We start from the raw sequence: 144179 nt of genomic DNA on the forward strand, positions 1-144179 counted from the left end.
TGTTAAAGGTAAATGATGGTACGTTCCTCTGCTACTGATGCAGGTAATTTCATACACACATAACAATCACTAATTTCCATTGTGTCTACATACTGAAACAACTTTGTAAATACATGTAAAGAAGTGTCATCTGTAATGGTGTGGTGTAAATATATCTCATCTGCTGCTTCTAATTCTACTCTATCACCTTTCTAGTTAGCACTCTTTAAATTAGTGTTTGTATCCTTCTTTTTGTCCGATATCATAAGATAAGGAACCACCACTGTTAACAATAGCCATACTAAGATCACTAATAATGTACTACATATGCAACCCCTCCAACATTTCTTTACACAACTTCATTTTGGTTTTTCTGCAACTCTGTTCTCAGCCATTTTGATTCAAGAAGATTCCTCTTCAAGTCTTTAGTTACAAATCAGAATCTCAAATACTTCAAGGAGGCCTCACTTCCACTTCGTCCATTTGTTCAGCATGTATTTCTGCATCAGATTCTTCATTTAAATCTAGTTTCTCGAATTCCTCAAGAATCACGTAAGTCCATTCAGGTCCCTTGAATTTGTTGTTCAAGACCTTTAATCTTGGAATTCTTCGAATATGTTTAGTAGCTGACAGCTCAGTCTGAGTTAGACTGGTAACTTCATTTACTTGTTCTGGGTCTTCATTTGTTTTTCTTAAGTGACATTTCAATCTTTTGACTCCCCTGGCCAATTATCACCTTTTCTGACCCGTTTAAATTGAACTGTACTTTAACCTTCTTTGTCTTTTTCACAAGCTCTTTTATTTTCTTTATGTTGTGGCACAACTTGATTTTCCTTATCTTCACCGTTTCTCTCTACCTTTAATTGTTCAGGTCTTGTCTGTGTTGCTTTTTCCACCTGAACTCGTTCTTCTTCTTCTAACTGTTCCTGTTTGGGTATTCTCTTAGCCTGTTCTTCTTTTTCATGAACTTGTTCTAATTTTCCTAGCTGGTCCTGTTCAGGTCATATTACAATTGGATCTTCTGCTGTCTGAATTTGTTCTTCTATGTCTGTCTGTCCCTGCTCAGGTTTTTCGATTGATCTGTGTACCTGAGAATATTCTTCTGTCCTTATCTGGTCCTGCTCAGGGTCTCTAGTTTCTTTGTTCACTCCCTCCTGAGTGTGTTCTTCTATACCTATCTGGTCCTCTCTAATTTCTTGCTCCTCTAATGTTGTTCTATTCCGAGATTTGATAAATACCTCATGTATATCAACCATTGGTATTCAACCCTCCTGACTTGTGCTAGGTTTTTCTCTTTCAGTCTCCTTAGAATCTTGCTCTCTAGATTTGTCGACTGCACAACCTTCAGCAGCCTCAACTGTTTGAGTCAGTTGCATTCTTTCTTCATCCGGGGCTGGCACCCTTTTTGTATGATTGGCATGTATCCAGTTTGGCAAACCTGCACTCTTCACTGCTGTGGTGGTGACTAATATGACTTACCATGGTTCAACCCACCTGGGTGCTAGGTGGGACTCTCTGGTGTGATCCTTTACTACCACCCAATCTACAGGATTCAAATCATGTGTTTGATCCGGCTGCCTGGTCATTGTATCTTCTCTAACCTGGTGATAAATAGAACGCACTAGGTCAACCAATCCTTTGCAATAATCCAATACCAGATCATCAGATGTATTCAGTAATCTATGCGCTGGTATACATGCTTTTCTCATTGCTCTTTCCATGATAATCTCATGGGGACTCAGTACTTTATTTCTGTCAGGAATACTTCTGAGTCCCATCAAAACCAGTGGCAATGCATCTGGCCAACTCATTGAGGTGGATACACACACCTTCGCCAGTCTTGATTTAATTGTGCCATTCAATTGTTCTACCACTCCAGAAACCTCTGGGCGGGATGCACAGTGCAGTTTCTGTTCAATTTTGAATGCTTCACAGATTATTTAAATTATTTCTAGAGGTGGGCAGCAAATTCAGTTCCACTCATGGAATTTGCGAAATTTCAGCAAATGTCAAAAGTTACGCGAGCCACGGAGGAATGGAATTCGTGGGCATGAGTTATTAGTTAAACCTCAACAGGAAGCACTTACAGATATAAATAAAGCAGGTGCCCGAGTTGAAGCTAAAATTCTGTAATGCATTAATTATCCCAAAAACCTTGTGAGCACGATCGAGGCTGGGCAGGGGTGTTTTGCCCCCATATCGATTGTCTTGTAAGTAAAAGCGTTTGCAATCCTTGCCATAACTTGTTTAGTATAAGTTGGAGAGCACCGAGGATAAGACATGTGACCAGTGTCGTATGTTTTTTTGGGGGGTTTTTGGAATTCACTTGCTAATTTCAAATGCTGAAGGGTAAACTGTACAACTGTCTTTGAGAGGCAGTTGGCGGGCGCGAGAATACTTTAACACAACCTCTATGCTGCTGAGCGTACTGCCAGGCTTCGTAGGGCAGGATTCATTCTGGCACAATGCTCATGTCACAAAAATGAAATCTCAACAGGAAGCACTTACAGATGTACATAAAGCAGGTGCCTGAGTAGAACCTTTCTCCCCATATCCTGTTAGACATGTCTGCCGCCTTTGACACGGTCAACCATAAGATCTTGTTGAACCGGTTATCTGAGGCTGGGGTGAGGGGTAACGCCTTGATGTGGTTCCGATCATTTTTGCAGGATAGGCAGCTTGCGGTGTCCTTACCCCCTTTTCAATCGGCTTTCACTCAAGTGCCTCATGGGGTTCCACAGGGCTCAGCAGTCAGTCCCATACTTTTCAATGTTTATCTAAGACCTCTGATCTCACTCATTAAAACCTATAAAATCAAGATTGTAAACTACGCTGACGATACGCAGATGATCCTCTCCTTTGAGGGAGAGGAATCGACACCTGTGGAGGCCTTCCACAATTGTCTGCGGGATACGTCACAGTGGCTAAAGGATAACTCCCTTCAGTTTAATGCTGGTAAGACGGAGGTGCTCCTTAGTGACGGGAATAAGATCCCCCGTCCGTTTCCAGAAAATATTTTGCCTCCTGAAACAGCGACTATAGTACGGCCTGCGGACTCAGTCCGTAACATAGGGGTTCATGCTTGATCAAAAGCTCAGTATGGAGACTCATGTAAAAAAATCGACCGCCTGCTGCTTTGTCATCCTGCGGTCTCTGAGGAAAGTCTTGCTACTTTTACCATCTCAGGCACGTGCTCAAGTGGCAAGGTGCAAAATCCTCAGTAGGCTGGATTATTGTAATGCCCTTCTGCTGGGGTCCCCTGAGTTTTCTGCTGGATAGGCTCCAAAGGATGCAATCAGCGGCTGCAAGGCTGGTCCTGGGGCTTCCTAGAAGAGCAAATGGGCTGGCAGCCCTTGCAAAACTGCACTGGCTACCTCTGTGTCAGAGGATACAATTCAAGGCTCTTTGCCTGGTTTTCAGAGCTCTCCATGGATTTGGCCCTGTTTCCTTGCAATTGAAATTCGCCTGGTACACACCAACCAGGCTGCTTCGATCCTCAACTGCTAGGTTGGTGAAAGTGCCTAGATTCAGGAAGGCTAGAACAGGGGGTAGAACCTTTGAGGTGGCCGCTGCCAAACTATGGAATCTGCTCCCGTTCGAGATTAGGCAAACCACTGACCTTCTGCCGTTCAGGAGAAAGATTAAAACCTGGCTGTTTCCCAAGTAACCTACTGCTCTGTCACGTCTCGCCTGATACTTGTCCCCCTTTGAGCCAGTCAGCGCCAGGATGCCTGCAAGGTGACAGTGCGCTTTACAAGTTTAATAAATAATAATAATAATATCTACCGTCGTAAATTAGATGTGATGCTTGATGGAGGTCTTTGCATCCATGACTTTTCTCGAGCGCAGTCCCAGTGTAGTGACAATGACCAGGAGGTTCTTGCTCCTCACCTGCTACTCTGATTGGTCTCTGACCTTTTATAAACAAGAGGCATGTGAACTCACATAGAAGCCCCGTCCGTTTGGCCCTGCCCCTCACACCTAGCGGTATGCAACGTCTTCCCGGTCTTTACACACTATGATTGACAGCTCTCTCAAGGGAACCCGCACCTTTCAGCGTGGTGGGAAAGTTACAGACACACATGGTCACTGGAGACAACTCTTCTGGCCCTTTAGGCAGCTGTCCTGTAGAAAAAGCGCTATACATTTACCCAACGAGGTAGCACTTACTGTTTAGCCAGTAGAAAGTACTCCAGCTGAGTAGAGGAATTCCACAAAATGGGGGCATCTTCTTGGATAAATATGCAGGGCAGGATTCTTTCTGCCACAATGCTTGTCTGCCCCTTAGACCCTGCAAAGATTACAATGGGCGCAACAAGAAATCTCCGTGAGCACGAAATTCCGCGTGCTCACTGAGATTTCTTGCCTTTTTACGGAATTTTAACAAGCGACACTAAAGCAAATTCAGGCCACCCCTAATTATTTCATTATTAAAAGAGGTCCTCTATCTGGTTCCAAAGTTACTGGAAAACCAAATCGCAGAATTAATTCCTTCAACAATAATTTGGCAACTGTTATACTGTCATTTCTCCTAGTAGGGTATGCTTCCACACATCGTGAAAACAAACGCACCATCACAAGGAGGTATTTCATTCCCCTACATGGTGGTAATGCTATGAAATCTAACTGTAAACTTATGAAAGGTCCTTCTGCTTTTCCAATTTTTCCCCAACTGACCACTGTTTTTCTGCCAGGATTTACTAGCTGACAAATTTAACATCTCTGGCAAAGCCTCTCTGCGACTCTCCTAAACTTTGGATTGCACTAATTTTGTCTGAATAGTTGTATCATAGCGTCCCTGCCAACATTAGTCTCTCCATGGCACATTCTCGCCATTTGTGAGAGCAAACAATCTGGCATAATGGGTCTGCCATCTTGATACACCCACGCATCATTTTCTGCCTTCTTTTCACAACCCTGCTTTATCTAACTTTCTTTTTCACTCTCTTCCACTTCATCCTGCAACTGTCTCCTTTCCTCCCATGTTTCAATAGCTGAGAATGACATAAGTTGCCAGCTGATTCCACTTGTTTCCATTTTTCTGTTTATTGACATGTTGTTTTTAGCACAATACTGAGCAACCTGGTCAGCATATTTATTGCCAGCTGTCACATAGTCATTTCCTGACTGGTGATCAGCACATTTGACCACTGCTAGTTCTTTTGGCAAGTGTATTGCTTCTAATAGTTCTTTCACAAATTTCCCATTCCGAATAGGGGAACCTGAAGAAGTCATAAATCCCCTCTGCATCCAAAGTGGGCCAAAGTCGTGCACAACCCCGTAACCATATTGGCTATCAGTAAATATGGTCACTTTCCAATGTTTCCCAATTTTGCATGCTTTTATCAAAGCTATCAATTTGGCTTCTTGTACAGACTTGACTCCAGATAAGCAGGATGCTTCAACAACTCCAGTTAATTTGCACACAGCATACGCTGTGCTCAGACCACCTTCCTCAAGCCTTGAGCCGGAGCCATCCACAAATAGGTCAAGATCAGGCTCCTTCAGAGGCTCTTCCTGTATGTCAGGGCAGGGCTTATTGCACATCTCAGTCACATCTAAACAATCATTTTCTACCTCATCCTTTACTTCTTCACATCTTGAGTCTGGTAATAGTGTAGCAGGGTTTACCATAGTACACCTAATTACAGTCACATTTTCTGCTCCCAGAATTATTATTTCATACATGGTCATCCCACTAGGGGTAAGAAAAGGTGTTTGAGTTCTAGTTAATAGAATCTCGACTGAATGTGGAACATATACTTTCACTGGATGTCCCATCACAATGGACTCACTCTGTTCTATGTTCAGACAAGTAGCAGCTACTGCTTTTAAGCAGCCAGGTAAACCTGAAGCCACCGGATCCAAGGTAGCAGAAAAATGTGCTACTGGTATCGGCGTAATCCATGTCTTTGGTTTAAGACTTAGAGTGCACAACCTTCTCTTACACAACAGAATAGTGCAAATTCTTTCGTAAAGTCAGGCATACCTAGAGCTGGGGCTTCACGTAAACAGTTTAGTAATTTTACAAATGCTTCTACAATTTCATAATACCAAACTATTGGATTGTTTACTCTTTTTCGTATCATCTGAATTAATAGTTTCGCCAGCAAGGAAACCCCCACAATCCACTGTCTGCAGTATACCACAACTCCAAGAAACATTCTGATTTCTCACTGCATTTGGGGTAATTGCATTTACTCGATTATTCGTTTTCTCTCAGTGGTCACTTTCCTCACTCCTCTTTCTATTTGGTGACTGTTAGACCTGGCATCATTGGCGTGAGTCTCCCTTCCATTTTGACGGATTGCCTCCTCTGTTTTGATATGTTTTTGCTGGTTTTATGCTTTGGGTAATGTGCCAATGCTATTCAGTGCCACAGTACAAGTGCTCCCCATGTTAAATTGAAGTACTAATTAGTGATTCCATGATTGGGTTATATGATTTACTTGTCAGACCCGAGTACAGTGCACCATGTGTTCCCAGGGCTTGTAAATCTAATTTTGCTGGGGGGCTTGCAGCACTAGTTGTGCCACCCACAGAAGCAGGCCCATAGGCCTGCCGTTGCAAGGCCTATGGGCAGTCTAGCACTGCCACGTCGACTTGGCCAATGCACCTACTTGCCAGTTCCTAAACCTTCCCTTTACTTCATATCAGACACCCCTATTCGTAGGCCCAAGGGTGGGGTGCATTGTAAGTATAAGGTAGGACATGCTCTGGTGTGTGTAGCATGTCTTAGTAGTGATTACAGCCCTTTCTGTTTTTCAGTATTGCAAGGCTACCTGTTCTCCATAGGCTAGAATGGGTAGTTAGATTATTACATTCTTATAAGCCTAACTCTCAGGAAACATGGTAGAAATTCGAATTTAGCATGCCTGAACTCAGAATGATAAAATACAGCTTTTAGTAAAGTTGGTTTTAATATTCTGAGTTTGAAAATACCACTTTTAGAAAGTAGGTATTTTCTTGCCTAACTGTCCAGGCCTGCCTCTGCTAGGTTGTGTATTCCTTGTCTGGGATTGTGAGTGTCAGGGCTGGGGGATTCCAGGAGACAGGCTGGGGCAGCCCAGTGGTAAATAGAGAGATCTGCATCTAGATTGGAGGGAGGAGTTGTACCTGGGACCTGAATAGGGCTGGGCCTTCCCTCCACAATGCTGGCTCCAACTCCTGTGGTGTGTCTGATGTCTCTGCCCTGCACTGTGAAAGGAGAGAAAGGAGAGAAAGAATCATGTCAACAAAGTGCTTGAGAGCTGTGCCTTCCCTCCCCTGTGCTGGTTCCACCTCCTGTGGGGTGGCTGATGTATCTGCCCTGCACTGTGAAAGGAAGGAGAGAGTCATGTAAACAAAGTGCTCAGGAACTGGTTTGGACTAGGCAGAGGCCTCTCTGCCTTCAGAGAACAGAATTTGTGGTATAAATATTGGGACCCAGTCCCAAGAACTTTAGATCACTTCTGGAACAAGAAACCTTTTGTCAAGGAGAAGAATCAAGGAAGGTGCAGGAGTTTTACTGCCACTCTGTCAGTGTGCTGTTTGCTGGGTTGGCCTGCAGGTGTTGCTTCATTGCCAAAGAAAGGAGAAGGAACGTTTTAAGGACTTTTATCATTTACAGGATGTGCTTGCCTCCTGCTGAAGTCTCAGGGACAAAAGACTTCATCTCCAGCTCCCCTTTGAATTTCCTTGCTGGGAATTCTGAGTCCAGGCATTTGCGTGTCGCTCGTAGCTGGAAGCGCGATGCATAGAGAGGAAGTGTGTCGCTGCCACAGCTGAAATCGTCACATCGCCGGAGAAGGGAGCCTTCGCTGCATCTCCCTGGAAGCATGTGTTCATCGTACCTGCCTGCGGTCATATCACCGGAGAAGCATGACGCCATCGAGAGAGTCTCCGTCGCATCGCCGGAGAAGCGTGTTGCAGGGCCTGTCGCAGCTCCAAAGTACAGAGCCGTCGCAAGGCTTCCACGGCGTCCCCGCATCATCATCGCATCGTCACATCAAGGGCGCCATCTTCTCGCATCGCAACCGGATCATCGCATCGCATCAAGGAGCCATCTTGCGCACCACAACGGGGCCGCAGGCCGAGAATATACGCATCACTTCCGCACCGGTAAGGATCACGACGCATCACCTACTCTGCGCAAACATTGAGGCACAACGCATCCTTACCCCTGGATCACGGAACCGAAGCATCACCCCTTTTGCGAGCCCTTTGTTCACTTTGTGTTACGCATCCAGGTTCTTTGTCATCAATTTGAACTAAGCAAAGTTTTATCATCTTATAGTAATCTTAAGTGTAGTATTGTGGATTTTCGTCGTTTGTGATCTTGTGTTAAGTCTATATAAAGAGTACTTATTTTTATAAAACCTGTGTTGTGTCCATCTGAACTGTTTTCAATGTATTACTGTGTATTTTCACAAATGCTTAACACAATGCCTCGGAGATAAGCCTGTCTGCTCGTGCCAAGCTACCAAGGGGGTCAGCAGGGGTTATTTACGAGTGTAATCCGCTTATCCTGACTTAGAAGTAAGGGTCCCTTTTTTGACAAAGGTAAATACCATTGACAACTAGAGACCCCCAGAATACTAACATTGGTGGTCAGCGGTGAGGATTTGGACTTTGCATTTGTGTTTCATATACAGTGATTGGTGTACACTACTAGTGAGTGCAGACCAAACCCGACCACATACTTTTTTTTAGAATCTTTTTCCTTGGACTGTTAGTTTTTCCTGAAAACTCCCAACTCTTACTACCATGATTAAAACCAGCATCCGTTGCATCTATGGATCTTGAATTTGAGGAAGAGAGGTATGAAACCTACACTGTGAAACAGCTCAAGCATCTCTGCAGGAAATTGAAAGTTGCTACACCAGGCATTTCTAAAAAGGATGACTACCAAAAGGCGCTGAGGGCCTGGGTAGAAACAAGAAATGCCCTTGATCTTGTGGTGGAGCCATTTGGGGATGCAGATGGGCCCACTGAGAGGCCAGTATTTTCAGCTAGGCGAGGGGGACTCTCTCCACCTGGCAGCAGTATCTCTTCCAAAGACCTGTCCCCCAGAGGGTTGGAAGACAGGGAGAGGAATAGGGCACTCAAGCTAGAGTTAGCTAAACTTAAGATAGAGAGTCAGAGGGAAACAGAGAATGACAGCTTGTCTTTGGAAAGGCAGAGAATGAGAATGGAACATGAGAGGATGTAGAGGGTGTTAGAAATCAAGGCCAATGGCTTAGAAATCAATCCCTCTGGTGGCAGCGCACCATCTTGTCTGCTAATTGTTTTGCAGAGCTACGCCAGTACCTTATTAGTAGCAAGTTGATTAACCCTAGAAAGCTTGCTGAAGAGGCTAACCGCAGGTTCAGTACCATGGCCCACAAGGGTCTTGTGGGAGACTCTGCCAAAGGTGGGCAGGGTCCCCAGCAGAAGAATGGGGGGGACAAGGATAAACAGAGGGAGTTCCAGAAAGGACCCAAAGTATTTCCCAAGGGAACCAAGGTAAGGGTTCCCAGCCTCCCCCTGTGAAACCTTTTCATAGGGGGGCCTGTTACCAGCTTTCAGTGTAAGCAGGTGGGACACCGTTGGTATGATCCCCAGTGTGTAAAACACAAAAAGAACCGTCCAGTGGCCAACACTATAGCCAAGGGTCTACAACTCCTCACAGAGGTAGTCAAAGCATGGGTTACCTGAAAGCCCCAAACGTCCAAGCAATTAATTAAGAAAGAAAAAGAAAAAAGAGAGCAAAAAATAATAAAGTGACTAATAGTGAGATCCAAAAGCAACTCAATGGATTACCATCAATCTGTCGCTGTGATCAATATTCTCATTTGGTCATCCATCTATCGGGATGGCATGTCTCCTGATCATCGAGACTTATCACCCTCCCAATACAAATCAGCTGGATTGGATCAGACCCATAATCACTAAAGCCAGAGAATATGTTGCTTGATAGTAAATCGCAAGATAATTCAGTGCAGTGCAAAACACAAAGAAGTTGTGATTAAAATAGGGTAATGAGGCGGAAAGCAAGAAAACATTTATTTAGAAACCGCCTCGCCCCCTAATTAAAAACAGAACAGAGCAAGGGCAGTCTAAACAAATACCTGCAAATGAAAGGCCAACAAGTTTCAGCCTATAGGGAACCAAATCCCTCAGCTTTCTTCAGGGCCTCTGCTCTATAACTTTGCACTGCAAAAACCTAGTGTGTACTAATATACCATGAAAACTTATATAGAAAGAGAAAAAAGAGGTAGAAGGTTGGTAACCATACAACCTATTTTTACTGCTCCTCCACATCAAGGGATGCAGCTGTAATCTACAAAAAATGAAATGTACATCATGTTACTCGAAAAAATGCTCTCTTAGGGCTAGATGTAGGTAAATAGGTTTTACCGATTCTTAAATACCGAATTTTACCGATTTGGTATTTAAGAATCGGTAAAACCTATGTAGGTAAAAAATACCGATTCGGTAAGATTCGGTATTTACCGATTCGGTAAATACCGAATCGGTATTTGCTATTGAATCCTATGGGCCTTGAACCCCATAGGATACAATAGCAAATACTGATTCAGTATTTACCGACTCTGTAAAAATACCGAATTGCCAAGGGGGACAGGGTGTCACTTTGACACCCTGTTGCACCCCTGTTTCTGGCTTGTGTGCCCGTAGGGCATGTCTGTGTGCCACATGGCACAGGTGTACATGCACAGATGTGCATGTACACAAGAATTCGTTATTTACCATGCAATATTGGCAAAAACTGAGTACTTTTCTCAGAAAATTATCAATTCCTCAAATAAATCTAAGGAAATCTTTCAAATTCGTCAACGAGCTTGCTAAGCCTGACCGGGTCACAATGTCCCCCCTCTGTCTCAAACTCTTTGTGATTCACTAAACAATTACTTTGTTGAGAAGATAGAGCTCATCAAAGCTAGCATCCCCAGTTCAGGTCAGGGACCCGACTTCAGCGACCCTCCAACCAACCCCGCTCTTTTGCTGAATCTTCCCCCAATTACCAGTGAGACTTTCTCCCTGCTCCTCCGTAAAGTTCGCTCCGGCTCTCCTTCTGACTGCTGCCCAGCTCATGTCGCACGGAAGGTATTTCTCGACCTCCCTGAGACCCCCCTTTCATTACTCAATAACTCCCTCAACCTGGGTTTGGTCACCAGCTCCTTCAAATCAGCCATTGTCACACCTATCCTGAAAAAACCTGGGGCAGACCCTGCATCTCTCTGCAATTTTCGGCCCATTTCCCTGCTCCAATTTCTGGGTAAACTACTGAAAGCCCATGTCTCCAGTTGTCTCTGCTCGTTCATCGAGAGCTCTAAGTTCCTAAATCAGCACCAGGCAGAATTTAGACCCCAGCACTCTACTAAATCTGTCATGGTGGCTGTTCATGATGAACTTAGACAGGGAGCAGACCGGAAAGTCTCACAGGCCCTGGTGCTCCTTGATTTGTCGGCGGCTTTCGACACTGTTGATCACTCCATCCTTATTCAACGAGTCGAGAACGCCGGCATCAGGGGCACCGCACTTAGGTGGCTTGCATCCTTTCTAAAAGATCACAAGCAGGCGGTTCGCCTGGGTCCCTTCAAGTCCGAAACCAAGGACCTCACTTGCGGGGTCCCCCAGGGTTCCGCTCTGTCGCCCCTATTGTTTAATGTTTACATCCTCCGGCTGATTGCCCAATTGAGAGATAAACCTGTGGTCATATTTAACTATGCGGATAACATGCAGCTCATCTTCAATATTGACTCCTCTCCTTCTTCAGTAGAGAACTTCCAAAGTACCATGATGTTCATCAGCAGCTGGATGCGTGCAAACCAGCTCAAGCTCAATCCAGACAAGACTGAGCTGGTGCTCACTGGACCACTGAACAACCCTTGGAACCCCAGCTTCTGGCCATCCTCGCTGGGCGAACCTCCCTGCCCAGCGAGCTCGGTCAAAAGTCTTGGAGTTACCATTAGTAAGGATCTGTCCCTGAAGCCCCAAATTAAAACGGTGGTGTCAGCCTGCTTTTTCCATCTGCGCCGCATCAGGAAAATCAGCAGGTTCCTTACTCGTGAGGCCTTAGTTCACATCGTGCTGGGCTTGGTGATGTCTCGCATTGATTATGCGAACTCCCTCTACATCGGCATTCCTCTCTATCAGGCCCACCAACTCCAGCTTGTTCAAAACCAGGCGGCAAGATTGATTTTCCGACAACCTAAACACTGTTCTGTGAAACCTCTCTTAAAGAGCCTGCACTGGCTTCCTATAATCCAGTGCAGCCTCTTCAAAGTCGCCTGTCTTACTCATCTAGCCCTAGCCAACCAAGGTCCCTCCTTCATTGGTGTCCTTCTTCGCCAGTATACCCCCTCGCGATCGCTTTGGTCAGCTGGCCTCAACCTCCTTGCCACCTGTTTGTTTAAGCGAAAAAGGATCGGGGGTTTGAGATTTGCCTCACAAGCCCCCCTTCTCTGGAACTCTCTCCCGCCTGAACTCCGTCATATTCCTTCCTACCCGGCATTCAGAAAGGCCCTAAAGACATGGTTGTTCATACAAGCGTTTGATTAAACTCTTCCCTGCACTGCCCTCTGCTGATCCGTCCCTAAGCGCCAAGAAGCCGTTGGTGATCGTGCTTGTACAAATTTCCTTTTCATTCATTCATTCATACCGAATCCTGAAAGACCTGCAGCAGTGGTAAAAGTGCTACCTAAATTGGAAACATACAGAATCGGTAATTTTACCGATCGGTATATTTACTGAATCGGTAAAATTACCGATTCTGTATGTTTTCAAGGGCCCTAAATCTCCATAGCCCAATACCGGTCGGAAAAGGCCGAAAATCGGTATTTTCGGCCGTTTCCGACCGGTATTGGGCTACCTACATCTGGACCATAATTACTTATTCGTACGAAATAGTATCCATAAAAAACAATTATGTGTGCTCACCCAACTTGACAGGGGACTGGACCTCACCAGGTCTCTTCAACAGCTCATCCAAGGAAGGAATGCCTCATGACAATCTATGAGGTCACAGCTCGAGCTCGTTGATTACAACACATGCCTACTCAAAATGGGCACCGACCACATGGTCACAGCAACAAATAGCAAGAGAGCATGGCCATAGCAAAGAATACATGCAGGCCTATGGTGAAAGCACATTTGCTGGTTACACAAAATGGCCTCCAGCCACATGGACTCTGATTATACACACAGAGGCACTTGGTGAATACTGGTATAAAAATGTAAAGACCCCAAGGCAAAAAAGGTTTTGCAAAACTTGCAAGAACGCATGATAACAATGATTTTTTTTTGTTTCAGTTAGGCAAACTGGACCCGAAGGTATTGGGGCACTTTACATAAGTGCCAGTTACATAACACTTTCTTTTTTTTGGTAGGGGCGGGCAGATTCAGTAATTTGCCAACAATCACAGTAGGTTGTGCCAACCCCGAGACTCTCAACTAGTTCCCCAGCACCAAAAACAGCAGCTCTGACCATTACTCCACGTCAACACAAATACTCTGGTCTGCATAAAAAGCTTAAATTCGGGACCAATTAATGAGGGACTCAGCTATGCAGAGGAAAATACATAGAGACACCAGACAGCAGCTAGAGCAGAGAATCCAAACCGTGCTGGACTCATTTTACTGAAAGCCCTCGAAGGCTAACTTTCAATACATCACACAAGAAAAGATGGATCTGTAATCAATGTACACTACAATAATGGAAAAAGGCATTTGGAAACATTATGCAGCAACATAATGAATTTGGCAAGAAAGCAGTTCGTCTACTGGCCAAAAGGTTTTAACAAGCAGAGTCTCACCATTCTATTCCAGCAATTAAAATGAACAAGGGCATGCTCACCCACCCTGCATATAACACAAAGGAATCTACAGCTTTCATCAAGGTTAGAGATCTGTCCTGATGAATGCTGCTGCTTCAAATAGGGATCAGGGGAGGGCAGAAACATGTAGATGACACCATAAGGATACCAAATACTTCGTCCATTGGTCTATGATTTTAAGCAAGCAAAAACAAGGTTAAAATGAAACAGTAAGAATATAAATTCTAGCCCTGACTCATTTTGAGTTACGTTCCTGTTTTTCACTCCCTCACTGAATAGGAGGGCTGGTAAGAACAACTGTAACACTTCAACGCCTCTGACTGTTAAGTCTCATCCTGTGTGACAAAAACACGTCTTAGACATCAATAAAGAGCTCCCTCCTTTGGGATACCGCCACGAAACAGCCATGTAGCCTCTGGGACCTGCAGGCGCCTGGATACCCCATCAGGTGATTATCTGCGCTCTATAAATCCTGATTGATTGATTGATTGATTGATTGATTGATTGATGCAGTCCTGCTGAGAGCACTGATAGTGGGAGAGGATATCTGTCCTTTTTATGAAATCCCTTTATCGATGCACTACAATAATCTGGAAATGTATCCGTTGCTAATGACCCAAGGCGGTCGACTTTATACCGAACTCTTCTACAGTGTCTTGGTACCTATTGGTGTACAAACCTGGGGCCTCATTTATGAAAAGTGACGCATCGCTGCGTGAAAGCAGCGATGCGTCACTTTTCACTGCGCTCTCCCTGCGACACTAACGATGCCTCATATTTAAAGTATGACGCATCATGTCGCAAGGAGTTACAGATACGCCAGTATTTCTGACGTATCTGTAAGCGCAAAAGTGACGCATTACTGGAGTGTGTCAGAAAAGTGACGCAACTCCAGCAATGTGTCCTTTCACGTGGGGCAAGCCCCATCTGAAAGGGCCTGCGTCAGTATTACGCCTGCCATGAGGCAGGCGTAAGAAAGTGACGCATTTGTGTCCTAAAAGTGGCGCAGTGAAATCTTATAGATTTCACTGCGTCACTTCTATGGCCCTGTCTTGCGTCCGAACTCCCCCCCCCCCCTCCCTGCATACATTATACCTGGCGTAGGTATAATGTAGCGCAGGGGTTTACAAAGTGACGCATCTACCTAGATGCGTCACTTTGTAAATATGGTGCAACAAGGCACATTTTTTACGCTGCTGGTGCGTCACAAAAAGTGGCGCACCGGCGGCGTAAAAGTGCCGCACAGCCTCATAAATGAGGCCCCTCGATTGTACTAACTTAGCTTTCAATAGAAACAATTGTGCCATAGCAAATGCTGACACATGAATGTTACAAAAATGCCTATTGGATGAACAACACAGAGTATCTTACTACAGTCTTCCTCAGAGCTGTGCACTGCTTCCGCGCATATTTATTGCTTTCGTTATGACTTTCAGCATTATTTCTCTCACCTTTAATCAAAATTTCATTTGCACTCAGGCATTTCCTTTTATCCCGTTCGCTGGTCTCTTCAGCTCCTGTCTTTTCCCCTCACCCGTCTGTTTCACATCTCCCATCTCTCTGCCTTGCGCCTTCCTCCAAGGGGAACAAACAATCTATTTACATATAATGTAAAAATAAAGGCAGGCAACATTCGTGCACGCACTTTAATCATGCAATTTAAATGTTAGGCGAGAAACTGGATGTGACACCACAGTTGGTGCCGTTCCTTTGGGAGAATGCTGAATTCTGTCGAACCCACAGCGCAGAGCCGAGGGAGGCGCAGGCATCTGAAAAACTCATTTGATTAGAAATGCCGTCAGCTTGTCCATTCAACTCCCGCCAAGCGCTGTAACACAAAGAGGTACATTTTCTTTCCAGGGTTATTTCATCATCGATGTGAGCTTTTTACAGTCAGGTTTTGTGTTCAATTTAGGCAAGGCGCTTAAAGTAGGTCTACTGTTCTCAGGTTTGTGCTTAAAGATCACCGCTTTTTTCTCTATTTTTTTTTTAAATACTTGAGAGTAAAGCAGAACAGTAGATACATAGTGCCCCATTGTCAAAAGTATTTTCGGTTCTAAACATAGGTTTATGGCCGTAATTACTTTTTCAATAGCTGAAAGACATCCTCAAAGGAATTCCTATCAGTCTTAGCTACATCTAGTCGTGTATATTTCACTGCCATCCTTTTCCGCCCTAGAAATGGTAAGAAACTGACAAGACACCGCCTACAGCTTGGCCTTACGGAGAATGGCATTTAGTGGATAGTATTAGATAAACACAATTAAACTACATCAACGGGCCAGTTCAATGCTGGGCTTTCCCCGCAGAGAACAACTTTGGAATTTTATACTCAGGAGTCATCAAAAAGGTCTGAATGATGACTGGTAGCTGGTCTGATGGAAACCGCTGTCATATCTATGTATGTTTACCACCATATAGGTGTCACTACAGAGGGTAAGCTTATGGACTTCCCACTATTTGAAAACCCATTTTAGCATTCATTTATGTATCACAAAGCGATGACAATGCATATTGACTAGACCTTTATATTTTGTGTCATTGATTGAGACATGGCGGTTCGCTCTATGTCCCGGTAGTAGTCAGCATAAAAAAGAAATATCGCTCTAAAATATGAGTATGGTAGGATATGATATGCCTGATATAATTCCTAAATGTCTTTTACGGGGTTGACTCATGTTAGAGTGCTTTATGTCCGAAGCACTGCAGATTTGATATAATTCCGACATGTTTTTCACAGAGTTGACTCATTTAAGAGGGCTGTATTGTTGAAGTGTTTGCAGACCTATAGAGTGTCAATTTACTCTTGGAAGAGTGTTGTAGGCCTAGTTGGTGGCCTACGAGTGTATTGCACCATAATTCCTCCACTTTTTTAGAAATGAGACCTCTAAGAGTACTACATTCTTATTAATAGCATTTCTATCAATGGTTAAAATAGGAAGAGTGTTTAACTATCGTTTCTGTTTTGAAAACATATAGCTCTGCAACATAGGTGGGAACTAATGCATGAGAGTGGAGGTAATATACACGCTCTGTGTAAGATTACTTGCATGTTCTTTTTCTTTTCTATTTTTTAATACTACCCTCAAACATGAGTGTGGATTTTGGTGATCGATACTTTTGGCACATGAATACTTTATATTTGTCTAACCTACATGAGGACATTATGTTTGTTTATTTATTTTTCAGTGTCATAGGTGGATTCTGATGCCTGTGTTGGGCTACCCTGGTATCTACCAAGTCTAATGTATGGCTGGTATTAGTTATTTTATTTCTAATAGCAAAGTTACAGACACCTTTTTGTTCCTGATGAATGCCCTCGAACTTCATTGAGTCATCTATGGGCAGAATTATGTTGACCACATAATATAGAGTGGTACTATTACCCCCTGTCCTCATATGGTTTTAAAACCTATCCAATGGGGGCACCAGAATAAAGGGCAATTTTAGCCTACCATATGCTCATCTTGAATTAGAACACCTCTGTGCCTCCTTTTCTGATGCGTGGGAGTTGTAGCCCACATAAGTTACCCAGCGGTCCTTGTGTGAGGAGTGAACCCAATGATGTAGCATGTCACCTTGGGGTGAGGGAGGGCTCCCGTCCTAACAGCATAGGGCTCCTATTAGTTTTTGATTACTACATAAGGATTTTGCTTTCTACACTCGTGTCACCAGACTTACAACTGTGTGTGAGATTCTATTGATAGAGGAGCTGTAAGTTGTTGGAAGGGTTAATGCTCCCTTTGGACCCTTTGTCTGTTGTTAGTCTAAAACTGCACACAGGCTGCAGTGTTGAAACTACTACATAAGTGGGTGACACATTCAGTGCTGCAGAACCAATAGCAAGATTTAATTTGCAGGCCCTGGACACATGTAGCACCATTTCACTAGGGACTTATATGCAAATTAAATATGCCATTTGTGGATAAGCCAATGTTATCATGTTTTAAGAAGTAAGGGCATGCACTTTAGCACTGGATAGCAGTGGTAAATTGCTCTGAGTCCTTAGGGCAGCATAAATGAGATCAGCAAAAAAAGAGGAGGAAGACAAAAAGTTTGTGGGAAGACGACCCTAAGGCTGACAGGTCTAACACATAGGTTTTCCAACTTCAGAGGCTCTACTGTCTTCTACCCTGTGTTGCTTAGTATCCAACATAGTTTTTTCTTAACACTGTTCAATTAATGATGAACTAATTACATCCCTATGTTTCCTAGAATTGCACACTAAGTAACAAGATTAAAACCTGTGCCATTGCAGCCTTCAAATCCCCCATAACAGCCCTTGATAAAATAATGAAGTTCTTTAATGAGTCGGCCAATCTGGGTCAACAACTAAGCGATTACTTTATGTTGTTTTTTCAGTTTAATATGTTACTAACAAATAAAAGAGTGTGCAATTTTATGTCAAACAACTTCTGATTTTCTTTTCAGAAGACAGAAACATTTCAAACAATGGATCATTTCTCTCACAAATGGAATCCTCCAATTAGCAGTATTTCCACCTAAATATGACACAACAAAAGCTGCTCTAGTTTGGTAATCTGAAAAGGTCATGGGTTTTCATATAAAATTCAGTTGATTAAGAAATAATGCAAACTCATTTGAATCCCCAGTAATTCTCTAAAAAATACTAAGGGGCATGTCTTTGAACCCCTTGCGCCACCGTAGCATCACTTTTTGTGACGCTCCATTGGTGCAAATCACAAAATTTTAATAATGAGGTTACGCAAAGACACTTTGCATGGCTTTGTATTACCACATAGATGTGAAGGCAAGGCAGAGCAAATCGCCGAGTTGCCTTACTCTGCAATAGGGAGGTGTTCCATGGGAGTGTCTGTGGGTGTTCCCATGCAACACCCATGGATTTTGACACTACCCCATGTTTACAAAAACATGTAAACCTGGGGATACAACAACACTTTACACCTCTCTGGGGGAGGCACACCGAGGAGAAATAACTTAATTTCTCCTCTTTTTTCCTCTTTTCATGAATGCACCACCCATGAAAAGAGGAAAAAGCCTCCCAGGATTGTCTTATGCAGGTTGGTGCTCTTTCCTGCACAAAAACATTCCTGCCGATAGCACAGGCACCCTTGCACCATAGTGTAAGGGTGCCTGCGTTGGCACTAAGGTGCTGCAACAGCGCCAGTGCATTCATGCCCTTTCACTTTAACATAGGGCAGTGCAGCACAGTGACTTGCTGCACTGCCCTATGCATAATCCTCATAAATGAGGCCCTAACTGTATAATATTGGTTACAAGTGTATATGTATGTGAAAAAAACGTATGATCTTGTAAGAGAATTGTTAATACCCCTAGGATTTGTGTTTTTAGGTTCTGATGCACATGAGTAGCATCTTTCTTTTTACTCTTTTGCATAACACTTATCCCTTGTTTGTTTTGATTATTTGATTAATTCTGATTGTAAGGCTGTTAGAAATGGGGGTCTCTATTTGGCAACGGTTTGCACCTTTGTCACAGTAGGGTCCCTTCTTCCTAGTAAGGGTAAGGAGAATGAACTCCTAAAATAACCCCTGCTCACCCCCTTGGTAGCTTGGTACGAATAGACAGGCTTATCTCAGAGGCAGTGTGTAAAGCATTTGTGAACATATAGAGTAATACAGTGAAATACTACAAATGAACACCACATCAGTTTAGAAAACTAAGTAATCTTTATCTAAACCAAAACAAGACCAAAACGACAAAAATCCACAATACAGTACTAAAATATGATTCATTAAAGGTAGGAACAGTTCTGTTCCAAGACAATGTTGGATGCAACACTTTTACACAAACAACTTTGGATGCGTTGAAAAATGCAAGCAAAAAGGGCTGCTGGGAAGGTGATGTGTCGGTTCCTTTTACTCAAGGATGGTGATGCATCGATTCCTTTCCTGGGGATGCGTCGGTTCCTTACTGCTGCACAGGGGAGGTGATGTATCGGTTCCTTACCAGAGAGGAGGTGATAAGTCAGTTTCTTACTGCATGGGTAGGTGATGTGTCAGTTTCTTACTGTGTCCCCCAACGATGCAACAGACTTAACAATTCAATACGATTCGTGACAATCCAGTATGATGCGATACGCGTAGGGATTGGGATGTGCTGCGATGATTTCAGATGCGTCCCCCTCGATACGTCATTGCATCCACAACAGGGCCTGCATCAGAATTGGTGCAGTGATCTTGGACAGCAGAGGTCAGTGCAAAGGATTAGTCACACGGCAGACACTTCAGCCGTAATTTTTACAGTCCTTGCAGTTTCCAGTCCCAAAACAACCTTCAGAGGTCCAGAACACTGGCAGGCATCTCTCAGCAGGTCAGAACTCCCAGCAATGGAGTTCAGGGGGACATTTGTGAAGGCTCTGTGTCCCTGAGATTTCAGAATAGGAAGCAAGCTCTATTTAAAGCCATTAGAGATCTTCCTTAAGCAGGGGACACAGCACAGAGCAAAGTCCTTCTCCTTTCCTTGGCAGGAAGTAGCCACTGGAGGCCAACCCCAGACAGCAAACAACACAGGGACAGTATACCTCCTCAGTTTCTCCAGCTCTTCTTCTTGGCTAAGGTTCTTCTTGATTCCCAGAAATGATATAAAAGTCTGAGGTCTGGGCCCGCTTTTTATAACAAAAACTCCTTTGTTCTCTGTGTCAGAGAAGCTCTTTTCCCAGCCAAAACCAATTGTGTCCTCTCTGGTGCAGCTTCCTGGCAAGAGTTAGAGACAGCATTGTCCTTGGCAGACCAGGCCAATTCAGGTGTGAAAAAAATCTCCTCCCCCCACTCTGAATGCAGCCCAGGTCTATTTAGCCCAGCCCTGACTCACCCTGGAATGGCAGGACACACCTAACCTCCCCCAAGTGGCTGGGCGATCAGAATGCGCATGCCCAGCCCCTGTCACTTCCAAAGCCAGACTGTCAATACACAATCTAGCAGAGGCCCACTGGATGGTTAGGCAAGAAAATACCTACTTTTTAAAAGTGCTATCTTCAAACCCAAAATGTAAAAATCACCCTCACTTAAAGCTGCATCTTAACATTCTGAGTTCAGGCATATCAAACGTTATTTTCCTACTTTGTTCCCATGGGCAGTAATGCTCATAAGGTGTTATGGGCAAAGTCCCCATTCTATCCTATGGGACAGATGCCTGACAATAGTAAAAAATGAAATTGGCAGTATTTCACTATCAGGACATGCCACACACATCAGGACATGTCCTACCTTTACTCATACACTGCACCCTGCCGCAGGGGTACCTTGGGCCTACCTTAGGGGTGACTCACATGTAAGAAAAGGGAAGGTTAGGACCAGGAAAGTGGGTGCACCTGCCAGGTCGACATGGCGAACTAGACTGCACACAAGCACTAATGGTAGGTCTGAGACCTTGTTGCAAGGCTGCTTGTGTAGGTAGCACAATCAGTGCTGCAAGCCTACTAGCAGCATTTGGTTTACAGGCCCTGGGCACACATGGTGCACTGTACTAGGAAATTAATAGTAAACCAAATAAACCAATCATGGAAACACCAATACATAATAACATTATACAAAGGGAGCACTTGCACTTTGGCACTGAACAGCAGTGGCAAAGTGCCGAAAACATCTAGACCAGCAAAAACAAATTCCATCACAAAGTAAAATACAGAAGGCAGAGGCAGAAAATGCAGGAGAAACCCATGTCAAGGTTTCCAGGTCTAACAAAGGCCAACTTCTCAAACCTTACTTAACTGACCTCATGTTGTACTTTGGTTATTTTACCTAATATTTGAGACAGAGTATTGTCAGGAGCAGGCACTCAGGTTGGTTTACAAAGTGGAAGCTCAATATGTCAGAATGCAGTAACCTCGAAAACCAGGTACAGAAGAAGCAGTGCTAGTATTCACAGGTCCCTGATTGTAAAACAGGAGCCCGTATTACTATCGATGCCCAGGCTGCTGGCGCAAGACGCCTCTTAGTTTCCATTCTGAATAATTACCAAATAAAGAGACGGGCGCTGGAGGCAGGAAGCACAAGAACAGAGTTTATTTCTCATGAGGAGAGCCTGTCATTTCGGACACGAAACACAGTGTCTTTCGGGAGGTGCTCTAACAAGTGAGCTGAGACTCCTTCTTTTATACCTTACAAAACACTTGACATTACAATCAGGTCAGTGTGACGCAAAAGAAAAGACATCCCTATAATCCTCGTGTCAATCCTACCCCACATATGTTCACAATAGGGACCCTTGACCTGCTGATAAGAGGGGAGGGCAATCACGCAGCTGAGTGTTCCGTCAACTGTTTAGGATGTGTGCGCCTGATCATAGCCCAGGGGGTGGGGTGGCCAGGATCAATAGTGGGTCCTTTGAAGAGGAGTGACTTCATACAATAAGGGCAGTAAATGGTATCTCCTGGCTTAGGCGATGGCCTCGGACATGTGTGGTCAGCCGGACTCGGGGGAAGGGGTCATCAAAGGAGTGGTATTCATGCCGCGTGGACAATCGAGCGCGGAGGGAAGATTTGTCAACAGAGGGGCATTCATGGAAGGAAAGGAGGTGTTGGTCAGGCGCGGCCGTGACTCTCAAGGACAGGGTCTTGCAGAAGAAGGTTTATGACTTGCCCGTGTGAGGAGAAGGGAGGGGGAACCAGGGTAGACACAAGGACAGAGTCGCGTAGAGAGAGAGAGAGAGATCTTATGACCCGTACATGAGGGAGCGGGGGCAGTCAGGTGCAGCTGGGGAGGGCTATGTCAGCTGAGGAGAAGGATGCCTCTTCAAGAGAAAATGGGGGGTTTGCGTGGGTCAAGCAGAAGGGCTGCCCTTCATGGCAGGGTCGCGCAAAGGGAGAGGGTTTCATGGTTTATGTATGTGAGAGAGAGGGGGGGTTTCAAATACACGCAGAAGGGAAGCCGGTGATTTAATCTTAGGCGGGCAAAAAGGCCAGGGTGCCTAAAATGGCTGTCATGTATACATGGGTACAGGCCTTTGCTGGCAGTGGGATGTAGTTAATGCTTTACGGTATTCATGGTACGCGCAGGGAGGGGAGTGGGAAAAGGGAAATGAACGTTGCTTATGTACATCGATATTTCTAATTTTCTACAGTCGCCCCTTTTTACATAGCAAAAGTTCATTTTCGTAATTGACGATGGTACATATAAACAGGCGCGGTCGCAAAATTAGCATTGTCAATATTAGCATATGGCATATAATCATGGACAGTTGATGTGTTTGGCAGAATGCAGCACATAGGAAATTGCATTTCGTTGAGTTCCTAACGATTAAGCGCACTACATAGCATAAATGTTTCTGACTTAAAAATGTGACCAATGAACAGTTTTGACCAAGCAGTTGAGAGCGGAATTCAGTTCAATACACAAGATTTCTTCGTCACAGTGTCTTTTTATCAGTGAGCCATCACTGGTAGGCTCTAGTCCGTGTACTTTTGTTGGCGCTGTTGAGCACCGGCGGTGGAGCTATAGGTCCGGCTCGGTTCTATCCTTACGCGTTGCAGGGTGCGGTCAGTCCTCTGCTGTTAGACCACAGTCCTGTTCCCTAAACAATTCGTTTGGCGGCGCCTTATGCTCGGCACCTATATTTCCGTGGCAACACCCTATTCCCATTTGGATGCAGTCCTTCCTTTTGGCAAAAAGTCACGTGGAAAAGAGGGTGAGTGTGGTTCAAATAGTCGATAGGAGAGAGGGCGGATGTGGGTCAGAGTTCCTGGGACACACAAAAGGGACCAAGGGAGCAAAGGATAACAAGCAGGCAGGCCCATCAATCGGGCCCAAGGAAGGGGAACGGAGACTCCAGGCACACGTGGGTTAGCAGACGAAGGGCTTCAAGGCGGCCCATCATTTTTCATTCTCCACGTTGAAATTGCGGTCTCATCCCGTATCTTGTTGCTCTGCAGCTCCACCTTTGGTCGAGGTCACACGTGTCTCAAGATCTGCAGCCAGGCTGTACGTCACGTCTGACCCTTCTCCTGGTGATCGTGAATCTTTGAATAGGTACAAAACAAGGTTTTAGAGAACTGGCAGAAGAAGATATCTACGTATGTGAATTCCTCCCTCAATTCTACGCATTTTGGGAGATACGCTCATCGGTCACAGTCAGAGGTCTATTAGCAAGCAGTGCATATGTCAGCATTCCTACTGAGTTCATGCCAGGTTTATTCATTGTCCTATTTATAACTCAAGTGAGGATAAATGAGATTCCCATCAACTTTGCATTTCATCATATTCAACATTTCGGAGCATTTCCCTTCAAGGCTGGCTAACCTTTTCAAACAGGGCGGGGGTGCCATCATCGAGAGTCAGGTAAAACAAGGTTTTCTCGAGGGACAACAGTTACCCATGGTCATCATGTTTATATCCGGGACAGCAGCTGGGGTCTATCAAAATGGGGCGGGGATGCTTCGGGCGCTCGGGCTTGGGTGCAAAAGGGGGTGGGACAATCTGGGCATTGGGGGTCAATCTAGACGTTGGCGTTCGTCTCTAATGAACGGAAATAAGGTGCCACTGACATACAGTTCCCCTATAAATGGCCAGATTTGGGGGACCTTAGTCGTCTTACCTGTCCTTTCCTTCTCAGCCAATTCGAGTTCATTCATTTTGCAGAAAGGAGAGGTAGTAATATGGCGAGATACAATCATTTTAGTTTCGGTCAATTTCGCTGAACACCTTCGCGTTCAATAAGTATCCAATCAGACTGGTGCCGGTGGGGCACAATTTTACCACAAAGAGGGAGAGAAAATAGGGAGACTCTCATAGAGAGTGAGAGTCGTCCGCAATCTAAACGAGCCATTCGGTACACGTATGACATGTAGAGAGAGAGAGAGAGAGAGAGAGGGAGAGAGAGATAAGGGGGTGGTGAGAGAGAGAGAGAGAGAGAGAGAGAGAGAGAGAGAGAGAGACGTGTACGAAAATAGGTCATTTAGTGCGCTCACAACACAGAACAGCAGAGGTCAGGTAACACGCAAATACAGACAGAGGGAAGACATAAATCCGTACATCACATACACACAAACTCAGACAAGGAAGACAGCACATGCATTACATATATATAAGACATTCACGACAAAACAGAAAACAACAGGTGGCCAACAAAATCCATATTATATCCTACGTATCTTTACTATCCTATTTATCTACGTGCTTAGCTCTTTCTACCCTTCCCTCCTTTTCCTTCTCGCTTGTTATCTCTGCGAGCGTTCTCAATTGCCAATACTTACACCTCGGTTAGTCGATCAGAAATTAACCTGGTCGCGCTATTTACCCATGGTTGGATCTTAAACCATTTTTCAGTTCCTTCCTTTGGTGGGAAGTTCTCCAGGCTGAGGCAACGGCAAGTATTGATCGGGAGAACAGTCGGACAGCTTGGCTATATTTATAAGAGTGTGAGAAAAAGGGGGCAGTGCATTGAACATCAGCAACATTTCTAACTTCCCAGACGGGTGGTGCCGTGGTAACCCTTACCCACACACTTTCCTTTGTCCTTTCCCTACCTAGTCAAATGTCTAGTTACATTATTTAACGCGTCATTTCTAGTCAATTTTCGTCATTCAGTACCCGTCCAGTTTCTATGTCAGTCCATCCTCCCAGTCGCTATGTTCTAAGGAGGAACAGTCATGTTTAAGTCTACGTCTTTTAAAAACTTATCGTTATAAGGACTATGCACATATTCCCTCCTTCCCTTTTCGTCGGTGGTTCGACCATCGCTCTCCCACACTTCAGCCGACGTTCTGACGTGACCTGCAGAAGGGAGGAGAAAGAAGGGGTGGGGGGCAGCATTCAAAGCACATCAGCATGCAGTAGTCCGAAAATGTTTTTACCTACCACATACTCGACCTATTTCCACGTACTGCATTTCTTTACCATCTCGGCGTTTAAGCCCAGAGGGACCAGTAATGTCAGATAGATAATCATTGACGATCCGCGTATCTATATGAGTTACTTGGTCGCAACCCCTTTTGTTGGGTGCAAGGGTGGCGGTCAGGTGGCATTTCTGTGGTGTCGTTTTAAGGGCGTCTAAAACCCTTTTCCGGCTGCCTGTGACACATAATGTAGCTGCTAAATATCTGGTCCTTTTTAACCTTCAGCTTTCATCATACTTATTCTTCGCTCACAGTAGCAAAACATCCAAAACTCATTAATGCAACCGCTACAACTATGCTTTCTTTTTCAAAATACTTTTAATAAAAAGTGTTGATGTATAAATACAGGCCTACAACCCAGTGGACCGGCCACGGAGCAGGTTGAAACTGTACATAAGAAGAACGAAGTTGGTGGCAGTTCATTGCATAAAGTGCAGTAGTGCAATAACATCGTATTAAACTTCCCTACAGAGCAAGCATGATGCATGTCAAGAATTCAGTTTTTCAATTGACTCATTAATTCATTATCCAAATGCTCATTCACTGTCTAAATTACACCAATTCATTTTCCAAATCATAATTAGTACCCACCCTAAGTCAGTTCATTGTCCAAACATATGATCAATATCTGTATTGTTTTCTTCTCTAAGCACATAATCACTATCCATCTTATCAACTTTCATTTTCCAAAAATGCACACGTATCTCAGAGCATCAAGATTCGAGCAATCCGGGTGAACAGAGAGTTCGAAAGTTTCGTTTCGTGTATCGGCGCCATTTTGGGCGAGCTCAGGCAGGTTCCGGTATAGTCAGAATGTTTCCAATGACTCATGGTTGGACCAGAACCTTCCGTTGGCAGTTCAAAAAGTTTTGTGCAATGTGGTTAACAGTCTAACAATATGGACCATTAGTCAAAGAGTGGGGAGGGCGGCAACAATTTTCCTACCGGGTCATTCTGGTGTTCCACCGGAACTGAACAAGTCTGTGCCGTGGCTGTATTTTATTAAGTACAGAGTAGGTGGTCTGCACACCGATATTTAAAGGGCATTAATTCATTAAGTACAGAGTAGGTGGTCTGCACACCGATATTTAAAGCATTAATTCATTAAGTACAGAGTAGGTGCATTAATTCATTAAGTACAGAGTAGGTGCATTAATTCATTAAGTACAGAGTAGGTGCATTAATTCATTAAGTACAGAGTAGGTGCATTAATTCATTAAGTACAGAGTAGGTGTTATTAAGAAGACTGAGCGCACGAGTTCCTTGAAAACGTCTGTTAGTGTGTAAATTGGTGAAACGGTGATGCTATCTGGGAGGGAGGTGAAAATGTCATAAATATGAACGTAATCGTGCTAAGGGATGTTCAAAGTAAAGTAAGTGTGTTTTGGTCGGCAGAAGGGGCTCATAAAATGACTTAAAACATTAGTGTGAACAGAGAGAGTCAACTCACGTAATCTTTGCACTAGGATCAAATTCATTTGTAAATATTATTATTTTAATTATATGTTAACGCGCACTCAACGAATGATGTTATGTACTTGATGCAATATCCACGACTGATAGGTTCTTTTCTATTGGTTACTTTGTAGCGACCCCTGACGAAGGGCTGGTGACGCAGCCCGAAATGCATTGGGCTTTAAATAAAAACATGCTGCTCGGAACTTTTGGTTGCACTTGGAGCGTATTTTTTAACGAACGTCTGGATGGACACGTGAAAATATGTGAAGCTTCCTAAGAGGCAAATGGGACATGATGTGGAAATTATGAAGAAAAAAGGAATATTGAAAAAACATGGATTAAACTTGACAAACAGGAAGGAGTAAAAAAATTGTGGTTTAAACATTTTGATATGCAGTGCACCTGGGAGTGGAGCATAATGTTTTATGCTCCCCATAACGATGTGGCTGTATTTTAGCCATTTCCAAACCGAGGCTGGCGCCGGCAGGAGTGCACCGATGTCGCGGTTCCAAGTGAGGGGGGCGGGGGCGCCCATGTGGAGGGATCGGGGTGCCCCCCGGCTCTCATAGAATCTTCAAAGTTGAGGAGAGAAGGCATGGGGCGTGTGCCCGTCCTGGGCAAAAGACCGCTTTTCGATGTTGACCCTCTTTAAGTAAGAGCATTGGGGCGTCGCTGGAAGCCTCCACCTGGAGGGAGGTGGGGGAGGCTCGTTCGCGCCGCCTCCCCCTTCCAGCGACCCCGTGCCGTTCTCCGGCTCCAGAGTTTCGGTAAGGCCGTGTCAGGCGATGAAGATGGGGGGGGGGGGGGGTCGGTGGCTGAGGCAAGACATCCCCCCCCCTTTTTGACATGTGGCGGGACTACCTGTAATTGTCCAGGCGTCGACATGTGGCGGGACTACCTGTAATTGTCCAGGCGTCGACATGTGGCGGGACTATCTGCAACTGTCAGGCGTTAGGTGTAGTTGCAGCCATTATAGCTCAAAGAAATGCCGCCATCCTCGCCTCGGCTTTGGCCTTCTTTGCGGACCGGACCAGGCGAGAGTGAGAGGGGGGGGGGGGTCGGAGGCTGAGGCAAGACAGCCCCCCCCGTGGCCTGCAGGGCAGCAGAAGAGGAGAGATGGAGAGGTCCTCATCATTCTTTGGGCCGACTGCCCAACAGCCTCTCCTTCTGACCGCGGCCAGGCGAGCCCCGCATGCCTCGAGGCCTCGCCTTCCGGATGGGCGTAACCGCGGACCCGCTGCACTTCGGGAGCTTCCGGAATGGGGGTAGGTACCTATTGAATTGTTTCTATTTCATGTAACCGTTATTTGGGCGTGGTGGGCATGAGGCAGACATGTTCGGAGCAGGAGTAGGCAGCGTAACTTAGCTACCTCGTGGTTGTCTTGCTGTCAAACCTCCGCCATTTTATATTTCTTATTACGAACTTTTTCTAATGTTTCTTATTTTTGGTGAAGTCAAGAGCTCATCAGGGGGTTACTGACTTAGCCTGATTTCTTTTTATTTTTCCTTCTCTTCCTTAGCGTGTTTCGAGCTAAAACTTTCTGTTAGTAGGGAACGGTGATCACTTCATATTTTTATGTGTCCTTTTCACTAGGGGGTACTTCTGGACGGACCAGACGAGTTCCCTCCAATAAATGGTCCGGGGTGGAACGAGATTATCGATCAAAAGGGGAACATATATTCCTTCATTAGGGTATCATCCTGGACAGACCAAGCGATGTACTTCCACTTACTAGGGTAGCCTCCTGGACGGACCAGATGGTCTACTTCCACTAAATGGCCCATGAGCGGGGAGCATATGTCCTCCATAAGGGTAGTCTCCTGGGCGGACCATGCGAGCTACCCCCCAAATAACCAATCAGTGGGGAGTGGGTAGGACTGACGAATTCACAAAGGGGCATAACCTACCCTTTACTACTTGCAAAGACTAGATAGAATATTTCTACTCCACGTTGTTTGCAGGCAGAAAATACCTCAAACAAAACAATTCCTGGAACAACAATGTCCAGGCAACCAATCAATCAGTGGGGAGAAAAACAGGCATGACGGATTACAACGGGGACAAACGTCTGCATTACCTGCCCTTCGCTATCCAGAAAGGAAGACAGAATATTTCTACTCGTCTCAGTTTGTAGACAGGGAAGATCTCAAAGAGCAACAATCGATTATTAATCGATTTCAAACAATCAGTGGGGAGAAAAGTAGGCATGACGGATTACAACTGGGACAAAAGTCTGCATTACCTACCCTTCTCTATCTGCAAAGAGGGACGAACGTTCCTATTCGCCGCTGTTTGCACACAGAGAATGTCTCGTTTTCAAGAAGAGAACCAATATTTCAAGTAGCATCCAAAGCTAAATGAACCAATACCAACAATATCAGTATACAAATACCGATTCCAATACAATCAATCAATCAATCAGATGGATAAAACCATCCTACCAATCAGGCGCAAAACGCCCTACGTAATCTTACCCGGACCGGACCATACGGACAGTTCTTCATCTTCCTCCTCCAGCGCCCGATCGTTCTCTTACTCCATGTAGCATTCCTGTGGGATTCCAGTCAGGACAATAGGTCACTCGAGAGAGGTCCGTTCAGAATTGGTGAAGTTCTTTCGATCGGCAGCCGGGTGAGGGCCCTCTCAAGGCAGGTATACTCCAATCATTTTAGATGTTCACTTCTTCGTCTGGATCTCTCTTACCGGACCTTATGTCACTGATGGACCCCGCGTTGGGACGCCAATTGTAAAACAGGAGCCCGTATTACTATCGATGCCCAGGCTGCTGGCGCAAGACGCCTCTTAGTTTCCATTCTGAATAATTACCAAATAAAGAGACGGGCGCTGGAGGCAGGAAGCACAAGAACAGAGTTTATTTCTCATGAGGAGAGCCTGTCATTTCGGACACGAAACACAGTGTCTTTCGGGAGGTGCTCTAACAAGTGAGCTGAGACTCCTTCTTTTATACCTTACAAAACACTTGACATTACAATCAGGTCAGTGTGACGCAAAAGAAAAGACATCCCTATAATCCTCGTGTCAATCCTACCCCACATATGTTCACAATAGGGACCCTTGACCTGCTGATAAGAGGGGAGGGCAATCACGCAGCTGAGTGTTCCGTCAACTGTTTAGGATGTGTGCGCCTGATCATAGCCCAGGGGGTGGGGTGGCCAGGATCAATAGTGGGTCCTTTGAAGAGGAGTGACTTCATACAATAAGGGCAGTAAATGGTATCTCCTGGCTTAGGCGATGGCCTCGGACATGTGTGGTCAGCCGGACTCGGGGGAAGGGGTCATCAAAGGAGTGGTATTCATGCCGCGTGGACAATCGAGCGCGGAGGGAAGATTTGTCAACAGAGGGGCATTCATGGAAGGAAAGGAGGTGTTGGTCAGGCGCGGCCGTGACTCTCAAGGACAGGGTCTTGCAGAAGAAGGTTTATGACTTGCCCGTGTGAGGAGAAGGGAGGGGGAACCAGGGTAGACACAAGGACAGAGTCGCGTAGAGAGAGAGAGAGAGATCTTATGACCCGTACATGAGGGAGCGGGGGCAGTCAGGTGCAGCTGGGGAGGGCTATGTCAGCTGAGGAGAAGGATGCCTCTTCAAGAGAAAATGGGGGGTTTGCGTGGGTCAAGCAGAAGGGCTGCCCTTCATGGCAGGGTCGCGCAAAGGGAGAGGGTTTCATGGTTTATGTATGTGAGAGAGAGGGGGGGGTTTCAAATACACGCAGAAGGGAAGCCGGTGATTCTAATCTTAGGCGGGCAAAAAGGCCAGGGTGCCTAAAATGGCTGTCATGTATACATGGGTACAGGCCTTTGCTGGCAGTGGGATGTAGTTAATGCTTTACGGTATTCATGGTACGCGCAGGGAGGGGAGTGGGAAAAGGGAAATGAACGTTGCTTATGTACATCGATATTTCTAATTTTCTACATGATCCCACTAGTGGCAATGCAAGAGATATGCATACTGGTCAGCTATATGCCTGCAAGAAGTGTAATGGGACAAGAAAGAGAGAAAAAAAGACACCACGTCTTTACGATACTTGTTCTCGGTTCCGGACTCAATCTTCTCTTTACAAATATCCCCAAAAAGAACGATCTTTTAATAATTTGTCTATGGCATATGATGTGGTGAACATTCTATGACTTCCCAGAACTAAAAGAGAGAACACACATGTAATAAATGCCCAAAACAGCCTGAGCTATAATACACCTTTTTATATACTTAACTACCTTAGTTGAATTGCAATCAAGTCTGTAATTTAAACTATTTTTTAACATAGATAGTTCATCAGCAGTATAATAATGTACTCTACATTAGTATAGTGCCCCCGAAATTAGGCATTCACTTACCTAACAGAGCAAAGACCCTAAAACCATATGGGATTCAAATAATAAAACTGTAAAAGGTGAGTATTCACTAGTTTCTTTTGAGAGCATGCACAGAAGATTTTATATCCTGGGAATTGTGACTGCAGTGCAATTGAGTATGTACTCCTTGGAGGGAAAAGTCAATTACAAATGTGCAAATCAAAGTCTAAATACTTGATCTCAAGTATTATGCAGAATAAATCTATGTAGTCAAACAGTCTTTGGGAACTTTGATACTATCTGAATATAAAATATCAGTTTCCCTTGTAAGTCTCGTAAATGTTCCATGGTGCTCTGAGAAATGTAGTTTCTTTTACATCTGGTCACGGGATTCTTGTAGTATATGCATCATAGCTCCAAAGTGTCACCATAAGCGGCATACATAATCTGCAGCAGAATACTCAATCACCGATAAAGTACAGAGACACGTGTCATTGCCCATCCAGCATGCACATACACAGGTGAGTGTGGGACGTTGACAATCAGATTAACCTTAAGTTTTGGATCCAAAGCAAATGATCATCTTTTCTCACTCCAACTCCACTGCCAGCTCAATAGGCATATGTTGGTTAATAGCAGATCCAGGAACAGGGGAATTACAGAAGAGAGAAAACAGATACACTGGATATCATCACTCTGACTCAGCACTCAGCGGGGCCAACATCTATTGATTCTTAATGGATAGATAAACTTAAGATAAAGATCTTAACTGCCTTATCAATGTATTGCAGCATTTTACACTTGCTGTCACAAACTGTATTTCTTCAAGATTTGTAACAGGCTTTGTGTTGTTGCAGCACTTTGACATTCCTGGAACTGAGATATTAATATCTATGTATTCAATGTTATAAGAGGTTTGGCTACCTTTCTACTTTTTTTGGATCAAGGGAAACATCTACCATTATGCAAGTCCATTTGCTCTGCTTCCAATAAATATATTCAAGGTTGTTTCTAAGGGCCATATGTATCAAGCAGAATTGCATCCGCAAACGCTTAAATTCGCAGAACTTTGGCGTTTGCAATTTTGCCAAATGGTATGTATGAGGCAAATCTGCGTGCAAAATAGGGAAACGCAAAATTTGTGATACCTTATTTTGTGATTGCATTTAAGGAATCGCAAATTTTACGATTCCTTAAATGCAATGTAAGAAGCACCAAAAAAGTGCAATTTGGCCTTAAGGAATCGCAAATTACCACCAACTTCAAGTTGGTGGTAATTTTATGATTTCTTTGAAAAATTCATTTTTTTGAATTTTTCAAAGTGCAATGTGAAGCACATACATGCCCTCGGGGCATGTATGTGCGCCACATGTGCACCCATGCTTATTTCAGGGGTGCAACATGCTGTCCTTTTGACACCCCTGCACCCTTGAAATTGCATTCTCAATTTGCGATTCACTAATTGCTAATCTCAAATTGAGAATGTCTTCCCATTCATTTTCTATGGGCCTCTAGGCTCATAGGAATGAATGGGGAGGTATTCCCTAATTGCGAATCGCAATTTGAGATTCACAATTAAGGAATATATAGGATTTGCAAAATGTATTGCAAATCCTACATACATAGCATTTTGCGATTCTCAAATAGCGATTTGCAAAAAAACAGTATTTGAGAATTGCAAATGGAGATGTTGATACATATGCCCTTTAATCTGTAGTTTAACAAACACTTAGCAGAATTTTATTGTTCACCTGATGAGTCACTTTCCTAACTGCATATCCCTAACTAAGCAACGTCTTTTAAGCAGAAAGGGGTCCTAACAATTAGTTGCAAAATGTGTAATGAATTGTGTGCCAAAGGAAATATGAGTTTATGTTCTCTAAAACATTACTTTAACATTTGAGAATTGTTCCCACAATTCTTTTAAATGCTTGTATTCAGCGTGCCATTCATTTTCGTTTTGTTTAAATACCTTATTTCGGTCAAAGACCATAAAAGCAACACAAAATAGAAAACACATTGTGAAATTATTCACATCAATACATACTAAGATTTTCAGATAAAAGAGCCACAATGTTAATCATTTGTAGATTGGGTAACATCTATGTGTAAAGTCAATTTTAAGAATAAAGCACAGTTTTAAAAACAGAGCAATGTAAAAACCTTTTTTTGTTATAGAACTCAAGATTTCGTGACAAATTATGTTTACTAGTCAACTAGATGAAAATGTCCGAAAGCAGCTATAATAATTAAAGTCAATTCCTGTACTCGCTGTTTAGCTTCCGACATTTGTGGCAGTTTGCTGGCACGAATAGGCCAAATTTCTTCTAAGAACTTGGCTATAGACAAGACCTAGTATCTGACATACAGATGTGCAGAGTTTGTTTATGGAGCCGTATTCCTAGAAATCTACAAAGGGGTGCTATCTATTGTCTCCATTGTTTGAAGTATGCTGACAGGAGACGAGCAGGTGGGCATCTGTCTCTTGAACTGCTCCACAGGCCAGATAAGTTGCACTACTTTCTTGGATAGACCTCCATTTACAGGTTAAGGATGCAAGTGGCAGAATACCCAGACTGAATTTTAGATGCAAATAACTAGTGAATAGCGAGTTGATCTAATAAAAGTAGGTTTCAAACCTTGGCTCAGATTTGTGGCATAGCAAGAAGTGTAATTGACCACCGCTACTAGTGGATGTCAATACCTTACTCCACTTATTTGTCCAGAAAGCATCTCTGACCCCTTTTCCAGAAGAAGCAGAGAAACGCCCTGGGCATTGCTAAATATCAGAAGCCCCCAATAGAAAGAGAGTTTGCTAAATATAGCTTAACCACTGCAAAGTATTTACACACCTGGTGGTTGGCATAATATCCTTAGTCCATTCCTAAAGCAGTCCAGCTCTAGCACCAGGCATAGTTTCATCCAGTATAAGAATGTTTTTTATTTTCATCTGTCCCCAGTAGTTTGACATTGCTATGGCCCCATAGATTAGAGCCATGGGTAGCCGAAACTTCATCATGGTGGCAGCCCTATGATCTGGAAGTTACCCATTCTTAACAACCTGGCTATTCCATGAACTGGTACTGGACAGGCGCATACCCAAATACATGAAGTCTGAGACTCTCTCCAGAACTGTTGGAACTGTTTGTGGGGATGAGTAGAAATGAATTATGTTTAATCAGCATTATTGCTAGCCCATTAGTGGTACAAAAAAGGTTAAATCTTTCAAATAGTAAGTCCAAGCTTTTATGGGTTTTTGATATGAAGATGGTGTCATTGGCAAATAACAGTGATGGAATCTTATCAACACCCAGGACCGGGGAGTGGTTTACACATCCCATTAGGAATTTGATGCAGCATTTAATAAAAAGTAGAAAAAGTATTGGGGCAAGAACACATCCTTGCCTTACACCCTTATCTACTGGAATGCGGTCTGTTAATTAGCCCCTGGGGCCCCATCGTACTTGGGCATCATTTCTGGTGTGGAATCAGATAATGATTTTCAGCAGCGTAGGAGGGACACCCATGTCCCTCAAGGCTGCCCAGATTTTTTCTCTGGGAACCATATCAGAGGCAACCTGGAGGTCCACAGATGATACATAAAGGCTCCCTCCATCGAGATCTATGGGTTTCCACCCCAGCATCAAGAACCTCAAAACTTGGTCTACAGTGCATATTTTTGGATGACATCCTCCCTGAAAAGGAGACAAAATGTTATTATTTTCCAATCAAATGTTTAAGTGGCCTAGGGCTTTTTTTGCAGAAGATCTTCTGGACCATACCTTTCAGACTTATTGACCGATAATTTGCAATAACTGATGTCATGCCACTCTTGTATATGGGGACTATTTCTGCTCCCTTCCAGGAATCTGGGATAGATGCACCTGCCGCAATGGCATTACAGATACGATTTAAATATGGTGACTTAAACTCTGGTGCAGATTTAAACAAATCACCAGGGATTTAGTCTGGTCCAGGGGCCTTTCCAGCTTTGAATTCAGATGAATCCAGCCTCTGCCAGAGTAATACCAATTTATCATTTGGCAACTCTTTCTAGGGCCTTGAAGAATCTCAACCCATGCTAGATTGGTCCTTGAGCGGCAGCTTCTTGGTTGGCAAATCCTTCTTGATAATGGTTAAATGACACTTACCATAAAGAGATTGAAAATGGGACACCCAGTTCATGGGTAAGGTGTTAGCTTGAGGTTTCATTGTATATGACTTACTTCCATGGCTAAATATATGCCAGAAGGTAGCTGGATTTTTAGTTTGTATGGCTTGTAAGGCATCCCCCCAAATGAGGGAATGACATGTTCTCTTGGTGTTTTTAAGCATTACTTTATACCCATTTCTTGCTCTTGGATTAAGGATTGTTGGCCATTTTTGATAGATTTAACGAGGGAGGGTTTGGCCTCTCTACACTTTTTATTTTATCAAGGGCGATTATTCGTTTGCGCCTGATTGCTATAGGCTTGGGAAAACAAACGTTCCTGAGCGTGGTGAAACAATCATCGTTGAGCTTTATTACATCCAGGTGGATACAAATCATGATCACTCATTGATGCCAAAATGGGCTCCAAATAAGTATATATTTGCTTTAGAGCATCAGTATTAGAAGCAGTAGTATCCCATCTGACATATCTTCTGTTGTTAGTAACAGCCAACACCCCTCTGGGCAAATCTTTGGTTAAATCTGTTGTGAGGCTGCCCTCAAGAGTTAAAAGCTGAGGAACTTAGGAGCATATTACCAAGGGGGGCAAAAGGCAATCATCGCCGGTTTAGCAGCTGTTTTCGGCCGCTAAGCGGCGATAATTCTATCGCTCTATTAGCAAGCTGTCCCTAACTGATGTTAGCAACAGCTTTTAGGTGATAGCGAGCGGTTTGGGGCCCGCTTTGCATGTCAGCGATATTCATCGCTAATGACATGCAAAGTGGGCGTACCCAACCTGTTAGCGACTGAAAGCAGTCGCTAATGTCGCTATCACCTATTAGCAAGGCAGGCGTAGCGATGTAAATATTCCCGCTAGCGCCAAAAATCTAACGCCTGCTCAGACCTGTTCTTAGTCATGTTATCCAATGGGAGGTGGATAACATGGCTTAGAGCATTTCGTCGCTAATGCGTGAATATCGCTGTATTCTCAGCGATATTCACGCATTTCGCCACTATCGCTGGATATTTTAGCACAATGGAGAAAAACGTTGCTAATAGCATGTTTTCTTCGCTAACATATCCAGCGATAGGCAGGGATAAAAAAATTCGCTGTTAAGCCTATTTAGCGATAAATATTGCTACTTGTTGGTAATATGCCCCTAGGTGATTTTCATATCTGTTCTCGACCCTCATATAAATCAACGCAGGCTACAAACAGAGGTTTGGAAGAAAGCAATGTATGTTGCTTCTGAACAGTTCCCTTCCAAATGTAGGCTGCCTCTTTGGGTACGAGGGCATGCAGCATTCAATGTTCGCAATTGTCATGAGAGAGAGAGAGAGTAAAGCAACCTTGGAGCTGATTGGGATAAAAGCTCCTTGCTGCTGGGGAATACCATGATAACCATCTTCATCACTAGCTGTATTTCTGATTGTCATTCTGATTGTCATTCAAAACATGACTCAAAATGAAAATAAGTAAACAAAGTGGAATCCACTCAAGGTGGTGATCCCTAAAGTGATGGGGAAACACACAGTGTTGTTTAAATGCCCCTCACACACCAACAGGCCCCTTGGTGTCATGCTTCATCATCGGGGCCTTCGCACCCCTCTACGGGATGCGGCGTGCTACGACTCGCGGGTACGCAGGAGCACTTTGAAGTGAACTATGTGTGGGGGTGTGTGTGTATATAACCAAGGTGTGAGTGAGGTGAGGTGAAAAAAAGTGAAAAAGTTAAAAAATACCTGGCACGTGGGAGAAAAACAGAATTTTATTAATCCCCGGCTGGTATTATTAAAAGAAGTGCAGAGCGTGGTTAAGTAGATACGAGTTAAGGTATCAAAAACCACTGTGAAAGTGTCAACATGTTTCGGAGGACACAGCCTCCTTCTTCAGGACAAGGGTTATGCACTTACCCTCACCTTACTCACATGTAGAATGTAAAAGTGTTTCATTAAAAATTACCACAATGTGTAATATTCCTAACAATGTTATTTAGTGTTAGTGAATGTCGTTGCGCCCAGTTGGCGAGAGAACCTGCAAAAAGAAATGCATACTTAAATACATGCCAGCAGATTCATGGAGAAGAAGAAACAAACATTCTCAAAATATCACAAGGTCAAACCAAAAAATGCTGGGACCTTTGTGATGAAAAACACACAAAAGGACATCACTGTACTGACACACATAAATACAAAACACAAAATTACTCTCAGCTCTGATGGAAAGAGAGCATACAATCATAAGGAGAAAGTCTTACTTAGAGTTCTAATATGTAAAACCTCATGAGCCTAAGCGTATATTGGGGATCCCTCCTTCCTGCTCAGAAAGACCTAAAACAACATTAGTAATCCGGGTTTAGTTGGAAAAAAGGAAAGTATAGAGTCTACCATACTTGTGGAAAAAGCGTTCGTCTGCTGTCACCCATTAACTCACGGTTACTGCACACGCCATTCGCCTGCCTTCCCTCAACGCGGCTCCGATGAAGTGAGCCTCTCTAGAGTCAGGGCCTTTAAATACACTGCCCCTCGTGATAATTAGTGATGGCTAATTAGTTGATGAGAGTCGGTATATGCCCAAATACGGAGAACGCCATCGCCGGAGATCCGGTAATGCGCTCCCGTGAAACACTGCCTGCACGTCTATCGCGCATGCGCGGTCCGATAAACCGATCGCGCATGCTCCGAAAGGGGAACGCTTAACATTAGGACCGCGGAGAGGTGATATCTCCGTTTGGAATAACAGGCTGAAACTTGATAAAGGGCAATAAATCAGATTCCCAAACCGGGATCTAAATCGATATGAGTTATTGCACATTACTGTTAATTTTAAATGTGTGCTGTGTAAAAGGCATTACATTTTACAAACAAGGGGGGGCACGGGGCACTGGCGGGCTTACATTATCCCTCGCTTTTTTAAGAAACTGGAATGAATTAGCTATAGGGCACCGATGGATCTAGAGTGCCATGCGAGTTGGTCACGTACATACATACAGGTGGCATTCTGTTCGAAGGCTAAGAAACCGAAGTGATGTCTTTACAAACATTTTTACGGGCAAAACAGCCTAAGTGATTTTTTTCGGACTAAGTTATCTCAAGAGGTTCCACGGGATGGAGTCATTCAACCCCGTTACGTCAGTTCCCAACCTGAACACCCACCGTTGTTCCTTTTCCCAAAGGCCCACATCTGAAGGTAATTGTTCAATAACTGTCCACTGCAGTTCATTCACGCAGTGTTGATGTTCAATGAAATGGGTAGACATTTTGGTGGTGAGTTTTTTGCATCTAATGTTACTTTTGTGTTCGTTGATTCTTATTTTGACAGGTCTAGTTGTCATACCAACGTATTCTTTTCCACAGGGGCACGTGATTAAATATACAATGTTCTTGCTGTTGCAATTTGTGAACATACGTTGCTCCCACTGTGTCCCATTTGAGAAAGTCAAGTTTAGGCTTTTTTTAGTGAGGTGGCAATTGTTACAGTTACCAATTGGGTAGTGACCATGTAAGCCCTGAAGTCTTGTTTGATCATTTTTCGTGGGGGGCGGTCTTGTGTGGACAAGCATGTCTCTCAGGTTCTTGCCCCTTCTATGGGCAAACAAAGGTTTTTCCAAAGATAGACCACTACTCGTTAGAGTGCGCCAGTGTTTGTTTACCAACTTGGTCACTTGGTTGGTTACCGGGCTGTATGTGGTAACACATACTGTTCTTTTTTCAGCTTCCTCCCTACGAGGACTGTCCTCTAGGAGGGCTTCGCGATTATTGTTCCTGGCCCTTTTCGATGCTTTTCTGATTACAGGTTCTGGGTATTTCCTCTGTCTTAGTTTTATACTAAGGTCCTTGGCCTGAGATTTATATTTAACAATATCACTGCAGTTCCGCCGTAGGCGCAGGAACTGTCCATAGGGAAGATTCTCCCTCAGATGACGTGGATGAAAGCTGTCAAATCTGAGGAGACAGTTCCTGGCCGTTGATTTGAAATGTGTTTCAGTTTTTAGGGTTCCTGCTTCATGATAAATGTTTAAATCCAGGAATACCATACTCTGGTTGGACACCTGGTGGGTAAATTTCAAGAAAGCATTCTGGTTGTTAAGCCAAACAGTAAAGTCAATTACCGTGGTCATGTCTCCTTCCCAGATAACCAAGATGTCATCTATATATCTCCGCCAGGTACGTATCCTCGTCCTGTATGGGTTATCTGGGTGTAGAATTTTTGTAGACTCAAGATGATGGACATATAGTCCAGCCAAGCTCGGGGCAAAAGTACTGCCCATACTGGTCCCATGTTTTTGCCAGAAGAGGGTGCCTTCGTACTCAAAGAAATTTTTAGTAAGGGCCAATGAGATACATTCAAGCACTACATTCCGTGGGGTGTGGTATTCCCAGTTTTTTGAATGTAGGACCTCCTCATTGATTTGTAAAGTCTCCTTGTGTGGGAGGCTCGTATAGAGACTCTCCACATCGAGACTGAGGAGCATCTGGGAGCTAGGGTCAAATGTCTGGTCTTTCAGCAATTGGAGTACCGCCTTGGTATCCTTCAGATATGTGTCCGTGGCCTGCACAATTGGTCTAAGAAAGGCATCCGCAAATTTGGACAGAGGTTCCAGAATGGATGAGATGCCTGAAACGATGGGGCGACCGGGAGGGTTGTCAAGGTTTTTATGCACCTTGGGTATAGTGTAAAAATAAGGAGTTCGTGGGTTCTTTTGTATCAGGAACTCCGACTCCTTCTTGGTGATCCAATCATGGGCAAGTGCCTCTTCCACCATGCCTCCTATCTGAACTCTCAGTGATTCAGTTGGATCTTCAGTGAGGATCTGATAATTTCTATTGTCAGACAGAAGCCTCCTGCATTCTTTATCATAGGCTAAGGTGGTTTGGATAACTATTGCCCCACCCTTGTCCGCGGGTTTTATAATCAGGTCTTTTTTCATCCTCAACTCCTTAATGGCCTCATTTTCCATCCTTGACATGTTCTGAAAAATCTTCTGTTTATTTTCTAGACTTTTTAAGTCTTGCATTATGGCCTTTTCAAAAGCCAGCACCTCTACCGGAAGTTGATTATCTAAAGGTGTAAAAGTTGATCTTGGTTTTAAGCCGGTGTCTGAGGTCTCTGTAGGTGGCTCCTTGTCTTTGAAAAAAGCCCGCAGTTTTATAGTTCTGATGAACACCTGCATTTCTTTGTGCAATAAGAAGATGTCAGGTTTATTCGTAGGGACATATCCTAGACCTTTATTTAGTACCTCCCTCTGTAAATCAGTGAGGGGCCAGGGGGTTATGTTGATAACTAGGTCCCCCTGCTGCTCGATGACGCCTGATTCGCCGTCATGCTTCTCGTCACTACCCGTGGGTCTGCCTCCTCTGCGGGTTGCCAGTTGACGTTGTTGCCTTTCTTGTTCCGCCCTCTGCGCGATCCTTGGCCCCAGGATAAAAAAGGCTGTTGGTTCTGGGGAGCATTGGTTTGATCCGGAACCCATTGTGGGTACATTTGTCCCATCTGTGGTGGTACAAACTGATACTGTGGGAATTGAAACGGCGGTTGGTAAGGATTAAATTGGGGTCCTTGAAAACCTCGCCAACCACGTTGGCGTGGAAATTGAGCCCTTTGTTGACGGAATCCTCCCCTTTGTTTTCTTTGTTGAAAACCACCTGATTTATTACTTGAATTACTGCTATCCGAGTTGACGCTGTCAGTGTCACTTGAGTTGTCTTTCATGACATAGTCAGCTCGGGTGTAGGGGTAGGCTCTCTCAGGGGTAAAGCGATCTTTGTCTTTTTTGAATTTGTTAAACTTGCTTTGTTTCAAGGTTGCCTCAAAATCCTTCATTTGTTGATTTAGCTCTTCAAGGCCTTTTTTTAGGTCTGCGGGGGAAATGAAAGCTTTGAGCTGTACTTCTAGTCTTTGTATCTCAACCTTTAATTCCACTGACTTTCTCGCGGCAGTTTGAACTATGAGTACCAGCCAATCCCTGGTACAATGCCACGAGATGAGTGACCACGCCTTTTTAAAAAAACGAGATCATCTTGGAAAATAAAAGGTTCTGTTTTGACTAGTAGGCCTTGAGGAGCCATCTTGCTTCGTAGATACTCTCTCATTAGTAAGCCATGGAGGGCTGTCCTAATTTGGGTTTTTCGGATATTCATTAATCCATCCCAGTCTGCTACAGCTGGGCCAGGGTCACTGTTACTAAGGCCTTCAAAGGGTTTGTCATCAGCCAGAATACGGTCGATATCGTCTTCGCTAAAGGTCAATCCATGTTCATCCTCCATGGTATTAGATGAGGAGAGCAGGAGGGTTATGAGACTAAAGTGTTTTGTATGTGTGTCCGTGTATGTCCAGAAGTGGAAAAACAAAGATGGGAAAGGGGCTCCCACAGCTGTGCGCTGTCAATACACAAAGTATAACAGAAGGGGGGAGAGAGAGAGTCAGTGGATTCAGTCTCCCTATGCGTATAAGTAAACAAAGTGGAATCCACTCAAGGTGGTGATCCCTAAAGTGATGGGGAAACACACAGTGTTGTTTAAATGCCCCTCACACACCAACAGGCCCCTTGGTGTCATGCTTCATCATCGGGGCCTTCGCACCCCTCTACGGGATGCGGCGTGCTACGACTCGCGGGTACGCAGGAGCACTTTGAAGTGAACTATGTGTGGGGGTGTGTGTGTATATAACCAAGGTGTGAGTGAGGTGAGGTGAAAAAAAGTGAAAAAGTTAAAAAATACCTGGCACGTGGGAGAAAAACAGAATTTTATTAATCCCCGGCTGGTATTATTAAAAGAAGTGCAGAGCGTGGTTAAGTAGATACGAGTTAAGGTATCAAAAACCACTGTGAAAGTGTCAACATGTTTCGGAGGACACAGCCTCCTTCTTCAGGACAAGGGTTATGCACTTACCCTCACCTTACTCACATGTAGAATGTAAAAGTGTTTCATTAAAAATTACCACAATGTGTAATATTCCTAACAATGTTATTTAGTGTTAGTGAATGTCGTTGCGCCCAGTTGGCGAGAGAACCTGCAAAAAGAAATGCATACTTAAATACATGCCAGCAGATTCATGGAGAAGAAGAAACAAACCTTCTCAAAATATCACAAGGTCAAACCAAAAAATGCTGGGACCTTTGTGATGAAAAACACACAAAAGGACATCACTGTACTGACACACATAAATACAAAACACAAAATTACTCTCAATTACTTTATCGGACCGCGCATGCGCGATAGACGTGCAGGCAGTGTTTCACGGGAGCGCATTACCGGATCTCCGGCGATGGCGTTCTCCGTATTTGGGCATATACCGACTCTCATCAACTAATTAGCCATCACTAATTATCACGAGGGGCAGTGTATTTAAAGGCCCTGACTCTAGAGAGGCTCACTTCATCGGAGCCGCGTTGAGGGAAGGCAGGCGAATGGCGTGTGCAGTAACCGTGAGTTAATGGGTGACAGCAGACGAACGCTTTTTCCACAAGTATGGTAGACTCTATACTTTCCTTTTTTCCAACTAAACCCGGATTACTAATGTTGTTTTAGGTCTTTCTGAGCAGGAAGGAGGGATCCCCAATATACGCTTAGGCTCATGAGGTTTTACATATTAGAACTCTAAGTAAGACTTTCTCCTTATGATTGTATGCTCTCTTTCCATCAGAGCTGAGAGTAATTTTGTGTTTTGTATTTATGTGTGTCAGTACAGTGATGTCCTTTTGTGTGTTTTTCATCACAAAGGTCCCAGCATTTTTTGGTTTGACCTTGTGATATTTTGAGAAGGTTTGTTTCTTCTTCTCCATGAATCTGCTGGCATGTATTTAAGTATGCATTTCTTTTTGCAGGTTCTCTCGCCAACTGGGCGCAACGACATTCACTAACACTAAATAACATTGTTAGGAATATTACACATTGTGGTAATTTTTAATGAAACACTTTTACATTCTACATGTGAGTAAGGTGAGGGTAAGTGCATAACCCTTGTCCTGAAGAAGGAGGCTGTGTCCTCCGAAACATGTTGACACTTTCACAGTGGTTTTTGATACCTTAACTCGTATCTACTTAACCACGCTCTGCACTTCTTTTAATAATACCAGCCGGGGATTAATAAAATTCTGTTTTTCTCCCACGTGCCAGGTATTTTTTAACTTTTTCACTTTTTTTCACCTCACCTCACTCACACCTTGGTTATATACACACACACCCCCACACATAGTTCACTTCAAAGTGCTCCTGCGTACCCGCGAGTCATAGCACGCCGCATCCCGTAGAGGGGTGCGAAGGCCCCGATGATGAAGCATGACACCAAGGGGCCTGTTGGTGTGTGAGGGGCATTTAAACAACACTGTGTGTTTCCCCATCACTTTAGGGATCACCACCTTGAGTGGATTCCACTTTGTTTACTTATACGCATAGGGAGACTGAATCCACTGACTCTCTCTCTCCCCCCTTCTGTTATACTTTGTGTATTGACAGCACACAGCTGTGGGAGCCCCTTTCCCATCTTTGTTTTTCCACTTCTGGACATACACGGACACACATACAAAACACTTTAGTCTCATAACCCTCCTGCTCTCCTCATCTAATACCATGGAGGATGAACATGGATTGACCTTTAGCGAAGACGATATCGACCGTATTCTGGCTGATGACAAAACCCTTTGAAGGCCTTAGTAACAGTGACCCTGGCCCAGCTGTAGCAGACTGGGATGAATTAATGAATATCCGAAAAACCCAAATTAGGACAGCCCTCCATGGCTTACTAATGAGAGAGTATCTACGAAGCAAGATGGCTCCTCAAGGCCTACTAGTCAAAACAGAACCTTTTATTTTCCAAGATGATCTCGTTTTTAAAAAGGCGTGGTCACTCATCTCGTGGCATTGTACCAGGGATTGGCTGGTACTCATAGTTCAAACTGCCGCGAGAAAGTCAGTGGAATTAAAGGTTGAGATACAAAGACTAGAAGTACAGCTCAAAGCTTTCATTTCCCCCGCAGACCTAAAAAAAAGGCCTTGAAGAGCTAAATCAACAAATGAAGGATTTTGAGGCAACCTTGAAACAAAGCAAGTTTAATAAATTCAAAAAAGACAAAGATCGCTTTACCCCTGAGAGAGCCTACCCCTACACCCGAGCTGACTATGTCATGAAAGACAACTCAAGTGACACTGACAGCGTCAACTCGGATAGCAGTAATTCAAGTAATAAATCAGGTGGTTTTCAACAAAGAAAACAAAGGGGAGGATTCCGTCAACAAAGGGCTCAATTTCCACGCCAACGTGGTTGGCGAGGTTTTCAAGGACCCCAATTTAATCCTTACCAACCGCCGTTTCAATTCCCACAGTATCAGTTTGTACCACCACAGATGGGACAAATGTACCCACAATGGGTTCCGGATCAAACCAATGCTCCCCAGAACCAACAGCCTTTTTTATCCTGGGGCCAAGGATCGCGCAGAGGGCGGAACAAGAAAGGCAACAACGTCAACTGGCAACCCGCAGAGGAGGCAGACCCACGGGTAGTGACGAGAAGCATGACGGCGAATCAGGCGTCATCGAGCAGCAGGGGGACCTAGTTATCAACATAACCCCCTGGCCCCTCACTGATTTACAGAGGGAGGTACTAAATAAAGGTCTAGGATATGTCGCTACGAATAAACCTGACATCTTCTTATTGCACAAAGAAATGCAGGAGTTCATCAGAACTATAAAACTGCGGGCTTTTTTCAAAGACAAGGCGCCACCTACAGAGACCTCAGACACCGGCTTAAAACCAAGATCAACTTTTACACCTTTAGATAATCAACTTCCGGTAGAGGTGCTGGCTTTTGAAAAGGCCATAATGCAAGACTTAAAAAGTCTAGAAAATAAACAGAAGATTTTTCAGAACATGTCAAGGATGGAAAATGAGGCCATTAAGGAGTTGAGGATGAAAAAAGACCTGATTATAAAACCCGCGGACAAGGGTGGGGCAATAGTTATCCAAACCACCTTAGCCTATGATAAAGAATGCAGGAGGCTTCTGTCTGACAATAGAAATTATCAGATCCTCACTGAAGATCCAACTGAATCACTGAGAGTTCAGATAGGAGGCATGGTGGAAGAGGCACTTGCCCATGATTGGATCACCAAGAAGGAGTCGGAGTTCCTGATACAAAAGAACCCACGAACTCCTTATTTTTACACTATACCCAAGGTGCATAAAAACCTTGACAACCCTCCCGGTCGCCCCATCGTTTCAGGCATCTCATCCATTCTGGAACCTCTGTCCAAATTTGCGGATGCCTTTCTTAGACCAATTGTGCAGGCCACGGACACATATCTGAAGGATACCAAGGCGGTACTCCAATTGCTGAAAGACCAGACATTTGACCCTAGCTCCCAGATGCTCCTCAGTCTCGATGTGGAGAGTCTCTATACGAGCCTCCCACACGAGGAGACTTTACAAATCATTGAGGAGGTCCTACATTAAAAAAACTGGGAATACCACACCCCACGGAATGTAGTGCTTGAATGTATCTCATTGGCCCTTACTAAAAATTTCTTCTGGCAAAAACATGGGACCAGTATGGGCAGTACTTTTGCCCCGAGCTTGGCTGGACTATATGTCCATCATCTTGAGTCTACAAAAATTCTACACCCAGATAACCCATACAGGACGAGGATACGTACCTGGCGGAGATATATAGATGACATCTTGGTTATCTGGGAAGGAGACATGACCACGGTAATTGACTTTACTGTTTGGCTTAACAACCAGAATGCTTTCTTGAAATTTACCCACCAGGTGTCCAACCAGAGTATGGTATTCCTGGATTTAAACATTTATCATGAAGCAGGAACCCTAAAAACTGAAACACATTTCAAATCAACGGCCAGGAACTGTCTCCTCAGATTTGACAGCTTTCATCCACGTCATCTGAGGGAGAATCTTCCCTATGGACAGTTCCTGCGCCTATGGCGGAACTGCAGTGATATTGTTAAATATAAATCTCAGGCCAAGGACCTTAGTATAAAACTAAGACAGAGGAAATACCCAGAACCTGTAATCAGAAAAGCATCGAAAAGGGCCAAGAACAATAATCGCGAAGCCCTCCTAGAGGACAATCCTCGTAGGGAGGAAGCTGAAAAAAGAACAGTATGTGTTACCACATACAGCCCGGTAACCAACCAAGTGACCAAGTTGGTAAACAAACACTGGCGCACTCTAACGAGTAGTGGTCTATCTTTGGAAAAACCTTTGTTTACCCATAGAAGGGGCAAGAACCTGAGAGACATGCTTGTCCACACAAGACCGCCCCCCACGAAAAATGATCAAACAAGACTTCAGGGCTTACATGGTCACTACCCATGTGGTAACTGTAACAATTGCCACCTCACTAAAAAAAGCATAAACTTGACTTTCTCAAATGGGACACAGTGGGAGCAACGTATGTTCACAAATTGCAACAGCAAGAACGTTGTATATTTAATCACGTGCCCCTGTGGAAAAGAATACGTTGGTATGACAACTAGACCTGTCAAAATAAGAATCAACGAACACAAAAGTAACATTAGATGCAAAAAACTCACCACCAAAATGTCTACCCATTTCATTGAACATCAACACTGCGTGAATGAACTGCAGTGGACAGTTATTGAACAATTACCTTCAGATGTGGGCCTTTGGGATAAGGAACAACGGTGGGTGTTCAGGTTGGGAACTGACGTAACGGGGTTGAATGACTCCATCCCGTGGAACCTCTTGAGATAACTTAGTCCGAAAAAAATCACTTAGGCTGTTTTGCCCGTAAAAATGTTTGTAAAGACATCACTTCGGTTTCTTAGCCTTCGAACAGAATGCCACCTGTATGTATGTACGTGACCACCTCGCATGGCACTCTAGATCCATCGGTGCCCTATAGCTAATTCATTCCAGTTTCTTAAAAAAGCGAGGGATAATGTAAGCCCGCCAGTGCCCCGTGCCCCCCCTTGTTTGTAAAATTTAATGCCTTTTACACAGCACACATTTAAAATTAACAGTAATGTGCAATAACTCATATCGATTTAGATCCCGGTTTGGGAATCTGATTTATTGCCCTTTATCAAGTTTCAGCCTGTTATTCCAAACGGAGATATCACCTCTCCGCGGTCCTAATGTTAAGCGTTCCCCTTTCGGAGCATGCACGATCGGTTTATCGGACCGCGCATGCGCGATAGACGTGCAGGCAGTGTTTCACGGGAGCGCATTACCGGATCTCCGGCGATGGCGTTCTCCGTATTTGGGCATATACCGACTCTCATCAACTAATTAGCCATCACTAATTATCACGAGGGGCAGTGTATTTAAAGGCCCTGACTCTAGAGAGGCTCACTTCATCTGAGCCGCGTTGAGGGAAGGCAGGCGAATGGCGTGTGCAGTAACCGTGAGTTAATGGGTGACAGCAGACGACCGCTTTTTCCACAAGTATGGTAGACTCTATACTTTCCTTTTTTCCAACTAAACCCGGATTACTAATGTTGTTTTAGGTCTTTCTGAGCAGGAAGGAGGGATCCCCAATATACGCTTAGGCTCATGAGGTTTTACATATTAGAACTCTAAGTAAGACTTTCTCCTTATGATTGTATGCTCTCTTTCCATCAGAGCTGAGAGTAATTTTTTAATTTTGTGTTTTGTATTTATGTGTGTCAGTACAGTGATGTCCTTTTGTGTGTTTTTCATCACAAAGGTCCCAGCATTTTTTGGTTTGACCTTGTGATATTTTGAGAAGGTTTGTTTCTTCTTCTCCATGAATCTGCTGGCATGTATTTAAGTATGCATTTCTTTTTGCAGGTTCTCTCGCCAACTGGGCGCAACGACATTCACTAACACTAAATAACATTGTTAGGAATATTACACATTGTGGTAATTTTTAATGAAACACTTTTACATTCTACATGTGAGTAAGGTGAGGGTAAGTGCATAACCCTTGTCCTGAAGAAGGAGGCTGTGTCCTCCGAAACATGTTGACACTTTCACAGTGGTTTTTGATACCTTAACTCGTATCTACTTAACCACGCTCTGCACTTCTTTTAATAATACCAGCCGGGGATTAATAAAATTCTGTTTTTCTCCCACGTGCCAGGTATTTTTTAACTTTTTCACTTTTTTTCACCTCACCTCACTCACACCTTGGTTATATACACACACACCCCCACACATAGTTCACTTCAAAGTGCTCCTGCGTACCCGCGAGTCGTAGCACGCCGCATCCCGTAGAGGGGTGCGAAGGCCCCGATGATGAAGCATGACACCAAGGGGCCTGTTGGTGTGTGAGGGGCATTTAAACAACACTGTGTGTTTCCCCATCACTTTAGGGATCACCACCTTGAGTGGATTCCACTTTGTTTACTTATACGCATAGGGAGACTGAATCCACTGACTCTCTCTCTCCCCCCTTCTGTTATACTTTCAAAATGAAAATAAAACATCTCAGAAGTTTCCATAAATTTCTAGCATCAAGGTTCTGTTTGCAGCAAAATAATACGTTTTCCTAGCTAGGGCTGTCTGAACCATGAGAATCCTATGTTCAATAACTTACATTGGAACTTGGCACTTGCAAACATCATGAGGTTTCTCTGGCTTCATGTAGTTTCCTGAATACAATCTGACACCTTCAATGCTTCGTCTCTGTATTTGCGCAAAAATTAATGGGGATCAACCCTGTTAGCTCCCCTTAGGCTTGAAGGGAAATGTACCCTTTTCAATCACAGGAGAGCTGGCAAATGGATGTCACTCCTTTGCTAGAGAGTTATGCTCTGCCAGACAGGGCGTGTTAGTTGTCGGACAAGCCTTTCAGAGAATATATGCAGGTAATAATAAATATAGCCCCAGCCTCGTACCCCAAGTTCAAGGCACTCACACAAGATTCAGATTTACTGGATTATTTTTTATGCAGTATTGATCTACACAACAATTGTATCTTTATGATAACGATTATTATAAGCAACTTAATAGATATTATGAAGATTAGGATGAAGGTTAAAAGGGCCCAAGCATCTTTTATGATGGGAAGCAATTATGTTCAACTCTAAATTTGTTAACCAAGCTAACTTCAATGGGCTCCGTGTTTACCGCACACCTGGTCTTAGACAGGCGTCCCCTTCCAATTTACAAATGCTTTTGGAATCCTGCATGGAACTACAGAACTTCACAGTTCTAAGTGATTTAAATTTTAACTGAGAGGCGGCAACCAATCCTGATACGATGAAGCTGGTTGATGGTTGCAGCAGCTTTGGCCTCGTACAATAAGTAGCAGAGCCTACTCATAAGGCAGGTCACACGATTGACCGCATTTTTACAAATGATCTCCAACTAAAAGTTGCGAAATCCTTTCCCCTGGTATGGTCTGACCATAATGCAGTGTTTTAACTTAACAGGAATCTGGCAGAAGCCTGATCAGTATACCGGCCAAATCCCTATAACTTTCTGCCCTTAGAGTAGGGTCTCTAAAGGAGAATTAAAGGCCACTTTGAGTAAGAATAGTCAAGTCATGGACCCAGATATTAAAATAGATCCCAGTAATCTCTCAAGCCTGATAGATTCTGCTCTGACCCAGCTGGTGCCAGAAAGACAGACTCTTACCTTACCTATCGTAAACAGCCCTCAGCGCTGTGGTACACCCCTGGGTTAAAATGCCTTAAACAGAAATGTTGGGCAGCTGACCGACTATGGAGAAAGGAGTAAGTGCTAATAGCTAAAGATCACTACACCAGCATCTGTAAAGAGTACTACACTCTGATTAATAGTACCAAAACTCTATTTTTTCTACAAAAATAAAACAACTACAAATTATTTAACAATTATTTAAAATAATCACCGCTCTTTTGAATTTTGAACACGGTTCCCCTCATAGTATGGATCAGAATAGCTGCAACAATATGGCAGACTATTTTCTAAATAAAATGTATCTACCATGAAATAGTAGTAACATATTTGGTAAGAGACGTGGGAGGCACCAATCCTGGCTCTCCAGATGACCTCTGCCCCCATGCATCTGGCACATGGTAACACATTTATTAGTGTTTTATCTCACAAAACCTTTGAACCTTCCCAATAGCCTGGAAGTTAGCATATGTGCTACCTATACTGAAAAAACCCGATCTTAATCCAGCCAACACAAAAAACTATTGTCCGATCTCTTGATTGCCTTTCCCGACTAAATTCCTTCAAAAGGCAATAAATAAGGATCTTACTGTATTTTTGGAGACTAATGAAACCTTGAACCAGGATCAACATGGTTTCAGAACCCAGCATTCATAGAGTCCGCCTTACTGGAGGCCTCTGAAGAAATTGATCTCCCAGCCGCATTCAATACTGTTAATCATGAGGTCCTTATCAAGTGACTTGAGAGAATCTCGATTGATGGCACAGCCCTGGCCCTCCTCAGCTCATTCCTAACAGACTACAGAGAGTAGAACAGACTGGTTTCAAATCTAAGATCTATTCCCTACTGTGTCCCACAGGGATCATCTTTATCCCGGATGCTGTTCAATATTTATATTAGCCCCCTATGAGAGCTCATCCGACTCTGGGGCTTGTCGGCTGTCTCTTATGCCAACGATACACAATATTTTTTTGCCACGTCTGAAGATGATGGTCCCACTGAATCGTACTTGAAATATTTTTTAGCCAAGTATCAATCTGGATTCAGAGACATGTTTTAAAATTCAATATTGAGAAAGCCAAGGTGATTCTCTTTGGTAAGAACACCTGCTTTTGGAACTCAACATGGGGGCCAGCAGATTTCCACCCATTTTCCACACCTGTCCCAAAAAAAATTAAGTCTTGGCATGGTCTTTGATGACCAGCTCAGTTTTGCAGAGCAGATCAATCATACCAGCTCCATATGTAACTTCATCATTAGATTATTAAAAAAAGTATTTCCTTTCATCCCGCAGGACATTAAAAAAACTGTTGTGGTCACGCTTATACTTTCCTGGATCGATTATTGCAATGCCTTGTATCAAGGCATCATGAAAGCTGCACTGACCAAGTTACAATCATTGCAAAATGCAGTATCCAAGCTTCTCTTGAAAGTGCCTAAATTTTGATCAGTCACTAAAGACATACGGGAACTACATTGTTTACCAGTAGTGGATAGTGTAGGTTTAAAGCATAGTGAATCATTCACAATGCACTGCACAGAAAGGGCTCACACTACCATCGGAACAACTATTATTCAGTACTGTTCACAGCTGGCCTGATGGTCCGCAACAGCCCATCTGCTAAAGGTTCCCAATTATAAAGAAAACTAGATGGTGGAAGAAGTTAGTGATATCTTAGAGGTAAACTCTGGAATTCTCTTTCTCTGGCCTTAAGATCTCAGCCCAGTCTGTCAAGTTTTAGGAAACAGTTCAAAACATAGCTCTTTGTATTACACACAAAGTAAGCTACGCCTACTGACCACTGGCCATTTTTTCTTTAAGGGTTTCTGCTTATCACACATCTTTAATGTTAGCCTTTACTATGCCAAACCATGTAAAGGTCCCCCCTTACCTTATACTGTCCTCCGGTAAGCAGCCAGCCTCAGAAAGCGGTCTATAGCTATAACAACTGCTATTAGGCTAGAATTTGGCCTAATAAGTTCTTATATTCAAGGTCTAGCTAGGGTTTTACGTTGGGGATACCAGTTGAAAAATAGCGAGCAAGACTCATTCAGAAGTTTCATGTGTCAAGAAATGTTCAGTATTCTGGCAAGTAATTACTCCTTTTATCATGATTTTTTATTTGTATTAAACAACTTTTCTGTTCAAAGAAGAATTAGTGACTAGTCTCCTTCCATCAGAATTTAAATCTTTCTTAAAAACCTCTAGTGGTAAGACTAGTTTTGATAGAGATATTGTATTCTGTAATTCCAAAAAGAGACTAGAGCTAGTAGCCAGGACAAATACACCAACAACGTTACAAAAATATGTACATTGGAATTTACAACATGGTACCCGACATTTCTCACATTTTGTCGCATGAATCTTCTACGTTTAAACGATCTAACAGCATACTGGTCACCAAATTTGGGAAATGGAACAATCTGCAACCTCAGCAATCTAAGTTCTCAGACCTTGGACCATGTCTTATTTGCATGTCCAGCATTGGCCTCGAGCCGCGGTTGTTGGCTTCGGCCAATGTTCTTACTACATAGTGTTAAAAGTGTAGCTTCAGCCTGCAATTTTTTACTGTGTCCAAAAAATGAAGCAGTTTGTGAAAACTTTTTAATTATTTTATGGAGTATATGTATATATGTTAATTGCTGTTTTATGCTCCTGTTTGCACAAGAGGGAGATGCTATGCTCATTTCCCATTTCTGTTTTGCTGTCAAGTCAAAAACTCAGCCAAAGCGTGATTATGGATTGCGTTTTGCACATGTACTGCTGCTATTGAATTGTTGTTTGCACATATTAGGCCATACTTTATAATCGTTTTTCTTGCTGCTAAAGCTGAACTTTCTGCTGAGGATGAATTCTGGATTTTATCAAGTAACTGAAGTAGCTGCTACCTATTGCCTCTCGTACATTTTTGTATTTCGTAGGATATGCCTTGCCACTTTATTCTGTTGGCTGTTAAACTCGAAACGTGGAATGAGTTTTATTATGTTTATTTCTTTTTGTAATATTTGAATGTACTTTTAAGTGGACCTCATATGAGTTCCAAATCCTAATAAATATTTTAATTGAATTGGTCTTTATCTTTAACTCTGCCCTTGCACCAGTACCTTATATAAGTTTATCACTAATGCTGGAGAGAGGAGGAGTAACTTGTGCTTGGCTCCTGCTTTGTTGCAAAAACATGAAACAATACCCCTTGGAGAAGCAAATGGAGGCTATGTAAACTAATGTTATGTTAAATATTTATCTAAAGTGCAATATTTACCTAGAGGTGTTGAGGCGCTTCGATGATACAGATAAATGCAAACCCAACTAAGGGCCTAATTCTTATGCTGTTAGGAAGGCCTCCAAACAGCATATGCTACATCCAAATCGGATTGGGAAATTATCTTTCCAACCATCTCAGAAAGGTTTCCAACTGACTGAGTATAATGTGAGTTAGGCGTTAGGAATAAGCCCAATCCGAACCCGACGGCATTTGGACTGACCGAGCCAAACGGAGCAGAATCGTACATCTCTACAGGCCGTGTCTCTGAATGTCTGAGTTTGATGCTGGATTTGGACAGTCTTTCTGAATTGTGGCATCTGACTGGAATCGGCAATCAGAATCAGACTTTGGGGGCCCATAATGGTCCCCCCTGCACCTGGAGCCTCCCCAATCGGGCCTGTGGAGGTACCCATGGGTCCCTCCTTACCAGCCATGCACTGGGTGGCAGGCACCAGGAGGTGCCCTCCACGGGGTGCCCCATTTTCCTCAGCCACCCCTTTCTTCAATGGGAGCCTATGTATTCGGTCGGAACAAAGGCTCCCATTGAAGTCAATGGTAGTCCAAACAAATTGTATCTGGAAGCATCTGGACGCATCGGTATCCGATCCGATGTAGTGGAAAACATTCCCAAACCCATTCAGTTGGGAATCTTTCCAAACCGCATCAGAATCGGGCCCTAATTGTTCAAAACCGACGCCTTTTGAACCTTTCTGAAGGAAAGAAGATCATGACAAGATCTACCACAGAGCAATATTCTGATGTTAGAATTTGAACAAAAAAGTGAATGAATGAAATGCATTAGAGGAAATTAATTGAGCCAGACATTTTCTAATTTAATAAGCACTGGGGGAAATGTGATTTGGCTAAATCTGAATTACTGAAACTATAACGTATGTAGACTATCTAAGCAATTTCTAGCTTCAAAAGTCTACCCATAAGAATCAAAAGATGTAGTGGTAGCTAATTTATATTACATTTCATTACGAAATGAATAGTGGAGGCAAAGTACTGTCCAAGCAATCTGGGAAAGAAAAAAAGCCGGATAAAACCTGGTGTAACTTCATTGGAAAACTCAAACGGAAGTTGTGGTTTGAAGGGTTTTTGGTATAAAAATTAAGCAATCGCAAAATCTTCAGATCAGGCACTACATTGGGCATTAGATAAATTGGCTTTGAGAAGGATGCTCAAGACACTCATTAGTGATGTCGATCACTCTGAGCCTAAGTCGTTCTCCAGTCCTTCTTACTCTATATGGTCAGTATCATCGGTGGAACGGGCAATATATTTGTCACTTACACAAGAAGTGCATGTTTCCCAGAAACTCTGACTATATAAATTATTTAAAATCACCAAAAAATAATACACGGAATATGGCATACCCAATAGAATGTGTTTCTGTGCTATAAGTCATTAACAGCCAGATTCATGAAGCTAATTTGCGATTGCAATTGCTGCGAATTAGCAATTGCGATCGCAAATTGAGTAAAAGCTATTCATGACATTGAAAATTGCAAAAGTGCGTAATCGCTAAATAAAAATAGCAATTTCGCAAAAAAAATCGCAGAATCCTGAAACCTGCCCATTTGCGAATCGGAAATAGCGAGAAACCAAGGATTCTGCGAATTCATTTGCGAAGTCGCTAAATAATCGCTATTGCCATTCATGAAAAATCGCAGATTGGGAAAAACACGAAAATCGCTATTAGCGACGCGCAATTTAAGGAGAACTCAAACCAGGTGGTAACCAGCAACAACAAAAAAAAATGTGATTAAAGTCAACTGCATACAGGTGCTGGCCTGACCAAACACACTAAAGGACATGCAGCTGGAGACTGAGGACTCTCACAATGCCAGGACTCTACATGATGGTCAGACGGCGTAGGCTGCAGCGAGCAGCACAGAACAGGCATAGGATCCAGGAGCGGATATTCCGGCAGCGGGTCACCCTTCTGGGCCAAACCAGGGAGCAAATCTATGCCAAGTACCGCCTAAGTAGCCCAATGATCATTAAGCTGATCCAGGACCTAGACCCCCTGCTGCAGCATCCAACAAGGAGAACTAATGCCATCCCAACCCATGTACAGGTATTGTGCAGCCTGCACCTACTGGCCTCCGGAAGCTTCCAGGGGATATTTGCTGTGGCTCGGGGCATATCCCAGCCCACCATGTCCCGCTGCCTTAGTAGTTTTCTGGATGCAATGCTGACCCGGGTACACCACTACATTTCATTCCCAACCACCCAACAGGACTTAAATGACACCAAGCTGAAATTCTACAACATTGCACATTTTCCGCATGTTATTGGATGCATGGACTGTACCCATATCCACATCTGCCCACCAGCACAAACGGAATACATGTACCGCAACCGCAAGTCCTACCACTCCCTCAATATCCAGATGGTGTGCAACGCAAAGAATTATATCACGGACATAGTGGCACAATATCCGGGCAGCACACATGACTCCTTCATCTTCCGGCACAGCAGCATTCATACACGACGGGGAGACTTTGGCGAAGGACACCTACTGGGTAAGTACACATGTCCCCAAATACTACACTTTGATCATGTATCTGCGCAGAATAGGCACTCACCCTGTGCTCATTACCCGCAGATGACAGCGCCTAGGGTCTACGTGAGTACCTCCTCACTCCATACCTCAACCCAGCCACACCACAGCAACGGCGTTACAATGCTGCACACATACGGACTAGAAATTGCATAGAGAGGACATTTGGCCTATTGAAGAGCCGTTTCCGCATACTGCACAAGACTGGTGGGGCCATCAAATACACACCTGAGGTATGCTGCCGCATTGTGGCCGTGTGTGCAATACTCCACAACATTGCTACCAAGCGCAGGATACCAATGGAGATATCTGGCAGTGAGTCTGAAGGTGACAACCGGCCACCTCCACATGTACGTCATGCACGCGGAGAAGATCCTGCTGAAGGACACAGGCTCCGCAACCACATCACTACAAATTGTTTCTAGTGCACACATTCCCCTATCACAACACTGCACCCATGCATGACAAATGTAATAATGACATGAGTGTGTATCAAGTTTGACCATTAATCTTTATTGTTAATTCACAATAAATTGGCCTTTAAGTATTCAATTGTCTGAGGGAGAGAGTATTGCTCCATACCTCCCCATGCTGGGGTAGGGGGTTTGCAGGGGTTGACTGCATGGCCTCCCTCTGAGTGTCAGAGTCCTCACGGACGGTGACGACGAGACACCCCAAGTCGTCTCTCGGCATCCTGAGGGACGGTGTTGGCCCTACTTGCTGATGTTGGCCTGCTGCTGCGGCGACGTGCAGGCATCGGTGGCAAGGATGCACTGCTGTTGGTTGACGCAGCCTCACTTGCGTCGTCAGCCCCCTCTGCTTCTTCATGGGCAGTGGCCTGTCTGCCCAGCACTGCTGCAGTGAGTAGGTCTAGTGACCTGGCCACATCCTGGCAACACTGCACCATCTGGGCCTGCATGGCGAGTGACCTTCGTGCCAGCTGAGATGTAGCATTACCAACTACATGATTTGACCTAGTGCAGGCCGATAGGCGGGCCAGTAGTTGGCGGTGGCGTCGACGGGTCATGTCCTGCTGGGCTACAAGCAGCTGGTTGTTTTCACGGACTGCAGCGGTCATCTGGGCTATGTGTTGGCCGTTTGCCTGCATCTGTGTGAGCATTGCTGCCATGTGGCGCGCCTATGTGCGATGCACCGCCAGCATGCGGCGTTCGATGGCCAGGCCTGGATCGGGTATTTCAAGTGCCCTGGCGGTGCCTGCTGGGACCTGGCGCTGCTGGCGCCTCAGTGCGCTGGTGTGTGACCTGGCACCAGCTGTGCGCCTCGTCTGCCTCCGAGGCGCTGGTGGTGGAGCCTGTACCACTGCTGTGGCTGTTTGCTGGGGGGTTGGCTGCACGGCTGTGGCTACAGGGGTGGCCCTGTCCGCACGGGGTGGTGTTGGTGGTGGTGGGTGCACTGCTGGTGGCTGTGATGGGCCGGGTCATTGGGAGGACTGGCCCTCACCCTCAGTGTCCTCCTGGCTCTCAGCGATGTGCAGCGCCACGCTGTCTGTGCTGGATTGCTCACCTGCACCTGTAATGTGAAAGGGTGCATGATTAAAGTTATGTATCTTGCGCAGGCAATGTGGATACATGCATGCAGCCTTGCTTTCCCTGACTGGCTTTTGGATTTACTTTGCATTGAGTGCTCTGGCAGTGTTGGGCTAACTACGGGTACATGATTACACTACACACAACTTCCACAATGCAATGGGGATTTTTGGGTGAGCATGGGCTGCATTGTTGGGGATGTCATGTTGCTAGCTCAGGACTTAAGGGCATTGTTAGGGGACTGGGTCGCAGTCGCATGGCACTTACCTTCAGGTTGTTGGCTGGGTCGAGATGAGTCCAGCTGAAGGACCCCCACGTAGGCTTCTGGCGCAATGGTGTCCTCAATCAGGTCCTCCAATGGGGTGTTCGCTGTGGCTACAGGTTCCCCTCCACCGGTGGCCAGTCGCTCCCCAAGCCTCTCAGCAATCCGCTCCTTAGAACGTCCTCTCAGGTCGTACCAGCGCTTTTTTATGTCGTCAATGGAGCGCTGGGTCACACCAACAGAATTGACCTTTGCGCGGATGCGCTTCCAGATCCTGCGCTTCTCTGCCTCTGGCACCCTCTGGGAGTCTTTTCCAAAGAGCCTGGCATGATCCTTGCAGACCCCCTCAATTAGGTGCTCCAATTCGGATTCTGAAAAATTTATTTTCCTCTTTCTCTCCTGCCCACTGCTCCCTGCTGCATCCTGGGACATCTTTGGATACTTATTTTCTGGCTGGGGTGCTGCACAGTGTTGGTTTTGGTGCTCCTCAGTTTCCTGCTGCCACTCCCTGGCTCTGTATTCTGTTTGTGAGTGTGGTGAGCCTACTTCCTGGTTGTGATGTCATCAGTGGGCTCAAAATGCGACTTCCCGTTTTTGCGATCTCGCAGTTAGCGATATCGCAATTTGCAATATCGTAATTTGCGATATCGCAATATCGTCTTAGGAAATTGCCGATTCTGCGATTATTTTGCGATTGCGGCAAGATCGCTATCGCCAATTGCGATCTATTGCGAATCGCATTTTTTACTCGCATTTGTACATGAATTCCATTCTGCGATTCTCAAATTCCGATTCGCAAATTTTCGCAATTTGCTAATCGCAGAATGGTAGCTTCATGAATCTGGCTGAAAGAGTCCCATAATCATGTAGAGACAAGAAACCAAAAATCGGGTGTCTTTAACCCTTTCCATGCTCATGGCGAGCTCAGCTCGTCATGATGCACGGGTGAGCTGTGCTGATGACGAGCTGAGCTCATCATGAACAATGGGAATAAAGCAAAGCCAGCACAGCAGGGGAAAACACCTAGCAGCCAAGGTGTTAAAAGCCTTATAACTTTGGGTCGACATATCAGAGCCACATTATTTATTTATTAAGATCAAATAAATACCACTAATGAAATATTTAAAAATTGTACGTACCCACCTTTTAAGATTTTGTACAAAAGTTTTTTCCCAGAAGTTGTGATAACATGTAGCATAATGGCCTGATGAGCGTATAACTTAAATACTATTTATTATTGTGAAATCTGGCATTGTTCACCAAAATTACCCTTTATATTTTCAGCTTTTGGGGATTGTAGACAAGCAGCAGAGTTTTTGTGGAAATAATCAGGAATGTAAATATTATTGTTCTATGCTTACACAACACTAGGCACATAAAGAGCATTTTCAGCCTGTAATTATAGTTTGAAAAAAAACATTGACCTCTGTCATCAGCACCACTGCTTTTTACTGTGCTGGAGAACGGTCTCTGAGTTGGAGGAATCATGAAAACACTTGATGGCGGAATCGGCTTCGTGTTTGCTGTGGAGGTTGCTTATGTGTCACGGTCACACCATAAGCATTTTCGTCTTTATTCTTCTGAAATTAATTTCAAGGTGAAGCATTCTTCCGCCTTGGAAGACAAAACAGTGAGCAGATGACAGCTGCCTGCCTATCATCTCACTGTCTCTACTTTGTGTGAACCGTATGGAGCCTGAGGGAATTGGCATTAGTTACCTTTAAAACTTTTAAAGGGTTCGTGATGGTGTGTTATTAGGCACTATCATCGGATCTCACTTCTAGTATGTAAATAGGTTTTGGGTTTCTACAGGGGGGTGATTACACTCCTATGTGTTATAGGTGCTTTCCCACACGTCTGTCTTCCCTATTATGGTCCTGACTCTATGAATATTTAACGAAGCTCCTTTTTGTCTGTGTTTTCTGTGTTATGGTGACAATACACAAGGGTCACATGCCCATAGCTGTGTCATGTAATGATATCTTATGTTAAATGTAGCTTATATAGTGCGTAATCACCTACAGTTCTCTTAGCGCTTGTAGAGAAAGCTCAGGTAACTTCTACCATCCCCGAAGAGCACCAAACAAATATATTAGACTATAGCCAAGGCTTCCCTAAACAGATAGGTCTTGAGATGCTTCCTGCAAGGGAGGAGGGCAGGTTCCTTACGGAGGTTCTCCGGTAATTCCACAGTAGCACCTGTCTCCTCCAATGGACATTGAAATCTCAATCTGTTTTAGTGTGAATCACCCAACATTTCTGGAGATTTGAGGTGCATCGGACACTGAAACGTTGTGAGACTGAAGATTTTCCGTTCCAGCACGGATTAAATCTACAACAGCTTTTCAACGTGATGGGGGAGGTATTTGGGAAGGTTCAGTAGCCCTGTATTTATTATAAGATTGGATGTTTACAATGTAAAAAAAATTCAGAACAATGAAAGAAAAAGGCGTTTAGGGTGGCTGTCTAATCACACATGTTTAACGGGACACATATAACCTGTGTGAACAGTGGCGGCTCCTCCTCTATGGCAGAGGAGCGTCGCCCCACTACTCACTGAGCAGTGTAAATGATAATAACAGAAGTTATTATTATTACATTTTTAGTATCTCCACGGGCGGGGAGGGGCTTGGCTCCCCTGATGTAAGGGAGGAGTGGTTACTGCACTTAAAGTGCGCATAATGCTTTGGCCGGCTGTCTTGTGTGAGTCAAAGCGTCACAAGTAGTTCGTCTGTTCTCTACCCTGGCTGCATTACAGCCTGGGTGGAGAACATGACCAGGCTCTCTGTCCCTGTCTGAGCACTGAACCATGGCACTCAGACCAATCACAACGCTGCATTGTAGCGTTGTGGTTGCTCAGGGGAGCCGGGTGCTTACTAATCACAACACTGCATTGCAGCATTGTGATAGGCTGTGGGGAGCCTGGGTGCTTCTTAGAAGAGACTCAATGTGGGAGAGACAGAGGAGGGATGCGGCGAGATCAGGTAAGGGAATTTTAATTTTCTTTTCAACTCCCCATAGCCGCCCCCCCCCCACACTTTTACCGTGCCACCCCTGTACCTCACTGCCAACCACTGTGTGTGAATGTGTGTTAGAAATTTGCCTTTTCTCCGGGGTCACCCCAAATCTTTGCCTTCTTTATCTGAGCCCATTTTTGTTAGCCGAAGGACTGTGTGCACTTTACTCTCACCATCTTTGTGTGATATGATCTCACTTTTAAACATGGCAAAAGTTGCATGTATATAATTGCCACATTTGGCTTACTTATAGATTCCTAGTATAGGGTGCTTTATATTACACAGGGCCTGTGAATTTTCCTGACTGGATGGCTGGGGAAGAGCTGTGCAGCTGGTCATAATGCCAACGGCGCATTGGTCATAGTGAAACAAATATTTTCTGCTGAAAATACTTGCCCTTCAAAGGATATCCTGGGGGCTCCACCCAGTCTCTTTCTGACTTCAGATGAAGACCACCCTGTCACTGGCAGATGCAGCACACACCTGGGCCTGCTTGCCCTTTATTTCACTAGCCAGGCGGTAGCCAAACCCAGAGCAAATGGATGAACTGACTAGAACCAGCTTCAGAGTTATATAAGGGAGTATCCGCATCCACAGGCTGGCACTTGGCTTAAAAGTAGTATCCACTAGAACCTGAAATCAGAACAGAAATCAGGCTCAGAAGAAGGACTGCTCTGCAGTCTGAAGGACGTCTATACCTATTTGTCTTGAACCCAGGACCCCACAAGTGACACCAATGGTCAGTCTGCTTACCTCCTGATTGAACTACAGGGACACAACAAGGTTACTGGGGCCATTCCTGCTTTAAAGCTGAGTGGTACCAACTGGAACTGACCTGGTCACCTCTGATGGCCTCTGTTGAATTGAATCAAGAGAGTGCCATGGTCCTGGACCCTTCGCTGGAGTCAGAGTGCACTCCTCTCTGACTAACTGAAGGTTTCACAGCGTATGACGGAAAGCAACACAGAGCCACACAGAACCCCATAGTTACCAACTGAAAGACTCACTGGATCCACTGCAGCATGACACTGAGCGACACAGAATCTAGCAGAGCCTTGCCACTCACAACCTTATTTAAGGCTTCACTGAATCTGAGGCCATGCGTCACAGGACCCCGCAGAGCCAAGCGGGTCCTGAATGAAAACTGTGCACTCAGTGAAGCCAAAACACCAACCGTAGTCACTTGAGTGTACAGTAGGTTTATTGGCCACAGTTTCCAATAGCAACACAATACCAACTGATAGTGATAGAACATTGATAAACCTACCCTCCATACACATTCCATATTCCTAAGAACCCAGAATAAACAAATGAATAAATACATAAAAATATAAGTAAATAAATGAAACAGATATCTATACATATTGCACAAAAAGTGCATACAATAAAAATGAGATCACACACACAATGCTATGTACAAGGTTGCTGCACTATACATATCACACAATCTTGCTGGTTTATCAACAAACTCGTTTGCCCCTACTCATTGATTGATTGCTGTCTATTTCATCAATTTGTCATGAAGTAAGGATTATCCATTTTGTAAAAACATCTTAACTCTGATTCTGTGATTGATCAGCTGCTTGATCAGGTGATACATTATCCACACAATCGAGATTACCTTTCTATTTGAGAAACTCCCTTCAAATTGCTGTCTTGCTGAGAAATGTTTTATAAACTTTGCACGGAACTAGCATACACCTAAGAAAGAAGGAACTTGTTCTCTGTTTTTTGGTACAGGAGCTTTGGTAATGTCCTCAACCAATCCTGGTCAAGGTTCAACCCCTTTTTCAGAGATAACATGTCCTACTTAGTCTATACTGCTTTTCACAAATTCACGTTTCCTTATACTGGAGACGATTCCAAATTTCTCTTATCTTTTCAGATCAATATACATGAGTTTGTCATGTTCCTCACAATCCTCCCCTGCGACCAAGACATCATCCTGGAATGTCACTACATATTTGACCTCATGAACACTGTTTTCAAAAACATGCTGAAAAATTGAAGCTTCAACACTCATCTTTTGTTCTACCATTCCAGTTCTCTCATACCGGTAGCATTCCTGGACACAGCATCAATCTTCACTGGAGCCCTGAATTTCAATTTCCCATTCATAACATCGGCAGGTTCCTTAATGTGTATACAATCACCTACATTTATCTCACTCATGACTTACTTCAATTTATGTAGGTTATCAGGTGCGGAAATGGACACTTGTTACAATTCTAAACCTTTGGATAGAAAACTCTATAGCACCCTCAAAAACTCAATGTATCTCGGTATTGCGGTATATGTCTTTCATAAGCCCCACATTGTAGTTGTGGCATTTATCATAGGGTGCTATAGTATGTGCTGGATGCCCGCCTCATCCAGAGGCTCCTCTGGTCTAGATTGCAGTGTCCAGAGATTTGTAAGATGCCCCCACTAAGTAAGGGTGAGTGAAAATGTAAGTTAAAAAATAGAATAACACCTAGAAGTATTTAATAAATGGTGTGAGTCTATTGAAGTAAAACATAAGCGGTACTTGTAATAGATCGAGTTACTAGATCTATAAGTGTATTATTAAAGGCTCGGCTGAGTCTATGGGGCTTTCGTCAGGACTAAAAAACAAACAAACATCAAAGTGTATCTTTACTTACACAACTTGTGTAGTATATTTAGGTTGCCTATTTTTAGGCATTCTCTGACCAATCGCACTCTTTTAACCTGTAAAAAGAGAGGGAAAGACAAACAGACATAGAATACACAATTATAAGGTATTATAAGGTATTATGTACTGTTTAAGGGGGGGGGCGAAAGATTGCTACTGTCTCATCTTTCTAATATCTATTCTAAGATTTTGCCTGGCATTGGGTGGAGGAAATGCTACTTTAGGTAGAGGACTGAGAGAGGATAGAAAGCGACAGTTATCATGATTGAACTTGATTAAACACTGGTTTCATAGACCCAAAAGTTGTTATAGGGGGTCTGCAGTTGCAAACTTACATTGCATTAACATTGTGGCTATCCTCAGTCCTCTACCTAAAGTAGCCCTTCCTCCACCCAATGCCAGGCAAAATCTTAGAATAGATATTAGAAAGATGAGACAGTAGCTATCTTTCGCCCCCCCTTAAACAGTACATAATACCTTATAATACCTTATAATTGTGTATTCTATGTCTGTTTGTCTTTCCCTCTCTTTTTACAGGTTAAAAGAGTGCGATTGGTCAGTGAATGCCTAAAAATAGGCAACCTAAATATACTACACAAGTTGTGTAAGTAAAGATACACTTTGATGTTTGTTTGTTTGTTAGTCCTGACGAAAGCCCCATAGACTCAGCCGAGCCAAGGGGGGCTGAAACATGTCGACAAAACCTTTAATAATACACTTATAGATCTAGTAACTCGATCTATTACAAGTACCGCTTACGTTTTACTTCAATAGACTCACACCATTTATTAAATACTTCTAGGTGTTATTCTATTTTTTAACTTACATTTTCACTCACCCTTACTTAGTGGGGGCATCTTACAAATCTCTGGACACTGCAATCTAGACCAGAGGAGCCTCTGGATGAGGCGGGCATCAAGCACGTACTATAGCACTCTATGATAAATGCCACAACTACAATGTGGGGCGGATGAAAGACATATACCGCAATACCGAGATACATTGAGTTTTTGAGGGTGCTATAGAGTTTTCTATCCAAAGGTTTAGAATTGTAACAAGTGTCCATTTCCGCACCTGATAACCTACATACTTACCCTGGGGAAGTAAATGGACATTTATTCCTCCTCCCTACCTCCTTGATTATCAATTACTTCAATTTATGTCTACCCAGTCTAAATTTTTTCGTCAAAAACTCTACTCTTGGCTGCATGATCTAGTCTATAGATTAAGCATGGTCAGATATTGGTTGAAACTTACTCAACCAAAAACAATTTCATGCTGGCACTTGTCCCCTCATGACCTCAAAAGGACTCAAACCTGTAACAGCATAAGAGCAAGAACAATGAAACCACAACATGCTTTCCACCACATCTAATGGATCAATCTTGTTTTGCACAGCCCACTGAATACACTCCAAAAACGTACAATTCATTTTCTCTACAAGACTGTAAGCCTGGGGATCATATAAGGTAATATGCTTATGCCTGATGCCATTCTTTTCCAGAAACTCTCTCATTTCTTTGGAAACAAACTGCACTCCATTATCAAACACAATTTCCTTTGGACAGCCTTCTATTAAAAATATTTGTTTCAAAAATGTTATGACCGCTGCAGTGTTGGGTTCCTCCAGGAACTCAACTTCAACCACTTACTGTAGTAGTCCACTACTGCTGACAAAAATAAGACATTCTTTGACACAAGCAATAATGTCTGAGTCCATGCCTGGCTACCAATAACTGTCCTTTGTCTTCCTCTTAGTGATAGTTTGTCAGAAATGTCCTTCATGCCTACACAATATTATTTTCTCTCTCTACCTGTTGGGAGGTATGAACTTGTCACCACACATTAACATTCTATTACTTTCTAATGATTATTCATCTGCTACTTTGAAGTATGACAGTACTCTCACCTGCAACATTGTCTCTTTGGACTGTCCTTCTTTAACTCACCACTTGACTATCTTCAACTCCACATCCCTGGGCATTTTGGTAGCCCTTTCATTCTCAGTGAATCCATTTACATGAGACACGTCAATTGTTGCCATCAAACATTCCTCATCCTCATCCTCTTCCTCTCAACTACAGCTTTGCCCTTCACAAGAAATCGGAGAGCTTGTATTTTTACCACACAGGATGCATTCAATGCGTAAATTGTGTTGCAAATGTTTGGAATTCAGCCTAGCTAATCTGAGCATGTGATGTTTGATAACTGTTCCCCCAAGAATGTTCACCAATGACTTGTGATTTACTTTTCAAGTGAATTTCCTCCCCCTTATGAAACACTTAAAATTCTCAACTGTCAAACAGCATGCCAACAGTTCCTTTTAAATGACAGAAAATATATTTTCATTGTCTTTTAAATCTCTGGATGTAAATCTCACAATCTTCTCACCACCTTCTTCCTTTTGAGCAAGAGTGGTGCACAAACCATTACTGCATGCATCCAAAGTGATAATGGATTTCTTGCTGTGATCAAATGGTGCCAATACCCCAGCCGACACAATGTCATTTTCTAAAAGACAACAACTCATTTGACAAATGTCATTACAGTCAAACACTTTCTTCTTTTTGAGAAGCTCCCTTAAATTTACCGCATTGGAAGAGAAGTTTTTGATAAACTTTGCTTACAACGTACGAAAGAAGCAACCTGTTCTCTGTTTTCTGGTGCAGGAGCTTTGGTAATTGTCTCAATGAAACCCAGTTGAGGTTCACCCGTTTTTCAGAGTTAATATGTCCTAAGTATCCTTGCATGCTTTTCACAAATTTATGTTCTTCATTTTGGTAATAATTCCAAATGTCTCTAATCTTCTCAGAAAGATATGCATGGGTTTGCTGTGTTCCTCACAATCCTTCCCTACGACCAAGATGTCAGCCTCGTATGTCACTACAACTTTGACCCCTTGAAAAATGCTTCCCAAACAATGCTGACAAACCAAAGCGGCTGATGCTAATCCAAAAAAAAGGCATCCTTCTGAATTGGAATGTGTGTATAGGTGATGCAAAGACTGACAGATGTTTGGAGATTCCTTTACCTCAACTTGATGACCAGATCGATCTTACTAAACACTCTGGTGCCAAACATTGTGATGATGTCATCAATGTGAGAAAGAGGATGAGAATCTACCCATGTCACCCTGTTCAAACCCCTGAGATTAACACAAACTCTCAATTGTCCATTTTCTTTCCTCACTTTTACCAAACGGGACAACCATAGGGAGGAATCAACAGGTTCAATGACCTCTTCATCACACGTTTTGTTAAGGAAATCTGCAAATTCCTCCCAAACACAAAAGAGCACATTTCTTTCTTTATTTTTTTGTAAATAAGTCTTTTAATTTTTTTCAAGAAAAATACAGTTAACTTTACAACTAAGTACGAATGTGTACAGGCATATTATCAAAGTGAGGTAAGTGTTGAGGTAGAACAGGTGAGTCACAAGAAGAGGCATAGGGAGAGGCGAGAGAAAGATGCACCAATCATTTATGGAATCAATACTTGTAATTGCATATGTTTTTAACAGAGGGGGTCCTCAATGTTTTAACGTAAGACCAGTACAACATCTATGCAGAGGCAGAATTGCTGGGCTCGTTCAGAACCAATGAATGCTCACTTTCAAATGATGTGTGCTCATCTGGTGCAGTCCCCAAGTCAAGTTCTCCAGGAGAGTTCTCCTTCTTCCACCATGACTGGATCCACTCCATCTCCTAGCTCTTCACACTAGCCGACCAGTGTGTCCAGCATGCTAGACCAGGTTTCAATATCCCTTTCCGCATGTTCGCTAATACGCACCCTCCAGAGTCTACTTATCTACACCACTGCCCATTCTAAAAGATCTGCCTGCCATTTAGTGAGGGTAGAGGGATAGTGCTGGCCCGGTGTATGGCTATATGTACCAGCCATAGGCCCAGTAGGGAAAATGTATATCTCATCTTTCTCCCCTTCCTGGGAAGAGTTAACAACCTCAGAAGGCAGTGGCGCATTGAGAGTTCCATGGCTAACCTTGTTACCCTGTTTAACTCTCCAAGCACAGCATTACAGTATGTGTGGAGCTGCATGGAAGTCCATGCAATGTGACAAAAATCTGCAGGTCTGACCACCCATCTAGCACATCCCCCCAATTTCACTGTGTACGCCCTATATAAACCACATAGTGTCAGATATGCTTGGTAAAGAAAATAAAGTTGCACCAGCTTAAAGCAGGCATTGCTATCCATGTCACACACTTGTATTTGAGCTCTACTGCAATCTCTGTCCAATAATGGTGACCCCCTAGTTCCCTATCCCAGGCTGCTCACTTCAGGATGACATCCGTCCTTCTATCAGACTTTAGGTCTACATTTAACAATAAGCATTTAGCTACATAGTTTTTTTCTGTCTAGTATACCATGCAACAATAGATATAACCCTTCCACATCCGATGACTGCCCTCTAAACTGGAAAGGAACTCCCAGGGTCATACAGACAATCTCCAGGATAGGTAGAGGAGTACAACTCCCCTCGCCACTTTTTATGATGTTTCTAAGCTTCATACTAAGCTTCAGAGAAATACAATGCATATTCCCATCCGTCTAAGATAGGTGTGGGTCCTATATCTTGTTACAAAAGAGGTGAGCCCCCTCACGTTTCATGATAACATTTGTATTAAGTCAGCCATTCCGAATCACCTCCAATTATATTCACTGATCACATCAAGCCATCTCACCCAACCCCGCACAATGTAATGTGCAATTGCTGCCACACAAAAGAGAAGAACCTGAATCTCAACTTCCAAATGTCACTATCCCACCCACCCCGGGTAAACACCCCAAATCTCAACTAGTGTCTGCCCATGCATCGCACCTAACCCCCCCACGCAACACAACTATGCAAAATAAATGTTGGAGTACATTGGGAACTGTAACAGATGCCAATCTTTATTAGAATGCTAAGGAGCAATACAGATAGGCTTAGATCCCTATAACATAACATGTGTATTTGTAAAGCGCCTGTTCACCACTAACGGGGTTTCTTTGCACTGAATAACAGATGTTTATTTTCACCCAACTCAATGATACTCATTTTATCGACCTCAGATGGATGAAAGGCTGAGTGCACCCACTGGGATTTGAACCTTTATCCATGAAGTCAAACAAAGGCTCCTGCAGTGGATGCAATAGTTCACTGAACCACAAGCCCCAATGTCAGTGTCCCAGTCACCACCTCACACCTACAGGTCTCAAAAGTGCCACTACTCCCACTGACAATTGTGTGCACGCAACTTATGCAAAACACAAACAAAATTAGCGTAGAAACAGCGGCATTAAATAAAAGCATACACAGGAATATCAGAAAAGATTGAGAACAAAACCCAAAAGAGGAGGGTACTTTGGCAGATTGTATCCGTACCCCATTTAAGTGTCTGCCCCACTTTATCTGCCCCATTGCCATCTAGTTTATGTGATGGCACTTCAATGTCACTACTCAAGAAGAGCAACAGCGTGTAATTTCAGGCACCCATTCTCCCATAATTCCTGCTCACATCTCAAAGAGTTACACAGATCCTCCTTCAGCATTCCTTCCTAAACACAGAGGGCTATTATCTCTTACCATAGGGTAGTGGTGGGGGCCCTCACTCACATGCCTAATATATCTCTGCACCTCTGAGGTCACGTCAGTTTCCGCTGTTCAACCACCAGGCTTGTCCAGCAGCTCTGAGTCTGCACCAAAGGATGCCACTGATGTGGCCCTCTTGTCCAGCACCCTGGCCACTGATCTCTCCTGTTGATGTGATTCCAAAGTGGGTTTGCTATCTGTCCCTACCACCACTCTCACACCTGTTTGTGCACATCAGCTGCACTAGATTCTTTTCCGTGGTTGTGCACTCAACTCTGCTGGTCTCCGAGACATGTCCCGTCTCTGCACCAAAGGTGTATCTTACATAAGATCACATCTCAAGATCCCCAGCCAGTCTCATGTTTCCTCCAGCACCTTAGAGAAATATGTTTGGTCATCCAGGATCACTTTCAGCTTTTTGAGGTACAACATATACTGTAATCCCATAAAAGACAGTTTTTGCTTAACACCTCAAAAAGATGATCTCTCCAACTGAACAGCTCTGGAAAAATCTGAAAAGTAGCGTGCCCCTGTTTTTGAACCACCTGAAGGACTTTGTCTTGATCTCTAAAGTTCAGGAAATTGGCTATAACTGTCCTGGGGCGAGCTTCAGGTTGCGATGATGGGGCCAATGCCATATGAGTTCTCTCCACTGCAAAGAAGTTGGATAGTTGTGCGGCCGGAAGCGTCAACCTAATCCAGTCCTCCAGGAAGGTCTCTGGTCTGCCCTTTTCTACTTGGCCTCTCCCAAATGGACCTTGTTTGTAACCAATGACACCTGAATGTTCTTCCCTGGTCTTAAAGTCATGCCAAATAAACCATGATGGTACAACCCTAGGATGTTCAAACCGTTCTTTACTATGTAGACTTTATAAAAATCACTCATCCTTTCTAATAATTCATGTGACGCTCAAAATAACCCATCAGCTCAATCTTTCTCCCATCATAACATCCTGGAGTGTAACTCGATTGGTACATTAAAATTCTGTACTACACAGCGCCCTTTTACACATCACATGTTATCAGCATATGACTGCTGTGGGCTCCAAGACTACCGCCAGGTCATGTTACGTCTGTTCACAGATACTTCATGCAGTAGGCGCAGACTGACTGTACTTGTCCCATGAGGTAGCCCCTTAGACAGAAGAAGGCCTTCTCCACTTACACCTATGTAGAATCAGGGCCATAATTCAGCCAACAAGAGTAGTAGTGAATATGACCTGTTACAAGACAACCCAACAGCTCTATACCTTTTCTCTGAGCCTAGCGATATTCAAACTGAGCTAGGCAGGATGCACAGAAAGGGCACCATAAGGGAGGATGCTGTTTGGCCCTGAGACTTCCCAAAGAAGAGATTCTTGAAAGCAGCAAAACTCCCTACTCAAAGCACAAACATATCTACTCCTGCCTCTATTTGGGGTCCAAGGGTGGCCCTTAGCCTATCCGGGGCAGTTTTGTTTAACAACAAGTGGACCTCCGACATAGAGTTCCTGTAAAGGGCCATCCAGCTCATTGATGAGAAGGGAAATGGATCTCATAGGGGAGGATTGAATGAAAGCAAAGACGCCCTGTGTTAGGAAATCTGGGATAGCAAGGTGGGTGGATATACCTGGCTAGAAGGGAAGTGGACACCTCTAATTGTACAGAAACTTACACTGTATTCCTTATGCTTCAGAGGTAGTTTCCACTCTGCACAAATGAAAACTGTGGCTCTATTCTGCACATTATGGACTTGCAATGGCGCACTTCCACGCTAATGGATGTGTACTGGCAGTTTGCCTCCACTCAGCTCATCCCTGGATCGTGCAGACAGTGTTCTCTGGTAACCATACCAACCCCTACCCTGGTCATTCCCGGAAAAGAACTATTGGACTAGTATCAGCACCCGCTAAGGAACAGGACAACCTTGCTACATCAGGCTCATGAAAAAAGAACTGTGAATTATTTTATTTGGGCTCAGCACAAGGACATTCCAGAAGAATTGAGACTGGTCTCGGACTCACAAGTATCGGTGGGATGGCCCATACTCTTCTTCCTTGTGCAAACAAAAGCCAATGGCCGCTGGCTCCAAATCACTAGATGAGAAATGCTTAAAATGATAAACAGCACTGAGCTGAGCCTTAATTAGATCAAGGAAGAACTGAGAGTATCCGTCTCATCGTGATGCAGCATCAGTTTGTGTTAGACTTAATGACCGCGATTCAAGGAGGGATGTGTGTCAAGACTTATGCATCCAGCTGCACAGTTATCCCAGGTAATGACCTGGATAATTGGACATTGACTCTAGCCATCCAATCCCTGTACCATTTACAAAGAGAAATGCCTGAGGAGGATGCCCCCCCCTTAACAGCAGTGGTTCTTGAATTGGTTCTCCTTGCTTCCATGGTGACTTTTCGAATTGTGCAAGTCACTTTTGTCGGTTTTCATCATGTTCTTGTTTATGTGTGGTTCTGCGCAATTGGGGATTTCCTGCTGTAAAAATGCAGTCCTGAAATTGGGTAGAATGCAAGTAACTAGGGGGCATATTATCAAGGGGGTTTATCTCCGCTTTTTTGGCTTTAAAAGCCAAGAAAGCGGAGATAAAATTATCTCCCCATTACCTAGCTGTCGCTAACACCAGTTAGCGACAGATAGTAGGAGATAGCGACCATCTTGGGCCCCACTTTGCATGTCAGTGATATTTATCACTAATGACATGCAAAGTGGGAGTGCCAAGATGTTAGCGACTGAAAACAGTCGCTAACATCGCTATCTCCTATTCCCAACTTTTGGAGATATTTGCGCTAAGCGCGAATATCTCGAAAAGCTAACACCTGCCCTGAGCAGTTCTAAGCCATGTTATCCAATGGGAGGTGGATAACATGGATAAGGGCATTAGCTCGGTAATGCATGAATATCGCTGACTTTTCAGCGATATTCATGCATTGCGGCGATTTTTATCGCATTTGCGTTAAACCTTGGTAATACCAAGGTTTATTTGCGGTAAAAAACGCCGCAGCTCAGCGGTAAATTTTTGTCTCTAACCAAGCAATAGCGATAATTATCGCTATTGCTTGGTAATATGCCCCTAGGAGAGTAGTAATTGTCAAAACCAAAGAACAACAGTCCCCTAATAAAGTAACTGTAATGAGGTATGGGTTTGCCAGTGTGGTTAAAAATTCAACTGGGGGTATTGTTAATATTGAAAGAGTTGATGTCAATATTAATAATGATACATTCATCTATACCAATGAAATTGTATCTTTATTGACAAATTAGTCCGTTGTAAATTCCATGTCAACCACGACTCAGAATAAGTAGTTAGGCAGGCCCTGAGACCCAGGCCCGAGGTCACTGACAGATTACAGGTGAGATGGCACGTAGCTGGCAGACAAACATGCAAACAAGAAAAACCCGGTTATGTCCCACAGATAGGTGAGGCAACACCTCAATGGTCCAGGGAGATTGGCCCCAATAAAGGAAGCATGGCCAGAGGGGTACGCGCTTTCCCAATACACCTAAAAGTCAAATCCTACATGAAGTTCGGAACATATCTCCAATCAGGATACAGCACACACAGTAAACACAGTGTTAGAAACGGGACCCTGGCTGGCCAAGACTCGCGTCGAGGTCAGTCAGGGATCACCATTTCTAAAGGTCAGGGCAAGGGAGTCACACACCAGGGTAAACCCCACTCGCCCTCTAGGTAACGTGGCGCGAGCAGTCTAGGCTAAACTTAGAGGCGGTATGAGTTAAGTATTTGCGCACGCACCCCAGCAACAACACCCAAGGCCCACCACAAAGGAAACTCCACACAAGGTTATATAAAATAGCCTTTGTATTATAATAAGCAACACATTAGATAGCACACGCAAACTTTACAATGTGCCAGAGGCACGGGCAGAATTTACAAGGGAATTATGTACAGGACAGGGCCACATGGACCACTGTCAGGGGTAGGCACTTGTTAGAAAATAATACTTGTAGGTATACACTTAGCACATAAACATATAATGATTAGCACCAAAATAGTACATGTAGTACACAACCAGTAATCACTGGAAAAGAGTAAATACCTCCTACGCCACCCTAAACACTGTAGGGAAATCACGCAGGGAACTAGGACCTTATCATCAGGACCAAAAGAAGGAATACCAACACCTAGCAGTTAACTCTTAGCAAAGGGAAGGAAACCTAAACATAAAATGGGACGTCAACAATCCTCTATGCAGGGCACACCTAACAAAGTGGATAAACATAAAATGGGACATCAACAATCTACTATGCAGGTCACATTTAGCAAAGTGGATAAACATGAAGTGGGACGTCAACAATAGCACATGAGATAATAAACACAGAGGTGCAGATTAGAACATTTTGCGCAAGAATCACATACACAGAAATTACAATGCGCGGGGTGCACGTAGCACAACACTCACAATGTCCCTCAGGCCAACTGGCCTCGAAAGGGGCGGAATGCCCTGAGTCTCAGTGTCAGGGAAGCTGCGCAGGCAGCACAGCGCACAAACCTAAACGTAGCAGTTGCCCACAAAGTGCTGGGCAACTGATGCAGGTAAAGTTAGGGCAACGTTGGAGCCAGGAGGGCTCAAGAACATGGTGGGGAGACACAGCGTGGGAGCTTAGGGACTACAACCAACTAGCTGCCTGTGTCCCCCTAGAGCCTCTCAGGGCTCGCAAAGCAAATAGGCAAATAGAGCTTCAGCGCTCTTAAAATAAGGAGAGTGCCCCCAGAGCCTCTCTCAGGGCTCGTAAATCAATTAGGGTGCCTGAACCTCGCAAGGCTCGCAAACTCGCTGGTGGCGTGGAGCCTCTCGGGGCTCGGAATACGTAGATTGCCCCCCAGGAGCCTTGGGGCTCCTAAATGAACACTATGGCCACGTTGGAGTCCCTCACGGGGGACTCGAAGATAGATAATGCCCCCAGAGCCTCGCAGGGCTCCAAATCAATTGGCCGGGATCGTTGGAGTCCCTCACGGGGGACTCAAGAATTACACAATGCCCCAGGAGCCTCTGGGCTCAACACAACGAGGGCCTCGCTCGGCCCACACACGGAAGGGGAGGGGCGGCACCGACAACGTGCCCCGACACCCTCCTCCCTTCCCTCGCTCTCCCTCGGCCCTGCTGCACTCACCGGGTCTCCTGTGGCGGGCGGGGCTCCTCTTCCGACGGGGAGCCTCTGGCAGGACACGCCGGCTGCTCCTCTCGCGTCCCGCCTGGCCTTGTCTCGCTCTCCCCTCCGCCTGACTTCCGCCGGGGCCGCCAATGGCAGCGCGGCCCTGGGGGTCAGGGGGCGGGACTTCCGGGTCGCTGCAGGCAGCGCGGCGGCCCGGCAACAGCTTCCAGTGCTCCCGGGCTGAGGCGGTGATTTCCTGGGCAATGCCGGGCGGGCACCGGCTCGAAAATAAATAAATACCACGGGGCAATGCCGGGTGGGCACCGGCCTCAAAAATAAAGACAAAGCGAGGTGGCACTCGCTACGCCGAAAATCGGCGAAATCGACAATTCAGCTCCAATGCCGGGTGGACACCGGCAATGCCAATAAAGCGCTCCCAAGCGCTTAGGGGCTGAAGAAAGCGCGCTCAGCGCTAAAAATAGAAGCAAAGCGCTATTGAGCGCTGGGGCAACAGGAAAGCGCGCCTAGCTCTACAAATCAAGATCAGGGCGCCTCCAGGCACAGGAAAGCTCCAGCAGGGTCTGGAGGCAGGCAGAGGGGCAAGGCAGGGCCAGAGCCAGCACACTGGGCCTCCAGGCAGGGAGACAGCCAAGTGGCGGTCCTCTTGGCCCCTGCAGCAGCAGCAGCCCCCTCTGGCAAGATCCTGGAAGAAAACCCAAGACAGGACAAATTGTATGGGGACACAGCCCCTTCTTATACAGAAAAACCCCTTTGTCTCAGGGTGCAGGGTGGGGGGAAAACCAGTCGCAGCTGGTTTTGAAGTACTCTGTTTACCTCAACCACCCTCTCTATTCACTGGCAGGGCTAGGGCCATCAGTCGCACTACAGGGGGTGGAGCCAGCATTGTCTGGGGAAAGTCCAGGGCCATCAGGGACCAGGTGCACTCCTCCCAAGCCATCAAGCATGCTAATCTCACACTCACCACCGGGCAGACCCATCCAGCCTTCCTGGAGCCAGGTTCACCAGCCAGCTCCAGCCAATCACACTGCAGGCATATTTTACAGTAATATGCCAAGTACTAGAAATGGCATTTCTACACATGCCACACTCACGCAACATACATCATTGCGAAGCATTCATTCCCACGAACTCGCACATACCAAATTCGAGCATGCACTCCCCACGCATCAGGAACTACTAGGGACACAGACATTCCCCATGCATCCCTATGGGAGAGCAGGCCAGCCTAACTACATGCACGCACTTTACTCTGGGACACAGAGAAAAAGTGCGCACAGACCAGAAAATCATCCACGCATATCACAGATCTAAAGCAAAAAGATTAGGGGTGAACCTGCCTTAAGGGCCAAGTCCAACACAACCCCCTTCCAGCCAAAACGCAGGGCAGACCAATCACCACCGTGATGGACTTCCCTGCTTGGGGCGATAAAACACGGACGCGGGCCCGCAACTGCAGGGACACCCTCCTGTTTTACGCCACTGTGAACCCCTGGGGTTCTTTCTAAAACTATGGTAGGGACTCCCTGGATTACCCCACTGGTACTCTCCAGCTGCCCTCGGCCAGGACCAGGCCCTAGGCCACCCAGGTGCCACTGGATCCTGCCAGCTCACAAAGTGGGGGGTAGTAACCCCTGGCACATAACAGCCATGCTCCACTCTTCCTGTCTGCAAGACAGGGCTAGACTGCCACTGGTTCTCCAGCCTAGGGTCTACAACCTTAGGTGGACCAGGAGTCTCAGGGAAGGCTCTCCTCCCCTTACCTCTTCTCCTAGGGTTCCTCCTCCTCCTGTGAGGGGTACCCTCTAAACACCACTCTCCCAACCTGGGGTTTAACCCCTCAGGTGGTACCGGGGTCAGAGGTGGGCTTTCCCACCCTCTGCACCCCCTTCCAGAGTCCTGCTCCCTCCCAACCGGGGCGGTACCTCTGGAGAAAGAACTGGTTAGGACACTGCTTACAGTATTCCCACCCTTCAGGTCAGGCAAACCCTGAACCTGGACCTCCAACCTCCGGTCTAGAACCTTTGGTGGAATCACTGCCTGGCACTCCAGAACTTCTGGGGACTCACATGTCACTCCCCAATCACTCTTTTCACTGGACTTCTGTACTCTCCCTCCTGGAGCAGTACTGCCAGACTCCACAACTACAGAAGCTCCGCTCACAGATGCTCCAGGTCCTCCACACACTAGGAGATCTCCCTCAAGTGGACTAACAGGTAAGCATAGGTCCCCACCCTGGTGTTCCCTAAAGAAACCATCCAGGCTCTGAGGCAGGGCTTCGGGCATCTGGGGACTCTCGGTCTCACACTCACTTCGGCTCCACTGAGACAGACAGCAAGCCCCTACACCCTCCTCACTATACTGAGACCTAGCTGGGCTATTCTCACCCTCCTCCACCACGCTGGGTTGGAGAAAACCTGACCCACTATTATTGGAATCACTCACTAGCGGCGCTAAGGAACCTCTTGCACTCTCCCATCGGTCTGCTTCCGCTGCAAGCTCACATGCAATAAACGATCCAAACTTCAACAGGTGCTGGCGCAACTCTGGCGCACAATAACTGAGCAGGTGCTCTGTGACAACCATGCTAAACAATCCGCCAGACTTGTCATTCACGTGAGCCTTTTCCCAATCAGACAGTGCTCCACAACACTCATCTTCAAAGTCATCCCAAGACTGATGAGGCAGTTTCCTAAGTCTCCTGAACTTCAACCCAAACTCTTCTGGGGGGGAACCAGGAACCATACTCGGGGAACTGGGAGTGGGACTGTCAACACCAACACTTAAAAAGCTGCCACCACTGGACTCCACCCTCCCTGGGGAATCCAGACAATTACACATGCACTCAGGGGGTAACCTACTCTCTTGGGCTACCTTCTCCCTGAACAAGGCCCTGTCTTCCTTCCTATCCAACCACTCCTCTTGGTACAGGGGAAGGGATGGGGCACTGGTACTGACAATGGACCCAGCAAGGGACTCCCTATCTATGGGGTCATCACTCTCTGCTGACATCCATCCACTGTCATCACCATCCAATTCACATTCATCAGGGCTCACCACAGACTCACATCCCTCATGGCGTGCGGCCCGGGCCCTATCTCTCTCACTGCGCTTGAGATCCCACTGATCCTTTTGCCATAGGATCAGGCTGCTCCTAAGTTCGGACTGAGTATCTGACTCATCCACCCCTATGTCTCTCTCTTCACAGAATCTGACCAACTCCAACAGACTGTATCTAAACAGATCACAGAAATCAAAAGTAGGCTCCATTTTGGCGGACGTTCTCAAGAAGAGTTTGACACAGGGAACCTGGGGGTCTGAGCTAAACAGGAGAATACAATTAACAAAATTCAGCAAGATTCCTATCAGAGAACTTGGACTCCACTGTCCAGCATAACACACACTCATTCACACACAACCCTCCCCTCGGACTGGTAAGGCAGTTTCTACCACCCCTGATTTTCTCAACCTGACCACTAGCGGCACAGGTACCAAACTCTGGGAGCAGGGCGGGGAACAAGGTACTGGACAAAATACAAAATGCCACCTTTCAGGAGAAGCAAAACTGAACTTCCCTAAAAAACAATAATTCCCAAAATGTGGTTATCTAAAAAATGCAGAGCTTTCAAGTGTGGCCTGTCGCCACTGTGGTACAGGGCAAACACAAATCCTTATCCTCACCGCTTGCCGCCAATGTTAGAAACGGGACCCTGGCTGGCCAAGACTCGCGTCGAGGTCAGTCAGGGATCACCATTTCTAAAGGTCAGGGCAAGGGAGTCACACACCAAGGTAACCCCCACTCGCCCTCTAGGTAACGTGGCGCGAGCAGTCTAGGCTAAACTTGGAGGCGGTATGAGTTAAGTATTTGTGCACGCACCCCAGCAACAACACCCAAGGCCCACCACAAAGGAAACTCCACACAAGGTTATATAAAATAGCCTTTGTATTATAATAAGCAACACATTAGATAACACACGCAAACTTTACAATGTGCCAGAGGCACGGGCAGAATTTACAAGGGAATTATGTACAGGACAGGGCCACATGGACAACTGTCAGGGGTAGGCACTTGTTAGAAAATAATACTTGTAGGTATACACTTAGCACATAAACATATAATGATTAGCACCAAAATAGTACATGTAGTACACAACCAGTAATCACTGGAAAAGAGTAAATACCTCCTACGCCACCCTAAACACTGTAGGGAAATCACGCAGGGAACTAGGACCTTATCATCAGGACCAAAAGAAGGAATACCAACACCTAAGCAGTTAACTCTTAGCAAAGGGAAGGAAACCTAAACATAAAATGGGACGTCAACAATCCTCTATGCAGGGCACACCTAACAAAGTGGATAAACATAAAATGGGACATCAACAATCTACTATGCAAGTCACATTTAGCAAAGTGGATAAACTTGAAGTGGGACGTCAACAATAGCACATGAGATAATAAACACAGAGGTGCAGATTAGAACATTTTGCACAAGAATCACATACACAGAAATTACAATGCGCGGGGTGCACGTAGCACAACACTCACAATGTCCCTCAGGCCAACTGGCCTCGAAAGGGGCGGAATGCCCTGAGTCTCAGTGTCAGGGAAGCTGCACAGGCAGCACAGCGCACAAACCTAAACGTAGCAGTTGCCCACAAAGTGCTGGGCAACTGATGCAGGTAAAGTTAGGGCAACGTTGGAGCCAGGAGGGCTCAAGAACATGGTGGGGAGGCACAGCGTGGGAGCCTCGGGACTACAACCAACTAGCTGCCTGTGTCCCCCTAGAGCCTCTCAGGGCTCGCAAAGCAAATAGGCAAATAGAGCTTCAGCGCTCTTAAAATAAGGAGAGTGCTCCCAGAGCCTCTCTCAGGGCTCGTAAATCAATTAGGGTGCCTGAACCTCGCAAGGCTCGCAAACTCGCTGGTGGCGTGGAGCCTCTCGGGGCTCGGAATACGTAGATTGCCCCCCAGGAGCCTCGGGGCTCCTAAATCAACACTATGGCCACGTTGGAGTCCCTCACGGGGGACTCGAAGATAGATAATGCCCCCAGAGCCTCGCAGGGCTCCAAATCAATTGGCCGGGATCGTTGGAGTCCCTCACGGGGGACTCAAGAATTACACAATGCCCCAGGAGCCTCTGGGCTCAACACAACGAGGGCCTCGCTCGGCCCGCACACGGAAGGGGAGGGGCGGCACCGACAATGTGCCCCGACGCCCTCCTCCCTTCCCTCGCTCTCCCTCGGCCCTGCTGCACTCACCGGGTCTCCTGTGGCGGGCGGGGCTCCTCTTCCGAGGGGGAGCCTCTGGCAGGACACGCCGGCTGCTCCTCTCGCGTCCCGCCTGGCCTTGTCTCGCTCTCCCCTCCGCCTGACTTCCGCCGGGGCCGCCAATGGCAACGCGGCCCTGGGGGTCAGGGGGCGGGACTTCTGGGTCGCTGCAGGCAGCGCGGCGGCCCGGCAACAGCTTCCAGTGCTCCCGGGCTGCGGCGGTGATTTCCTGGGCAATGCCGGGTGGGCACCGGCTCAAAAATAAATAAATACCACGGGGCAATGCCGGGTGGGCACTGGCCTCAAAAATAAAGACAAAGCGAGGTGGCACTCGCTACGCCGAAAATCGGCGAAATCGGCAATTCAGCTCCAATGCCGGGTGGACACCGGCAATGCCAATAAAGCGCTCCCAAGCGCTTAGGGGCTGAAGAAAGCGCGCTCAGCGCTAAAAATAGAAGCAAAGCGCTATTGAGCGCTGGGGCACCAGGAAAGCGCGCCTAGCGCTACAAATCAAGATCAGGGCGCCTCCAGGCACAGGAAAGCTCCAGCAGGGTCTGGAGGCAGGCAGAGGGGCAAGGCAGGGCCAGAGCCAGCACACTGGGTCTCCAGGCAGGGAGACAGCCAAGTGGCGGTCCTCTTGGCCCCTGCAGCAGCAGCAGCCCCCTCTGGCAAGATCCTGGAAGAAAACCCAAGACAGGACAAATTGTATGGGGACACAGCCCCTTCTTATACAGAAAAACCCCTTTGTCTCCGGGTGCAGGGTGGGGGGAAAACCAGTCGCAGCTGGTTTTGAAGTACTCTGTTTACCTCAACCACCCTCTCTATTCACTGGCAGGGCTAGGGCCATCAGTCGCACTACAGGGGGTGGAGCCAGCATTGTCTGGGGAAAGTCCAGGCCCATCAAGGACCAGGTGCACTCCTCCCAAGCCATCAAGCATGCTAATCTCACACTCACCACCGGGCAGACCCATCCAGCCTTCCTGGAGCCAGGCTCACCAGCCAGCTCCAGCCAATCACACTGCAGGCATATTTTACAGTAATATGCCAAGTACTAGAAATGGCATTTCTACACATGCCACACTCACGCAACATACATCATTGCGAAGCATTCATTCCCACAAACTCGCACATACCAAATTCGAGCATGCACTCCCCACGCACAGGAACTACTAGGGACACAGACATTCCCCATGCATCCCTATGGGAGAGCAGGCCAGCCTAACTACATGCACGCACTTTACTCTGGGACACAGAGAAAAAGTGCGCACAGACCAGAAAATCATCCACGCATATCACAGATCTAAAGCAAAAATATTAGGGGTGAACCTGCCTTAAGGGCCAAGTCCAACACACAGTCATCATTTGCTTCCCATGTCAGACATCTGGACACATTACCCACTGGCCGCATTGAATTCATACAAGGTCAAGTCTCACCTGGATTCCTCATCCAATACATTAATTTAGGCTCCAAAGACAGAGGTTCACATACCAGAAAAGGATCGCAGAACTATTTTATGCATTCAATGAACCGCATAAAAGTCTTTGTTAGACCAACTGTAAATTGAGCCAGTACTCAAACCCTATGCCTATGACTGTGCTCCCGGATGCATTGTTTAATTAAATGAACTGTTCCTGTTTTGCCAAACACCTCTTGTCTTTAGTTTTTTCAAGGAATTTCATGTTGAAGCACCATGAACATAATTTACCATGCAGTCTTTTACAGTAATGCCTTTACCACACATGCCTTTACCAGGCAAACGCCTTTACCACACATGCCTTCACCATGCATAATAGTAAGTATTACCCAGTGTTGGTCACCACCCACAGGAAAAAATTGTTTTTCATAATTTGCTAATAACTTTGGTGTCATTTGACAAATCTTCAAAAACGAAAGTATCTTCCACCTGGGTCCTTCCTGGAAAGTTTCTGGATGATTCGGCAAACAGGTACCAAGAAAAAGGGGGAGGGTCCCAAAATGTATTTTTTCCTTTTAATTTTCTTTGGATAATTGAACAGTGATATCACAGAACCAGCTAAAAGAATTACACCAAATTAAGCTGAAAGTTAAACTTTGGTCCTGATAACATGCCTTTTGTGATTTGGTGTAAATCTGTTCAGTTGCAAGAGAGAAATTTAGGATAAAAATGTATGCATATATAGTGCTGCATAGGATACGCAATGCAGACAAATCTAAAAATGACCGCATTGAATCCATACAAGGTCAAGTCTCACCTGGATTCCTCATCCAATACATTAATTTAGGCTCCAAAGACAGAGGTTCACATACCAGAAAAGGATCGCAGAACTATTTTATGCATTCAATGAACCGCATAAAAGTCTTTGTTAGACCAACTGTAAATTGAGCCAGTACTCAAACCCTATGCCTATGACTGTGCTCCCGGATGCATTGTTTAATTAAATGAACTGTTCCTGTTTTGCCAAACACCTCTTGTCTTTAGTTTTTTCAAGGAATTTCATGTTGAAGCACCATGAACATAATTTACCATGCAGTCTTTTACAGTAATACCTTTACCACACATGCCTTTACCAGGCAAACGCCTTTACCACACATGCCTTCACCATGCATAATAAGTATATCTAAGGTAAGTATTACCCAGTGTTGGTCACCACCCACAGGAAAAAATTGTTTTTTTCATAATTTGCTAATAACTTTGGTGTCATTTGACAAATCTTCAAAAACGAAAGTATCTTCCACCTGGGTCCTTCCTGGAAAGTTTCTGGATGATTCGGCAAAAAGGTACCAAGAAAAAGGGGGAGGGTCCCAAAATGTATTTTTTCCTTTTAATTTTCCTTTGGATAATTGAACAGTGATATCACAGAACCAGCTAAAATAATTACACCAAATTAAGCTGAAAGTTAAACTTTGGTCCTGATAACATGCCTTTTGTGATTTGGTGTAAATCTGTTCAGTTGCAAGAGAGAAATTTAGGATAAAAATGTATGCATATATAGTGCTGCATAGGATACGCAATGCAGACAAATCTAAAAAATGATATTGTCAGCAACGACATAAACAAAGATATGGCAGTAGCCATTTTAGGACTCACAGACTAAGTCCCTGTCCTGATAAAGGTAAAGGAAAATATATGGGGTGTGGGGTGGGGATACCCGCCCTCCCTCCTCCTGGTGGGGGAGGGTCTCTGTGGGACCCCCGTGTGGTGTGCCTAGTGTGTCACTGGTGCATGTTTGTGTTGCGAAAACGCTTTGCACATTGCCTCTGGGATATGCCTGACTTCTCTGCCAAGCTACCAAGGGGGTGAGCAGGGATTATCTTGGGTGTGTAACTCCCTTATCCTAACTAAAGTGGTGGGTTCTGCTTGTCTGAGGTTCATACCCTAGCCAACCAGAAACCCCATTTCTAACAGTGTCCTAGAGTGTAGTGTCATAGAGTGGATAGAGGTGCGTTGAATGAATTTGAGTGGAGTAGAGTGATGTAGAGTGGAGTATAGTAGAGTGGCGTAGCATGTCGTGGAGAGGGTACAGTGTCATAGAGTGGTGTGGTGTAGTGTTTTGTGGAGTGGAGTGAAGTGGAGTGGAGTGTTGTAGAATGGTGAGGAGTGGTGTAGAGCAGGGTGACATAGCGTAGAGGGGATCAGAGTGTTGTAGAGTGTTGTAGAGTGGAGTGGCATAGAATGGAGCAGAATGTTGTAGATTGGAGTTGTGTAGAGTGTAGTAAGCATGGTATAGTAGTGCACTGCTATTACAGAGAACACATTTTCACTTGAAATGACCATTGTATTCGCATGAACATACAGCTTTATTGATAAAACTATATGGCGCACAAACGATAATTTGTCGAAATTGCACCACCTAATAGTGTGTTGATTTATTGTGATCACACTAAAATATTTGTTTCCACCACACTTCAGCATTACAAAAAATGTGCTTCATTTGTGTTTTCCTAATTCTGATATATTCTGAAATATTTGCACAGTTCGTTTACAGACATTAAAATGTTGTTGTGTGCTAGAAAAAAATAACATTGTACAGCCTTTCTCCAGCACACTCCCAGTGTACAGCATGATTGTCACATAAATATTCTCACTTTGTAGTCAAAGAAAGAATAGTAAACACAGGGCTCCCTCGGAAGGCAGAACCCGACCTTTAACCTCTATCTTTGAGTGCACAGCAAATGTTACAGGATACTCAATAAAAAATTACAGAAATTAAAAAAAGACTTACTGGACAGCCTAAAACAAATAAAGCTAGCAAATAGAAAGCAAGGATCTGAGAGTAACAAACCTCGGTCAATGGGAAGCAGTGGGCGGGATGTCTTCTCATTGAATCTTTCAGAATGTCTCTAGAAGTCTTTGGAAACCAAACAGCTGTGCCTTTTTGTAGGCTTCGACCTAAAAACCAAAACAACTCAAGATACACTCAACTGTAAGCGTACTCAGAGTGTTGTGTAGCAAATGTGAAGGCAAAATCTGAGTCAAGAAAGACATGAGAGCAAATCAACACATTGTGGGAATGGAAAAAACCAGATTGCGTGAGTTTATGAAAAAAGAAAAAAACTCATCATACCTCTGACACAATCCTTTCAAAACCATATCCAGAGGGGATAGATAGGATTGACACATTTATATGTTTGAATTTTAGCGGCGATGTAGCACCCTAAATGCCCCCAGAATAGCTGATTATCGAGCCCTTTGGCTTCGCCGTCTCTTTTGATGCCGCTCCCATGAATAAAAGATTAGTATTCTGTGGCAATGTGCAGGCATTGTCCCCTCTCGCTCGCCGTCCATTGATATGATAATGTCTGCCACAATAGGCGTGATTCCCTCCGCTCAGCTGTCTGCGGTGAATGAAGCCGCCATTTGAACAGGTGACGGTGCGCTGCGTCAGAGCGGCCCTCTGTGGCTGTGCGCTTTCTGAAAGCAGCCCGCGCGCCTCCGCTTTAAATTACACCGCGAAATCTGCGCTCTGACAAATCCTTCCACTAACAAGTGGATTTACTCAGGCAGGCGGGTGTAATACCGCGAGAAGAATATGAGCTCCGAGCGAGCTGCTCTCCGCCCCCGGATACAGATCCAGCGAACACAAGGCAATATATAAACATGGGGGAAATCCCAGCGCGCCCCAACCTCACCTCGACCTGGCAATAACAGCGCCATGAATACAGTTATTGACGCGTTTTCAAAAATGATGTGAGAGCTTATTGTGTCGTGTTACTGGCGAGATAGGGTGGTTGTAATGCTGGTAAATCCAACGTCCCGTCGACGCGTTGTCTCAATAGGTTACTCTGAAGCTTATTTCCAGCCTTGGTTTAGTGTCTGTGCGACTGGGGAGACAGAAATATATTTATTAACGTGGTCGCTGCCCAGGACATCTTCGGCGAATAACTCTTGTTAGACCTTATACTGTTTTATGTTTCATCTAATCACATCGTGCAATAAATACAGCGCTGTAATGTTTTCTCCAAGGGCTGCGCTTCGTGATGGAAAGCAAATCTACGGCTACCGGTCTTTCGAGAAAACCCGGCAAGAAGTACTGAGGTGCACATTCTTATGTGATAGTAATGTGTGGCAAAATAACTTAAACATATCTATCACAGCTCGATAAAAAATGTCTTTTCTCCACACAGATGCACTATAGAGAGTCAAGAGAAATGTATTAGACAGAACATTTTATGTACATACACACAGCGAAAAAGACACCTGGAAACTCACAATTTAAGATAGTTTCTAATCTCCGGATTAATAACCAACGAGATGCATAAGCAAGTAGTTAAAGCTCCTTCCCAAGACTTGCAGCACTACAAATCCATCTCACTGGGAATCAGTAAGTGATACAGAAAGAACAGGGTACCTGATGTCCCTTCTAGGACAAAGATCCGGATTTAGAGTACATGGGATAGGTACTCAATCACAGACATGATAGATATTCCGTCCGCCTTACTACAAGTGTATTATATATCCTGTGGTGCTTGTAACAAGGAGGATGGGCGAACGATATCATCTCTGCCTTATTGCAAGTGCATTATATCCTGTGATGCTTGTAATAAGGAGGACGGGTGAAAGATATCCCATCCACCTTATTACAAGTGCATTATATCCCATGGCGCTTGTAATAAGGAGGTCGGGCGACAGACATTGCGTCCACCTTATTACAAGTGCATTATATCCCATGACGCTTGTAAAAAGGAGGACGGGTGACAGATATCCCGTACACCTTATTACAAGTTCATTATATCTTGTGGCGCTTGTAAAAAGGAGGACAGGCGACAGACATTGCGTCCGCCTTATTACAAGTGAATTATATCCTGTGGTGCTTGTAAGCCTTATTACAAGTGCATTATATCCTGTGATGCTTGTAATAAGGAGGACGGGTGAAATATATCCCATCCGCCTTATTACAAGTGCATTATATCCCGTGGCGCTTGTAATAAGGAGGTCGGGCAACAGATATTGCGTCCTTCTTATTACAAGTGCATTATATCTTGTGGCGCTTATAATAAGGAGGTCGGGCGACAGATATTGCGTCCGCCTTATTACAAGTGCATTTTATCCTGTGGCGCTTGTAAGCCTTATTACAAGTGCATTATATCCTGTGGCGCTTGTAATAAAGAGGACGGGTGACAGATATCCTGTTCGCCTTATTACAAGTACATTATATCCTATAGCGCTTGTAATAAGGAGGATTGGCAACAAATATTCTGTCCGCCTTAGTGCATGTTCATTATATCCCGTGGCGATTGTAATAAGGAGGTCGGGCGACAGATATTGGGCCCTTCTTATTACAAGTGCATTATATCTTGTGGCGCTTGTAATAAGGAGGTCGGGCGACAGACATTGCGTCTGCCTTATTACAAGTGCATTATATCCTGTGGCACTTGTAAGCCTTATTACAAGTGCATTATATCCTATAGCGCTTGTAATAAGGAGGATTGGCAACAAATATTCTGTCCGCCTTATTACAAGTTCATTATATCCTGTGGCGCTTGTAATAAGGAGGATGGGCGACAGACATCCCGTCCGCCTTATTACAAATGCATTATATCCTATGGGACCTGCAACAAGGTAGACATGATTTCCATGGTGGCAGACTATCCATCTGCCAAACCCGAAATCAGGTGAAAAGACTGGTAACTGATATAAAACAATTATGTGGTATCACATTGTCTAAAGAATGTCGTTTAATGAAAAATGTGCACTTCTCAAACTGGAGAGACGACTTTTTTTTACCATTGTGTAACGAATTTTTAAGGAATTACGAAATATTACGCTGTTTGATGTATGAATGATTAGTCTTGTCATATCACAACAAGATTTTTTAAAAAGGGGTTACATTTGACTGAATATTTTGTGTATTTCTTGGTAGTAAATTGTTTTAAATGAAAACCATGTGCCACATTTTGTTCTGATGTACCTAGGCAAGTAACATTAGAAACATAAACGAAATAGTCTCTTTTTTGAATGAGAAACGTTATTATGTAGACATGTATTTACATAAGTGCAAACCTGTATATTTTACAGTGTGCATCACAGAAACCTACAAATAATACTGTATTTGTATTTTCTTGTGAATCTTGCAGGCTTCTGGCATTTACGGGGCCGTCCACGACAGATACAGAGCAACAAAAAGTTAAAAAACAATTAAATGTAAAAGTAACCTCACTAAGATTGTACCACACCGATGTGTTTAAGGATGTTGCTACCGCAGTCTGCGCCCTCATTTAATAACAAAGCAACCTTCAGCCTGCAGTGTACGTCAACTCGCTTGATTCACTGAAGAACAGGCAATAAAAACCTGGTCGCTGCAAAAAGTTAGGAAGATAAAACCATTTCTTCCGTGCTTAATTTGATGAAGCAAATCCATCTTGACTACCGGGGTCGTAATACAAGTAAAGTCGACTGTCCCTGTTTGCGCGGTGGTTCAACTTTATTTAGATGCACCAGGTGCAAACAGGGACCCAGTGCATTATTTCTGATCATATGCTGACCCCCGGACAGCGATTAACTTAAATTTGTGACAGAATGGGCCTTCTGGTTGCAGCAGCCAGTCTGCCTTTCACAGCGCAGGTGGCACCCGGCCTGCACTTTGAAGGGTCCCGAGATCCGTCTGCGAACAGGTGCAGTGCATGGCTGCACCCACCTGCAGGAGGCTGCTGTGGAGGTCAATGCAGGGGCGGCTCTAGGCTCATGGCGGCCCTGGGCAGGGAGCGTAGGTAGGGGGCCCCGGAAGAGGGGGTCGGGCAGAGCATGGAGGCCAGTGAAGAGGGGGGATCAGGGTGTTTGGAAGCGGAACAGAGCCGGAGGCCGCCAAATCCCTGCCAGGGGCCGTCACGCAAATATGTATCCATCCTCAGAGGATTATTATATTAAGGATATATATTGGCGTGGTGGCCCCTGGGGTTCGGTGGCCCTGTGCAGGTGCACAGCTTGCACATGCCTAAGGCCGCCCCTGGTCAATGGGAGCCTCTTTACCTCGCTAGAGAGGGCCCAGATAGGGTTCACTGACTGTGCACCACCTCTTTCTGTGGCAAAGTTAGTGTGTCTCCTTTCGGTCACTTTGCATCTAAGCCTGTGTCCATTATACAGTGTGGGTGCAGAGGCAAAATGTTTCCTTCATTTGCATAGGGCCACAACCCAATACAAATGACATATTGTCCTCTTAAGTTAGCACTGGTGCTACGTGTATATCAGTATTACAGAAGGGCAGTGTAAGTGTGTGCAGCCCTTATGTACAGCAGGGCCCCGGGGCCAGACCAAAGAGGTCCAATTGCTCTTTGTTTCCCCAGTACACACTCTGGAATGTGTCTCCTGGTCTACTAGCCCAGACATACATTTTCTTCCATAGGAAACTGATATCCAGGTAAGAAGGAAGTGGCTCTGTGTATAAATAGGATGCAAACGTACATGAATAGTATTTATATCAGGGAGCAGAGAGCATAAAACCTTCATCAATTGCCAAAGGGACATCAGCAACATCAGCTACAGTAGTAGATGTGGAGATCGCAGGGAACAGTAGCGCGCCAATTTAGGCACCAGATACTTCACCACCTCTTATAATTAAAGAGTTGTTACCTTAAATACACCTAGATTAATGCCCCCCACCATAAAGTAGCATATGTACAAAGGTAAGATTGGAAAGGGGCGACCACTCGGTCCCCCCGAACGTATGGTTGGGTGCCCCGATCCTCCCGGGAAACCATTTTGGGCGGGGGGCGAGGCTCGGCTGTTATGCCCGAAGCGGCGTAGCCGGGGCGCGCCTTTTTCCCGCCCAAGAGGGGTTGTCCTAGACACCTACACCGAAGACCACGCCCCAGTAGGCGTACCAGAGGAGGGTACACGCCCTCCCGCAGAAGAATAAATAGAGCGAGAATCCGAAGAAGCGTCCTCTTGTTCCTGTGCTCTGAAGGCTGCACCCACTCATTGCTCGTGAGCCCTCGACTGAACAAGCGGCAATTTTGAGAACTTGTAATCTTGTTGTTTCTCTTTCAGTTATTTGGAGTCGGAGAGTCCAGGACCTCGTTGATCGCCTAGGGGCAAAATACTCGAAACCATGGCTGGCAAGAAAGCAGGAAAGGGTTCCGAGACGGATAAGGTGTTACGCCTATTGTCGAACCGGATGGCTTGCATGGACCGAAAACTCGGACAAGTCCAATCGATCGGTCGAGGTTTGACGGAGGTCAAAAAACAGCTGGCTGCACTGAGCAACCCCGGTAACGCTAAGAAGGTAATAGGCCCGGCCTTGCCGGGAGTCGTCCCCGAGGGTAGAGGGAAGCGGGTCAAGAAGAGGGCGGTTTCGGGGGAGGTCCCGGTTCCAGAGGTACCCCCAGTCGCCCCGTCATGCCGGCAGACAACCCGATACCAAACCCAGATATGGGTCAGCCGATCCCGGTTGTGATTACCCCCGCTAATGATGAGGAGATGCCTCCCAATTTGGCCATCCAGTTGGCAGCATGGCTCAAGAAAAAAGCAGGGGGGGCAGTGGCCCCTGGAGACCAGGTCGAGGAGGCCAGACTACTAATCGAGCAATTGCGGCAGTCGAGAGATGTCGCAAAGGCGAATGTTCCTCTTGTTTCCCCACAGGTGGCACCGGTAGGACCTGCAGTTAGTCACGATGGAGTTCTGGACTTTTTGGTACCGTCCAGAGGTGTCAGGGACAGCACCCGAAGACCCCTGAGTTCTACCTGTCTCGGTGCACAAATAAACAGAAACACGGGCTTCTCGATGGTGGCGTCAAAGACCAAAGGTTTATTACTGCAGGGACACAGAAGTCACAGAGACTACACACGGGCAGAATCTAGGAGCCTGTTCGATTTGTACAAAGTGGTTTGCTCCTTAAATACTAAATTTTCAGCTTGGGGCAACATTCTTCACATGCTAGTACATTTCTGAACCTTCATGTCCTAAACAATAAATATTTGGCGTTACACAAGAATCGTCAACAATATCTGATGTCAAAACATTACGAACGAGGGGTTCCCACTGTTCCATCATAATCCCATGTCAACTTTTCATTCAAGAGCCGGACCGCCTCATCGTAAATTTCGTTACCTCCCCCTAATAAAGGCCCAGAAGGAAAGGAGCAGAGCCAGGTGCAGAAGATAGAAAAGCAGGATAAGAGATGTTTGTGGGTCGTAAATGGGCAAGGCTACCAGCTTTGGCCGCCTAATCATGATCAGGCCAACGAACATGAGAACCAGTATAGCAGGACTGGCCTCAGGCCGGGGAGGCAGCTTCTGCCGAGTCATGCGGCCACAGCGTTTTCTGTCCTAAGGTGCACGTGTCACTGGCAAGGTGAATCGCCGGCTAAAGCTTACGTGTCCTTAAGTGAAATGGGTTGATCAGAGGTCACTGTGTGTCCATTGACTATGTGAGGGCAAGAATACAAAATGGCTTCCGCAATCTAAGATGGATGCCATGGGTAAATCAGAAATGTGCTTATAACAGGAGTGCTCTTGCTCGTAGCGTAGCGAAAACACCAGGATATGCTAAATGGATCATTTGCGGTTCACTGATACCAAAATTATGAATTTACGACAATGTTGAAAACACGGGTTCAAATCGTCACAGAACCTCAGACCCTCCTTTTGCCCTTACATAGGCAATTACTCAGTCTATGTCAGAGTCTATCTCGATGTTCATCAGGTCAATGATATGTTGTTGCAGCATCATCCTTTCTCGTACCTTGTCTCCAAACACAGGTGGTTTTCTAAGACAGGTTGCAGCACAGAGGCTACACAAAGCGGGACCACATTGGATAATAAGGCAACACGAAAACAGGAATACTAGGATAATACCAACGACCATCAGAACCTTCCATCCCCACGCTGATAGTAGAGTCCAAAGCCACTCCATAAAGGACCAGTTTCCCTTGTCTACGTGAATAGAGTCGGAAATCTTGTGTAGCTTAGCGATTGCTTCGTATACAGTCGGAGCATTATTGGGTATGAAAACACAGCAGCTCGATTGGATCATTCTGCATACCCCACCTCGATCTGCAAGTATTACGTCAAGAACCATATGATTCTGTAACGTCATGAGACGATCCGCCTGAAGCTCAGCTGTTAAATTACTAAGGGCACCAGCAGTTTCTGTAATAGTAGATTCAACTACCCGTGTTAGCTGACGTAGATTTCTACTATTGGCCATAGGCCCCCAGAACGGAAGGAAACCTTTGAAGAAGTCTCCGGCTTCCTGACCAGCGGTATCTTCTTTGCTGAAAACACCTCTTGCTACTCTGGTCTTGTGATAATCTGGGGAAGCAGTGTATGTTGGAGGCAACAGTCGAGCAATATAACATGAACCTGAAAAGTCAGCAGGCAGCCATGTATATGCTCTATCCTGACAGATGAAGTAGGTACCCTTAGCAGTTAAGAAGGCAGGGGAGGAGTTTGATGGATACACATAAGTCTCAACACAGTCACTCCTCCCTAGCCGAGCTCTTGGATTTCTCCCATTTCCTTGCAAGCAGAATTGACCTCGGTGAGGTACGACCCAGACTGGAGTTGAGCTTTTACGCTTGCTTTCACCCAAACTAAGACTATACTCCGTAGAATTCCAACTCAGATAAACCCGTAGTTCATCTCTAGGGACAGATGGGGAGTTATTGACGTCTATAATCATGTCAGTTATTCCCTTTATCAAAGCTTTATTAACAGATGTATACTTAGCGGAGCGTGGAGGACGCGGGGGATAGGTTTCGAGAGCATAGACGAATACAGGCCCAACATGATCCATTATAGCTAAAAGGCAAGACCAGGTAAGGAATGCCTTTATCCATGGTGTGTGGTATCAAACCACATACCCAGCAGTCTGTTGTGTTAACTACCAGTTGGTGTTGATGCAAGAGTTGTACAAAAGTGTTATTTATGAATTCTGAGCGTCGAGCTTGCTCATGTTCAGGAAACGGGTGAAAAGAATGATAAGAAGCAACAGTAGAAGAAACAAGATCAAGGGGAGGTACTGTAGTTGTTATCGGTGTAAAAATTAAATGCACACCAAAGACGATTCCACCCACCAACGTTATTAAAACAATCAAAAACGTAATTGCACATTGCATCAGAAAACATTTGTTATGGAGAATTTTGTAGAGTCTATTTCTGCGAACATAAATTACATTCTCTCGGTGCAGCCCAGGAAGCTCCATCTTCTACAACCGCTCGCGACCACTGATGATATGTACGTAGTTGAAAATGCCTCTATCAGCCCTGGGAGTTCCCAGAACTAACAGAAAGACCGACCTTGTGTCTGGCCCCCACAGATTCAACTAGGCACAAAGCCACGACCCTACGGCTACCCAGACGGCAAGGTTATTAAAACAACATAACATACATAGAAAAATACAAAATATTAGCAAACTTCCTGGCTGGAGGCAATGTATCAAATTAAAATATGAAAAACAGGCAGTTTCCTGCTTTATTAGTTCTTAGAATGAGATCGTAGGTTGTATCTCAATTTTCCTGGAGTTGTTTGATCCGTAAACAGTCTATCTTCAGCAGGGGTTACAATGTTCGAGTTCGCAGATGACAAATGTTCGTTTGATGCTGAGGACAAATGTTCAGTGTTCAAAGGAGCAGTTTCAGAAGGGGAGTCAGAGCTCGGTGAATCAGTAATTAGTTCTGCATCGCTGAAAGGAATGTATCTAGGAACTGGTTCGATTTCAGAAGCACCAATTCCTTTTTTCACCCAGTTATCATAAGGAAGTGGAAGGGGTACACGCTTAGCATGCGTCGCATGGATCCAATTCTTTCTGCCAGCCACACGTATAGCAGTCCTCGTCGCCAACAGGACCTGGAATGGTCCGACGAATTTGAGTTGGAGATTTCTGGTCCGTCCAAAGTTTCTGATGACGACTTGGTCGCCGGGCTTCAGCTGATGACCTGGACTTTCCGGTGGCTTTGGCAATGCATCGAAAACCTGTTGGTGAATGAGACTCAATTTAGCAGTCAAGTCAAAAAGGTAATCAATTAGCATTGGATATTCCAGCTGCTTGAATTCTTTCGGTCTAGGTACCCCCCAAACGTTCGCAGGTCGACCGAACACAATCTCGTAAGGGCTAAGCCCTACTCGAGAATGTACAGTCGCTCTTGTGGATAACAGAGCCAAAGGTAGTGCGTCTGGCCAGGACAAGCCCGTAGAGGCCTGTATCTTGGCAAGTTTCAGCTTGAGGGTACCATTGTAGCCTTCGACTAAACCGGCTGATTGGGGGTGATTCGCACTGTGGAACTTTTGTTTAATTGACAAACCTGCACACACACTCTGCATAACTTTCCCTACGAATTCACTTCCGTTATCTGACCATACAATCCGTGGCATGCCGTACCTAGGGAAATATTCCTTGAGAAGGATTTTGGCAGTGGACAAAGCAGTATTGTCCTTTAGTGGATATGCTTCGATCCACCTTGAAAAAGAACAAACTACCACTAAAACGTACTTAAGATTGTTGCAACGATCCATGTGGATGAAGTCTAACTGAATCACTTCGAAGGGGCAAGAAGGAGGAGCAACGTGACCAGCGGGTGTGGGGATTCCCTTGCCAGGATTATGCATCAAGCATATCATACAATTTCTCACCACTCTTTCTGCACACTTACTAATTCCATCATTCTTCCAGACTGGAGCCAACATCTTACAAATCCCTTTAGAGCTGATGTGCGCTGCTCCATGCGCCATCGTTACCACCGCAAGCACATACGCATCAGGCAACATCCAACGCTGCTGTTCCGACAAATCAATCCAACATCCATTCGAGTCCAATTTACCCGTGTTCTCTTTCCATGCAAGTTTTTCCTCTTCAGTCGCTTCATCTTGAATTGCTTTCACACTTTCCACTGTGTCCTCACACATTCCCGAGTCAGTAATCCATCTTGCAGACGTTGCAACATACATTCTACTCATCGTATTCCTAGCTGTTTGTTTAGCGGTCTCATCAGCAAAAGCATTTCCACGACCAACATCATCCGTGATTGCTCGATGAGCACTGCACTTCACAATCGCAACTTCAGTCGGTAAGGTTAGAGATTCCAACAAGTCATTGACTAGCTGACCATGTTGGATCTTAGTCCCATGGGACGTAATGAAACCTCTTTCTTTCCACAAACGGCCAAAACTATGCGCTACGCCGAACGCGTACTGACTATCTGTGAACACATTCACTCTCTTTCCCTTAGCTAAAACACACGCTCTTGTCAATGCAATCAATTCTGCAGCTTGGGCAGAATTCTGACTCACTCTTGCAGTCTCCACAATCGTACTCAAAGTCGTTACTGCGTAAGCAGCTGTCACATCACCATTCTCCAATTTAAAACAAGACCCGTCAACATACAACGTGCCATCTGGATCTGAAAATGCAGTGTCTTTAAGATCAATTCGTCCCTTTGTCTCTTCCTCGGTTCTGAAACAACAGTCATGAGGTTCAGAATCACTCGACTCCTGACTAGTCGGCAACAATGTTGCTGGATTCAAGATATTGCATCTTTTGATCTGAATATGACTTGCAAGTAGTGTCAACTCATAACCCGATAATCTAGCACTGGTAAGGTGTTGTGTCTTGGTTCGGTTCATGAGCGTGTCCACGGCGTGAGGAACCATGACCACTAGCATGTTGTTCATGACCAAACCAGCAGATTGTCGAATGGACGCTGCAGCTGCTGCTGTAGCTCTCAAGCAACTAGGCAACGCTCTGGCTACCGGATCTAATGTTGATAAAAAATACGCACAGGGGCGTTGTTTATCACCAAATCGTTGCGTCAAAACACTCAACGCGCATCCTTCTCTCTCGTGAACATAGAGTGTAAATGGTTTACTGTAGTCAGGTGTACCCAACACAGGAGCTGAACACAATGCATTTCGTAACTCAGAAAAACTTTGCTGACATTCGGCAGACCATGGCACCGGACTCGGAACACCTTTCCCAGTCAAGGCCACCAATGGTTTTGCCAAAAGAGAAAAATTTGGGATCCATTGCCTGCAGTATGAGGTAATACCTAAAAAGGCACGCACTTCTCTCTGTGTGCTAGGAACATTCATCTGCGTAATTGCTTTTATTCTCTCTGGGGTCAACCTTCTTCCCTCCTTTGACAAGAGATGACCTAGGTAGGTCACTTCTTGACAACAGTATTGCATTTTTGAAGGTGACACCTTGTGATTTAAATTAGACAAATGATGCAGTAGGGAAATTGTAGCTGCTTTGCAAGTTTCCTTGTCATCGGCAGCCACTAGAAGATCATCGACATATTGCACTAAAGCAGAACCAGGAGGAAGTACAAAGGAATCTAGCTGACTTTTTAATGCCTGGCTGTAGATGGATGGGCTTTCACAATAGCCCTGTGGAGCACGTTTAAACCTGAAGCTTCGGCCTCCTAGAGTGAAGCCGAAAATATCTCTGCTTTCCTCGGCTATCGGAATGCTGAAAAAGGCATTCTTCAAGTCGATAACTGAAAACCATGTGGCTGTAGCAGGAATCAACGTTAACAATGCAGTAATGTCTGGAACCACAGGGAACTGTGGAATCACAATTTTGTTAACCTCTCTAAGATCGATTACAAATCTATAGACCGGAGGCTTTGAAGGATCAGTGCGTTTTAGAATAGGCAGTACAGGACTGTTACAGACATTTCCTCTAGTTTCTTCTACTACGTCTTTCTTGATCAAATCTTGCACGATCAATAAGAGCGCTCGTTCACCTTCACTAGAGATCTTGTATTGCGGAATTCGTGGAAATTTGACATTCGCTTTCAAAGTGACTACATATGGTGGAATTTCTAAAAGACCAACGTCGTTAGGACCAGTCGCCCAAAGAGTATCAGGGAGAGAACGCAGCTCTGGTGGGAGCGCATCCATTGATAAATACATTGGGGAGATGATTCTCTTTCCCAATGTAAGCTGTACTCCTGCCGGAGAACAGTACAGAGTTGCATACAGGCGTTTTAACAAGTCTAAACCAAGCAGATTTTCATTACAACCAGTCGTCAAAATCAGGGGTGCTTTCAATTGACGAGGTCCAACAGAAATAGACAAAGGACCAGAAACAGGGTTGTGAACAGGGGCGCCTGAAAAACCTACTGAAACATTTGTTAAGCCAGACAAAGGTGCGCCAGGGAGTTTCGCATGAATGATAGAACTTTTTGCTGCACCAGTATCCAACAGAAACGGTTCGACTACACCTGATGTTGCTACTGCGACATAAGGCCCACTCTGATCTACTGGAACTGATACTACTCCCTCTCTTTGTCCATGGCTGTCCTAGTACTCATTTTGCTGAAATTCCTCACTAACTTCACAGTAGTCTTCAACGTGATACTGTTGAGATCTAGTAGGTTGGGCAGACTGTCCGTTTCACTGATCAAAATAATTAGAAGGGCGATCATTCGTTTGTGGAGGCATAGCACCTCGTGCTCGACCTCTAGAATTTTGCATAGAACCACCACGACCTCTCTGAGCTGCTGCAGCATTATTTTGTGCTAATACTGGACACTCATTTTTATAATGACCTTCGTTCTTGCAGTAAGCACACTGATTCCATTGGTATTGTGGTCTTTGAGAACCATAGTCTGTCCTCTGATATGGCCCTTGCTGTGTATTCGTCTGATTCGTGCGAGGCGGATATGCCTGCTGCAAAAGAACTTTAGTTTTTAAATCTTTTGTTTTCTTATCTGACTTTTCCTTCTCTTCTTTATCCCTATTTTCATAGTACTGGGCAGTTGCAAGTATTTGCGCAGTCGTAGAGACAGCCCACGCACTTTCAGAATCTTTCAATTTATTACTGAGCTCTGGTAGCAGATTGTGCACAAATTTATCAACAAATAGTCTCTGTCCTCCTTCCGTGCTCATATCCTGACCACTGTGATCTACGAAAGTTTCTTCAAATCTAGTGAAGAAGTCGGAGACACTTTCGTCTTTCTTCTGCTTACATGCGGACAACTTGTCCCAGTTAACGCGCAATGCTGGCATCAAAGTTTTCATTCAATCGATTATTCTACCGGGCAAATTAGCAATTAGAGGTTCAGGTTTAGAACCACCTATTTGTTGACCATCTGCTGCTATTATAGCTGCCCAATCACCACCTAGGGCAACTGGATGATTTTCTTTACGAATTTTAGCCCAAATTGGTTGTGGCACTACATTGCCAAATAACATGTCAATGTCCGCTAAATTCATTACGCAAGCCTCAACTGTTTGCGCTAACTCTTTGTAGTATCCGGCTGGATTTTTGCGCGGATCTGGCAAGGCCTGTTTCACTGCTAACACTTCGGCTCGTTTCCACGGAATGGAATGTGTATCCACACTCTCTGGAATTGGGCCGGAGCGGCTGCAATACCATGGGCCGCATCAGCTTGAACGGCTTCGCGCCAAATTGGAGGAACCTCCCTCATAGGATATTGATGACCTTGTTTTGTGCTTCGTTTCTCTAAATCTCTTGGTGAACGAAGGGAAGGATCGAATCTAAAATCTAAAATTAATTCCATTGCTTCTTTTATCTCTTGACCAACTATCATACCTGCAGCAAATTTTTGTTGTACTTGGATTAATTCATCCGGTACTTGTTCAGATTCGCTCTCCTCCCACTCTTCACGTAAAAGGGAACACATGACATCAAACACATAGCGCTGTGTCGGTTCCTTCCATTGCATGAATGTATCTAATACATCTCGCACACTATATCTTCCAACTTTCGAAATCCACCTAAGGGCAGTGGAGTCTAATATTCCACGTTCTTCACTACTAGGAAGCTGACTACGTCTCTGAACGGAGTCAGAGACAGGACTCCTAATTAAAGTTTTGTAAAAGGGAGATAGAATATTAGTGACAGAATCAGTGATTCTCCGACGAACAGAAAGCGGAGTCATATAGCTTGCAGAAGTTTGGAGTAGAGTAGTAGTCGGGACAGAAGAAACAGCAACAGTAGGGGTAGCAGGCAAAGTAGCTTGTGAAACAACAGGTATAAGCGGTACAGGCATAGGCAGAGGAGCTGGCAATCCTGGAAGAGGGGGTGCCGGAGGAACATTAATATTGACCACAGGAAGTGCAGGAGCTTGATTCAGGGGAGCAGGAGCAGGTATACCAGGCTGTCCAGCAACCGGTAATTGAACATTCGGTAAGGGTGGAGCCGTTGCACCCTGTGCATACGGTGGGGGTGACCTCAACAAGTAAGACAACAGGTTATCCTTTTCGGGGTCCTCTACTATCTTAGCTGTACTCGATGGCAAGGCAGGATAGCACTTGTCTATCGCTAAATTACGCTCTCTATTTATTTATTTATTTTATTTATTTACGTAATTTTTATAGCGCAACAAATACCCTGGGGTGTCTCGGCGCTGTGGAGCTACTGGGGTCAGTCATCCTCTCACTGGTTAAATAACCACGTTTTTAAGAGCCTGCGGAAGCTCATCAGGTTCGGGGCAGTTTTGATGGAATGTGGCAGAAGATTCCAGAGTTTTGGGGTGGCCACCAAGAAACGTCTATCTCCCCAGGTGGCCGTTCTTGTGCGTGGCACAGTGAGGAGGTTGGTATTGGCCGATCTTAATTGCCGTCTAGGAGTGTATGGCTAAAAGGCTTCCGTCAGGAACCTGGGTCCTATGCCGTGTACTGCCCTATATGCAATGCAGAGGGCCTTGAATTTAATGCGGCTCTCTACTCTCAGCCAGTGGAGTTGACGAATGCCAAGAGTGGTGGAGTTGCGGCGAGGAATGCTCAGGAGAATCCTGGCTGCCGCATTCTGGATGGATTGCAGCTTTGTTATAACACGCTTCTGGGTATGGAGAAAGAGAGCGTTTCCATAATCCATTTTGGAGAAGACTAAGGTAGAGACCAGAGTCTTCCCAGCTGAGGGAGGGAGATAAGGCAGCAGCTTCTTAATCTTTTTCAGAATAAAGAAAGAAGACGACACAACCTTGTTTGTATGAAGGTCAAATACCAACTTCCTGTCAAAAATGATTCCCAGGTTTCTGGCTTTTTCCACTGGGACAGGTGGATAGCCGAGCTTTTCCGGCCACCAGTTAGAAGACCATTCTGGAGAGAGTTTTCCAAAGGTCATAACCTCGGTCTTGTCCGAGTTGAGCCTAAGACAATTAGAGGCCATCCAGGTACTGACCTCAAGCATAGCTCTCTGGAAGTTGGCTGCCACAGCGCAGCCGTCCTTATGGATGCCCAGGACCAGCTGGGTATCATCTGCATAAGATGTTAGCCGTACTCCATGTGCCTTTATTACCCTCGCTAAGTCTGCTACATAAATGTTAAATAGCATGGGACTTAGCGAGGAACCTTGTGGGACTCCACAGGGGAGTACAGAGGTGGGTGAATAGAAATCTCCCAGCCTTACAGTCTGGGTACGGTCTGCCAGGAAAGATGAAATGAGATCCTTGGCCAGATCGCTTATGCCCAGAGCTGTGACACGGTCGACTAGGATGACATGGTCGACCGTGTCAAAGGCCGCTGACAAATCCAAAAGGATGAGGACAGCCGCCCCCCCCCCTGATCCATGATCGCCCTGATCTCGTCAGAGGCCTTAATCAGGGCGGTCTCTGTCCCATGCCCTTTCCTAAAGCCAAACTGCGATTCATCGAGAAGTTGGTGGGTCTCAACGAACTCTGAAAGCTGTCTATTCATCATGGATTCGCATACTTTGGTGGCAAAGGGTAGACATGCAATGGGTCTATAGCTGGCGACAGCTGTAGGGTCTAGGGAGGGTTTTTTCAGAAGGGGTTTTATAACAGCCTTCTTCCATATACTAGGAAATTGGCCTGTCTGAAATGCAGTGTTGCAGATCTCCATAAGGGGGCGTGCGATCACCTCTGTGAGTTTTTGCATCACAGAAGGAGGGCAAGGGTCCAAAGGGGAACCCGATTTAGTGGATGAAATGAGAGTGATAACGTCATCAAGTGAGGCAGGTGAAAAACATAAGAAAGGGTCATAATTATGATGAGAAGGTACCTCTATCACACTACCGCCTCTACGTTCAGTTTTAATATCCCCTTCAAATGAAGCATATATATCTGCCACCTTTGTGGTGAAGAAGGTGGATAGATCATTACAGAAGGTTTGTGAGGGCTCTACCCCCGGGCCAGAGGGGGGGGTGGACAGAGTCGTAACAACGGAGAACAGCTCTCTGGCAGAGTTGGCGGCGGTTTCAATTTGTGCCAAACAAAAGACCGTTTTTCGGGCCACAATTGCCTTTTTGTAAGTCATAAGGGCATCTTTATAAATTTGTCTGGCTATGGGGCAGTAAGCTTTTCTCCATCGCCTTTCTAGGTTCCTACAGTGTTGGCGATGGAGTCTTAAATCTTCATTATACCAGGCAGCCGAAGGAGATGCTCTGTTAGGTCTCGTAAGTTTTTCTGGGGCCACTAGATCGGCGGCACTTCGGATCCAATCTTGGAAATCTATAGCTGATAATGCTGAAGAATTTCCTCCCTGAGGATGGGAGGAGGCAAGGGACTCTAGCATCTGAGGAATGTCAGCGTTTTTCCAAGCACGTGTTCCCACCCTAATTCGGGGTCTCGGAAGTGAAGGATGTATGGCCCGTATATTTTGCTGAAATATAATAGCCCTGTGGTCTGACCACGTGATGGGAATAATGTCCAGCACAGAGATGTCAGGATCATTAGTGAACAGGCCATCAAGGGTATGTCCAGCTTGATGTGTAATGCCCTTAACTAATTGGTGAAGTCCTAAATTAGCGAGGTCAGTCGTTAGTTGAATTGTATCAGAATTATCCTTCTCTTCCAAATTAAAATTAAAATCTCCAAGTATCGTGTAATTTTCTGAGCCAACAACATTGTCATTTAGGTCAGAGAGAGTGGAGAGAAAGGCGCTGCGAGGGCCAGGGGGTCGGTATAATATTATACCCTTTAGGGCTTGCTTGGGGTTAATGCTAATCGCAAAGGCAGCTGACTCACAATTAGCAGAGTTTATAGGATCGAGTGTGGTCCGGTATTTGTCCTTGTAGATAATTGCAAGGCCACCACCTCTTCCTATGGGCCTATCATGTCTAGCAACGCTATATCCATCTGGGATAGCGTCGCAAAAATCCGGACCAGAGCCGGCATCTGCCCATGTCTCAGTAGCGAACAATAAATCTAGGAAACGAGCGATGATAAACTCCTTGATGTGAAAACTGTGGCAAGGAAGTGAGCGCGTGTTGATAAGCGCGGCTCGACAGCCATGCGGAGGAGCATTGTTTGGAACGTGTGACGAGATATAATTAGGATCTAGATGGGCTAGAGGGTGGGAATGAGGAAGTTGGTAGCCACAGCCTGGACAGGGGGGGAGGCTAGTGTCCCTCCCAACAGTGAGAGAGACGGGGGTACAATCCTGATGAGCGTTACCTGGATTCAGCTCTCTTAAGTACAGGGATGAGTACAGCAGTCGGGGACCAGAGGTTATGGCCCTGGGCCGTGTCCGGCCGCGGACGGGCGCAGACGGGCTTGGCTTGGCTATTGGCCACCTCCATCGCTTTCTCAGATTCATTGAGTTGCAGCTGCTTGGCAGACTGCTCTAAAGTTAAGTCTTGCTCTTTTTGTTCTTTCTTTAACTTTTTAGTTTCTCTCTGTTTGGATTCTTTTCGCCAATAACGGAAAGAATCAAACATTGCCGGCCGGGCTTTCTTCTTAAATAATTTCATTTCTAAATTATCAAGAATTTCGGGTTCAAAACTACCATGCAGTGGCCAACTAAGGACACCATCTTTCTCTGTATATCGGATCCATATCTCGTTATAAGAGATAGGACCCACACCGAACTTACAATAAAGATCATAAAGAGGAGTTCCAATCGGAGGAACCAGACATGAGTCCTTCAACCGGGAATCCCTGTTGCAAACAAAACACGACAACATACAATTTTTCCGACTTACCATTTTATAATCTGGAACACAGAACAAACCAAAAACAAAGATGCGCGCTCGAACTAAGAACTTAGGCCTACCAAAGCGAACAAATGTATCGATACCCAAACTAAACCAAATGATTATCGTAACTAGAACAACCAGTGATAATCTTACGAAACCAAACCAAACCAAGAACTAAAAGGATTATCCAAACAGGAGCAAACCCTTACGAAGTAACCAAACAACTAGCAACCACTTAATACTTAACTGAGGTACTGAAGACGTCACCAAGGAGAAACCCGTCACGTCTCGCCGTACTAAGGTCTGCACCTCGGGTCCAAGACAGGGCGACAGTCAAGGCAGCGGACCACTGCAGCCGTCCGAATGGGAACCCTCGTGGAAGAGAACGTCGGGCCACTTTTGCGATATGCCGGGATCGATGAAGTGGGGCGCCTCCCTCTGAAATCTTCACACGAAGCTTCTCGAACTCTTCAGGCTTTTGGACCGGTACCGAATGACGTCGCCCAACGTTGGGCGCCAATTGGAGTTCTGGACTTTTTGGTACCGTCCAGAGGGGTCAGGGACAACACCCGAAGACCCCTGAGTTCTACCTGTCTCGGTGCACAAATAAACAGAAACACGGGCTTCTCGATGGTGGCGTCAAAGACCAAAGGTTTATTACTGCAGGGACACAGAAGTCACAGAGACTACACACGGGCAGAATCTAGGAGCCTGTTCGATTTGTACAAAGTGGTTTGCTCCTTAAATACTAAATTTTCAGCTTGGGGCAACATTCTTCACATGCTAGTACATTTCTGAACCTTCATGTCCTAAACAATAAATATTTGGCGTTACACAAGAATCGTCAACAATATCTGATGTCAAAACATTACGAACGAAGGGTTCCCACTGTTCCATCATAATCCCATGTCAACTTTTCATTCAAGAGCCGGACCGCCTCATCGTAAATTTCGTTACCTCCCCCTAATAATGGCCCAGAAGGAAAGGAGCAGAGCCAGGTGCAGAAGATAGAAAAGCAGGATAAGAGATGTTTGTGGGTCGTAAATGGGCAAGGCTACCAGCTTCGGCCGCCTAATCATGATCAGGCCAACGAACACGAGAACCAGTATAGCAGGACTGGCCTCAGGCCGGGGAGGCAACTTCTGCCGAGTCATGCGGCCACAGCGTTTTCTGTCCTAAGGTGCACGTGTCACTGGCAAGGTGAATCGCCGGCTAAAGCTTACGTGTCCTTAAGTGAAATGGGTTGATCAGAGGTCACTGTGTGTCCATTGACTATGTGAGGGCAAGAATACAAAATGGCTGCCGCAATCTAAGATGGATGACATGGGTAAATCAGAAATGTGCTTATAACAGGAGTGCTCTTGCTCGTAGCGTAGCGAAAACACCAGGATATGCTAAATGGATCATTTGAGGTTCACTGATAGCAAAATTAAGAATTTACGACAATGTTGAAAACACGGGTTCAAATCGTCACAGAACCTCAATGAGAAGACGGCGGGAACAACAGCCGAACCTGGTAAGCTCGCATTGCCAAAGGCGGGGGAGGGTTCATTACCCTCGAGGCGGGAGAAGGTGGCACAGCACATCCCTATGGCCACGAAAGAGTTAATATGGGGAGACAAATATGTTAACATGTTTTCATTATTGACTGACCATCGCGAGATGGAGTATGCTAAAACCCAGAAGGATTTGAGGCACCGAGCGTCTGGCGCGCAAAGATGGCGGAATTCAGGGTGGATGAGACAGTAACGAACTGGGTTAAGGCCTTTTCGATATTTACTGCAGTTATGGGGGAACGTAAACCCGAGCTGATGACTGAGTTAACTTGCTATCAAAATCGTATTATGGATTTTTATTCAATGTATGAGGGGGAGGAATGGAAAGGTTATGATATGAAATTCCGGAAAGCAAAAGAATACGATGCTAGTTTGACTTGGGATTGCCTGGACTCGGTGTCATGGCACAAACAGCTCCTGCCAGGGGCTGTTTGTGCCATGACACCGAGTCAGGTACATCCTCTCCAGGCGGGAGTGGGTCAGGATTCGCCCGCTAAAAGCCTGCTGTGCCCTTTCGGGCGGGCGCCGGTGGGGATTACCATCCCAAGTCCGGCGGGAATGGCGGCAAGCGTGGGGTTTGTTGGGGCTTCAATCGAGGCAACTGTAACAGACCGCAGGGAACATGTAGGTTCAGGCATGCGTGTGCGGGCTGTGGGAATTCCTCACACCCGCAGAGTACATGTAGATCTAAAAATAGCGGGACAGGAGGTTAAGGCGGATCTATGCAGGAGTGAGGTAGAAAGTTGTGACCGATTGCCTACACCGATTGATTTCATGGCGTTGACTCCTTGGTTGAACAAATACCCTGATCATGTATCCGCTGGGGTGTTGAGGAAGGGATTCTTACATGGCTTCCATATCCCAGCGGGGGATTTTCGGGGGGACTCCTTTTGTAAAAACCAGTTATCGGTACAGCACAACCCAAGCGTGGCAGAAAAGAAAATCGCAAAAGAAAGTCTGCTTAGGGCGAGTGGCAGGGCCTTTTCCTTGCCCGCCGGTGGCGGAATTCATCTGTTCCCCGTTAGGGGTTGTCCCGAAGAAAGACCCAGGGGAGTTCAGACTTATTCATAACCGGTCGGCTCCAAGGGGTTCCTCGGTGAACGAGGCCATTGACCCAGAAGTTTGTTCAGTGCGGTACACATCGTTCGATGATGCCGTGGCCATGTTAAATCGCCTGGGCCCAGGGGCGCTGATGGCGAAATCAGATATCGAATCAGCGTTCCGGTTGCTCCCGGTACACCCACAGGATCAGCGCTTGCTAGGTTTTGCATTTCAAGGAAGTTATTACATGGATAAATGTATGCCTATGGGTTGCTCTATTTCTTGTGCCGATTTTGAAATGTTCAGCTGTTTTTTAGAGTGGGCATTCACCGAGGCCACAGGGCATGGGCATGTTATGCACTATCTAGATGACTTCCTGTTCTTGGGAGCAGCCGGCGACACGAAATGTGCGCAGGCGCTACATAACTTCTGCATCCTCATGAGGGAGTTTGGAGTCCCATTGGAACCAGGTAAGACGGTTGGACCATCTGCTTCACTGGAGTTTCTGGGAATTGAGCTCGATTCTGTGGAGGGATGTTTCCGTTTACCGAGGGACAAGGTAGCCAAGTTTAGGGCTTCCTTGACGCAATGCCTGGGCAAGGAGAAAGTGACCCTGCACCTGTTACAACAGACAGTGGGTCAGCTTAACTTTGCCTTGAGGGTGATACCAATGGCCCGCCCCTTCTCACGCTCTATTGCGCAAGCTATGGTTGGTCTCAAAGAGGGACACCACCGTACGAGACTGTCGGCAGAGGTTCGCCAGGATATGCGCATTTGGTTGGCATTTCTGGCGGACTTCAACGGTCGAGTCGTGTGTAACAAGCCGCCAGCGTCTTCAGATGAACTAGGTCTGTGGACTGACTCAGCGGGGAGCGTGGGATTTGGCACCATCTTTGGTAATCGATGGTCTGCGCAGACATGGCCAACGTGGTGGCACACCAGCGGTCTCACAGGTAACATTGGGTTCTTAGAGTTATTCCCCCTTTGGGTTGCTCTGATGGCATGACCAGACGACTTCAGGGACCGCTCAGTGGTGTTTTGGTCTGATAATATGACTGTTGACGAATGCATTAACCAACAGGCAGCACACTGCAAATGGATCTTGAGATTGTTGAAGGAAGTTGTGCTGCTCTGCATGAGACTGAATGTACAGTTCAGGGCGAAACATGTGCCAGGCGTACTGAATCATGCAGCTGATGCACTCTCTCGTTCACATATGCAGGCGTTCAGGGGTTATCTACCTACAGCGGACCTAGTGGCGACACCATTCCCCGAAGCACTATGGCTAATCGGTGCCCCGGATTACAAGACCTCGTGGCAGCAAGCTTAGCCCCCAGGACAAGGAAGGCATACGAAGGAGCGTTTCGTTCCTATTGCACATTTTTGGGTCCAACAGGGAGTCAGAGCTGGGGTCAGGAGGAATCCTTCCTGGGGTTCCTGGTAGCGCTGCACAGAGAAGGCCGAAGAGCGGCAACGGCCAACAGGCATAGGGCGGCCATTTCATTCATGGCGCAGGTGCATGGCATAAAAGACCCAACGGGTTCCTTTTTGGTTAAGAAGGCCCTTCGCGGCTGGCAGCGCCTCGAGGGTCGCAAGCAAGATGCGAGGCGCCCGATTGGCTTAGACAGGTTATCTTTACTCGGAGCGAAACTGGACGAGACGTGCTCCTCCCATTTCGAAGCAGTTCTGTTCCGGGCAGCTTTCGCATTAGCATTCCATGGGGCTATGCGGGTGAGCGAACTGGTCGCAAGGAATAAGAGAGACGTTGAGGGAGGCTTGTGCAGGGATCACGTCCAAATTAGGGGTGATTTGATGGTGGTCTCGATAGCCAGGTCTCAGACCGACCAGGGGGCTATGGGAAATAGTGTTGTCGTGCAGCGTGCGCGAGGGTCCCCCACGTGCCCGATAAAGTGTATAGAGGAATACTTGGCACTAAGGGAGGCTATATGGGGCGGGGACTTTGCTAAGGCACAAGGATGGCACCCCACTGACGAGGTTTCAGTTCCAGAGGGTGCTAACGCTGACAATCGCTGCGGCGGGCATGGACCCGTGCGATTTTGGGACCCACTCCTTTAGGATAGGGGCTGCTACTGAGGCTACAGCCAGGGGTCAGAGTGCGGAGGAAATGAAACAGTCGGGACGATGGTCCTCGAATTGCTTCAAAAGGTATGTGCGATTGCACATGTTGTAAAGATCAATTGACATGCACTCACGCTTCTTGTCTTTTGTTTGAATTACAGTTTCGCGAGCCTGTCACGCGGGGTGGAATTTGCAGTCGACCCGGAACCAGGAGACCAACGGTCAAGGATCACGTCTGGGGAGAGAGTGGTATGGGTCGTGGGCCACTCATATGTGAGGCGCGCAGGGGACGTATTCAAATCAGGTGACACGACTCACGCAGCTGGGGAATACGGGTACAGAGTGGCCTTCCATGGGAAGGGCGGGCTCTGTTTTGACCAATTCGAGTCATTTTTTGAGGGACTCTTAGGGCGGCTAAGGTCCCCGCCATCTGTAGTCATAGTACCCCTGGGGGGCAATGACTTGGTGACACTGGGTAGACGGGTGTTGTTTGAACAAATTTTGTCTGCTGTTAGCTGGTTGGCTAAAAGACTCCCGGGGTGCACGATTGCCTGGTCTCACATGATTCCCAGGAAGGTATGGCGGGGGGGCCTTTCCGTGTCAGCACTGAACCATTCGGTGAAAAGGGTTAACAATAAAGTTGGTAAATTGTTTCGCTCTTCGCAGTTGCATAGCATTCCTCACGGGTGTATTCGGGGTGATCTCATGTATCTGAATGATGGGGTTCACTTGTCCAGGGAGGGGAATGGTTTACTCATAGGAGACTTCATAGCATGGCTAAGGGGTTTGAGGAAGCATGACCTTTAGGAGGTGTAGGGGGGGCCGGATAGTCGGTCAACTATCCGGCCTGTGGCGGTAAGGTCATGATCGGTGAGCAGTAATTTCAAGGTCCCTAGAGGGGGGCGCCACCCAGAATGGATGGGAGCGCCCGGGGGGAGGCGGCCATTGGCCCCTTCCACGGGGAGGCGGCACCCACTAAGGATGGGTCGCCTAGGGGGAGACGGCCATAGGCCCCTCCCAAGAGGGGAGGCGGCTAGATGCCCCTCCTACTAATTTCCCGGGGGCCGGATATCCGCGACGGCGGATAGAGAGTGTAGGGATGGGGGGGAGTCCACACTGTCCTTCCTACAGATACCTCACACGGGAACTCGGACGACCTTTAAGATGGCGTCGAGCGGAAAGGGGGCCCCCACCACGACAATGGAATTTACAGTTGGCAATGAGGGTAGAGTCCTCTGCGCATGCACCACTCACACTGTGAGGGCGAGAGTTTTGGTAGTAGGGATCTGACACCGGTTAAGACCGTGCCGTTGGCCCTTAATGCTAGGATGTACAATTTTAATTTAGAATGTATGCATTTTCAGGATGTTAGACTCGGCTAGAAAACCTTTGTATTAGAGATCTGTTAAGGTTAGCCAAAGAACATGTCTTCATCGAAATGTAATAAATGTAAAATTGTACATAATGATGAAACTTTTATTTAATGTTTTACATTTTGTTTCATATTTTAATAAATACGGCCCGGAGGGTGACTCCCTCCCGCCTTCCAAAAGTTCTAAACCTGTGTCCGACTTCCCATCCTTGGGGATTGTGTTGAGAGGAGGTGGCGGGCATCCCGGCCATATACACAAAAGGATGACAACTCAAGCATAACCCACCAGAAGGATCCTAAAATGCATGGAACCTGATTGATCATTTGTATTTAATTGAGCATAAATTAAGTGTACTGTGACACAAACTAAAAAGAGCAAAGTTTTGCATCTTCCTCTAGTTGAGGTGGAGTGAAGCTATATAGATATTATTATCTTTCAAATTATGATTTTTTTTCTGCTAGGTGACTAATAGGTACTTCGATGGTTCAAATTATTGGAAGAATTGGAAGAATCAAGGGACTACACTATTCCTCATTGCATAAATTAAATGTAACATAAGAGCAGAGGCCTAATGAGAGCATTTTGTTATGTTGTTTATATGGCAATACATTTGGAAGAAAACATGTGATGGCAACAACTAGTACCATTTGAACCTGAATAAAAACTCAGTAGTCTCTTACCTAGTAGATCTTAAATAAGGTCAATGGTCCAGATCGCAGCCTTACTTTCTTATGCATATCAGATGGGAATGATGCACTCCTGTACTACTTAGGCCCTCATTACGAGTTGTAGTATCCCACCCAGAGTGGGAACTTCGGGAGTGTGTTAGACCTGACATCCCTGGTGTTGTATTCCTCAAAATTCTTACTGGTTTACTGATTTCTTTTTTGTTGGCTTTAGGACTCTGTGCACTTTACCACTGCTAACTAGTTCCAAAATGCTTGTACTCTCTCTTTGAAACATAAGAAAATTGGCTTACTCTTGATTGGTACATTTCAGTTGCTAGTTAGTCTCTAGTAAATTGTACTACAAGGGCCATACATTTAATCTTAATAGTAAGCCTGTAGCACTCATTGCGCCACCCACTGAAGTAGCCTTTAAAAAACATGTCCCAGGCTTGCAACGGCAGCCTGCAGTGCAGTCTTAAATCTGAATCTGATATTTCAAGCTGGCAACATTTAAATGTTGAAGCTGGGTAGGACTGGCGGGACCAGTCTCAAAGATTTGCTCACTGATTTCTTGAAAGACAGTTGTTTCTTCACTAAGTTATCCGTGAATTAATGAGATCATTCACTCTGTTATACTTCCATTATTTTTATTCTGTTCTTAATTTCATCATTACTTCATGATTAAATTCATTTTAAGACTTTTCACATCATAATGTGGGCAAAAATGCTTTTTTCAACACCCAATGCATCTCAGGTCATACATGCGACCCTTCTTAAGGAGTCAAAAAAGGAAAGATACAAGGCCAGTTCAGTCACTAGAATCAAATGTTACTCGAATAATCATCAAATATAAACCAAAGACATTCATGTTACTCTCGATACTTGATGTGGCTCAGTTTGCATACACGCTGTCAAGCAACTATTATTATATGAATATTACATCCTGTTGCAACCATTAAAACAAATGTCAAAGTCTGCATGATTAATTATAGGAGAATACTGGTGTGTTACCTATCAATCGTTTAACAAAAACAAGATAGCTACGTTAACCGTGTTTAGTGCTTAAGCATACTCTGACGGTTTTATCTCATTGTCGGGATCAAGCGTTAATGCATTCTAACCGTTAATGTGATATGTAATCTTTGGTGCTTTCTCGAAAAAGTAGGGATGATTCAGCAAGTCTAGTTAATTGCGCTGCCGTTAGATGCGCTGACAGTTTGCTGTTAGAAATTTGATAAAAGATCTGCTTCATCTATTTATGGTTGATCGTGAAAGCGTATACGCTCGCCGCGCTGGTCTGCATTTCCTGGTGAGGAATTATGGGAGAATGTAAGAACCAATAGCGTTCTGTGTATTAAACCTGCGTTTACCCATGTGATGTAAGAATATGGTTTCAACGCAAGTTTTACATCACGTGATATGAGTGCCCAATCGAGAGCCAGATCTGTGTGTTGTTGACGCTAAACTATGTTCGAACGGGTTCTGTATTAGTATGCTTAAATGTACTGATATTACACTCGTGAGGTAATGAAAATAAAAATCGAAAAATGAAAATGAATATAAAAATAAAGACTTATTAACGAGTTCTGACTAGGTTACGTAAGGATTCGAACTTGTATACATTTGCTGCAATTGTCTCAAAGAAGTTAACTACATGTATCATAAATGTGCATGGCCATAATGCATTCATTAACACTTATGATCAACTTCAAGTTTATACAGGGATTGAGAATGAAATCAACATCTCCTTCAAAACAGCAACATTCGCGGAAAGCTGGAAGCACGCTGAAATCAACGCCCTCCTCAAGAATCCCAAGGTGGACCCCAAGGACCTCAAGAACTTCCGGACCATCTCCCTGCTCCCGTTCCCGGCAAAGGTCATCGAGAAAATCGTCAACAGGCAATTGGCCTGCCACCTGGAAGACAATAACATCTTGGACCCGTCCCAGTCCGGATTCAGACAAAACCACAGCACCGAGACAGCACTCAACACTGCCACAGACGACATCAGGTGCCAACTAGACAACGGCGAAACATCAGCCCTTATCCTCCTGGACCTGTCGGCCGCCTTCTACATGTGTAGCTTGTGCATTCACTGCTTTTTTCTATGCAGGCAGATTTGTTACTTCGATCTTCAGGACACTGGTGGGTAGCAATAGCTGTGTGTGCCAAGGGGATCCTTCTTTTTCAAAAATAGTTTTAAGTTGGGCCTTTAGAGATGGGGCTGGTGGATGCAAGTTCCTGATGTAGTATTTCATTATATCACAGAGGCAGGTGAGGTCGGGACCTACTAGACCCAACTCCAGCCCCATCTTGGCCCTCCTTACATGCCGGGGGTAGCTGGAGATTTTTTTGTAGGCCATTGTTTGGAAGTTCATGAAGGAGGAGTTGTGCTTCCCAGGGAAGGCTAAGTAGCCATAGTTCAGGGCAGATACAAGCTTAGCTCGAAGGAAATTTAATATTGAGTCAGCTGTTGGGATTTGTAACTGGTAATTTAAACCTTTCAGACTGTGGATAACCCCAGACCCCTTGGTTCAGAGATGTTTGATTTGTTTCTCTGGTTTGACCCTTTCATTGAACCAGACCCCCAAGTAAATATAACTTTTGCAGGTGGATATTTTCAGGTCTCCAAATTGCCATTGTGCAAGTTTCTTACGGGGTTATTTCCTGAACACCATTATTTTGGTCTTTGCCTGATTCACTAGAAGTTTATTCTCTAGCTTAAAGTGGTGGAGAGCATTAAGGGCACACTGTAGGCCGGTTTGAGTATGCTCATTGATGACGATGTTGTCTGCATATTGCAAGGTCTGTAGCTGTGTTCGCCCCAATCTGGAGATGATTAAAATGGTATCTTCCAAGATTTCGGTAGATCAGCGGTATGCAGAAGAAAAAGTAACGGGGAAAGCAGGCAACCTTTTTTGAGGCCATTATTAGATGGAATTTTTTCTGTGATGGGGCTAGTTTTTATCCTAACCCATGTGCCCTGGTACAGGGACATTACAGCTTTGAGGAGTTGAGTCAGGATCTGCCAAGAATTTAATTTGTGCCATAATGTACCCCAGTCCACTCTATCAAATGCTACACTACATCCATAAAACCACAGAGTAAGGGGGTTGCTTGGCCTGTGTTGCTCAATTGGACAAGTAGGCCGAAGCGATGCTATCAGTGGTTGAGCAGTCTGGTCTGAATCCTGTCTGGGAAAAGGTGAGGATGCTATTTTCAGCTGCCCAGGCTCCCAGTCCCCCCAGCAAGATTTGAGCAAAGGGGTTAGCATTGAGACACAGCAAGGCTATCAGTCGACAGTTGGCCGGGTTGGTGCGATCTCCTTTTTTTGTACATTGGGTGGAGAATTCATCCTTTCCATTACAGCTGGTTTGAGGCTGTGAGAAGGGCATGATTGAAGAGAGGCATGAATATCCCTGCCAAAAAAAGTTTGGGCGGATTTAAAAATAACTTTAGGAATCCCGTAGGGTCCTGTTGCCCCATTGTTACTCATTTGCTTGACGGTGGGAATAACTGAGGCCTCTGATATGAAGGGGACTTGTATGCCCGGGAGGGGAAGGGGCCCTGATAGGCTCAGTGTTCTCTTTTCCCACAAGTCTGGGAAGTAGAGCTGCTTAACGTATTTGGCCATTACACAGTCTGCTACACCAATCTGCCAATACACTGCCGTCAAGTCAAAGGCACTGAAGAACTTGGCATCCCCCAATGATTAATGAGCTCATCAGCTCTGCGCATAGCATGAACATACGTCTTGGAGACTCAGTTTAGGCTCCTGTAATCCACACAGAACCTTACTTTTGGGGCACTGCACAGTAGGGCAGACTTGGGTACCAATGCCACTGGCCTAGACTAGGGACTACAGGAGGGCTCAATCACCTCCAAATCCAACATCGTGATACCTCAATCTTGCTTTCCTTGTGGTCCCATGTCTATCTCCTGGATATACCAATCAGTGAACCCTGGAGTAAGTGAGAAAAGAGAGGCACACTTCCCCAACAAGTGGCAACAGTTTCTCTTGTGGGGGAGAGTACAAGTTCTTCCACTTACCCATCTTCCTTCATGGAAGACACTTAGAGGCAGATCTACAAGGAAGTGCCGCAGCGTGGTAACACATGCCCTTTGGCTGCGCCACGCTGCGACACTTCTGAAGCAAAGGAATGCGATATATTTACAATATTATGTCTCATTCCTGTGCTCTCCCCTGCACTGGCGCACAAACTGTTGCCATGCGCTGAGGCAAGCATCCTTGCACCAGGATGCAAGGATGCCTGCATCAAGGCACCTTCCTGCACAAAAATAATCACTACAAGCATTTTCCTCTTTCAATGCATACAGTAGAATGCTTTGAAAGAGGAATAAAACCTTGGGGAGGCGTAGCATTGACACGTATTTCCAAATTTACGATTCCTTATAAATCTGGAAATGTGTCTCGTTTCATAGGTGTTGCGTGGGAACAGCCACAGCAACACCCACGGAAGTCCCCTTCCACGCAAAGTGCTGCATGTGAAGGGGCCATATTTACAAGGAGAGGAAAAGTCATGCAGGGTGGCTTTTCCTCTCCTTGTAAATATGGAGACATGAAATGCGCCTCCAGTATGTCACAAAAAGTAACGTACGGGTGGCCAGGTGGCTTGTAAATCTGCCTCTAGGTCTGGGAGGGGATCACTCTCCTCCTCCTCACCATCACCTGCCAAAAAGAGCATGGTCACTTCAGACCTCTTGAGGTTGCACTTAAGGCAGCCCACATTCAGGATCCTTAGGGGTTCCTTGTTTTTCTTTAGCTCCACCAGGTAGGTGACATCCCTTTCCATTCCTTCACCTCATAGGACCCGGCACACCGTCTATCAAGCCTCTGGTTTTGACCGTCACTGACTCAAGTATTTGATAAAATGTCAAAATCCTTCAAGAACACTAAAAATATTTGAGTGTCATTCTACACTAAGGTATTCAAAATGTTGTTTGCTTTCCTATAATTTGACTGTTACAATGGCGTTCTGATATTCTGATTTCTAAGGAGTTCATGGCTAGGCAGCTCTTTTGAGAATCTGAAGCTCCCATTTATTTGTTTTCTGATTTTCCTGAATGTTAATAAATCAGTTACTCATGACTTTACATCCAGCCAATGCCAGAACTTAGGAACACCAGCGCTTTGTGAAAACATTAACCGTTGTTTGAAAATCCTTTGAGAAAAGCCACCCTCAGAAATACCTTTGAGGTATTCTTTTCACTGGAAAAACATTTATTCTACTTTTGTAAACCATCATCCTGCATCAGTTCACTCTACACCTAGATGCATTCAAAGGGTGTTAGGGACCTGCCTAAATTAAGTGGGTAATAATCATTCTCGAGCTGCAAAATGTTTGGTAGGATACATGAAGGTGAAAGCAGTGTACAGAAACAAAAGTGTGAGTGAGGAGGGAAAAGATTCTGAAAATTGATGGGTATATTGTACAAGCATGCCCTGCTAAAATGACCATTCAATGCTCTTGAATTAAGGTATTGAGAATAGTTAATAATCCTTCACTTTTTCGTAAAACCGCTCAAGGGATTTTGTGGCAGGTATATGCCACAATTCATCACTACATTGAATCATCTTGAACCTTCCCTTCATTAATGTTGAATTCAGTTTAAAACCCCTCATGAACTGATTCGGGAAATCCAGATTTGTTGCTCAGACTGTGCTCACTGGAGCACTTCTGTCCAGTGTATGTGCTCTGATCCATACAACATGTAGAAACTGCAAAATACCTGGTTGGTTCATTTACCTCTTCTATAAAGTCACAGTTACTGGTGCAGACGTACACCAACGGCATGAACAGTTAAATGTCACTTGTGAACTGCAACACACATTGTGCCATCCACTAGTGTGACAAAATAGAACATGGCTTCAGGTCTACGACTGTATTCTGATGGGTGCAATGTAAAACCTACAGTGTGATCTGTAAACATAACCCTTTTTAACTGAAAGAAACACCCCTTTAAATAGTAGTAAGTCAACCGTATGTAAGCCTTGTATCCCACAAGGTAATGCCCATGGTATTTAAAAGTGATCCATATAGAATATTAATGTTTCCATGTGACCACCAAGCAAAAGCCATACAAGCTATTTTCACTGTGGCAGGCCTAACAATTACAAGGAGAAAAAAAGAGTGCAGGTTTAAATACTAATACTGCTATCTTGGGAATGGGCTAATATATTCTAGACAAATAAATGAACAACTATTTTTACTAGTTATTAACAATCTAATTAAGGGATGAAGTCCAATTTTGATTAAATAGTAAGGAAAAGTATATTTTAGAAATGTTACCTTTATTTGCCTAAAAGTGCAAAACAGGTAAAGAATAAGTGGAGAAGCCTCTGACAGATCCAGCCTGTGCTCACACTGGGGAATCGGAGTAGAAGAGGTGTGAAATGCCTGGCTTGGAGCATAATATAGGCTGACCTTAATGGGAAGAGATGATTCCAGTGAACTTCACAGAATATTGACAATGGAGGCGTTGCCATCCTGTTGAACCACACTGTCAAATCCTGCTTGACAGGTCTGTTGAGCCGCATGTAACAATTGGGGTGCACTTGAAAAGTAGAAAATAGGAAGTCAAGATCTTTCTTGCGTATCTTCTCTCTGGTTGCTAGAGGACCCTGCGTTGTCCTACCAGATGTCTGTCTACAAGTTGGTTATGGGCCTCTCCAGTCAGATGTAGTTTGGTTCTAGTGGAACAGTGAGCAAGGGACCCGTTTTTTGGCATACTCTTAGCCACTTAAGACATTATATCAACTACACAAAAGGTGGCAGGAGGAACGCTTACAATAAGGCTAACCACTGGCAATCAATTGGGGCAGCATTCCAACCCATCTTTCTTTTGCCTACCATGCCTCCTCAGATTAGACATAGCCACTTGCTCCAGTAGGAACAGTACAGCCTGAAATGCCAAACCAGGTTCGCACCTGCCCGAGATGCGAGACGCGAGACACCGATTGAATACCTGATATATCGAACGAGTTAGCGGTCCAAACAAAAAGGATTCCTGAGGCACGGTGCTCATTAGCATCAGTACGCTGAAGGGAAATGCAGAATTAATCGTCCCTCGCACCTTTTGAATCTCTGACACTGCACGAGTTAGCGGTCCGAAGTTAAAAAGGAATTTTGAGGCACAGTGCTCATTAGCATCAGTACGCTGAAGGGATAAACAAGATTTAATCATTCTACACTACTTATCCAAACAGGGATTTACTGCATATTGGATAACTCCGAAGTGATTCCTCCTGGTGGGCTACACTATATATGAAATAAGGAGGACACTTCATTAATTGATCAAGATTAAGAAAAGTACACTAGAATCACCTCCGCCGCTAGGGGTCATCTAACAATAAAAGGTTGCCCGTCTTAGTCCTGACGAAGACTCGCACAGCCCAGGCTTAACTCACCGCGAGTAATAACAACCCTATGCACACACACATATAGAGTACAAGTGAAGATATATTTTAGGATTACAGCGGAGTAACACAAGGTAAAGTAGCAGAAAGACTAAGAAGTCTTGTATATGTTGAGATCTTCAATTCTTTATTTTCATCATAGTAATACAGCAGCCAGTGTGCATAGGGTTGTTGTTACATGACCTGTGTCTCACCAGCTTGCTGGATAGACTATTGAATGGTTTTACAGGTTTTCCTTTCACCCAGTTGCACCACCTAACGACATTGTTTGTTGTCTACACATGCGCTTAAACCCATAGCAGTGCGCCCATTCCTCTGACATCTCAAACCTTTCTCTTGATCCCATTAACTCACCACGAGGCCCGAAGTCGAGTCGAAACGTCGACGCCTATTTGATATTTGACCTGGACCTATATATTGTTACTTCTTTGTGCATTATAACTAACAGATATATAGGTTTCTAAATGAATCAAAATCATGGATGAATTGTTTTATGGCCAGGTCTCATAACATGGATGATTGTTGATCCTTTTGTGTAATATAAAAAACTGTGTTTCTTTTTATGTCACGAATCTTTGCAATTCCTTGCTATTCTTTTCTTTTCTTTATCACTGAACACCATCTGACTCACATCTTTCTATTTTGCACGCTCCCTTTGGGGCAACCAATATGACCTATATGTATTGTAAACTTTTTACATTTTTCAATAGTGGTAAAAAATGAATAAATCACCACTGATTATTTGTTTTGCTGTTGCATTTCGTGAGATTGTTCGATTCATCGATGAAGAGTAGATTACAATACTCTATTAATTAAATAAGGAAGTCTAAGATGTGCACGTCAGATTCTACTGAATGACTCAGAGTGGGACTAATAACTCCAAGTAGAGAGTTAAGAACAGGATCCTTAAGTTTCGACCAGCTCCTACCAGAAGATATCATCTGAGTCTCTCTCGTTCGGACCCTTGGTTGAATGGAAAGGAAGAATGGGACTGCGAAATGATTAGACAATGACATACAACGACTCTTCCCCCGGTATGTCCCTTCGCGCTGCCTAAGATCACTGGATTCTGGTTGGTTCTTCCTCCATTGATAAAGCGAGTTACATGGGGTAGAAAACGTTTCTCCTTCTTAGCTGCTAAGCTATGGAACGCTCTTCCCGTCTCGCTTCGACTCCAGCCATCTCGGACCATCTTTAGGAAAGCTATTAAGACCAGGCTTTTCCTGCAAGGCTAGAGTTAGCTGTGTGCCTTGATCTTGTACCCAGCACCAAGACGCCTCGGCATAAGTGCGCTGTATAAGTACCTTCAGTCAGTCAGTCAGTCAGGAATAGGCTGGTCAGTCTGTATACTACTAATGTAGGTGAATATGGGATCCAATATATGGCCAGCTACATGAGCGGGGGCGTTTGTGATGAGTTGGACATTAACAGCTGCAAAGTCCTCTATAACAGTGTAAACCATACTGCAAGCCATTTTTTCAAAATGGATATTAAGGTCAACCAGAATGGTGAAATAAAAAAGTCTAATGATAAGCAATGTGAGAGCTTCCGAATGTTGCTTGATATCAAGTGCACAGTGGCCCTTCTCTGGCCATAACCTTAGCCACTTCAGGCATTACATCAAACATGGGAGGAATGATGGTGATATGTCTTACTACTGGTAATCACACAGTGGAGCATTCCAAACCATTATCTTCCCTCCACCATGCCCCCTCAAGTTAGTCCAAGCTTTATGCAAATCATTCTTGGATCTGTCAACAAGCACAGGGTACAGTCCAGCCCGAACTGCCTAGCCCGGTCCTCTCTGAACTGATACACAATCAACCCAAGAGTGGTTTCAGCCTGATTGGTCTGCTTCAGTCTACTGTCACTTGGCTTCAGTGGCATAGTGTGCGAAGGACACATGACTGGAGATGCCCTTTGCCAGTTAATGCCTTACATCAAATACATAAAAGATAACGGGAGGAATGCTAGAAATATGTCAATCCCTCAGGGTAACTTTGCAAGCCAACATTCTTTTGCCCACTATGCCACTACAGATTAGATCTAGCCATATGCAATGAACTGCTTCGCCTCAAGTGGTCAAGGGTATGCCCAGACGTGGGTCATTTAGAGAGCAAGAAAGGATGTGGCGTAACGAAACTTAAGGGGCCCTCCTGTAAAGTACAAGATGCCCCCCAGACAAATCCAGTCAGGGTCTCTGATGCCAGTGGCCCGCCACCCGTGCACAGTGCCGGAAGGTGCTCCATGGAGCTTGAGGTCCTACCACCCGCACAGTGGGCACTGTGGGGGCTAATGTTACGCCACTGTGAGTGGCGACCAAGCCTGCAATTTACCCAATACAGAACATGTAGGGGGAGATTTGCAATAAAGTGACACATCTATAGAGATGCGTCACTTTCCCTGCGCCACCCTGAGAAACCCTTGCACCACCATGGATGCACTGTATTTACAATACAGCGCACCATGGTGCAAGGATTGACAGTTGTGTCAGAAATTCTGATGCATCTGTTGGGGCAAAAGCCATGCATTGCTGGAGTTGTGTCACAAGCATGACACAACCCCAGCAATGCATATTGAGGCCTATACCCACTACACTGTGTCATTCCTTATGCCTGCTTCAAGCAGGCATAAGGTTTTGAAGCAGTGGCGTCCTAGAAGTGACACAGTGAAATCTTGTGGATTTCACTGTGTCACTTTTACGATGCTTTCCTGCATGGGAACACCCACCTTGCATACATTAACCTGATACAGGTATAATGTGACGCGGGGTTTTACAATGTGACGCAAATCCATAGATGTGTCACGTTTTAATTGGATGCTTTTTTAACGCTGCTGCGGTGGCGCAAATGTGTCTTAAGGGGCTTGTAAATCGGCCACGTAATATTTTGCATAGTTAGAAAGCTGACTTCTTTCACTCTGCAGGCAGTCTAGGCTCTCGCTTCATTCAGATGCCAAAGTGAAGCATTAGGTTTAACACTGTAAAACATTTGTTAACAACCGTATTGAGACACATGAGGTTAGCGTGCTATGCATATAAAAAATGCATGCTATTTAAACAGCTTTTTTCAGTACTGCCTTTTTAAAACCACCTCTACCCGCGATGGTGAGGTCTGCTGCTTCTTACTGTCAAGAACACATGGTTTAGAACTTTAGGGATTTCGTTACTTTGCTCTATAATATTTATGACACTAAACAAATGTCTTTGAAAGTTAACATGACAAACGACGGTATTCGTTAGAGGAGACATGCGCCAGAATGTATTTATCGCCCGGGGCCAGAAGGACACTTCATTGCAGCGCGAACAATTCCCAGCAACAAGTGTGAGGTAAAGTGGCGCGTGGGTGTCTGCGAGAGGTGCCATATGATTCTAAGGGGCATATTATCAAGGGGGTTTATCTCCGCTTTTTTGGCATTAAAAGCCAAGAAAGCGGAGATAAAATTATCTCCCTATTACCTAGCTGTCGCTAACACCAGTTAGCGACAGCTAGTAGGAGATAGCGACCATCTTGGGTCCCGCTTTGCATGTCAGTGATATTTATCACTAATGACATGCAAAGTGGGCGTGCCAAGATGTTAGTGACTGAAAACAGTCGCTAACATCGCCATCCCCTATTACCAACTTTTGGAGATATTCGTGCTAAGCGCAAATATCTCCAAAAGCTAACACCTGCCCTGAGCAGTTCTTATCCAATGGGAGGTGGATAACATGGCTAAGAGCATTAGCTCGATAATGCATGAATATCGCTGACTTTTCAGCGATATTCATGCATTGCGGTGATTTTTATCTCATTTGCGATAAACCTTGGTAATACCAAGGTTTATTTGCGGTAAAAATCACCGCAGCTCAGCGGTAAATTTTTGTCTCTAACCAAGCAATAGCGATAATTATCGCTATTGCTTGGTAATATGCCCTTAAATTCTTTAAATCGTTTACCATTTTCCAGTAGGTGACCATTTGAAACGTATTTAACGAATCTTTAAGCAAAACAGCCAAAAAGCCTAGCTTTCATTCTGAAACATGACTAAGACGTTAAAAAGTGTGCTGCAATGTTAAAATAAACCAAAAATGCATAACTTTGGTTATGCAACGCATTTATGAATTGAGTGATTTTTCAGTGTGTTCTTGAGGTGGAAAAGAGTCCGTTATGTAATACAATGCAAGGACTCTTTAGGGGCGGAATGATACACTAATTAACCAAAAGCACGAGGCGATAGAGTTATACTGCTCTAGGCAGAGTCACAGTCCAATCTGTACATTTTAAAGTGTAACTTTGGTCATCAATATACAAAAAGCAAACGCCTAGGCACACATAAGAGAGAATCAATTCAATGTAAATACAGTTGTTGAGAGAAACAAAAATATTGTCCAGATGGAAGGAATAATCTTGAAGTGATGTAATTTGTAGTTTACTCCTTTAATTCTTTTTTTCAACAATAAATGTAAGTAGAAAAAGCCATCTGACACGTGTTTCGTCGCACTAAGGAGTATTACTCTGCGACTTCTTTAGGGCTGAGGAATAGATACAATGAATACACATGATATAAATATTGTAGTATTTAGCAATGGATGAAATGGGCTTTACAACGTGAGCCCTGTGCATCACTGGTTAGGGTGACTATTGCACACGGTGAACCTCAACCAACCTCACGTGAAACATGCTACATCGCATGAGTGCGAGAGTGATCTCTCTAGAAAGTGAATTCAAGTGTTCAAATCAAACGGGGAGGATATTTAAAAGGATGATGTTATAATTAAGGAGGTACTCGCAAATTCAATCATAACTAAGTCATAAGGATAAAGGGCCCGATTCACAGAACTAACTTAAGACAAAATCCTAAATGTACTACCAAATCTCTGTACTGGGGTGAATGTATGACATTGTTCTGCATTCTGTCCATCAACTGTGGTTTTTGCATTTGTCACCCCGAGTGGGATGGGTATGCTCAGACGTGAGTCCCATGCTCTCCACACCACTGGATTCAAGCAGGCCGGGCTGAAGACGGCTGGAATGCCAGAGACCGGTCCTCGGAAGCTTGTTTCCGGTGCAGGGAAGGCATGGCTTGGCAGTTCGGGCTGGACTGTTCCCATGATGCACAGGTTCAGACTGATTTGCATCTGGCTATGTCTGAACTGGGGTGGTGTGGAGTGCAAAAAAACGATGGATTTAGGCCCAGATCTCTGTACTGTGGTGAATTTATGACATTGTTCTGCATTCTGTCCATCAACTGTGGTTTTCGCATAAAAGACTGAGGCAGCACCTTGTGGTAAATGGGCCCCACCACTTAAGGCCCTGGAGACAGCTGCAAGAGCACCAGTAGGTGGGCTGGATAGGAGTGTCACCTCAAGAACGTCCAGCAGTGCCTGCGACCACTCCTCCAGTATTGCACTACTCCCTATGAACTCAGCTGCAAACCGGGGCATCTCTACACCCCGATGCCTTGCTTAATGAGAACTGAGGCTGTGAAGCGCAGTCAAGATAGGTGCTGACTGCACCCTGTGCCCCATGGAAGAAGGCCATTCCCAGCAGTAACTGATCCTCAACTAGTACTTGGAGTACCTGGAAAGGATTGGAAGAGCCCAACACCATTGGCCCTCAGACAAAAGAAACCAAGGATGTAATTTAGCACCCAACTGCTTTATAAACACTGCCTGCAGTTGCACAATTGACAAAGAAGAGAAATTCCCTCCTGCACCTCCCCCACTGCCTACTACAGTAGCACTGCACACAAATCAGGATCTACTGACTCTGTGCCTACCTGTACTTTGCTGCTTTTAGACCACCCCAGTAAAAGACTGCCAAGAAAGCACTACCCACCCCCTGTGGGCTGCCCATCCTTTTGCATGGCAGACACTGTGATTCCCCCCACAGGTAGAGGACCCCCAGGAAACAAAGTGCAGCCAGGTTGCAAACCCCCGTCAAGGAACCTGCAGGAAGTTCAAAGCTACGCAGCCAAGAGATGTCAGCCAAATTAATAGACCCTAAGACAGCCAATTTCCAAGCAGCAAAATCCAAGGAGGCGGCAAGGCCCACAGGAAGTTTGTGAAGACCGTAAACATGGCGTGCAAACTCCATTAGCTGCCTGGTGCCACCACAAGTGAAGAATCTGCACCACACGCCCCTGGTGGTGAACTGCCGACACCGCAAGAAAGAGGAGCAAGCACGCCGAGCACCAGAAGAGGTCGCCGCTAAGGAACAAGAGCGAGAAATCCGAGATGCGCTGACGCGGGCACCCAAACTCTGACAATGCGCTCAAGCACCCAGGAGAGAGAGACATCTCCACAGAGAAGCACTGCTGAAGACAGAAGGGAAATCCTCTACATCTCCACCATGCCAGCAAAGCCCCGCAGTGGGCCGAAGACAACACAGAGTGTCCACCCTCACACTGCCTCAAGACGGAGTTGGCAGTGGCCCAGACAGGCAAAAAAGGGGTTGGAAACTCCACGTGGCAAGCTGCCACTGCAACATGTGCTCCAACGACAGGCAACATGTGGCCCGACGCCACATCACACAGCAAGGAATGAGTATGTCACTCGAAGTGACTAAGCATTCCTGGGCAGAGGCAGGCGCCACGATGGTGCAGGTTCAAAGCGCAAGGGCTACGCCCTCAAGTGAAGAAGGTAACTGCCACCCTGACACCAAGAAAAGAAGAAGAGAGAAGAGCGACTGGAGGTTTCACCTGCATAGCCCAGAGACTATTGAAGTTGCTAGGCCCTGTTGGCCTGTTTGGAAGAAGGTGCATGCTACCTCACCAGGAGGAAGAATCGAAAAGAAGAGTGACCATCCTGTCACTATGAAGAACCGGAAAAAAACAAGTGCGCTAGGGAGAACAAGTGGAGAAGCACAAGGACTCATAGCACCACCAGCCTAGAGCACACTCAGAGACACCAGACAGCCACCAAGGTGGACCGACGTCTCTGGAGACAGCCTCATGGGAGAACCAAACGCAAGCCGCAGCAAGAGCGAACTACGTCTCTCCCCAACAATTCCCACTGTGACAGTCTAACTCGGACAGCATCCCTGCTCTTGACCACAGATGCCAGAGGTGGAGGAACAGCCTCAGCAAGGCAGAGACATGTAGCTGCCAAGTCCCTCCAGAAACCTCCTCTCCTGGAAGATTGTCACCACCTGGTGTCTACGTCCAATGGCAACCACATCATTGCCATGTGCATGACACCGCACTCATCAGGAAATGTAGAAGTGTGACCGGAGGGTCTACACTAAGAATTGGACATCCGAACAAGTTCAGGAGGGGCCGGGCGAGATGTAGAAGAGAACCAGAGCTGCAAATGGTGTGAATCCCATCACACCAACAGCAGGTGAAGAGGGTGACAACCATAGAATGACCTGGCGGCCACCCAGCGGAAGACCGAAAGTAAGCCGCAAGCATGCACAAACGGAGTCTCATGCCTCACGTTTCTTAGCGTGTCCATCACGCCACTGTCACCAACATCCAAATAGCCCAAGACGTCCAAGTGCATGGATGTAACGGCCTCTCCAAAGGAAATGGAGGCACCTGGCCACCCCCACTATAGGTGATTGACTCAAAAACAAAGGCCTGAAACCATCCCAGCAAGTAGTCACCAACAGTTGTCAAAATTCACCACATGACTGGAAATGCCATCACGCCAGTCCTCATCAAATGCATCAAACACCACCATCTCCAGAGCACTAATGGACTGGAGTCTTACACCATTGCCACACCAGCCGACAAGAAGAACCAGAGGCTACCTGCTAACCTGGCTTACACCTGAACTGCGACAGCAAGAGCATGTCTTAACCAAGACTCATCCACCCTGAGGTTTGTGCGAGGTCTGGCTGCCCACGTTGGCACACACTGAGCCCCAGCGCAACCCACAAGCAGTTCTGTGGCAAACCGACCAAGGGCCTCCCCAGGTGAGAGAGTTGGATGAGACATTGCCCCACCTACAGGTTACTGGATACAGCAAAGTAGTCTAACAAATACTCCAGCAACACCTTTGTGAACTTTCACCATGGACAACAACCATGCTCTTGACGCACCCTGTTTTAATGAACTGATAGACCCCGATCATAGACCATCTTCAACGTCAGCAAAGTGAAGCAACGCCGGACTTAAAGACATGTTCTCACCGGTATGGTGCTGGAATGCAGCTGAATTCTCCAAGCCAGTGTTCGTGTCCGGAACTATTCAGGTTAAATTATGAGTGCCCGCTAAGATCGTCCTGCTGCAGTCAGAGGCACCAGCCCCTGTTTGCTGTCTTCCTGCTGCCTGACACGAGAAGCTGATGGGCCCTGTGGTGTATAGTTAATTAATGTTTACCCCTACCAGTTGGACTGGTGTTTGTTTGTTCTCATTAAAATTTGTGAGGAGTGTTGTGTCTCACCGGACACGTTCTAGTATCTCAGCAGGCACAGGTCTTTCCATCCACTCCCTTGAGGGCTGGACACACATGCGCCTGACACCCATCCATCACAAAGGGATACCAAATGGATGATAGACGGAGCATTGCCTCATAAAATGCTATTGCAAAGGCAGCTCTAAACAGTAATGCCTCTCCTGTTGAACTGAAAATGCCACCCAGGGAAGTTAATAGTGATGCCAGCCGCCCTAAACCTATCGGTTGTCTCGTATCTGGGGCAGTCCCCTAGAGGCGCCGCCACCCCTTGTCCTGGGCGCTAGGCTAGCTGCCACGAGGTTCTGTAGCTGGGACACCAATCTGCCAGATTGCTTCCGGGAAGTGTGTTAGCATCGCCTGTGCAGATGGTAGATGTTCCCTGAAAACCTGCATCTTTAGCACCCCCCGGGACATGTTTAGCTTTAAACTGTATGTTCAGCTTCATACACAACAGAACTATCTCTTTCAACAGGCGGAGTATTATTTTTACACTTGGCCGCCTGTTCATTGATACATTCCACTACTGTCATGTTGTCTGACTAGAAAATCACAGATTGATTACACAAAACTGCCAGTGCAACACAGATTGGAAATAATTCTAGGAAGCCTATATTGGCTGTCAGACCACTCTTACCCAACCAAGCCGGCCACTGCTGAGCCACCCATTCGTTCCAGAGTATGGCACCAAATTCCACACTGCCGTGGCGTCAGTCCATACACCTAACTCCGCAGACGTTGTGGGGGGACCTGGCCACACTACCCTGCCATTGAAACCCTCCAGAAATGTGATCCAAATCCGCATGTCCTGGCGGACCTCAGACAACAGTCTTGTGTGATGGTGCTTCTGCTGCAGGCCTGTCATGGCTTGTGAGATGGAGCGGGAGAATGGTTGTGCCATGGGTATTACCCTCAGTGCAAAATTCAACTGGCCCACTGTCTGTTGTAGCTGATGTAGTGTTACCTTGTCTTTCGCCAAACATTGCTGGAGTGCTGCCCTAAATTTCAATATTTTTTCTTAAGGTAACCTAAAACAACCTTCTACTGAGTCCAACTTGATGCCTAAGAATTATATTTTTGTTGTTGGACCCACCGTCTTTCCCTGCGCCACAGGGACCACGAAAGCCCGCATGAGCACACAAAATTCCTGCAATGCCCACGCGCACTCCCAGGAGCCCCCCGACCCCAGAAAGAAAAAGTCATACAGTTAGTGCATGCTGATGCCCCGTTGCCTGTCTCAAAACACATTCCAAAAATGAACTGAATTTCTCAAAGTAAGCGCAGGAAACAGAACAACCCATGGGAATGCACATATCCATGTAGAATTTGCCCTGGAATGAAAAACCTAGAAGGTGGTGATCTAGAGGATGTACAGGCAGTAGCCAGAAGGCAGATTCAATACCTCATTTAGCCAGCAAGGCCCCTCGGTCCCAGCACCCTTAGCATATCCACTGCCTGGTCAAAAGAGGCATATTTCACGCTACAGATTTCTTCGTTGATGGTGTCATTTAGTGAATTTCCTCTTGGAGCCCACAGATTATGAATCAGCCTGAACTCCCCTTCCTCCTTCTTCAAGAACACGCGCAGGGGTGAGCAAACAAAGTTGTGCACAGGATTTCTACACTCTGGTGTCCCTGTGTAGTCTACCGCTGGAATCCTAAAACCATACAAAAAACCTTCTAGCAACATCCTATCAGTGGCATGATCTGGGTACTTGTTTAGTCAAGGATTCATAGCCAGAACGTCAATGGGTGAATGTGACACCATTCGTACCTTCTCCTTATTTCTGTTTCTTCCTCCCCCTATTTCCTGAGAATGTGTTACCTATTCTGAGGCATTTTGTTTCTGGGTGGGAAGGTTGATTACATATGGAGCATGCGTGTCTGAATTTACACATGCCTTGAGCACTTGTGCATGACTGTTTATTAAAATCCCAGCAAACCCCTTTTCGTCCCCCACTGCTCCCTATACTAGGGGCCGTGCCCCCGACCTGTGTCGGCCTAAAGGGCTGTGGTGCTTTGGAACTGTGACCCTTGTTCCAGTTTTGCATTGGATTAACAGGCTGTCCTGGTGTAAACTGATTAAACCACGAAATAGAGTCAACCTGGTCCCAGGTAAGTGGGGGGTCAAAATCTTTAGCTTTCCTGAAACTCATGTCACAATCCTTCCATCCTACGCTCCCATATTTATCAAGCAGCATTGTGACCCTGCTCTGGTAACACGCCATTTCTCCTTGCAGATTAGGCGAATGCTCAGCTATAATAGCCATAAATACAGAGAAGGCCCAAATCCAGTTGTTTAACATCTCTTCTACCCTAAGTTTTGCCATATCAACACGCCACTCACTAGGAAACATCCAATCCTTCTGCTTCTTGGCATACTCCATTTCCCTGTTATCTACAAGAAAAGAAAACATTGTCATAAGCACCAGCCCAAATCAAATCCTTCACTTCCCATGTTACATGCCTTGTGAAATGTTCCCTCCTAGAGGGTAGTGTACCCGGGCCTAGGAATGGCAATGCTACCTCCTTACCTATTTCCCCAGCACCCGCTGGTTCCGCCATCTTGTCCTTTCCAGTGTTGTTCTCTTGTTGAGCTGCTTGGGGTAGACTGAGAGTACTTGGTCCTGGGCCTGGCACTCCGCTTTGGCCAGCCATAATATTTGCCACTATCCTATGCGCTTCTGCTAAAGGGTCCTCCCCTACTTCGTTCAAGCCCACTGAGGACGGTAACATCCCCCCTTTCCTAGCCAAAGGAGAACTGCCACTTTCTGAGCCGCTAACTCCGGCGGGACCTGACTAACTCTGATGGTGCCAAGACCGGGGTGAGAGCTGCTGGGTTCGGGACAGAAATCCTCTGGAATGGCATGGGGCTAGGTGTGGGCACCACAGGGATCACCATCGGGCCCACCGGGACTGAGGATGGAGGCACTGAACTTGGTGTAGGCATAGGCGTGGCAAGCGCCGGGGTCACTGGTATACTGGCGGGTGCCTGAGGAATAGGTAAAGGGCTCAATGGTGGCTTTGTGAACACTGAGAGACCCTTCCCTGAAGGACTCTCCCCCAAGGGCTGCTTTGGTGTGGGATCTTGAATCTTCCCCTTCATGGCTATAGCCCACTTGGGGAGAGGGTCCAATTCCCCTCTGGGTTGTTCGGGCACTATTGTTCGCTTGGGCCTGCCTGCTGGCCCATACTATTCATCTAACCTCTACCATTATTCCTTCCAACATCTGTTCCATGCGGGAACACTTTGTGCCACGTTTCTGGCCATATTTTTTATGCCAACAATTACCAGGTAACTCACACCCTGATCTGCAAAGGGGAACTTTCCAGGCACTTACCTTCGCAAGTCGGGGGTACACAGGCTGGCCATAAGCTCCACGCAACTGGGACCGCGCCACACCAGCTAGCCTGGGTGTTGGGTGAGCAAACTCTAGCCCGGCAGCCCTCAGAAGCAGTGAAGTGCAGGCCTGCCTGTGTCCCCTTTGGGCGATGTCCACTGTCTCACTCCTTGTTGTTCCAGTTTGCAGAGCACCCTCTATGTACTCCTACGATGAAAAAATAAGATTAGCATATGTTGTGGACACACAAGCAATGGAATTTATTTGAATCCTACAGTTGTGGTATTCACCGAATTAATTCCTGGGTGCCACACACCTTTACCTTGCTAAGTGATCTCACTTAACACACCACTGAAATAAAAAAAAAGTATGCAGATTTATATAGCTCAAAACCCAGCCAAAGGTATTAGAGTGTTTTACATGAGCACCAGTAACAATACACAAGGACACTTTAAGGCACGGGGAGATTAAGTGGTTTGCCCAGAATCACAGGATGCGGAGGCAACATTTTTTCTTCTGTACACATAGGTTATTATCTTCCTGGGCTGTTGCCCTGATCTGCCCAAAATCCCACGAACTGTGTGCACTTCTACTCCCAGTATTCAACTTTTGCGTATACCCTTTAACCTCAGAACCAATGTTATTTCATAAATTTCACTGGCTTATTCAGGGTGTCATTCACTCTACTACCAACCTCGGTTCGACTAACTGCCCTAAGGAAGGCTCATTTTATTTTCCAAATCATATACCTGGTTATGAGCCTAACTGCGCCACACACAGCACCACGCCGGATCTGACCCGGCGGTTTATAGCAGGAGGTGCCAACCAAGTGCGTCTCGTTTCACTCCAAAAGGGGCAATCACCCAAGCGCACTCAAACTGCTATCGCCCCTCCCCAGCACAGCATGCTTGTGCCCCCCCAACAGTACCTTAAAGGCGCATGCATGCCTTACTTGGATCGCTGAATCGACCGATCCCGTCCTCGCGCTCCACACAAACCGGGCCTGTAGAGTAGACAAGGAAAAAACACCCAGTACACCGTCACCTTCACCGATGCCGCCACGCAGTGAAGTCGACTCGCGCTCCACACGAACCAGGCCTATAGAAGAGACAGGAATCAATTCACACCGGATGCCGTCACCTCCACCGGTGCCGCCACACTGTGAAGTCGACTCGCCTCTGCCGCCGATGAACCTGCAGCAAACAAAAGGGGAAAAAACAAGAAAAAGATGACAGCCTCCTAAAAGGCTAGGGTAGAGCATTCCTGGGAGTGCGAGAACAAGAGGATGCTTTCCGCGCTCCCTGGCCTTTTAAATCCCTGTAAAGTCAGACCAGTTCTAACTGGCCTGACCCCAGCTCCCCCTTGACCCAGAAGCGATCCAATTGCTTCCGGGTCACCTGGGAGCCTTTTGCACCAATCGATGGTGAGGCGCGCTCACCACGTCACGATGACATGGCGGGGCGCGCCCCACCATGGATCGCAGATGAAGGGGAGGGGGGGGCAGTGCCCCACCATACCAGCGGCGGGGCCGATGACGGCCACTGCCTTTCTCTTCTGTTTTCTTTGGCAAAATGCCCAAAGGCAGGATGAAATTATTGAAAGGTATGTTCTGGAAAGATATGCAATCCTTTCTTAACCTACTCCTTTTTTAAAAAAATCTTTTTATTTCAAAAGTGAACTAAGTGGTCAATACACACAATGATTACATTTGTTACTGAGTGCACAGTCACGGTTGCAATGAAGTATACAGTAGCTGGTTTTCTGGCATACAAGACGGTATCAATACATAGCATTACAATAGAACATTCAAGGCATCTGAACATCAAGGGTGGGAGTAGCGGGGGGTTCACATAAGTTGCCTCGATATTCATTCCAATTAGACCACACTGCCAGCCGTTTCCGGGGGCAGTCCTGGGCCACGTACACTGTCTTCTCCTGCAGCATGCACCAGTCCATATCATTCTTACCTTCAGTGAACTTTGGAAGTGTACCTGCTCCCCATAGGCGTGCAATATTTTGCTTCACAATTGCTAGACCTAGTGACACCCACAGCTTGCCCTTGGCTGATAGATCTGTGGGTTCCCATATATTTAAAAGACACCTTTTCTCTTTGGGCCGTAGTTTCACCTCCCAGACCTCACGCATACAGTTGTGCACCTTCTGCCAGTATGCTTATATGGAGAAAGGTCCCCACACCCCCACACCATCGTCTGCAAAGTCCGTCCTCACTTCTGCCCATCCGCATCAATCGGGTGCCGGAGATATAAACACGGTGTAGCACCTTCAACTGCACCAGCCTTAGTTTTGCTGATATGGCTACTTCCTTGGGAGAGGCAAGCGCTTCCCTCTACTCTTCGTCATCAATTACTAGACAATCCGCCTCCCACTTACTCCTGAGTGCCAGCAAGGGGTCTGGGGTATGATGAATACATTTTTTGTATGTGAGGGAGATTGCCTTTTCTGGAAGGTGGACGTCCAGTAGTCTGTCCTCCAGGGTGGAGGATTCTGGGGGTGTCGTCCCGGGCGGGATGTTAACCCTGGAGAAGTGCCTAACCTGCATGTAGCGAAAGTGCTCCAGTTGTGCCAGATCGTTCGTGCGCTGAAGTGACTCAAATGTAATTACCCCGTCAGGTCCCCATACGTCTTTTATATGTGAGATCCCTATCAGGTCCCAGTTATGAAACCCTTCGGTGCGCCCCAGTCTAATCAATTTTTCGGAGACCCAGAGCGGGGTAGCCAACGTCACTATGTCAGCCCATCCCAGTTTAGGATGAACGATATGCCAAAGCTGGACAGAGTGTCTTGTGGGCCCTGTCAGGGGGTATCTATTTGGTTTAGAGTAGAGTGCAGCCTCAAAGTTCCCACCCGGGAGGAGCCACCTATCCATCCCATATCCGGAATCTGCCCCATCACTGTATGCGCCCTGGTTCATAGCAAAGAGGTGTGCCGCCCAATAATATTTTTGAATATCCGGGAGCGCTATTCCTCCATCGTACCAACGCAATGTGAGTCTTTGGAGTGATATTCGCGACGCGCCGACCCACAAAACGTCTCTTAGAGTGGCCTCAAATTCCATGAAGTACTTATGCGGGACTAAATCGGGATAGTTCTGAAGGGCATATAGAAAACGCGGCAGCACCATCATCTTAAAAAGCTCTGCCCTGCCCAGCAGGGACAGCAGAAGTTGCTTCCAAACTGTGGCATATTTTTTTAACCTTTGCAAAGGCGGTAGGAGGTTCCTTTCATAGCTCTTCATCTTATCTTTAGAGATAAAGATCCCCAAGTACATGAATCCCTCCGTGAAAACTGCTATTGGACATGCGCGCTGAATTACCATGGTGCTCCCGTTGAGGGCGTAAAGGAGTGATTTCCCCCAGTTAATACTGTAACCCGAGTTCCTCCCAAAGCTAGTGAAAATGTCTAATGCCACTGTAATTGACTTGGAATGGGACGCAAGGTATAGGAGGATATCGTCCGCATAAAGCGAAATCCTGTCCTCCCATCCGTCTGTCCATTTAAGCCCCCCCAGGGAAAGGTCCTGCCCTATCCAGGCCGCCAGCGGCTCTAGTGGGAGGGAAAAAAGCAGAGGGGAAAGGGGACATTCCTGCAGCGTTCCCCCGTTCCAACATAAACACCCCAGAGATTTTATTGTTCACAACCACCTGTGCTAAGGACGCAGTATAGAGGAGGCGTACTCATCCAATAAAATTAGGGCCAAAGCCCAGTTTTTTCAGGACCCCTATCATATAAGGCCACTCAAGCGTGTTGAATGCCATTGTGGCGTCTAACGATACCACCGCTGCCTCTTCCTGGATCGTGTGGCATCGTTCTAGTACTCCGTGGAGGTGTCGCAAGTTGAGCGCAGTATTGCGGTGTGGCATAAAGCCTGATTGGTCTGCATGGACTAAGGTGGTGATAATCAGCTTAATCCTGTTTGCCAGCACCTTCGCAAGGATTTTAGGTTCCGCATTCAAAAGTGATATCGGCCGATAAGACCTACACAGTTCCCTAGGTTTCCCTTCTTTAGGGATGGCCACCAATGTTGCTATGCACTGGTCCCTCTGTAGTATCCCTTGGTCTTTACTATCTTCGAACATCGTTCTAAGGTGGTGACTCAGACAGTCGGGTTTGAGCTTGTAGAGCTCAATAGGGAGGCCATTGGGACCCAGGGCTTTCCCAGGACGAAGATCTTTGATCGCCTTGGTCAGTTCTCCCACTATGAGTGCCCCCTCCAGAGCCTCGCGAACTTCCGCAGCGAGGGTCCGGAGTCTAATGTCTGTTAGAAGTGCAGCAGAGTCCTCCTCAGGAAGATCTGACCCCCTACTCTTTTGAAGTGGGCCTCGAATTCGCCTATGATCTCTTGCGGTTCAACTATAAGGTCACCCGAGTCAGTCCGAAGCTCAGACACCACCTTCTGCGTCTGCTTCTTTTTATCTAACCAGGGTATTAACTTGCCAGCTTTGTCTTCCTGGTCATATGGCCTGTCTTCTCTATCCCTTGCCAGTGTTTTAGCTGCATCGTTGGCCAGCGCCTTGTATTCCGTAGTATTGAGCAGCATCCGATGAAGGGTTCCCTGGTCCCCACCATTTTGCGCTTCCCTTTCCAATGTGAGCAAATCTCGTTCCACGGTTGATAATTGTGCCTCTTTCTCTCTACAGTTCCCAACAATCGCTGAAAGGGCCTGTTTTGAAGGCCTCCCAAAGGTCAACTGTGGACTCCACCGACCCCTCATTCCATCGGAAATAAGCCTCAATCGATTTCACAATCTTCTTCCTAGGCTCAGGGTTGTGGAGGTACCAGGGGTTTATGGGTGCCATACAGCCTACCCTCTTCTCCCCAATAGTGAGGTGTGCCCATACAGGGGAGTGATCAGAGTTACCCCGTGGTAGGTGTTTGATTTCCTGAGTGGCCGTGTCCTGTTGCGAGGGTGTGAGGATGTAATCTATTCTGGAGAAAGTATGGGGTGGACCAGAGAAGAATGTGTATTGTCTAGAGGACGGGTGGTGCAAGGGCCAGAGAACAACCAGTCCGAATGTGCCAAGGAGAGTGGGAAGCCACATTTGTCCAGTTGCTATGTCCCGTGGCGGATCTCTATCCAGTTCCCCCGCCACTACTGCATTGAAATCCCCACCTATCAGGAGCCGCCCCTCAGGAAGGGAAAGGAGAAGCTTGCCTAAGTAATGGTAGGACATAGTTTGGAGGCCCGGCGGCATATAGACCATTTCCAAATTGAGTCTGTGACCCTCCCATTGCCCCGAGAGCACAGCAAAGCGTTCCAGTGGATCAGTCTCCGAGCGGTCAATGACAAAAAGAAAATTACGACGTATGAGAATACCCACCCCCCGGGACCCTGAGGTGAAGCCTGCATGTATCGCTAATGTATACCCCCATCTATTCAGTGCATGGCAGGTGTTGCCAACTAGGTGAATTTACTGTAATAAGAATCCAAAGGTTATGGGAGGTACCCTTTTTAGGAAAAGGTAGTGGTTTTGCTACAACAACAAAAAATAATCCACTTTCCCTTTTTGTATGAGGCAGATTGTAGGACAGATGTTTATTTTAAGCCTACTCTACTACCTCAACAGTACAGTAAATATGGGATGGAGTCATAACAAATTAACAACTTTACACAATTTATTTAATATAATAAATATATGAAAAATCAATTATTAAAATAACTCAACTCTGGTTCAAACAAGCCTTTGCTAAAATAATATGCCCATCTATAAATGCCTTTTTCATCTTACATACAATAATAGTTCCCTCTTTCACATCCTGTTTTGACACTGATCTAAGTCTTCAATATATCCATATTCATTGTGAACATGTTTCTATTTTATATTGACAACATTCCTAAAATTAACATTTCATCTACAACGGACCTCCTGTCATTTTTGATACACTTATTTACACTTTTACAATTGATCATTCTATTATTTGTTAATCTGTGGACTTGCCCATTTCTCATTTACTGGTTAAAGTATTAAGCTCTCAGCTCACCAGTCTTCCCTGCAAGGGAGAGGGTGATAACGTACCTAAATTGGTATTATAAATTTGTAGCCTTGATAAATCGCCTTTGGATGATATTGCTGTGATTTCATGTGGCTCACGAAGGGTACTGTAAACGCAAAAAGGGCTGATTAGATTGCTATTTATAATGAGTCATGAATGATCTCATTCAATTCAACAATACTCTGTATGTAATTATCACCTTGGAATATGGTCTTGGGTTAAATTACAATTTCAGTTCAGTCCCTTAAGTATTCCTTCTGGAACAATTTGTTTTGGTTATAAAATAAACATCTGTCCAAACAATCTGCCTCATACAAAAAGGTAAAGGGGATTCTTGTTTTTCCTGTAATAAGACCACATCCGGGAGGTGCCGTTTGGTAAATTGAAGGACCACACTTCTCTTGAGCTTATCCCCCAACCCATTGACATTCCAGCTAAGTATTTTAAGACTCTTATCCCACCTCGTAGCCATCAGTAGTATCCATTGTAGCTTGCAATCCAAGATCCCTGCGACCGCCAACCAGCACATCATTACATTCTCCTTGTGACCAATCAACTCTGCCCCCACCCCCCCAAATTTCAACAACCCATAATAACAAGCAATAACCCCCCCACCCCATCCCTACCACCCTGCCACATAGGTTTCTAACGACCCACAACCCCTAACTAGCAGAGCGCCTTTCGCCCCACACAACCTATGAGAGCGAAAACTCTCCCTCCGAGAATGCGCCAGCCCCGGTTCCTGCCGCGAAGCACCACTCCCCACAAGTCCGGAATTTGTTAAGCATGTGCACACAGGATCATGTTCATTCCACACAGGCACGTACACACCATCCCCCCCCCGCCCAGAGCATGTTGTACTTCTTCAAATGCTGGCTAGACCTTTCAGCCCAGGATGGGAAGGGAAACAAAAGTCCACAGCCACTTCAACCCACGCTCATGCCCACCTCGGGTCCCGAGGGCCCTCCACCCAGTCGGATAACCCGCTCCCAGGGAGGCTCGGTGCCCAGACATCATAAAAAGTAGGCATACGTTACAGTACATCTTGTCTGGGCCACGTTCGCTGTCCTTTAATCAGTTAAGGTTCACTGGCATTTTGGGTTGTCTCCCATGTTGGGGCTAGCTCATCTTGATCGCCATGAGCGTTGACTCAGTCTGTCTGCTACCGATCTTCCATCCTGAGAGCTTGGTGACTTTTTTCGGGTATCCCTCCATCTGGCACAAGCTGCTATCGTGGACGACTGTGATTCTCCTCTGTCCAACCAGTCCTGTACCTCCGCTGGCGTAGTCAAGATGAGAGACTTGCCTCCTGCAATAATTTTGAGCTTGGCCGGAAAGAACATGATATACTTGATCTCCTTTTCCCGGAGCGCCGCTTTCACCCCGTCAAAGGAGCACCTGTCTCGCTGAACTTTGAGGGTAAAGTCTGGGAAAAACCGGACGGTCGCGTTCTCATATTGCAGATCACCCATTTGTCTGGTGGCTTGCAGGATAGCATCCCGATATCTATAATTGAGAATTTTCGCAATAATTATCCCTGGCTTGGGCTTGGGGATCGGGGCACGGTGCATCCTTTCAATGGTGAACATCTTGGGGAGACGTTTGGGTTTTAACTGGTTGAGGATTGAGTACTCCAGGAACAGGTCCATACTGGGCCCTTCCGAACCTTCCCGAAAGCCCACCACATGGATGTTGTTGCGGCGGGCCCTCCCTTCCTGGTCTTCCAGTCGCAGTGCTACCTGGCGGTGCTGGTGCACAAGTTCGTTGACCCACTGTTCGAGCCGTTTGGAGGTCGTCTGGAGTTCCTGAATGTCTCTCTCATTGGCTCTTGTTTTTTCCGATGTCTTGTTAAGGTCCGCAAGAATGAGGTTCATCTCGATTGAAATTTTGTCAATCTTTGATTCCCCAGTGTTTGGATTGCCACCATAATGGATGCTAAGGAAGGTTCCGGGGGTACAGGGTGCCCCCCGTTTCTCCCTTGGTTTGGGAGGTCACCTTCGGTACCGCATATTTATCAGGTTTGTTCGTTTGGGTCGCTGTCGCGTTTTTGGGTTTCATTGTGCAGGTCCCCACGTCTGGCACAGGCTTCCCGGTCTGGCAGGCTCTGTGTTAACGGCCCTTTTCAGGGGCTGGCCGCCGGGGACTCCCACTGCCCCTCATGTCTCTGCGTCACCGCTGCTTCGTCTCACCTCCCGCCCTGGTTGGGTCTCCGGCTATTCCTCACCCGCGGGCACAGGATCTTCCACCTCCTGTCCCTGGCCGGACCGCACCCCCACTGAGACACTCACACTTATGTGGCCCCCGCACCACTCAAGTTCGACAGTGGTGTGTGTTCAGCACAGAGTTCTTCAGCCACTCTCACTTTGAACCGGGTACTGACAACCGGTCGATCCTCCTGCTCCTCCTGCAGTAGATTATGCCTCTGTGCTCTGGGACTGCATGACCAGGAGATGGGTCCAGGTTGCCTCCCTCCTATTTCTCAATGACCTTTCAAACAGGGGTCTCGCATGGTCTTGCCGCCCTCCGAAGACCACCCTCTGCAGTCTGCAACTCACGTCCAGTTGCACTGTTCCGGCCTTGTCCCTCTCGGGCCGATGGACGCCCCGGAAGACAACCTGCCGTCCCCCTCTCGGGCCAGTTATGTACTTGGATGGTAAATTCTTCCCACCAGCGTCTGGCCGGAGTCTGCCAAATTATCTGCCTTCTCACTGCGTTGCCATCTGCACCTCCGGCGAACTCACCGCAACGTGCTCCGCCCTTGCCAGGAGATTTCTGGGCTGCCGCGCTGCCCCCTGTCTCCAATTACCCTGAAGCTAGCATGTCTCAGGGCCCGTGGGCTCGCCGCTGTCTGGACTCACGTTCAGGATTAGGCCTTGGTGTAGGCCGCAACTCCGGGACCTCGCGTTGATGCCCAAGGCCCATGTGGAATTGTCCAGCGCCACTGTGGTGTCCTCCGCCCTCACCGGGAGACGCCCAGACCTCTGTCCTCCTAACAACCCTCCAGCCGCTCCGTCGTAGGCCCAGCGGACCCGCTGCAGCCTGGCCACACTTATGTTTCCCGGCCGCAATGCAGGCCTCAAAGGCGGGACCTCGCGTTGGCGATTGAGGCCGGCGATCACAGCTCTGCCCCCAAGATCTTGCAGGTCCCGCTGTACGCCGCTGCCTCAGCACGGCGTCGGAGGGGAGTCGCGGCAATCCGGAGACCACTCTTCGGTGCCACCGAGACTCTCAAGGTCGTCCCCACCTAGGGTATGTGCACTCAGCCGGATTTTGACGGATGTTTCAGGGGTTTTGGGCTACTCTCCGGCATACCCCTTTCAATCCTATCAGTGTCTGACATCTTTCTTGGGTGAAAACTCCATATACACATATAAATACTTACATGATATATAGAGGGCAGTAGTGCAGAAACAGTATCCGTCATACTCTCCTCCTCTCAGCAGTGTGTAAAAAAGTTGACAGACACTTTTATAACTTTATAAAGGGTTTGCAAGCCAAATTGAGGTTGCGTAAAGTCATTACACTGAGAATGTCGTTTTCAGATGGTCATGGTTTCTCCATTTCCTGCCATATGTAACAGGGGCATAGGCACATGTGGCAAACTATTTTTATCAAGAGATCTGTGAGGATGGTATGACTCTTGTCACATGGCAAAAGTTCTGGGGTTTTCTGTCCCAGACAAATTTGACTTTTTGACTTTTTGACTTTGGCATCTGCATGGCGTCCTTTATAATCACTCATGCTTGAATGCACACAAGCCTAATCAGCCTGTCTTTCTGTGGGGTTTAGCAATTTAGAAATGTATGGAATTGGTAAGTGTTACTAGTTACCAGCTGACCTTAGGCGCAAATAATGCCAACAATCCCTATGAAAGTTACCCTAACAAAAACATTCAATTGACTCTAATGTGTGGATTCTTAGTTAAACTCATTAAACACCTAGGCTGCCTGATACCCCACACTCAAAAAACGAAGGCAAGCACTTGTGTGGATCAACCCTTAATAGAGATTTTTTCCTCCATGAAAAAGATTGAAGGTGATTTTAATGTTCTGGAAAACGATTATGGAAAATCTAACATATGGTATGCTCAATGTGTTGTATCCACTAGTCAACAAGTGGTCCTGAGAATACAAGAATGTGGAAAACAATTGATATATATAGATCACAATGGAATTCTATATAGTTCAGGATTCCTTGACCAGCCGGCCAGGGAATTTTTATTGGTTCAATAAGTTTATAATCTCAAAAATACAGCAAATAACCCAAGAAATAAGGGTTACATTGGGGCACAGTCCTGTGCCATACAAGGAGGAGAGAGGTGAGAAAGTAAAGGTAAGTGAAGAAAATTATCAAGCAAACAGAGTGAGCTTATAGGTCACTGATATTAGTTTTACATTAACAGTGTATCCTGGAGTTATTCATACAAACAATAGTATCAAGGAGTTACATGTATGAATTACTCTAAGGTCGACGTTTCGATCCCCAGCTCAGGTATCACGGGATCATCATCAGGACAAGAAAAATAGTTTTGCCTGAACAAAGTTATTTACAACACCTGTTTTTGAGAAGAGGTAAAAGGGAAGAAAACAGAGATATATATGCAGTCATTATTTGTATAGTCAGTGCTCACATTGCAACTACAGTCTTCGCATTCGGAAACGCAGTGGTAGGTGTTGCCGTGAGGCGTGAGTATTCCGTGCAAGGCCTCTAATACTCATGCAATTTGAAATTCCTTATTTTGTGAAAAGTCATACATATTCATGTGGAGTACTGGTGGAGGGTACTCAATGGACTGGGGTAAGTGAGAGTGATTTTAGGAACTATAGGTAAGCCGTGAGGATGGTGAGGCTTGTGGTGGTGAAACAATTATGGTGTTTTTTGGGGGACTAGTGGGGGCTTGTGGCGCTTGTTAGTGAGGAAGACCTACCTAGTTGGTGGGTTGAAGTAGGATTATCTTCAGATGGGACGGTCCTTTTTGGGGCACCAACGCAAGTCGTTCTGTTGGCAATAAATGGTATTAAAAGCCGTCCTTACCAGAGGGGGAGAGGGAACATAATGCGGGATGGGGCCTATTTACCTTCGTAGGTGAACCGTTCCTTTTGGATGCGGTTGGATTGGGGATTCTGTGTAGGCGCCGGGATTGATGTGGGGTTAAACCCAATCTGAAATAGACATTAATATGACTATATGTACTCTTTTGCGTTAAAGAGCGCGTTTTCTATGTGGCCAGGGTGGGGGGTTGAAATATTACCGTTTGGGTTGCAAGGGAGTATACCACCGAAATAACGGGTCTTGCAATTGGTCAGTCAGGGACATCTGTTCCTATGAGTTACCTTGCTATAAAATAAATAAAGTTTAAATTAGTTGAGGCATACTAGTGAGTTCAGGGGATATAGATAATATTGGCCGGACACTATTACCATAGTTTGGTGGGAGGTATCGGTAATTTGCAGAAGTCCGTCTCAGATAATGAGACTACAATATAGTCTATCTCGTTGGCGCAAAATTCTATGGCCAACCTCTGTGAAGAAAAGGGGGAAAAAATTACTCAGAGTAAGGTGAGGTGATCAGGGGGGCGCCCAAGGTTGAGCGCTGTATTACCGGGTACTTCAGGGCAGGATTGCCGTCCTCCAGCGTCTTGAAATAGCGCCGAGTGTGGCGGTGCGGCCAGACGAATAACTGGTCCGCTGTAGGACAAGTTAACAAGGGTTACAAGGTGCACGATAAAAGCATTCTCCTGAAATGTAGCATTCTCCTGAAATTAGAGGCAGCGGTTTGGCGAGCTTACCGGTTGGAGTGATCAATTCTCCGCAGGCGCCGGTCACTGGAGCTGCTCTCGGTGGAAGGCTTCCGTACACTCTGACACTTCCCTGGTTATTGGTTGGGGCAGAGGTCATGTGACTATGGAGGGACGTGACTCGCGCGGTATCATTGGTTTACCGCGAGTCATGTGATGGGGGAAGCCGGGACCCATATCGGCTTCATTATCCAAGGCGGGCGGACATTTTGGGCTGGGTAGAGTTCATGTAAAGTCGGGAATCTATACTAAGAAAGCGATGTCGCATAAATTCGGGGCAATTGAATTAACAGGGGTAGCGGTGGGGGTGTGTGAAATTAAAATAATTAAAGTGCCATAAAAGTGCTCAGATTGTGAACAGCATCATTTGGGTGAACAGTTTTAAGAAAAATTATATTAATTTAAGGAAACTTTAAATTTACATTGAGTTTCAACACAGCATGATTAAAGATCTACTCTGCATAATTTAAGCAGAAAATTGTCATTTCTGAATGGCGGAGGTTCTGGGCCAAAGTTTGTAGTTGTGGGCGATTGACCAGCTTACAGCAGGGTTGTCCAATCCTCACTTCTGTTAAGCCCTGTGTGGATGGTATCAAATTGAATGATTGTCTTGAGTTCCTCTCGGTTGAGGAGTTGGGCCAGGTTGCCCCCTCTTTGTGGAAGTTTCACTGTTTTTAACACCGTCCACTTGATATCATCCGCAGTGTGTTTCAGTTCTGTATAATGTTCAACAAGGGGTGCATTTGGAGTTCCACAACGTATCCGGCTTCTGTGCTGGCCGATGCGAGTCTTTATTTTCTGGGTTGTTTGGCCAACGTACATTTTCGGACAAGGACACAAGATGGCATAAATGACATTATGGCTATTGCAATTGGTGAAGCTTTTCATTGTCACTGCCACATTGTTATGGCTAAAATTTCGTGCCTCAATAGTGGATTCACACATTGTGCAACAGCCACACTTAACGTGCCCAAGGATAGGAGGAAGGCCCCAGTTGGTTTCAATTGTAGTAGATGGGGTAGGAGCTGGTAATGCTGCTCCTATTAGATGGTCTCTTAGATTTTTGCTTTTCTTAAAAGCAAATAGCGGCCTCTCTAAATGTATTGGGCCTGCATGTAGAGTGGGCCAATGCTTGAGAATGGACTGCCGGATTTTGTTTGGAAACAGGGGAGAAGGTGGTTACACATGCTATACGTTCAGTTTTGTCCCTTAGTTTCGGTGTCAAAAGGGCTTCTCGGGGGCAGTACCAGGCCCTTTTAGTGCCTGTTTTGATCAATCTTTTCGGGTAGCCGCGTGCTTTCAATTTACTCGACAGCACGTCTGCTTCCCTGAAGTAATCTGCTTTAACTGAGCAATTTCTTCTGATTCGCAGAAACTGGGAGTAGGGTAGGGAGTCTTTTAATGCCCTAGGGTGGTTGCTGTGGTAGCTCAAAAGTGTGTTACGTTCCGTGGGCTTTCGGAAAAGACGTGTCAATAGTTCATTGTCATGATGGAAAATGGTCAGATCTAGGAAAGCTATCTGGTTTTTATCATGAGTCAGAGTGAAATTCAGGCCGGCACAGTTGTTGTTCAGCCAGTGATTAAAGGAATGCAATGTGGGTATGTCATGGTTCCATATAAGGAAGATGTCGTCTATATAGCGACGCCATAAGCAAATCCCTGTGTAGAAGGGATTGCTTTCTGTCAGGATGTTGCCAGTCTCCAAGGCATCCATGAATAGAATTGCCAAGTTGGGGGCAAAAATAGCCCCCATGGAAGTTCCCTTTACTTGTTGGTAGTAAGTGTTATCAAACAAGAAATAATTTCTAGTGAGGCAAAGTTCAAGGAGCTGTAAAATGAAGATCGTGGGGACCCTATGAGGACGTGGTCGTGAATCTAAGGTTTTTTGGATGACCAGTAGAGCCGCTGTTTGTGGTATGTTTGTGTAAAGCGACTCCACGTCCATTGTGCATAGGGTATGAATTGTTGGGTCAAAAGGGTGATGTTCCACTAAGTTGATCATCTGCATACTGTCCCTTACGTAACAGATAGTGGATGGTACAAATTCTTTTATGAAAAAATCAACATAAGAGCCCAAGGGCTCTAAAATTGACCCACAGGCAGACACTATGGGTCTACCTGGGGGACTGGTGATGCTCTTATGAACTTTTGGAAGAGTATAGATAACTGGCTGGCGAGGGCTTTTTACATTAAGAAATAGGTGTTCTTTCTTACTCAAGAAGCCCTGGGAGACTGCATCCGTGGTGATCTTTAATATTGTCTCTTGTATATTTTTGGTGGGGTTACCTGGTAGCCTCTGGTAGTGATCTGTGTTCCCTAGCTGCCGTAAAATCTCCAGTTTATAGGCATCGACATCTTGGAGGACAATTCCTCCGCCCTTGTCGGCACTTTTGATGACAAGAAGAGAATTGTTCTTTAGTGATTTAATGGTGTCTTTTTCTGCCCTTGATATATTATAAGGGACATACAGTTTTTTGTTTTCACTAGCACAGAGGTCTTTATGTACCAAATTTTCAAAGGTTCTAACCTCTGCAGGAATCATGCTAGCAGATGGAAGGAATGTGGAGGGTGGTCAGAATGGGGTGTTGGCATTGGTGGCGGGGGGAGGATGTAATTGGAAAAAGGCTTTCAAACGGACTAGTCTGAAAAACCTGAGAAGTTCAGTTTGTAACTCCATAAAGTCAGGACGAATGGTAGGTACAAAGGAAAGACCTTTCTTTAGTAAGGCTGTCTCAGGGTCCTGCAATAGATGGCTGGATAGATTGAAAATTGGTATTAATTCTCCTGTACTCGTGGGGGAGAGTGAGGAATTCGTGGTGCCAGTATGGCTTACCACTGATAAAAATTGTTCCTGGTTTTGCGTTCCCCCGGGGGGTTGACCCATCTTTGCGGTTTCTTGACCCTGCCTCTTTGGGGAGTATTGGGTTGACCTCTTGATAAAAAATTACTTTGGGCTCCGCCACCACGTCTTTGATTGCTGCCCCCTTCTCCTGGATCTGAATTGTCAGACGATTCCTCTGAGGAACACAGATCACTACCAGAGGCTACCAGGTAACCCCACCAAAAATATACAAGAGACAATATTAAAGATCACCACGGATGCAGTCTCCCAGGGCTTCTTGAGTAAGAAAGAACACCTATTTCTTAATGTAAAAAGCCCTCGCCAGCCAGTTATCTATACTCTTCCAAAAGTTCATAGGAGCATCAACAGTCCCCCAGGTAGACCCATAGTGTCTGCCTGTGGGTCAATTTTAGAGCCCTTGGGCTCTTATGTTGATTTTTTCATAAAAGAATTTGTACCATCCACTATCTGTTACGTAAGGGACAGTATGCAGATGATCAACTTAGTGGAACATCACCCTTTTGACCCAACAATTCATACCCTATGCACAATGGACGTGGAGTCGCTTTACACAAACATACCACAAACAGCGGCTCTACTGGTCATCCAAAAAACCTTAGATTCACGACCACGTCCTCATAGGGTCCCCACGATCTTCATTTTACAGCTCCTTGAACTTTGCCTCACTAGAAATTATTTCTTGTTTGATAACACTTACTACCAACAAGTAAAGGGAACTTCCATGGGGGCTATTTTTGCCCCCAACTTGGCAATTCTATTCATGGATGCCTTGGAGACTGGCAACATCCTGACAGAAAGCAATCTCTTCTATACAGGGATTTGCTTATGGCATCGCTATATAGACGACATCTTCCTTATATGGAACCATGACATACCCACATTGCATTCCTTTAATCACTGGCTGAACAACAACTGTGCCGGCCTGAATTTCACTCTGACTCATGATAAAAACCAGATAGCTTTCCTAGATCTGACCATTTTCCATCATGACAATGAACTATTGACACGTCTTTTCCGAAAGCCCACGGAACGTAACACACTTTTGAGCTACCACAGCAACCACCCTTGGGCATTAAAAGACTCCCTACCCTACTCCAAGTTTCTGAGAATCAGACGAAATTGCTCAGTTAAAGCAGATTACTTCAGGGAAGCAGACGTGCTGTCGAGCAAATTGAAAGCATGCGGCTACCCGAAAAGATTGATCAAAACAGCCACTAAAAGGGCCTGGTACTGCCCCCGAGAAGCCTTTTTGACACCGAAACTAAGGGACAAAACTGAACGTATAGCATGTGTAACCACCTTCTCCCCTGTTTCCAACAAAATCCGGCAGTCCATTCTCAAGCATTGGCCCACTCTAAATGCAGGCCCAATACATTTAGAGAGGCCGCTATTTCCTTTTAAGAAAAGCAAAAATCTAAGAGACCATCTAATAAGAGCAGCATTACCAGCTCCTACCCCATCTACTACAATTGAAACCAACTGGGGCCTTCCTCCTATCCTTGGGCACGTTAAGTGTGGCTGTTGCACAATGTGTGAATCCACTATTGAGGCACGAAATTTTAGCCATAACAATGTGACAGTGACAATTAAAAGCTTCACAATTGCAATAGCCATAATGTCATTTATGCCATCTTGTGTCCTTGTCCGAAAATGTACGTTGGCCAAACAACCCAGAAAATAAAGACTCGCATCGGCCAGCACAGAAGCCGGATACGTTGTGGAACTCCAAATGCACCCCTTGTTGAACATTATACAGAACTGAAACACACTGCGGATGATATCAAGTGGACGGTGTTAAAAACAGTGAAACTTCCACAAAGAGGGGGCAACCTGGCCCAACTCCTCAACCGAGAGGAACTCAAG

The sequence above is a fragment of the Lissotriton vulgaris genome, chromosome 2_1, assembly GCF_964263255.1.
Source record: "Lissotriton vulgaris chromosome 2_1, aLisVul1.2, whole genome shotgun sequence".
NCBI lineage: Eukaryota > Metazoa > Chordata > Amphibia > Caudata > Salamandridae > Lissotriton > Lissotriton vulgaris.